The 142,196-nt window shown below is 43.6% G+C and overlaps 3 protein-coding genes and 1 long non-coding RNA gene across 12 annotated transcripts in view; 2 read left to right on the forward strand and 2 right to left on the reverse strand.

The window, feature by feature from the left end:
• Positions 1 to 27,522: 27,522 nt before the first annotated feature.
• Positions 27,523 to 69,544, reverse strand: LOC144291858 (uncharacterized). 2 transcript variants are annotated; one of them, XM_077861703.1, is made up of 7 exons: positions 69,107 to 69,544; positions 61,965 to 62,125; positions 58,531 to 58,664; positions 36,959 to 37,013; positions 33,719 to 33,813; positions 32,268 to 32,367; positions 27,523 to 28,389 (listed from the first exon to the last, which is right to left on the reverse strand). In XM_077861703.1, exons 3-6 carry the CDS (start codon positions 58,591 to 58,593, stop codon positions 32,335 to 32,337), a joined length of 246 nt encoding a protein of 81 aa, XP_077717829.1. In that variant the 5' UTR covers positions 58,594 to 58,664; positions 61,965 to 62,125; positions 69,107 to 69,544; the 3' UTR covers positions 27,523 to 28,389; positions 32,268 to 32,334. The 2 variants fall into 2 exon arrangements, with proteins under 2 accessions (XP_077717829.1, XP_077717828.1); XM_077861702.1 differs by lacking the exons at positions 27,523 to 28,389; positions 32,268 to 32,367 and having other exon boundaries at positions 33,421 to 33,813.
• TNFAIP6 (TNF alpha induced protein 6) lies at positions 63,108 to 79,485 on the forward strand. Its single transcript, XM_077861701.1, has 6 exons — positions 63,108 to 63,290; positions 67,311 to 67,448; positions 69,207 to 69,368; positions 73,109 to 73,337; positions 75,380 to 75,420; positions 78,825 to 79,485. Exons 1-6 carry the CDS (start codon positions 63,197 to 63,199, stop codon positions 78,992 to 78,994), a joined length of 834 nt encoding a protein of 277 aa, XP_077717827.1. The 5' UTR covers positions 63,108 to 63,196; the 3' UTR covers positions 78,995 to 79,485.
• Positions 79,486 to 106,042: 26,557 nt separating this feature from the next.
• On the reverse strand, positions 106,043 to 115,523 carry LOC144291859 (uncharacterized). 2 transcript variants are annotated; one of them, XR_013359428.1, is made up of 3 exons: positions 115,410 to 115,523; positions 114,765 to 114,905; positions 106,043 to 106,600 (listed from the first exon to the last, which is right to left on the reverse strand). It is a non-coding gene; the product is annotated as an uncharacterized LOC144291859 (long non-coding RNA). The 2 variants fall into 2 exon arrangements; XR_013359427.1 differs by lacking the exon at positions 106,043 to 106,600 and having other exon boundaries at positions 114,603 to 114,905.
• Positions 115,524 to 115,976: 453 nt separating this feature from the next.
• Positions 115,977 to 142,196, forward strand: part of RIF1 (replication timing regulatory factor 1) — a 49,234-nt gene continuing 23,014 nt past the window's right edge. For 2 of the 7 annotated variants that reach the window (XM_077861693.1, XM_077861696.1), the window contains exons 1-20: positions 115,977 to 116,118; positions 116,300 to 116,413; positions 116,850 to 116,928; positions 121,041 to 121,137; positions 122,121 to 122,263; positions 122,354 to 122,448; positions 123,380 to 123,569; positions 125,143 to 125,235; positions 128,127 to 128,265; positions 130,782 to 130,933; positions 132,258 to 132,375; positions 133,422 to 133,595; positions 133,829 to 133,939; positions 134,959 to 135,021; positions 135,445 to 135,545; positions 137,486 to 137,572; positions 138,266 to 138,339; positions 138,567 to 138,747; positions 140,088 to 140,195; positions 140,558 to 140,707. In XM_077861693.1, the coding sequence (XP_077717819.1) occupies positions 116,310 to 116,413; positions 116,850 to 116,928; positions 121,041 to 121,137; positions 122,121 to 122,263; positions 122,354 to 122,448; positions 123,380 to 123,569; positions 125,143 to 125,235; positions 128,127 to 128,265; positions 130,782 to 130,933; positions 132,258 to 132,375; positions 133,422 to 133,595; positions 133,829 to 133,939; positions 134,959 to 135,021; positions 135,445 to 135,545; positions 137,486 to 137,572; positions 138,266 to 138,339; positions 138,567 to 138,747; positions 140,088 to 140,195; positions 140,558 to 140,707 (2,259 nt within the window). In that variant the 5' untranslated portion in view covers positions 115,977 to 116,118; positions 116,300 to 116,309. Of the gene's footprint in view, positions 116,119 to 116,299; positions 116,414 to 116,849; positions 116,929 to 119,276; positions 119,429 to 121,040; positions 121,138 to 122,120; positions 122,264 to 122,353; positions 122,449 to 123,379; positions 123,570 to 125,142; positions 125,236 to 128,126; positions 128,266 to 130,781; positions 130,934 to 132,257; positions 132,376 to 133,421; positions 133,596 to 133,828; positions 133,940 to 134,958; positions 135,022 to 135,444; positions 135,546 to 137,485; positions 137,573 to 138,265; positions 138,340 to 138,566; positions 138,748 to 140,087; positions 140,196 to 140,557; positions 140,708 to 142,196 lie in introns of those variants that run through there. The other 5 variants (XM_077861694.1, XM_077861698.1, XM_077861695.1 and 2 more) reach the window with 4 other exon arrangements.

Consider the following 142,196-nt stretch of genomic DNA (forward strand, 5'->3'; position numbering starts at 1 on the left):
TGGTGCTGCTGGTGCTGGTGCTGGTGCTGCTGGGGCTGCTGGTGCTACTGGGGCTGGTGCTGGGCCTGCTGGTGTTGCTGGTACTGGAGGTGCTGCTGGTCCTGATGGTCTTTGTAGTGCTGGTGGTGGTGCTGCCTGTGATGCTGGTGCTGCTCGTGGTGCTGGTGGTGGTGCTGCCTGTGATGCTGGTGCTGCTCGTGGTGCTGGTGGTGGTGCTGGTCGGCTGGTGCTATGGGAGCAGCTTGGGCTGCTGGTGGTGTTCCTGGTGCTGCTGGTGCTGTTGCTGCTGCTGGTGCTGCTGGAGCTAGTGCTGAAGCTGCTAATGCAGTTGGTGGTGATGCTAGTGGTGCTGGTGCTGGTGCTGCTGGTGCTGTTGGTGGTGGTGGTGATGATACTTCTGCTGGAGCAACTGGTGCTGCTGCTTGTGGTGCTGCTGGCGGTGCAGTGGTGCTGCTGGTGGTGGTGGTGCTGCTGCTGGTGCTTTTAGTGGTAGGGGTGGTGCTGGTGCTGGTGCTGGTGCTGCTGGTGCTGGTGGTGTAGCTGGTGCTGGTGGTGTTGCTTGTGCTCATGCTTGTTCGGCTGATTCTGGGGCTGCAATGCTACTCCTGTTGCTGCTTGTGCTGCTGGTGCTGGTGGTGCTGGTGGTACTGGTACTGGTGCTGGAAGTACTGCTGGTCCTGATGGTCCTTGTAGTGCTGGTGCTGGTGCTGCCGGTGTTGCTGGTGCTGCTCGTGGTACTGGTGCTGGTGCTGGTCGTAGTTGTGCTATTGGAGCAGCTTGTGCTGTTGGTGGTTCTCTGGGTGCTGCTGGTGCTGTTGGTGTAGCTGGTTCTGTTGGTGCTGGTGCTGGTGCTGGTGCTGCTGCTGCTGCTGATGCTGGTGGTGATACTAGTGGTGCTGGGGATGGTGCTGCTGGTGCTGCTGGTGTTGGTGCTGGTGCTGCTGGTGCTGTGGTTGGTGGTGGTGGTGATACTTTGCTGAAGTTGCTGCAGCTGCTGCTTGTGGTGACGGTGCTGGTGCAGTGGTGCTGCTGGTGCTGATTGTGCTGCTGCTGGTGGTGGTGGTGTTAGTGCTGCTGCTGCTGCGGCTGCTGGTGCTGCTGCTGCTGGTGGTGCAGGTTGTGCTGGTGCTCGTGCTGCTGGTGCTTGGGCCTGCCGCTGCTGCTGCTACTGTTGGTGGTGCTGGTGCCGGTGCAGGAAGTGCTGCTGGTCCTTATGGTCCTTGTAGTGCTGGTTCTCTTGCTGCCGGTGATGCTGGTGTGGATTATGGTGCTTGTTCTGGTGCTGGTGCTGGTCCTACTGGTGCTATTGGTGGAGCTTGTGCTGCTGGTGCTGGTCCTAGTGCTGCTGGTGCTGTTGGTGTAGCTGGTACTGCTGGTGCTGGTGCTGCTGATGCAGCAGGTGGTGGTGCTGGTGGTGCTGGTGATGTGATGCTAGTGCTGCTGAGCTGGTGCTGGTGGTGCTAGAGCTGGTGGTGCTGCTGGTGATGCTGCTGCTGCCCCGGCTTCTGCTGCTGCTGCTGATGTTGCTGCTGGTGCTGGTGCTGCTGGTGCTGCTGGTGATAATGGGGCTGGTGGTGCTGGTGCTGGAGCCGCTGATGCTGTTGGTGCTAGTGGTGGTGGTGGGGCTGGTGCTGCTGATGCAGCTGGTGCTGGTGGTGTTGCGGCTGGTGCTGGAGCTTCTGGTGCTGCTGCTTGTGGTCTTGGTGCTGGTGCAGCGGTGCTGCTGGTGCTGGTGGTGCTGGTGGTGGTGGTGGTGGTGCTCTTGGTGCAGCTTGTGCTGCTGATGCTGGTGGTTATGGTGGTGTTGCTGGTGCTCGTGCTGGAGCTGCTGGTGCTGCTGTTGATGCTGGTGCTAGAGGTGCTGGTGATGTTTCTGGTGGTGCTGGAAGTGCTGTTGGTCCTGATGGTACTGGTGGTGATGGTACTGGTGCTGCTGGTGCTACGGTGCAGCTTGTGCTTCTTGTCCTGGTCCTGGTGTTGCTGGTGCTATTGGTACAGCTTGTGCTGCTGGTGCTGGTCCTGGTGCTGCTGGTGCTGTTGGTGTAACAGGTGCCACTTGTGATGGTGCTGGTGCTGGTGCTGCTGATGCAGCCGATGGTGGTGTTGGTGGTGGTGCCCGTGATTATGGTGGTGCTGATGGTGGCGATGCTGAATCTGCTGGTGCTGCTGGTTTTGTTGCTGCTATAGGTGCTGGTGATGATGGTGGTGGTGCTGGTGCTGCTGCTGCTGTTGGTGCAGCTGGTGCTTCTGGAGGTAATACTGGTGGTTCTGGTGGTGCTGCTGCTGCCGGTGGTGCTGGTGCTGCTCGTGGTGCTGGTGCTGGTGCTGGTCGTGCTGGTGCTATGGGAGCAGCTTGTGCTGTTGGTGGTGTTCCTGGTGCTGCTGGTGCTGTTGCTGCTGCTGGTGCTGCTGGAGCTGGTGCTGAAGCTGCTAATGCAGCTGGTGGTGATGCTAGTGGTGCTGGTGCTGGTGCTGCTGGTGCTGTTGGTGGTGGTGGTGATGATACTTCTGCTGGTGCAACTGGTGCTGCTGCTTGTGGTGCTGCTGGCGGTGCAGTGGTGCTGCTGGTGGTGGTGGTGCTGCTGCTGGTGCTTTTAGTGGTAGGGGTGAGGGTGGTGCAGGTGCTGGTGCTGCTGGTGCTGGTGGTGTAGCTGGTGCTAGTGGTGCTGGTGCTGGTGCTGGTGCTGCTGATGCAGCAGGTGGTGCTGCTGATGGTGCTGCTGCTGGTGCTGCTGGTGCTGCTGGTGCTGGTGGTGTTGCTTGTGCTCATGCTCGTTCAGCTGATGCTGGAGCTGCAGCTGCTACTGCTGTTGCTGCTTGTGCTGCTGGTGCTGCTGATGCTGGTGGTACTGGTACTGGTGCTGGAAGTACTGCCGGTCCTGATGGTCCTTGTAGTGCTGGTGCTGGTGCTGCCTGTGATGCTGGTGCTGCTTGTGGTGCAGGTGCTGGTTGGTGTGCTGGTGGTGCAGCTTGTGCTGCATGTGGTGATGGTTGTGCTGCTGGTGGTGGAGGTGGTCGTGCTGCTGCTGGTGATAGTGCTGCTGGCGATGGGGCTGGAGCTGCTGGTGCTGCTGGGGCTGGGGCGGGGGCTGCTGGTGCTGCAGGTGGTGGTGGTGCCTGTGCTGGAGGTCCTGATGGTCCTTGTAGTGCTAGTGCTGGTGCTGCCGGTGTTGCTGGTGCTGCTCGTGGTGCTGGTGCTGGTGCTGGTCGTAGTTGTGCTATTGGAGCAGCTTGTGCTGTTGGTGGTTCTCTGGGTGCTGCTGGAGCTATTGGTGTAGCTGGTGCTGCTGCTGCTCCTGCTGCTGCTGCTGCTGATGCAGCTGGTGGTGATACTAGTGGTGCTGGGGATGGTGCTGCTGGTGCTGCTGGTGTTGGTGCTGGTGCTGCTGGTGCTGTGGTTGGTGGTGGTGGTGATACTTTGCTGAAGTTGCTGCAGCTGCTGCTTGTGGTGACGGTGCTGGTGCAGTGGTGCTGCTGGTGCTGGTGCTGCTGCTGGTGGTGGTGGTGTTAGTGCTACTGCTGCTGCTGCTGCTGCTGCTGCTGGTGCTGCTGGTGGTGCAGGTTGTGCTGGTGCTCCTGCTGCTGGTGCTTGGGCCTGCCGCTGCTGCTGCTACTGTTGGTGGTGCTGGTGCCGGTGCAGGAAGTGCTGCTGGTCCTTATGGTCCTTGTAGTGCTGGTTCTCTTGCTGCCGGTGATGCTGGTGTGGATTATGGTGCTTGTTCTGGTGCTGGTGCTGGTCCTACTGGTGCTATTGGTGGAGCTTGTGCTGCTGGTGCTGGTCCTAGTGCTGCTGGTGCTGTTGGTGTAGCTGGTACTGCTGGTGCTGGTGCTGCTGATGCAGCAGGTGGTGGTGCTGGTGGTGCTGGTGATGTGATGCTAGTGCTGCTGAGCTGGTGCTGGTGGTGCTAGAGCTGGTGGTGCTGCTGGTGATGCTGCTGCTGCCCCGGCTTCTGCTGCTGCTGCTGATGTTGCTGCTGCTGCTAGTGCTGCTGGTGCTGCTGGTGGTACTGGTGGTGGTTTTGGTGCTGCTGGTGCTGATTGTGCTGGTGCTAGTGCCGGTGCTGGTCATGCTGGTGCTATTGGTGCTGCTGGTGCTGGTGTTGTTGGTGCTGGTGCTGGTGCTGCTAGTGCTGCTGGTGCTGATTGTGCTGGTGCTGGTGCAGGTGCTGATCGTGTTGCTCCTAGGGGTGCTGTTGGTGCTGAGGCTCGAGCTGCTGATGTTGCTCATGCTTGTGCTGGTGCTAAAAGGTCTGCTGGCCTTGGTGGTCCTGGTGGTGCTGTTACTGGTGCTGCTGGTGTTTCTGGTGCTGCTGGTGTGGTGGTGCTGGTGATGGTGTTGCTGCTACAGCTGGTGGTTGGCTGGTGCTGCTTCTGGTCCTGATGCTCCTTGTGGTGGTGCTGGTGCTGGTGCTGTTCGTGTTGGTGCTGGTGGTGCTGCTGGGGCTGGGGCTGGGGCTCATTGTATTGTTGGTACTGGACGTGCTGCTGGTCGTGATGGTCCTTGTCGTGCTGCTGCTGGTGCTGGTGCTGCTGTGTATGCTGGTGCTGCTCATGGTGCTGTTGCTGGTTCTTGTGCTGGTCGCACTTTTGCTATTGGTGCAGCTTGAGCTTCTTGCGCTGGTCCCGGTGCTGCTGGTGCTGTTAGTGTCTCTAGTGCTACTCGTGCTGGTGCTGGTGCTGCTGAGGCAGATGTTGGTGGTGCAGGTGATGCTGCTGCTGGTGCTGCTGGTGCTGCTTCTGGTGGTGCTGGTGCTGCTAGCGCTGGTGTGCCGGTGCTGGTGCAGGTCGTGCTGGTGCTTTTGGTGCTGCTGTTCCTTGTGCTGGTGCAGCTGGTGCTGGAGCTGCTGGTTCTGTTGCTGGTGCTGCTGATGCATCTGGTGGTGGTGCTGGTGGTGCTGTTTACGGTGCTCCTGGTGCTGCTGGTGCTGCTGCTTCTGGTAGTGTTACTGGTGCTGGTGATGGTGCTGTGGTGCTGCTGTTGCTGGTGTTGGTAGTGCTAGAGCTGGTGGTGCTGCTGGTGGTGCGGCTGCTGCCGCGGGTGTTGCTCCTGGTGGTGGTGCTGCTGGTGCTGCAGGTGCTGCTGGTGCTGGAAGTGCTGCTGGTCCTGATGCTCCTGGTGGTGGTGCTGCTGGTGCTGCAGGTGCTGCTGGTGCTGCAGGTGCTGCTGGTGCTGGAAGTGCTGCTGGTCCTGATGCTCCTGGTGGTGGGGGGGCTGGTGCTGGTGCTGGTGGTCTTCCTGATGGTGGTGGTGTTTGTGCTGCTGCTGCCAGTGCTGCTGGTGCTGCAATGCTGACGGTGGTGCTGGTGTTGGTGGTGGTTGTCGTGCTGCTGCTGCTGCTCCTGCTAGAGGTGATGGTGCTGCTGGTGCTGGGGCTGGGGCTTCTGGTGCTGCTGCTTTGCTGTTGGTGCTGGTGGTGCTGGTTGTGCTGGTGCCTGTGCTTTGGTGATGCTGGTGAGGTTCATGGTGCTGGTTCTGGTGCTGATGCTGGTCCTACTGGTGCTACTGGTGGAGCTTGCGCTGGTGGCGCTGGTCCTGGTGCTGCTGGTGCTTGGTGTAGCTGGTGCTGATGGTGCTGGTGCTGGTGCAGGTGCTGGTCGCGTGGCTCCTCGGGGTGCTGCTGGTGCTGAGGGTGGAGCTGCTGGTGTTGCTCACGATTGTGCTTTTGCTAAAAGGGCTGCTGGTCTGGTTGGTCCTGGTGGTGCGTTACTGGAGCTGCTGGTGCTTTGGCTACTGCCGGTGCTGGTGGTGCTGGTGATGGTGCTGCTGGTACTGCTGTTGGTGCCTCTGGTGGTGGTGCTGCTGCATTTGGTGCTGTTGGTGCTGCTCTGGTACTGGTGGGGCTGGTGGTGCTGGTGCTGGTGCTGCTGGTGCTGGTGCTGCTGGTGCTGTTGTTGTTGGTGATGCTTCTGCTGGAGATGCTGGTGCTGCTGCTGGTGGTGATTGTGCTGGTTCTGGTGCTGCTGCTGCTGCTGCTGCTGCTGCTGCTGCTGCTGCTGGAGATGGTATAGGTCGTGCTGCTGCTTTTCCTACTGCTGGTGCTGGTGCTGGTGCTTTTGCAGCTGGTGCTGGTGGTGCTGGTGCTGGTGCTGATTGTGCTGGTGCTGGTGCAGGTGCTGATCATGTTGCTCCTAGGGGTGCTGTTGGTGCTGAGGCTGGAGCTGCTGGTGCTGCTCATGCGTGTGCAGGTGCTAAAAAGGCTGCTGGTCTTGGTGGCCCTGGTGGTGCTGTTACTGGTGCTGCTGGTGGTTTGGGTGCTGCTGGCGCTGGTGGTGCTGGTGACGGTGCTGGTGCTCCTGGTGCTGGAGGTGCTGGTGCTGGTGCTCCTGGTGCTGCTGGTGCTGATTGTGCTGGTGCTGGTGCAGATGCTGGTCTTGTTGCTCCTGGGGTGTTGCTTGTGCTGAGGCTGGAGCTGCTGAAGCAGCTGGTGGTGCTGCTGATGGTGCTGGTGATGGTGCTGCTGGTGCTGCCGGTGCTGCTGCTTCTGGTACAGGTGCTGGTGCGGGTGCTGGTTTTGTGTGCCGGTGCTGCTGCTATGGCTGGATGTGCTGCTGGTGCCCGTTTTTATGGCGGTGCTGCTGGTGCGGGTGCTGGAGCTGCTGGTGCTGCTGTTGATGTTGGTGCTGGTGGTGCTGGTGGTGTTGGTTGTGCTGGCGATCGTGCTGCCAGTGGTGTTGGTGCTAGTCGTGCTGTTGCTGGTGCTGGTCGTGCTGCTCCTAGGGGTGCACTGGTGCTGTGGATGGAGCTGCTGTTACTGCTGGTGCTTTTGCTGGTGCTGGTGGTGCTGTTGATGTTGCTTCTGGTGCTGCTGGTGGTGCTTCTGGAGCTGTTCGTGCTGGTGGTACTAGTGGTGGTAGTGGTGCTGCAGGTGCTACTGCTGATGGTAGTGGTGCTGGAGGTGCTGCTGGGCTGGTTGTCCTGGTGGTGCTGTTGTGGTGCTGCCAGTGATGCTGCTGCTGCTCGTGCTTTTGGTGCTGGTGTTGCTGCTGGCCATACTGGTGCTATCGGTGCAGCGTGTGCTGCTGGCACTGGTCCTGGTGCTGCTGTTGCTCTTGGTGTAGCTGGTGCTGTGGGTGCTGGTGCTGGTGCTGCTGATGCAGCTGGTGCTGGTGGTGCTGGTGATGGGGCTGCTGGCACAGCTGGTGCTGCAGGCGCTGTTGGTGCGGCCGCTTCTGGTAGTGGTGCTGGTGCTGGTGGTGGAGGTGGTGGTCATGCTGCTGCCGCTGCTGCTGGATTTAGTGGTGGTCGTGCTGCTGGTGCTGCAGCTGGTGATATTGGTGCTGGTGGTGGTGGTGGTGGTCGTGCTGCTGCTGCTGGTGATGGTCCTGCTGGTGATGGGGATGGGGATGCTGGTGTTTCTGGCGCTGGAGGTGCTGCTGTTCTGATGATCCTCCTGGGGCTGGAGCTGCTGCTGGTGCTGTTGTTTCTGTTTTTGTGGTTGTGGTGATGCTGCTGTTCGTGCTGCTAGTGCTGATTCTGGTGGTGCTGGTGCTGGGGCTGGTGGTGCTGGTCTGCTGGTGCTGGTCTGGTGGAGGGCGTGCTGGTGCTTTTGGTGCTGCTGGTCCTGGTGCTGGTGCAGCTGGTGCTGGTGCTGCTGGTGCTGGGTCTGGTGCTGCTGGTGCTGTTGGTGGTAGTGGTGGTGGTGGTGGTGGTGCTGGTGCTGGTGCTGATGATGTAGTTGGTGCTGGTTCTGGTGGTGTTGGTGCTGGGGCTGCAGCTGCTGCTGCTGCTGCTGCTCGTGATGGTGCTGGAAGTGATGCTGGTCCTTTGCCCGTGGTGGTGGTGGTGCTGGTGCTGGTGCTGGTGGTGCTGCTGCTGGTGGTGCTGTTGGTGCTGGTGCTGCCTTGGGATTTTGCTGCAAGGCTGATGGTGGTGCTGGTGGTGGTGGTCCTAATGATCGTACTGCTCGTGCTGCTGGTGCTGCTGGTGTTTGTTCTGGTGGTACTGGTGCTGATGGTGCTGCTGGTGCTGGTCGTGCTCTTGCCATTGGTCCTGCTGGTGCTGGGGCAGGTGCAGGTGGTGCTGCAGGTGGTGCTGCAGGTGGTGGTGGTGGTGGTAGTGGTGGTGGTGGTGGTGGTGCTGTTGCTATTAGTGCGGCTGATGCTGGCGATGGTGCTGCTGATGCTGCCCCAGGAGCTGGTGCTGATGCTGCTGGTCCTGCTGGTGCTGCTGCTGCTGCTGCTGCTACTCGTGCTGGTGGTCCTGGTGTTGGTGCTGGTCGTGCTGGTGCTTAGGTGTTGCTGCTGCTGTTCCTGGGGGTGCTGCTGGATCTGGTGTTCCTGGTGGTGCTGGAACTGGTGCTGCGGTGTTGCTAGTGCTGAGGGTGCTGTTGATGGTGCTGCCGGTGCTGGTGCAGCTGATGCTGCTTGTGCTGGTGTTGCTGGTGCTGGTCCTGGTGTTGCTGGTGCTGCTGGTGCTGCTGCTTCTGGAACTGTTGGTGCTAGTTGTGCTGGTTGAGCTGGTGCTGGTGCTGCTGATGCAGCCATTGCTATTGCTGCTGGTGCTGGTGGTGCTGGAGCTGGTGGTGCTGCTGGTGGTGCTCGTGGTGCTGTAGGTGCAGCTGCTGGTGCTGTTGGTGCTGGTACTGGTGCTGGTGCTGCACCTGCTGGTGTTAGTGGTGCTGCTGATGGTGCTGTTTGTGCTGCTAGTGTTGCAGCTTCTGGTCGTGATGCTTGTGCTGGTGCTGCTGGTGGTGTGTTGGTGCTGCCGATGGTGCTGGGTGTGCTGCTGGTGCTGGTGTTTCTGATGGCGGAGGTGGTGGTCGTGCTGCTGCTGCTGCTGCTGCTGCTGCTGGAAGTGATGGTGCTGCTGGTGCTGGTGCTGGTGCTGCTGGTGCTGCTGGTGCTACTGGGGCTGGTGCTGGGCCTGCTGGTGTTGCAGGTACTGGAGGTGCTGCTGGTCCTGATGGTCTTGTAAGTGCTGGTGGTGGTGCTGCCTGTGATGCTGGTGCTGCTCGTGGTGCTGGTGCTGGTGCTGGTCGTGCTGGTGCTATGGGAGCAGCTTGGGCTGTTGGTGGTGTTCCTGGTGCTGCTGGTGCTGTTGCTGCTGCTGGTGCTGCTGGAGCTGGTGCTGAAGCTGCTAATGCAGCTGGTGGTGATGCTAGTGGTGCTGGTGCTGGTGCTGCTGGTGCTGTTGGTGGTGGTGGTGGTGATACTTCTGCTGGTGCAACTGGTGCTGCTGCTTGTGGTGCTGCTGGCGGTGCAGTGGTGCTGCTGGTGGTGGTGGTGCTGCTGCTGGTGCTTTTAGTGGTAGGGGTGAGGGTGGTGCAGGTGCTGGTGCTGCTGGTGCTGGTGGTGTAGCTGGTGCTAGTGGTGCTGGTGCTGGTGCTGGTGCTGCTGATGCAGCAGGTGGTGCTGCTGCTGGTGCTGCTGCTGGTGCTGCTGGTGCTGCTGGTGTTGCTTGTGCTCATGCTCGTTCAGCTGATGCTGGAGCTGCAGCTGCTACTGCTGTTGCTGCTTGTGCTGCTGGTGCTGCTGATGCTGGTGGTACTGGTACTGGTGCTGGAAGTACTGCCGGTCCTGATGGTCCTTGTAGTGCTGGTGCTGGTGCTGCCTGTGATGCTGGTGCTGCTTGTGGTGCAGGTGCTGGTTGGTGTGCTGGTGGTGCAGCTTGTGCTGCATGTGGTGATGGTTGTGCTGCTGGTGGTGGAGGTGGTCGTGCTGCTGCTGGTGATAGTGCTGCTGGCGATGGGGCTGGAGCTGCTGGTGCTGCTGGGGCTGGGGCGGGGGCTGCTGGTGCTGCAGGTGGTGGTGGTGCTTGTGCTGGAGGTCCTGATGGTCCTTGTAGTGCTAGTGCTGGTGCTGCCGGTGTTGCTGGTGCTGCTCGTGGTGCTGGTGCTGGTGCTGGTCGTAGTTGTGCTATTGGAGCAGCTTGTGCTGTTGGTGGTTCTCTGGGTGCTGCTGGAGCTATTGGTGTAGCTGGTGCTGCTGCTGCTCCTGCTGCTGCTGCTGCTGCTGCTGCAGCTGGTGGTGATACTAGTGGTGCTGGGGATGGTGCTGCTGGTGCTGCTGGTGTTGGTGCTGGTGCTGCTGGTGCTGTGGTTGGTGGTGGTGGTGATACTTTGCTGAAGTTGCTGCAGCTGCTGCTTGTGGTGACGGTGCTGGTGCAGTGGTGCTGCTGGTGCTGGTGCTGCTGGTGGTGGTGGTGGTGTTAGTGCTACTGCTGCTGCTGCTGCTGCTGCTGCTGGTGCTGCTGGTGGTGCAGGTTGTGCTGGTGCTCCTGCTGCTGGTGCTTGGGCCTGCCGCTGCTGCTGCTACTGTTGGTGGTGCTGGTGCCGGTGCAGGAAGTGCTGCTGGTCCTTATGGTCCTTGTAGTGCTGGTTCTCTTGCTGCCGGTGATGCTGGTGTGGATTATGGTGCTTGTTCTGGTGCTGGTGCTGGTCCTACTGGTGCTATTGGTGGAGCTTGTGAGGCTGGTGCTGGTCCTAGTGCTGCTGGTGCTGTTGGTGTAGCTGGTACTGCTGGTGCTGGTGCTGCTGATGCAGCAGGTGGTGGTGCTGGTGGTGCTGGTGATGTGATGTTAGTGCTGCTGAGCTGGTGCTGGTGGTGCTAGAGCTGGTGGTGCTGCTGGTGATGCTGCTGCTGCCCCAGCTTCTGCTGCTGCTGCTGATGTTGCTGCTGGTGCTGGTGCTGCTGGTGCTGCTGGTGATAATGGGGCTGGTGGCGCTGGTGCTGGAGCCGCTGATGCTGTTGGTGCTAGTGGTGGTGGTGGGGCTGGTGCTGCTGATACAGCTGGTGCTGGTGCTGGTGCTGGTGGTGTTGCGGCTGGTGCTGGAGCTTCTGGTGCTGCTGCTTGTGGTCTTGGTGCTGGTGCAGCGGTGCTGCTGGTGCTGGTGGTGCTGGTGGTGGTGGTGGTGGTGGTGCTCTTGGTGCAGCTTGTGCTGCTGATGCTGGTGGTTATGGTGGTGTTGCTGGTGCTGGTGCTGGAGCTGCTGGTGCTGCTGTTGATGCTGGTGCTAGAGGTGCTGGTGATGTTGCTGGTGGTGCTGGAAGTGCTGTTGGTCCTGATGGTCCTGGTGGTGATGGTACTGGTGCTGCTGGTGCTACGGTGCAGCTTGTGCTTCTTGTCCTGGTCCTGGTGTTGCTGGTGCTATTGGTACAGCTTGTGCTGCTGGTGCTGGTCCTGGTGCTGCTGGTGCTGTTGGTGTAACAGGTGCCACTTGTGATGGTGCTGGTGCTGGTGCTGCTGATGCAGCCGATGGTGGTGCTGGTGGTGGTGCCCGTGATTATGGTGGTGCTTATGGTGGCGATGCTGAATCTGCTGATGCTGCTGGTTTTGTTGCTGCTATAGGTGCTGGTGATGATGGTGGTGCTGGTGCTGCTGCTGCTGTTGGTGCAGCTGGTGCTTCTGGAGGTAATACTGGTGGTTCTGGTGGTGCTGCTGCTGCCGGTGGTGCTGGTGCTGCTCATGGTGCTGGTGCTGGTGCGGGTGATGGTCGTACTGGTGCTATTTGTGCAGCTTGTGCTGCCGCTGGTGGTGCTGGTGCTGCTGTTGCTCCTGGTGCTGGTGTTGCTGGTGCTGGTACTGGTCGTACTGGTGATATTGGTGCAGCTTGTGCTGCTGGTGCTTGTCCAGTGTGGCTGATGAAGCAAGTGGTGGTGCTGGTGGTACTGATAATGGTGCTGCTGGTGCTGCTGGTGCTGCTGGTGCTGCTGCTTCTGCAATTGGTGCTGGTGCTGGTGCTGGTGGTGTTGTGCCTGTACTGCTGCTCGGCTGGATGTGCTGCTCGTGCCCTTGGTTATGGTGGTGCTGAAGGTCCTGGTCTAGAGCTGCTGGTACAGCTGGTGCTGTTGGTGGTAAATGTGCTGGTGATGATGGTGGTGGTGCTGGTGCTGCTCTTGGTGCTGGTGCTGGTGCTGGTCGTACTGGTGCTATTGGTGCAGTTTGTGCTGCTCATGCTTCTGGTGCTGCTGGTGCTTGTGGTGCTGGTGGTGTTTGTGCTGGTACTGGTAGTACTTGTGCTATTGGTGATGGTGATTTTGTGCCGGTGCTACTGCTGTGGCTGAATGTGCCTCCGAAGCCCGTGGTAATGATGGTGCTGCTGGTGTTGAGGTTGGAGCTTCTGGTGCTGCAGGTAATGTTGGAGCTGGAGGTGCTGGTGCTGGTGCAGCTGGTGCTGTTGTTGAGGGGTTGGTGGTGATGCTTCTGATGGAGCTGCTGGTGCTGCTGCTGGTGGTGCTCAGGCTGCTGCTGCTAGTGCCTGTGCTGGTGGTGCTGGTACTGGTGGTGCTGGTGGTGGTGGTTGTGGTCATCCTGATGCCGGCGCTGCTGGTGATGCTGCTGCTGGTGCTGGTACTGCTGGTGATGGTGGTTTGCTGTTGGTGGTGCTGTTGGTCCTGATGGTCCTTGTGATCCTGGTTCTGCTCTGTCGGTGGTGTTGGTGCTGCTCGTGGTGCTGGTGATGGTGTGGTGATGGTCGTACTGTTGCTATTGGTGCAGGTTGTGCTGCTGCTGGTACTGCTGGTGCTGCTGTTGCTGCTGGTGCTGGTGTTGCTGATGCTGGTACTGGTCGTACTGGTCCTATTGGTGCAGCTTGTGCTGCTGGTGCTGGTCCTGTGCGGCTGATGAAGCAAGTGGTGTTGCTGGTGGTGCTGGAGATGGTGCTGCTGGTGCTGCTGGTGCTGCTGCTTCTGCAATTGGTGCTGGTGCTGGTGCTGGTGCTGGTGGTGTGTGCCGGTGCTGCTGCTGCGGCTGGATGTGGTGCTGGTGCCCTTGGTTATGGTGGTGCTGATGGTGCTGGTCTGGAGCTCTGGTACAGCTGGTGCTGTTGGTGGTAAATGTGCTGGTGATGATGGTGCTGGTGCTGGAGCTGCTCTTGGTGCTGGTGCTGGTGACGGTCGTACTGGTGATGCTTCTGATGGAGCTGCTGGTGCTGCTGCTGGTGGTGCTCATGCGTGTGCTGGTGCTAAAAGGGCTGCTGGTCTTGTTTGTCCTGGTGGTGTCGTTACTGGTGCTGCTGGTGGTTTGGGTGCTGCTGGCGCTGGTGGTGCTGGTGACGGTGCTGCTGCTGCTGCTGCTGCTGTTGGAGGTGCTGGTACTGGTGCTGCTCGTGTTGATGGTGCCGATTGTGCTGGTGCTGGCGCAGGTGATGGTCTTGTTGCTCCTAGGGGTGTTGCTAGTGCTGATGCTGAGGCTGCTGAAGGAGCTGGTGGTTGTGCTGGTGGTGCTGGTGATGGTGCTGCTGGTGCTGCCGGTGCTGCTGCTTCTGGTAGTGGTGCTGGTGCTGGTGATGGTAGTGTTGTGCCGGTGCTGCTCTGGCTGAATGTGCTGCTGGTGCCCGTTTTTATGGTGGTGCTGCTGGTGCGGGTGCTGGAGCTCCTGGTGCTGATGGTGATGTTGGTGCTGGTGGTACTGGTGTGGTTTGTGCTGGTGATCTTGTTGCTGGGTCTGTTGGTGCTAGTCGTGCTGGTGGTGCTGTTGTTGGTGCTGGTCATACTGTTGCTATTGGTGCAGCCGGTGCTGGTGCTGCTGATGCAGCCGGTGCTGGTCCTGTTGGTACTGGGGCCGGGGCTGCTGGTACTGCTGGTCCTGGGGCTGGGGCTGCTGTTTTTGCTGGTGCTGGAGGCGTTGGTGGTCCTGATGGTCTTTGTGGTGCTACTCCTGGTGCTACTGGTGCTGCTAGTGCTGGATGTCCTCCTGATGGTGCTGCTGGTGCTGCTGGTGCTGCTGCTGGTAGTGCTGCTGGTCATGCTGTTGCTGCAGGAAGTGATAGTTGTGCTGGTGGTGGTGGTGGTGGTCTTGCTGCTGCTGCTGCTCCTGCTGCTGCTGCTGCTGCTGCTGGTGATGGTGCTGCTGGTGATGGTGCTGCTGGTACTGGGCCTGTGGCTGCTGGTGCTGCTGGGGCTGGGGCTGGGGCTGATGGTGTTGCTGGTGCTGGAGGCGTTGGTGGTCCTGATGGTCCTTGTGGTGCTGGTGCTGGTGCTACTGGTGCTGCTAGAGCTGGTGGTCCTCCTGCTGGTGCTCCTGCTGCTGCTGGTGCTGCTGCTGGTGGTGCTGGAGCTGGAAGTGCTGCTGGTCCTGACGTACCGGGTGGTGCTGGTGCTGGTGCTGCTGCTGTCGGGTGTTGCTGGTGCTGGTGGTGCTGGTGATGGTGGTTCTCGTGCTGCTGGTCCTGGTGCTGGTGGTGATAGAGCTGGTGCTGCTGCTGCTGCTGCTGGTGATGCTGTTGGTGCTGGTGCTGCCAGTGCTGCTGGTGGTAGTCCTGCTGCTGCTGCTGGTGCTGCAGGTCCTGAAGGTGGCGCTGGTGCTGGTGCTGGGGCTGCTGGTGTTGCTGGTCGTGGAGGTGCTGCTAGTCCTGATGGTCCCTGTAATGCTGGTGCTGGTGCTGCCTGTGATGCTGGTGCTGCTCGTGGTGCTGGTGCTGGTACTGGTGCTGGTTTTACTTGTGTTATTGGAGCATCTTGTGCTGTTGGTGGTTTCCAGGTGCTGCCAGTGCTGTTGGTGCAGCTGGTGCTGCTGGTGCTGGGGCTGCTACTGCTGATGCAGCTGGTGGTGATACTAGTGATGGTGCTGCTGGTGCTGCTGGTGCTGTTGGTGTAGCTGGTGCTGGTGGTGATGGTGCTGGTGCTGCTGATGCAGCAGGTGGTGGTGCTGGTGGTGCTGGTGATGGTGATGCTAGTGCTGCTGTTCTGGTGCTGGTGGTGCTAGTGCTGGTGGTGCTGCTGGTGCTGGGCCTGGTGCTGCTGGTGCTGTTGGTGTAGCTTGTGCTGGTGGTGTTGGTGCTGGTGCTGCTGATGCAGCAGGTGGTGGTGCTGGGAGTGCTGGTGATGGTGATGCTAGTGCTGCTGAACTGGTGCTGGTGGTGCTAGAGCTGGTGGTGCTGTTGGTGCCAGTGCTGCTGGTGGTGCTGGTGCTGGTGCCGCTGATGCTGGTGGTGCTATTGGTGGTGGTGGTGGTGCTGCCGGTGCTGCTGATGCAGCTGGTGCTGGTGCTGGTGGTTTTTAGCTGGTGCTGATGCTGCTGGGGTTGCTGCTGTGGTGCTGGTGCTGGTGCAGTGGTGCTACTGGCGCTGGTGGTGCTGCTGCTGGTGCTTTTTGTGTTAGTGGTGCTGGTGGTTTTGTTGCTGGTATTGGTGGTGCTTCTGCTGGTGCTGCTGGTGCTAATTGTGCTGTTGCTGCTGCGGGTGTTGCTGCTGGTGCTCCTGATGCTCCTGATGCTCCTGATGCTGCTGGTGCTGCTGGTGCCGCTGGTGCTGGTGGTTTTGCTTGTGCTCATGCTCGTTCAGCTGATGCTGGGGCTGCAGCTGCTACTACTGTTGCCTCTTGTGCTGCTGGTGCTGGTGGTGCTGGTGGCACTAGTACTGGTGCTGGAAGTACTGCTGGTCCTGATGGTCCTTGTAGTGCTGGTGCTGGTGCTGCCTGTGATGCTGGTGCTGCTGGTGGTGCAGGTGCTGGTTGGTGTGCTGGTGGTGCAGCTTGTGCTGCATGTGGTGATGGTTGTGCTGCTGGTGGTGGAGGTGGTCGTGCTGCTGCTGGTGATAGTGCTGCTGGCGATGGGGCTGGAGCTGCTGGTGCTGCTGGGGCTGGGGCGGGGGCTGCTGGTGCTGCAGGTGGTGGTGGTGCTTGTGCTGGAGGTCCTGATGGTCCTTGTAGTGCTAGTGCTGGTGCTGCCGGTGTTGCTGGTGCTGCTCGTGGTGCTGGTGCTGGTGCTGGTCGTAGTTGTGCTATTGGAGCAGCTTGTGCTGTTGGTGGTTGTCCGGGTGCTACTGGTGCTGTTGGTGTAGCTGGTGCTGCTGGTGCTGGTCCTGCCGCTGAAGCTGCTACTGTTGGTGGTGCTGGTGCTGGTGCAGGACTGCTGGTCCTGTTGGTGTTAATGGGGGTGGTGGTGCTGGTGCTGGAGCCGCTGATGCTGCTGGTCCTTATGGTCCTTGTACTGCTGGTTCTCTTGCTGCCGGTGATGCTGGTGCAGATTATGGTGCTTGTTCTGGTGCTGGTGCTGGTCCTACTGGTGCTATTGGTGGAGCTTGTGAGGCTGGTGCTGGTCCTAGTGCTGCTGGTGCTGTTGGTGTAGCTGGTGCTGCTGGTGCTGGTGCTGCTGATGCAGCAGGTGGTGGTGCTGGTGGTGCTGGTGATGTGATGTTAGTGCTGCTGAGCTGGTGCTGGTGGTGCTAGAGCTGGTGGTGCTGCTGGTGATGCTGCTGCTGCCCCGGCTGCTGCTGCTGCTGATGTTGCTGCTTGTTCTGGTGCTGCTGGTGTTGTTGGTGATAATGGGGCTGGTGGTGCTGGTGCTGGAGCCGCTGATGCTGTTGGTGCTAGTGGTGGTGGTGGGGCTGGTGCTGCTGATGCAGCTGGTGCTGGTGCTGGTGCTAGTGGTGTTGCGGCTGGTGCTGGAGCTTCTGGTGCTGCTGCTTGTGGTGTTGGTGCTGGTGCAGTGGTGCTGCTGGTGCTGGTGCTGGTGGTGGTGGTGGTGGTGGTGGTGGTGCTCTTGGTGCAGCTTGTGCTGCTGATGCTGGTGGTTATGGTGGTGTTGCTGGTGCTGGTGCTGGAGCTTCTGGTGCTGCTGTTGATGCTGGTGCTAGAGGTGCTGGTGGTGCTGGAAGTGCTGTTGGTCCTGATGGTCCTGGTGCTGCTGGTGCTACGGTGCAGCTTGTGCTTCTTGTCCTGCTCCTGGTGTTGCTGGTGCTATTGGTACAGCTTGTGCTGCTGGTGCTGGTCCTGGTGCTGCTGGTGCTATTGGTGTAACAGGTGATGGTGCTGTTGTGATGGTGCTGGTGATGCAGCCGATGGTGGTGTTGGTGGTGGTGCCCGTGATTATGGTGGTGCTGATGGTGGCGATGCTGAATCTGCTGGTGCTGCTGGTTTTGTTGCTGCTATAGGTGCTGGTGATGATGGTGGTGGTGCTGGTGCTGCTGCTGCTGTTGGTGCAGCTGGTGCTTCTGGAGGTAATACTGGTGGTGCTGCTGGTGCTGCTCCTGGTCGTGCTGATTCTATTGGTGCTGCTGGTGCTGCTGGTGCTGCTGGTGCTGGTGCTGGAGCAGTGGTGCTGCTGTGCTGGTGTTGCTGCTGCTGGTGCTGTTTGTGCTAGTGGTGCTGGTGGTGCTGGTGCTGGTGCTGAAGGTGCTGGTGCTGCTGGTGCTGGTGTTGGTGGTGCTGGTGCTGCTCCTGGTCGTGCTGATTCTATTGGTGATGCTGGTGCTGCTGGTGCTGGTGCTGGTGCTGGAGCAGTGGTGCTGCTGTGCTGGTGTTGCTGCTGCTGGTGCTGTTTGTGCTAGTGGTGCTGGTGGTGCTGGTGCTGGTGCTGAAGCTGCTGGTGCTGCTGGTGCTGGTGTTGGTGGTGCTGGTGCTGCTGGTGCTGCTGGTGCTGGTGTTGGTGGTGCTGGTGCTGCTGGTGCTGCTCGTGCTGGTGCTGTTGCTAAAAGGGCTGCTTGTCTTGGTCCTGGTGGTGCATTACTGGTACTGCTGTTGCTTCGGGTGCTGCTGGTTCTGGTGGTGCTGGTGATAGTGCTGCTAGTGATGCTGGTGCTAGAGGTGCTGGTGATGATGGTTATGGTCTGTAGCTGCTGGTGCTGGTGCTGATGCGCTGGTGGTGTTGTTGCTGCTGGTGGTGTTGCTGCTGCTGCTGCTGCTGGTGCTGTTGGTCTTAAAGGTGCTGGTGATGATGGTGGTGGTGCTGGTGCTGCTGGTGTTGTTGGTGCACCTGGTGCTGCTGGTGCTAATGCTGGTGGGGCAGGTGGTGCTGGTTCTGGTGGTGTTGAGGCTGTCGGTGCTGTTGGTGCAGCTGGTTCTGCTGGGTCTAATGCTGGTCGTGGTGGTGGTGGTGGCCAGGGTGATGCTGGTGTTGCTGGTGGTGTTAGTTGTGCTGGTGCTCATACTGCTAGTGCTGGAGCTTCAGCTGCTGCTGCTGATGCTGTTGCTGGTGCTGCTGGTGGAGGTGGTCCTGATGGTCCTTGTGGTGCTAGTGCTGGTGCTGCTGGTATTGCTGGTGCTGCTCGTGGTGCTGGTGCTGGTGCTGGTGCTGGTCGCACTGGTGCTATTGTTGCAGCTTCTGCTGCTGATGCTGGTCCTGGTGCTCTTGGTGCTGTAGGTGTAGCTGGGGCTGCTGGTGCTGGTGCTGGTGCTGCTGATGCAGCAGGTGGTGGTGCTGGTGCTGGAACTGCTGGTCCTGTTGGTGTTAATGGGGGTGGTGGTGCTGGTGCTGGAGCCGCTGATGCTGTTGGTGCTAGTGGTGGTGGTGTTGCTGGTGCTGCTGATGCAGCTGGTGCTGATGCTGGTGGTGTTGGTGCTGGTGCTGGAGCTGCTGGTGCTGCTGCTTGTGGTGTTGGTGCTGGTCCAGTGGTGCTGCTGGTGCTGGTGGTGCTGGTGGTGCTTAGTGTGGTAGTGGTGGTGCTGGTTCTGGTGCTGGTGCTGGTGCTGCAGGTTCTGGGCCTCGAGCTGCTGGTGGTGCTGGTGCTGGTGCTGGTGCTGCCGCTGCTGCTGGTGGAGATGCTGCTAGTGCTGCTGGTGGTGCTGGTGCTGGTGGTGTTGCTTGACTCATGCTCGTGCAGCTGGTGCTGGGGGTGCAGCTGATAGTGATGTTGCTGCTTGTGCTGCTTGTGCTGTTGGTGCTGGTGTTGCTGGTACTTGTGCTGCTCATGCTGGGGCTGCAGCTACTGCTGCTGCTGCTGCTGCTGCTGCTGCTGCTGCTGGTATTGGTGCTGGTGCTGGAAGTGCTGCTGGTCCTGATGGTCGTTGTGGTGCTGGTGCTGTTGCTGTCGTGATGCTGGTGTTGATCTTGGTGCTGGTGTTGGTGCTGGTGCTGGTCGTGCTACTGCTAGTGGTGCAGCTGGTGTTCTTCCTGGTGCTGCTGAAGCTGCTGCTGCTGCGGGTGGTGCTGTTGGTGTTGGTGCTGCCAGTGCTGCTGGTGCTGCAATGCTGACGGTGGTGCTGGTGGTGGTGCTGGTGGACGTGCTGCTGTCGCTGCTGGTGGTGGTAGAGCTGGTGGTGCTGCTGGTACCACAGCTGGTGATGGTGGTGTTGGTGGTGCTTGTGGTCGTCGTGCTGCTCCTGATGCTGGAGGTGATAGTGCTGCTGGTGGTGGTGCTGGTGCTGCTGCTGCTGCTGCTGCTGCTGCTGCTGGGGCTGGGGCTGGTGGTGCTGGTGGTGCTGGTGTTGGTACTGGTCGTGATGCTGCTTTAGGTGCTGCTGCTGCTTTAGCTGGATGTGCTGCTGGAGCTGGTGGTCCTGGTGGTGCTGGTACTGGTGCTGCGGTGTTGTGAGTGCTGGGGGTGCTGTTAATGGTGCTGCTGGTGCTGCTGGTGCTGCTGGTGCTGGTGCAGCTGAAGCTGCTTGTGCTGGTGTTGGTGGTGCTGGTGCTGGTACTGCTGGTGCTGCTGGTGCTGACTGTGCTGGTGCTGGTGCCAGTGCTGGTCATGCTGGTGCTATTGGTGCTGCTGGTGCTGGTGCTGGTATTGCTGGTGCTGCTGGCGCTGCTGCTGCTGCTATTTTTGGTGCTAGTTGTGCTGGTGGAGCTGGAGCTGGTGCTGGAGGTCCTGATGATCCTTGCAGTGCTAGTGCTGGTGCTGCCGGTGTTTCTGGTGCTGCTCGTGGTGCTGGTGCTGGTGCTGGTGCTGCTGGTGCTGTTGGTGTAGCTGGTGCTGCTGGTGCTGGTGCTGGTGCTGCTGATACAGCAGGTGGTGGTGCTGGTGTTGCTGGTGCTGGTGCTGGTGGTGCTAGAGCTGGTGGTGCTCCTGGTGGCACTGCTTCTGCCATGGCTGCTGGTGCTGGTGCTGATGCTGATGGTGCTGCTAGTACTGGTCTTCCTGGTGCTGCTATGCTGGTGCTGATGCTGCTGGTGTTGGTGGTGCTGGTGCTGCTACTGCTGTTGATGCTGGTGCTGATTGTGCTGGTGCTGGTGCAGGAGCTGGTCGTGTTGGAGCTATGGGTACTGCTGGTGCTGGTGCTGGTGATCCTGGGGTTGCTGCTGCTGCTGGTGGTGCTAATGGTGCTGGTGGTGCTGGTGCTGCTCCTCTTGCTGCTGCTGCTGTTAGTGTTGCTGGTGTTGGTTCTGGTGGTGCTGGTGCCTCTGTGCTGATTGTGTTGTTCCGGAGGCAGGTGCCCGTCCTACTGATGCTATTGGTGCTGCTAGTGCTGCTGGTGCTGGTCGTGATGGTGCTATTGGTTCTGCTGGTGCTGGTGCTGGTGCTGGTGCTGGTGCAGCTGGCGCTGCTGGTACTGGTGCTGGTGCTTGTGCCGGTGGTGCTGGTGGTGCTGGTGCTGTTGCTCCTGGTGGTGGTGGTGGTCCTGTGCTCGTGCTGGTGCTGCTGCAGCTGCTGGTGCTGAGGCTGGTGGTGCTGGTGCTGCTGGTGTTGGTGCTGCGGTGTTGCTAGTTCTGGGGATGCTGTTAATGGTGCTGCTGGTGCTGCTGGTGCTGGTGCAGCTGATGCTGCTTGTGCTGGTGTTGGTGGTTGCGGTGCTGGTGGTGCTGGTGCTGCTGGTGCTGATTGTACTGGTGCTGGTGCCAGTGCTGGTCATGCCGGTGCTATTAGTGCTGCTGGTGCTGGTGCTGGTGCTGGTCATGCTGGTGCTGCTGCTGGTGCTGCTGCTGCTGCTGCTGCTGCTACTGTTGGTGCTAGTTGTGCTGGTGGTGCTGCTGCTGGTGGTAGTGCTGGTGGTGCTGCTGGTGCTGCAGGTGGTGTTAATGGTGCTGCTGGTGTTAGTGGTGGTCGTGCTGCTGCTGCTGCTGCTGCTGCTGCTGGTGATGGGGCTGCTGGTGCTGTTGGCACCAGTTGTGCTGGTGGTGTTGCTGCGGCTGGGAGTGCTGGTGGTGCTGGTGGTGCTGCAGGTGGTGTAATGGTCCTGCTGGTGTTGGTGGTGGTCGTGCTGCTGCTGCTGCTGGTGGTGGTGATGGTGCTGCTGGGGCTGGGGCTGGAGCTGCTGGTGCTGCTGGGGCTGGGGCTGGAGCTGCTGGTGCTGCTGGTGCTGTTGGTGCTAAAGGTGCTGGTGATGATGGTGGTGGTGCTGGTGCTGCTGGTGCTGTTGGTGCAGCTGGTGCTGCTGGGTCTAATGCTGGTGGTGTTGGTGGTGGTGGCCAGGGTGATGCTGGTGGTGCTGGTGGTGTTAGTTGTGCTGGTGCTCATCTTACTGCTGGGGCTGGGGCTGCAGCTGCTGCTGCTGCTGTTGCTGGTGCTGCTGGTGGTGGTCGTCCTGATGGTCCTTGTGGTGCTGGTGCTGGTGCTGCTGGTGTAGCTGGTGATGCTCCTGGTGCTGGTGCTGATGCTGGTGCTGGTCGTACTGGTGCTATTGGTGCAGCTTGTGCTGCTGATGCTGGTCCTGGTGCTCCTGGTGCTGTAGGTGTAGCTGGGGCTGCTGGTGCTGGTGCTGGTGCTGCTGATGCAGCAGGTGGTGGTGCTGGTGGTGCTGGTGAGGGTGATGCTAGTGCTGCTGAGCAGGTGCTGGTGGTGCTAGAGCTGGTGGTGCTGCTTGTGATGCTGCTGCTGCCGCGGCGGCTGCTGCTGCTGATGTTGCTGCTGGTGCTGGAGCTGCTGGTGCTGTTGGTGATAATGGGGCTGGTGGTGCTGGTGCTGGATCCATTGATGCAGCTGGTGCTGGTGCTGGTGGTGTTGGTGCTGGTGCTGGAGCTGCTGGTGCTGCTGCTTATGGTGTTGGTTCTGGTCCAGTGGTGCTGCTGGTGCTCGTTGTGCTGGTGGTGCTTTTTGTCGTAGTGGTGCTGGTGGTGCTGGTGCTGGTGCTGGTGGTGCTGCTGCTGGTGGTGCAGCTGGTGTTCTTCCTGGTGCTGCTGGTCCTGATGGTCGTTGTGGTGCTGGTGCTGTTGCTGTCGTGATGCTGGTATTGATCCTGGTGCTGGTGTTGGTGCTGGTGCTGGTCGTGCTACTGCTAGTGGTGCAGCTGGTGTTCTTCCTGGTGCTGTTGAAGCTGCTGCTGCTGCGGGTGGTGCTGTTGGTGTTGGAGCTGCCAGTGCTGCTGGTGCTGCCTGTGGTACTGGTGCTGGTGCTGGTGCTGGTGCTGGTCGTACTGGTGCTATTGGTGCAGCTTGTGCTGCTGCTTCTGGTCCTGGTGCTGCTGGTGCTGTTGGTGTAGCTGGTGCTGCTGGTGCTGGTGCTGGTGCTGCTGATGCAGCTGGTGGTGGTGCTGTTGGTGCTGTAGATGGTCCTGGTGGTGCTGGTGATGGTCCTGCTGGAGCTGCTGGTGGTGCTGCTGGTGGTGCTGCTGCTTCCTTGGCCGCTGCTGCCGGTGCTCCTGGTGCTGGTGGTGCTGTTGGTGCTGGTGCTGCCAGTGCTGCTGCTGATGGTGCTGCTGGTGCTGGGGCAGAGGCTGCTGGTGTTTTGGTTTTGGAAGTGCTGCTGTTCCTGATGGTTCTTGTAGTGCTGGTGCTGCTGCTGCTGGTCATGCTGTTGCTGTTCGTGGTGCCGGTGCTGGTGCTGGTGCTGGTCGTCCTGGTGCTATTGGAGCATCTTATGCTGCTGGTGCTGGTCCTGGTGCTGCTGGTGCTGTTGGTGTAACTGGTGCTGGTGGTTCTGGTGCTGGTGTTGCTGATGCAGCTGGTGGTTCTGGTGATGGGGCTGCTGATACCGCTGGTGCTGCTGGTGCTGTTGGTGCAGCTGCTCCTGGTAGTGGTGCTGGTGCTGGTGGTAGTTGTGTTGTGCCGGTTCTGCTGCTGGTGGTGGAGTGGGGGTCATGCTGCTACCGCTGCTCTTGGAGGTAGTGCTGGTGGTGCTGCTGGTGCTGCAGCTGGTGATATTGGTGCTGGTGGTCGTCGTGGTGGTCGTGCTGCTGCTGCTGATGATGGTCCTGCTGGTGCTGGGGCTGGGGATGCTGTTGTTTCTGGTGCTGTCGGTGCTCCTGGTCTGACAATCCTTCTGGTGATGGTGCTGGTGCTGCTGGTGCTGTTGTTTTTGATTTTGTGGTTGTGGTGATGCTGCTGCTGGTGCTGCTGGTGCTGCTTCTGGTGGTGCTGATGCTGGTGGTGCTGGTCTGCTTGTGCTGGTTCTGGTGCAGTTCGTGCTGGTGCTTTTGGTGATGCTGGTCCTGGTGCTGGTGCAGCTGGTGCTGGTGCTGTTGGTGCTAGTGGTGGTGGTGGTGCTGGTGCTGCTGATGCAGCTGATGCTGGTGCTGGTGGTGTTGGTGCTGTTGCAGCTGTTGCTTCTGGTGCTGCTCTGGTGCTGGTAGGGCTGGTGGCTCTGGTGCTGGTGATGATGGTTCTGCTGCTGGTGGTGCTGCTGCTCCTGATGGTCCTTGTATTGCTGGTGCTGGTGCTTCCGGTGATGCTGGTGCTGCTCGTGGTGCTGGTGCTGGTGTTGGTGATGGTCGTACTGGTGCTATTGGTGCAGGCTGTGCTGCTGCTGCTGCTGGTGGTGCTGCTGGTGCTGCTGGTGCTGCTGGTGCTGCTGGTGCTGGTCCTGGTACTGTTCGTACTGGTGCTATTGGTGCAGCTTGTGCTGCTGATGCTGGTCCTGGTGCGTCTTGCAGACGGTGTGGCTGGTGCTGCTGCTGCTGCTGGTGGTGGTGCTGCAGGTGCTGGTGGTACTGGTGGTGCTGCTGGTGCTGGTTTTGCTGGTGCTGCTGGGGCTGGGGCTGGGGCTGGTGCTGCTGGTGCTGCTGGTGCTGGTGCTGGTGCTGGTAGTACTGGTGGTGCTGCTGGTCCTCATGTTCCTGGTGGTGGTGGTGCTGGTGCTGGTGGTGCTTCTGTTGGTGCTGCAGATGGTGATGGTGGTGCTGCTGGTGGTGGTGGTGGTCGTGCTGCTGCTGCTGGAGGTGATGGTGCTGCTGGTACTGGGCCTGTGGCTGCTGGTGCTGCTGGGGCTGGGGCTGGGGCTGATGGTGTTGCTGGTGCTGGAGGCGTTGGTGGTCCTGATGGTCCTTGTGGTGCTGGTGTTGGTGCTACTGGTGCTGCTAGTGCTGGTGGTCCTCCTGATGGTGCTCCCGCTGCTGCTGGTGCTGCTGCTGGTCATCCTGGTGCTATTGGTACAGCTTGTGCTGCTGATGCTGGTCCTGGTGCTGCTGGTGCTGTTGGTGTAGCTGGTGCTGCTGCTGCTGCTGGTTCTTGGACTATCCTCAGAGCAGCAAGGCTGTAGACTAACCGGGTCACTAAAGGAGCAGAGCGTGCCCAGCAGCGGTCCTTCCGGGGAGGGGTACTAGGTGCCGTGTGCTCTCCGTGTCCTGGCTTGGTCAGTGGGCATAGGGCCGGCTCCTGCTTGCCAGCCTGGGAATTGGGTCCATAGGTGGGAGGCAAGGCATCTCCAGGTGTCCGTGGTGGGACGACGACAGCTGTCGCTGTGTCCCGGGCCATCTCCTCAGGGAACCCCAACTCTGTGTCTGCGGCCTGCTGCCATCACAGCCGCCCTATAGTGCAAAGAAAGGCGTCAGCTGCGAGGGTGAACGGGTCAAGCTGATGTGGGAGACGGAAAGAGGAAGGACGGAGAAGCCAGGGCAGCGGGGGAAGAACAAGGCCAGTGTATCTGGGAAATTTGGAAGAAAAGTCCGGGCACTGGGGGGCCCAGTCGGTTGAGCTCTGCCTCCGGCTCGGGCCAGGGTCCTCGGGGGGTGCAGAGATCGAGCCCCGGGTCGGCCCCCTGCTCAGTGGGGGCTGTTCCCCTCTCCCCCGCTCCCACTCCCCCCACCTCAAGGGAATAAATAAAATCTTAAAAAAGAGAAAGAAAAGACCATTCTTTCCCCTTCATTAATTATTCATTCCAAGTCCTTCTAGCCCCTTTGCCCTGGTGGGCAGCGGAACAGGATGCGCGCTCTCACGGCGCCGCCTGCACACCGTGGCACCTGCCGATGAGGCCGGAGGTACAGCCACGGCTAGTGCGTCCCCTCAGGGCACGGACGCTCCTGGCCAAGAGCAGATAGAAACAGGCTTCATCCCCAGTAAAAGTAAAAGTTGCTTTGGATATTGTTGCCTGGTTGGTCCTTTAATGCTTATGAGCTGGAGCGGAAACCTTATCGCCTTTTGGGAGGCTGACCTCAGCTGTTTCTCAGCCATTTGAAGAATAAGGCCCCTGGCTTTGGTGCCAATGGGCAAAGCAAAGTTTTCTCAGGTGGATGGACAGGCGGTCGCCTGCCCACCTCGGACCCACCGGGGAACCGGCGCGGTGTTTGCTCGGACCCTCACCGGCTCTGGGATCCCGGGCGCGTGTCGTGGGTCTGGCATCTAAGAGTTGCCCAGAAAATGTGAGTTCTGGCCATACTCCACTTTGACTTCCTGACTCAGTTTCTCCGTTTCTCAAAGGCAAAGTGAAATACTATTTACCTGACAATTATAGGGTGTTTTGTGAGGATCAAATGAACTAGCACATGTAAAGATGCTTTTTGAGCAATGAATGCTACGTAGAAGAAGATTATTAGGGTTGTCTTCTGGACTTAGGCTCCAATTACAAGAGCTGGTTTTCAGGGGTGATCGTGGGAGAGGAGAAAATAACTAGATAATTTAAATAGAGTCTAAGCTCTCCTGGAGTCACCGGGCAATTGCATAGGACCCCCGGGATGTGCAGGGTACAGCGCCCGCGGGGGGCCTGCGACGGTGCCACCGTCTGGCTCCAAACCCTGGGAGGGGTTCTGGCTCCAAGCCCTGCTTTGCTGATGGACTGGAGCGGAGAGAACAAGTAAGGACCAGCCAGTGAAGTAACGAGGCTGAGATGCACCCACATCTTGGCCTCAGCCATCGTGGTCATCACATCTTACGGCCCTTGTGGACAGGCCGTATCGGGATGCGGCCGCCTTCCTGCTGCGAGGCCACCGCAGGACGCGGCGCGGTCCTCCCTGTGCCTACCCGAGCTGCCCTCCACCGAGGGACAACGGGCCCAGAGGGCCCAGCGCTCTTCAGACTCCATTTCAAGTATTCTTTTTTTTTTTAAGATTCTATTTATTTATTCATAAGAGACACAGAGAGAGAGAGAGAGAGCGGCAGAGACCCAGGCAGAACGAGCAGCAGGTGGGGAGCCCGATGTAGGACTCGATCCCAGGGCCCCGGAGTCATGCCCTGAGCCAGAGGCAGACGCCCAACCACTGAGCCCCCCAGGAGCCCCCGATCTAAACATTTTAAAAAAGCGTCTTGGCACAGGACAAATAGCTTGGAGTACACCAAGGCCCCACAGCCTAGGACCGCAGACTCCACTTTGATGTCATCTCGCTATTCCAGTAGGGGGGCTTCAGGAGAGCTCATCCTTTCCCAACCCTTGCATCACGACATCAAAGCGTTTATTTCCTTGCCTCCACCGGGAGGCACAGGCTCGCCATTGTGGCCCGTCTCCTCCAGAAACCTTGTGCCACTGACTGAGGTTCCGGCTAACGTGCACCTATTACCAGTTATATTTGTGGATGTCAAGGGACAGGTGCCGTGACAATCTAAAGGGAGAGCATCTTGGACTCGCTGAACTCATCAGCAAGCACCACATGCCAAACACGAAGGGTGTGGCTCATGTCTAACTGGAGGGGTAAGGGGACCCACGAAAATGCAAGATCAACTTGGTCTTAGACAGGACTTTGCTCATCAGGGAAAGCGACCTCAGTACAGAAATTAAAGCGTAGACATGAGGCATAAAATCGTGAGATCATCGTCACTGAAACCCTGTGTGGAATTGACTCCCACTGAGTTACGCACCATGACTCAAAGAGATGGACTTCCATCAATTCCCCGAGGTAGTTAAGCGGCTGCCATGGAATAAATGTCTCTGGAAGGAAAAAGAGACCTTATTTATGAGGGAAACTCCCTGCTCTGGTAGAGACATGAAAGTCTAGAAAAATTACACTTTCTCATATTTCATACTGACTTGTTTCACTGCTTGGGAAAAAGTAGAAAATCTTTTTTTTTTAATTTTTATTTATTTGTTCATGAGAGACACAGAGAGGGAGAGAGGGAGAGACCCAGGCAGAGGGAGAAGCAGGCTCCCTGCAGGGAGCCCGACGTGGGACTCGATCCCGGGATCCCGGGACCCGGGGGTCACGCCCTGGGCCGCAGGCAGATGCTGCACCGCTGGGTCCCCGTGGATGTCCCGAAAATCCTATATTATACCATTGGTTTCTGTTATCTGAAACTTCTTGGAGTGCACTGCCACTACGGGGACATTAGGGATGGACAGCGAGGAGAACCCCAGAAGAAAATAATAAGGGAAAAATAGTTCTGTAAACGCTGATTAATATTAGAGCCAACCTACGCTTTTATGGAGACAAACCAAAGTAATATGACTGGGAAATACCAGAAAGTCACTGCTTTCCAAAAAATCTTTGGAGAAATTGCCTCAGTTCTCTGGCCCCGTGTTGGGGCGAGGGTGTGCAGCAGAGGAGTCTGTGACTCAGCAGCAGCCCTATTTTTCATCTGCTTTGACAACTGTGACAACATGTGAAAGTGTCTGAAAGGCGACTCTGTGTGGGGCAGCGCCTGCCAACCTGGGGGTAGGGCCCTACCAGGCCGAGCAGGAGATGCAGGAGATGCAGGAGGGCTCCCGGCCGGGACAGGGCCTGCGAAGAAGCCGCCCCGGCCCCCCCGAGCTACTTTATGACGTGCTCCCCAAGCCAAGCCAGGAGGCAGGACACGGTGGGGTGGGGTGGGGCAGCGAAGGGTGCCGGGCCATCTCCTGTGGTTTCTCGGTCTGTGGCAGTCGCCCCTGCGCGTCGTGAGATGCTCAGCTTCCCTCCGGCGTCACGTGGGCCCAAGCAGTCCAGGCTGCTGCTCGCACCTGCGTCCACTCAACACGCAGCAGGCACTGCCGTTGTGGGAAGAGTGACGAGGGGGCCTTCCACGAGGACTGACCTGAGAACCTCCCGGAGGAAGATCACCTGCTCCACTGACGGGCCTGACCTCATGCTCTCCCTGTTGGCACCACAGCTCTGGCCCTGAGAGGCCTTACTTCCCGGGAGAACAGCAGCGAGAGCGGACAATTATAAAACGCCCCAAGGAACTCTAGGCTGTCAAAATCTGGAAATGTTGGGAAACTTTCAAGTGGAACGGTGGTGACTTTTCCAAGCTCCAAAAGCAGGATGATATAATCCTATGCATTACAAAATTATCATCCAGGGACGCCCAGGGGGCTCAGAGGTTGAGCGCCTGCCTTCGGCCCAAGGCATGACCCCGGGGTCCCGGGATCCAGTCCCCATCGGGATCCCTGCGGGGAGCCCGCTTCTCCCTCTGTCTGTGTCTCTGCCTCTCTCTCTCTCTCTCATGAATAAGTAAATAAAATTTTAAAAAAGCTTATCATCCAAAAACTTTCAGTGAGATGAAAGAATTTTAAAAATTATATACACATATATATACACACACAACGTAATATTATTTAGCTCTAAAAAAGAAGCAAACACTGGCATAGGCTATGACACGGAAAAGCCTTGAGAACATCATGCCAAGTGAAATAAGCTGGTTAAGGGGCACCTGCCTGGCTCAGTCAGTAGAGCACGCAACTCTTGATCTCAGGGTTGTGAGTTCAAGCTCCACGTTGGGGGCAGAGATCACTGAAAAATAGTCTTTAGGAAAAAAAAGAAAAAAGCAGCTGGTTAGAAATGAACAAATCTTGTATGATTCCGCTATGTGAGGTACCTAGCGTTGTCAAATTCATAGAGTCAGAAAGCAAGTTGGCCAGGGGTGGGAGGTGGGGAGAATGGAGATTGTTTGATGGATACAGTTTCGGCCTCGGAGGATGACGTTGGTTCTCAGGGTGGATGGCGATGGCGATGATGCGCAACATGAGAATGTACTTAATACTACTAAATTGTAAAGTGGAAACTGCACACTTAAAAATGGTTGGTGGTGGGCGCCCGGGTGGCCCAGTTGGTTAAGCATCTGCCTTCGGCTCCGGCCATGATCTCAGGGTCCTGGGATCGCGTCCCACCTTGGGCTCCCTGCTCAGCGGGGAGTCTGCTTGTCCCTCTCCCTGTCCCGCTCCCCCTGCTTGTGCTCTCTCTCTCTCTGTCAAATAAGTCAATAAAATCTGCTTAAAAAATGGTTCATGGCAAAGTCTACTTATGTGTATCTTACGACAATCAAGAATAAAAATTTTAGTCCCATTCACATGTGAGCCTTTGTCTAGCGTGGTTGAAGGATGTAGGTAGGATCAGTCACTGTTTGCACAAAGCCTTACTGTTCTCAGATTGATGGGAAAAGAGAAGACAGGCTTCTGTATGTCACATGGAACTTCCCCTCATTATTTGGGAAATGAGTTCCAGTCATTTCATACGACAATTCAACAAAGAGGAGACTCAGGTCTTGAGAGAACTTGATCGCGTTGTGTAAAAGCAAAGAGAAGTTGGACAGAGAGAAGCAGAAGAAGGAGATTGAGATTCCTCCTGGCCTGGCACTCTTCTTTGAGGCAGGTCCATCCGTCCCATAAGTTTCTCCTGACGCACACGTACGCACCTAGCCTTGGATCCAAGATCCAAGTTCCGATGCGTCACATACACAAACAGAATGGAAGTGGAGATGAGTGATCAAATGTTACAAACTTTGCAACAGAACAAGAATCTCATGTGTTGATTTTGAAATATATTTCGAAGAACTGGGCTTAATCAAGCAAATGGAATGATGAGATGGATCATGGCCTCATGTTTCCAGGAAAGAGAGATTTATTAATAGGCTCAAAGCCAAAGCATAATACACGAATCTAATGTTGAAGATGCGAAGCACGATGGGCTGGGCACCGTCCACAACCGTTACTTTCCTCTCTGCTTGAGCTATCGATTCAAACATGTCGACCCTTAGGGCTCATTGTATGTCAGCGCTAACCCGTGAGTAGGACTTCAAAGATGACTACGACATGATCCTTGTCCTTAAGACACTCGCGCTTTCCCTAATTGGCTAGAAAAGTGCTCTGGTGGGCAACTCGGTGCTTCTCTCAGAAGACGTTTTCAAAAATCCTGTCATTAGCCATGTCCCATTGTCTCTCCTCACCTCAGGCACTGATGCAGAAAAAAAAATAAAGCCCAGAAGTTGGTTGTTTTTGTGTTAGTATCTTCAACTTCTTGTAGTGCTGGCACAGGTAGGCTATGCACCTTCTGCTGGTTTGTTATGTTAGCATCTGCCCCGGACGCATTAGTATCAATAGCAGGATAGTCCCTTCCTCAAGGGCCTACTCAATGTTTCCATGGGCAAGCTCCATCCAAGGACACACTCTTCCCACCTTCACATTCTACCCAATAACTCTAAACAAGACCTTTGAGTCTGCTTCTACACCCTGTTCTCAACTGACACTTAGCTCATAACGAAGGTGAATGAAGGACTTAGACTCATTCACTTGCCCTTGAAAGCTCAGATCTCTTCATTCTCTTCATGAAATTCAAGAGCAAACCTCCAAAATGCTCCCAAATCGGTACACTGCCTCTCCTTCTCCATTGCTACCACCGTGGCCCATGCCACCACCCCATCTCCTCTCCCTGGACAACTGTGGTAGCCTCCTTACATGACGCCCTGTTGCCCCTCTTAACCCAACAGAAGTTTTTAAAAACTTCTTTTAAAAACCTTCATTGAATCATGACATCTCCTGCTTAAAAACCAATAGCTGCCCACTGCACACAGACTCCTGAACGGCTTCCAGAACCACACAGTACCGGCTGTGGCCTGCTTCTCATTTTCATTAGCTCGGTCTTCGTGGTCTCCTTTCTGTTCCTGAAGAACAGACCAAGTTCATTCTTGCCCCATGACTTTTATTCCAGTCCTCTCATCTGTCCGGAACACTTGGCCACTGATGTTTACAAGGCTGGCTCCTTCACTTTAAGCTGGATCATTCAGATCTAAACTTAAATATCACCTCCTCGGGGACCACTGGGTGGCTCAGCGATTGAGCATCTGCCTTCAGCCCAGGGCGTGACCCTGGCGTCCCGGGATCCAGTCCCCCGTCGGGCTCCCTGCATGGAGCCTGCTTCTCCCTCTGCCTGGGTCTCTGCCTCTCTCTCTCTCTCTCTTTGTCTGTGTCTCTCATGAATAAATAAATAAAATCTTAAAAAAAAAATCACCTCCTCAGAGAGCCCTTTCCTTATCTGGTTTTCCAGTTGCTACCCAATCTTTCTCTATCATATCACTCCACGATGAGGCTCTGCAAAGCACTTATTATTGGATAATTTCCTTGTTCATTTATTTGTTGCTTTATTTATCTGTCACTGCCACTAGAGTAAGCCCCATGAAATTGGTGACTTTTTATGTCATTTATTGTTGTGCTGGGATTGATGCCCTGCATAAAGTAGGCATGAAATAAATAACTGATGAATAAATTTGCTATATACGCATAAAAGAGGATGGCTGTCACTCCAGAATTGGTGAGCTTAATCTTGTGTTCATGACACAGGCTCAGTCATACACTCACTTATTAAAAAATTTTTTATTGATTTTCTATTATATACCAGGTACTATTTTGGAAACAAACACTCATATAACTAAATCCTTATCCTCCAGATACTTAGGTCTCTTCTGCTCCAGAGTAGGGACTACAGCCAAGAAAAGATTTATAACATCATGTGCTGAGTGTTACATTAGAGATGTGCAGAAGAAGGTTGGGGACGGACTCACAGGGAAGATGATCTTGACGAATGAAATCACCAAATGTATTTTGGAGAGGAGAGACCAGAGACAAAGGGAGTTGAGAAAGAGGACCGAGAACATGGGCTCTGGGCTCCCAACAAATCAGGGCATTTAAACTTTTTCCTGGAGGATTTTAAGAAGGCAGGTGTCAATAGGAGATTTTTTTTTAAGATTTATTTATTTATTTATGATAGACAGAGAGAGAGAGAGAGAGAGACGCAGAGACACAGGAGGAGGGAGAGCAGGCTCCATGTACGGAGCCCAACGTGGGACTGGATCCCGGGACTCCAGGATCGCGCCCTGGGCCAAAGGCAGGCGTTAAACAGCTGAGCCACCCAGGGATCCCCGGGAGATTTTTTTAAAAAGGAAGAACGCTCTCGCTTACCTGTGAAAACCATTCTTACAGAAGAACACCAGATGAATAAAAGAGGGAAAATGAACGCAGAATACTGAATAGTCAGATGATGACGAGTGGACTAAGGTAAGGGCTGAGAGAATAGAGAAGAAAGGATAGATTCCAGGGGTATTTAGGAAGCAGAATTACTACAACTTGGTGAACAATTAGGGTTTGTCAAACTATATGTTTTGTTGGATATAAGATTGATATACGCAGTGGTGTCCCCTAGCACTAAGTATCTGAGTTCGTAATGAATGAATGAGTGAGTGAATGAGTGAGTAAATGAATACGTGAATAAATAAGGAAAAGTCTATAGATACTCCCAGTTTCTGATGTGGACGTCTGATGTTACGGGTACTGTTACCAATATATGGGCACAAGAAGAGAAGCAGGCTTGGAAAGAGGAAGATAATTTAGGAATTAGTGAACGTGTGGCACCTGCTAGCAAGTTTTGGGCTATCCAGGTCTCCTCTGCATTCTCCTTGCAAATACAATAGTTCTTGTTTCAGTTCATCTCCATTTTGCAATGTCTTTTCACCTGAAACGAAAAGAAGCCTTTTGGCACCCTCGGCGTTCTCAGTGGCCTGCTTCAATCTACTAGGTACATTCTCTACAAACTACAGGGGAGACTGTCGATACCTGGTCCACCACTATGTTAGCAGTTGCCTTTTTTGCAGCCTCACTAGCAATTAGCCTCGCTGGTCTTCCAGCCTCCAGTAGCCGTCTCCTTGCCCTCTTTCTAGGCCCTGCCTGCAGCTGGATCCTTAAACCAACGCTCGAGGGTTTGCTGCAGAGCACTCCCGTTCCTGTTTCAGTTACCTATAGTTGCACAGCAAAGCATCCTAACCTACCCTTCTATTGTTTACTGATGGTCATGATAACAATCTATTATTTCTTCTAACTCTGCTGTTCGGCATTCTGGTTGGTTCTGCTGCCTCACCTGGACTCTGGACTGCTGGTCATGTGATTCTGTGCAGGCAGAAGTCAAGATGGCCTGGAAAGTCCAACGTGCCCTCACTACATTTCTTTTCTTTTCTTTTTTTTTTTTTAATGCATCTTTCAATGCACTTAAATTCCAGGTAGTTAACATACGGCGTAATACTAGTTTCAGGTGTAGAATTTAGTGACTCCTCGCTTACATACAACACCAGCACTCATCACAAGTGCTCTCCTTAACATCCATCACCCATCTGGCCCATCCCCCACCTACCTCCCTCCACCAACCCTCAGTGTGTTCTCTCGTTAAGAGTCGCCCTCACTACATCGCTGAGCCTACAGCACTGACTTTGGCTAGAAAGCAATGTTTCTCCTCCGTGAAGGCCTACATTCTTGAATAGGTTAAATGAGGTGTCTTCACAGTATGATGGTCAAGGCCAACCCTGGTTCCAGAGGGTTAAACTCATTTCTTGATGAAGTGAGTGCAAGGTCACATTACATAGGGACAGAGGCACAGAGGCATGATTCATTGAAGGCCATTATTATAATGATTTCTTGCACCCCTTCAGCCCCATATCAAATAGGCCATTGCAACATCTGTTATGATTGAGAAGTTGGTCACAACAGCCCCAAAACCATACTGTTTTTGCTTAGCTTTGTGGCAATGAAATGGATGCTCTGTGTCCTGCCTCTTTTACCAAGTAGTTCATTTCTGTGCCAGTCTGTGTCAGAAGTATGTGAGGGGTTAGTGGTCAAGAATTTTCAAAGGAGCTTCCAATCTGGTGAGCAGGGAGAGTGCCTCACCTGGAGTGGACATGGAAGCTCCACACACCTTCCTACATATTTGCCCTCTGCGTCTCTTCCATCTGGCGATTCCGGAGTTGTATCCATTTATAATAAACCAGTAATCTAATTATATTGACAAGGATTGGCCGTGGAGACAAAACACTAACTTGGTTAGAATGATTGCTTTCTGCAGGCTTTGCACCTCCTTGGCATTTCCTTCTTTGTGCTTTCTGCCAGCTTTCTTGGCTCACCTCCATAAAACCTGGAAGAAGGAAGAAACCCAGCCGCTAGCCTTATTCCGAACTATGTCTTTCAACCTTTGAATGCAGAAGTTATCCCATGGATATGGCCATGTAGGCACCAAGTCCTGTCCATATGGAACCAATAATGTACCTTACACACATCTAGACTACTTGCTCTCAGGAGACTAGAGATACCGTTCTCATGAATAAAGCTCAAATTTATTTAAAACCTTTTTTTTAAAAGATTTTATTTATTTATTCATGAGAGACAGAGACAGAGACAGAGGGAGAAGCAGGCTCCACACAGGGAGCCTGACGCAGGACTTGATTCTAGAACTCCAGGATCACGCCCTGGACTGAAGGCAGGCGCCAAACCACTGAGCCACCCCAGGGATCCCTATTTAAAATCTTTTTAAACAGATTTTCTAAAATTAATTTTTTAAAAGTAGGCTCCATGCCCAGTGTAGAGCCTAACACAAGGCTTGAACTCACAACCCAGAGACCAAGACAGAGCTGAAATCAAGTGTCAGATGCTTATCTGACCGGGCCACCCAGTCTGTAAAATTAAATTTTTTTTAAAACCCCACAGATCCAAGAAGCTCAGTAAAATTTAACAGGATAAACAGAGATAAAACACACCTAAGAACATCATAGTCCATTGCTAAAAACCAAATATAAGAAAATCTTCAAAACAAACTGTAAAAAAAGACATATATACAAAGAAGCAAAAATATTAATTATGACTAATTTATTATCAAAAACAACAGAGGGTAGTGGCACCTGGGAGGCTCGGTTGATTCAGCTCTTGGTTTCAGCTCAGGCCACGATCTCAGGGACATGAGATGGAGCGCCATGTTGGGCTCCACACTCAGTGCAGAGTCTGTTTGAGATTCCCTCCCCCTCTGCCCTTTCCCCTGCTCTCCCCCCCCCCCCGTTTCTCTCAAATAAAATAAGTAAATAAAATCTTAAAAAACAAAAACAACAAAACAATAAAGGCCAGAAGACAGGGAATGACATCTTTAAAATACTAGAGAAGGAAGACTCTTAACCCAGAATTCAAAATATACAAAAAACAACCTTCAAAAATGAAATAAAAAGGAAGACATTTTTAGGCAGATCAAGACTAAGAGAATTTCTCTGCAAGAGATCTGCACTACAAGAAATACTAAGAGAAATTCTTTAAGCTAAAAGCTGAGGAAAATGTTATCAGACGAAATCCTGGGTCTCCAGGATAGAATATAGAACACCAAAACCAGTAAATATTTAGGTAAATATGAGATGATATATTGTTATTATGCTTGCTATATTATTATGCATGATACATTACTATCCTTTTTGCTTTCAGTATACTTTGTGTATTTAAATATATTTAAAACAAAAAAGTATAGCAGTAGATTGTAAAAGTAACATATGATCACAAGTGCCCAAGAGACAGGGGTAGTAAGTAGAAGTACACAGTTGCAGAGCCTTACATTACTTGTCAAATAGCATAATATTATTTGAAGTTAGGATGAATTAAAGATGGATATTATAATCTGTAGAGCAACCGCTAAAGAATGAAACTAAAGAGATACAGCTAAAAATGTTAATAGATGAAATAGAATGAAATATTAAATAGTGATTGATATTGCCCAAAAGAAGGCAAGAAAAAAGAAGCAAAAGAACAAGTAGGATAAATAAGAAGTAGATGATGAAACGGTAAATTTAAATCCAACCATATCAATAACTACATTAAGTTCAAATAGACTGAACACTTCAATTAAAATGTAAAGATTTTTTTTAAAAAGGTAAAGATTGTCAGACTGAGAGGAAGGAAGGATTCAACTACATGTTATTTTCAGGAAACACATCTTGAATAAAACAAGTTTTAAAAAAAAACTAAAAGAATGTTCATAGCAGTGTTATTTATAATAGCCAAAAAATTGGAAGAACTTCAAATGTCTATTGCACTAGTTACACATTGCTGCATTAAAACATTACCCTAGGGGGATCCCTGGGTGGCTCAGCAGTTTGGCATCTGCCTTTGGTCCAGGGCATGATCTTGGAGTCCCCGGATCGAGCCCCGCATCGGGCTCCCGGCAGGGAACCTGCTTCTCCCTCCTCCTGTGTCTCTGCCTCTCTCTCTCTCTCTCTCTCTCTCTCATAAATAAATAAATAAATAAATAAATAAATAAATATTTAAAATAAAAAAACAGTACCCCAAAACTTAATGGATTAAAGCAACATTATTTCCTAGTTTTTGTGGTCAAGAATCTCAGCAAAAAGAAGCACGCTCTTCTCTCATGAGGCTTCAATGAAGCTGCTGACTGTGGCTGTGGTCGTCCCAAGGCTCACCTTGGGGAAGGATCTATTTCTAAGCTTACTCCCATGGTGTGGACAAGATTCAGTTCCTCACAGGCTATGGGAATGATGGCCTGAGTCCCTCACTGGCTGTTGGCTGGAGGTGTCCCTCAGTCCCTTGCCATGTGGACATCTCCATAGGGCAGCTCACAACACGGAGGCTTGCTTCATTAGAGGAAACAAGAAGAACCAGAGAGAGAGAAAGAGAGAAGGAAGGAAGTCAAGTTTCCTACATCCAAATCTTGGAAGCAATATTCCATGATACTTGCTATATATTGTTCATTAAAAGAAAGTCAAGAGGTCCAACCCATGCTCAAAGGGAGGGACTCTCAAGGGTATGATTAGCAAGAGGTGAGGATCACTGGGAAGCACAACAGCAGCTGCCCACTGCATCTATCTGCAGGAAAATATATTTAAAGACTATAATATTTTCATACAATAGAATACTACTCAGTATTATTTTATTTTATTTATTTGTTTGAGAGAGAGAGACAGACACAGTGTGAGCAAGGGGAAGGTCAGAGGGGGAGGGAGAGGGACAAGCAGACTCCAGGCTAAACGCAGGGCCTGGTACGGGGCTCCATCTTAGGACCCAGAGATCATGACCTGAGTTGAAATCAGGACTTGGAGGCTTAATCGACTGAGCCATCCTGGTGCCCCTACTCAGTAATTTTTAAAAAAAGAATAAACCACTAATATACACAGAAACATAGATGAATCTCAGGAAGTCTTACTCAATAATGACGAGCAAAAAAAAAAGCAACTGCAAAGGAATACGGGTTACAGGATTCCATTTATATGGAGTCCAAAACAGGCAAAACTCACCTGTGATGACGGAAATCCGAACAATACTTAACTCTGGATGTTTGAAGGGTATTATCTGGAAAGAAGCAAGAGGAAAAGTTTTCAGTGCTGAAAGTGTTCTAGATCTTCTTTTACCAAATTTGTTGAATGAAACATGTAAGGTCCATGCATTTTATGCAAATGATACCTCCATAAAAAAATTATAAAAATTAATGCTTAAAAAGTAACCTAGGTTTATTTCTCAAAAGTAAAAATTATAAAAACCTTGTTTCAGCCAATGTTAAACAAAACATACTAGCCTAACATCATCTTCCAGCCCAAGAACCTAGAAAGATGTTGACTCACCAGAGAAGATATATTTTAAAATGCAATCAGGTCAAGTGCCCCCCTCAGTGCCCGTCACCCATTCACTTGACGGGATGAGCACTGGGTGTTATTCTGTATGTTGGTAAATTGAACACCAATAAAAAATAAATTTATTATTAAAAAATGCAATCAGTTTGCATGATATCATGTCTGACTAAAACGTAAAGATGTTAAGAAATCATTCCACTTTTCATAGTAATAAAAGATAAACCTACAATAGCCAAACTGTGGAAGGAGCCTCGGTGTCCATCGAAAGATGAGTGGATAAAGAAGATGTGGTCTATGTATACAATGGGATATTACTCAGCCATTAGAAACGACAAATACCCACCATTTGCTTCAACGTGGATGGAACTGGAGGGTATTATGCTCAGTGAAATAAGTCAATCAGAGAAGGACAAACATTGTATGTTCTCATTCATTTGGGGAATATAAATAATAGTGAAAGGGAATATAAGGGAAGGGAGAAGAAATGTGTGGGAAATATCAGAAAGGGAGACAGAACATAAAGACTCCTGACTCTGGGAAACGAACTAGGGGTGGTGGAAGGGGAGGAGGGCAGGGGGTGGGGGTGAATGGGTGACGGGCACTGAGGGGGGCACTTGACGGGATGAGCACTGGGTGTTATTCTGTATGTTGGCAAATTGAACACCAATAAAAAATAAATTTATTATAAAAAAAAGATAAACCTAAGATTAGTCAACTACCCAGTAGAACATAATGCCATTGCTCTTTTCTTAAAAATTTTCACACTTAAAAAAATCAAAGTTATCTGATACACAGAAGATCTTTTTTCGAAAGGGTTCCAAAAGCAGAATGAAAAATTTTCCACTCTCAACCTTAAAGGAATGATATTTTGTTTTAATGAAATATAAAATCACCCGAAGACAAGTTATTCTTCATGAGTTCTCTTTCTTTCTTTCCTTCTTTTTTACCCTTCCTCTTTATTTGCTGTTCTCATATCCTTAACTTATTCCATTGGCCAGAAATTAGTGGTGAACAATTAGCAGACAGCACCACAGTTGTCTTTGGACGTTCTAAGAATACAGGTGCTTGATCATCGGGAAGCCTGCACCATTTATATTTATATTAGAATACAAAATGTTTGCACTGTCATTCAAATATGAAAAAGTAAAACAAAAAAAAAAAAAGAAAGAAAAAGTAAAACACCTGTTTACTCTCCATTGCCATTACCCAAAACCTCACTGAAATGATGGTAAAAAAAAATTTCTTTTTAAAGAAAACCTAAAAAGTCCACACGTGAAGGTAGAAGAGATCATAGCAGGAGGATGTCAACCCAACAGACAGGACAACTGACTTCGCATAGTAGAGAAAGGCAGGATGAAGTATCTACAGCAGGGCGGGGGTGGAGGATGGCAAGAAGCAAGTTGACGAGGTTGCCAAACCCCGCAAAACCCAGAAATGAGAGCAATAAGCTATCTCTGAATACAGGGAGCGGGTGAGTCTGGAAAGAAAAGGTTCCAGATCTCCCTGCCCCTGCACAGCCAGGTGACGAACCCTCCCTCTTCCGCAGGGGGCTTGGGGAGGGACATGTCCAAGCACATTTGGATAGTTTAGTTAGTAGGTTTGCCTTCAGTGAAAGCAATTTTATAATTCTGTGAAAAGTTTAGAACCGAAATAGCTACATGGAGAGAAAACTAAGCCAATTTTTAAAAAGGCAATTATTATCTTCAGACAAAAACAAAGACTTCTACAGGAATGGATATTTAACCGTAGCATACTGCCTGGCTCAGCACAGGGGAGTATTTATGTAGTTATAACAAGGCAAGAACCTGGAGAATTTGTCCCTATTTCTGATGTAACTATATCGGGAAGATGGGGGGAGAGAAGTGTGAAGATGGTAGGAAGGAAATAAGACAGCTAAAGCCTTGCCTTTCCTGGTAGAAAGTCAACCCCTAATAATTAAAAGTGAACAAATTAAGAAATTACAGCATAGGGCTATTATGAGAGTAATACAGAGGTGGGGGCGCCTGGGTGGCTTAGTCAATGGAGCGCGAGAGACTTCTGATCTCAGGGTTGTAAGTTCGAGGCCCACGTTGGGTGAAGATATAACTTAAAAATAAAATCTTAAAAAAAGAAAAAAAGTTTTTTTAAAAAAGATACATGGTAGCCCGGGTGGCTCAGCGGTTTAGTGCTCCCTCAGCCCAGGGCCTGATCTGGAGACCTGGGATCAAATCCCACATCAGGCTCCCTGCATGGAGCTTGCTTCTCCCTCTGCTTCTCTCTCTATATATATATCTCTCATGAATAAAAAAATAAAATATTTTATAAATAAATAAATAAATAAAACCACTGAAAGACTCTAAAACCTTGACTCTGAGAGTAGGTATTGGAGAGGAGGACAAAATACAGTAAAGAGAGGTCAAGCAAGAAGCCGCTATATTTTAAGTCTCATACAACTGTCTGATTTCTTAACTCTGATAAAAATTTAAAACTAAATTTTTCAAAAAGTGTTGAAATGAATGCTTCCTTTCCAAGAAGAAACTTTTCTGAATATAAAGCTGACTTGAAGGTATCTACCATTATTTTAACTGATCTTTCTGTTAAATATTCAACAAAACTCCTGCTCTTACTGTGTTGGGGTTTTTTTCCTTTAATTAAACCTTTAATTTTGAGAAAATCATAGATTCCTATGCAAGTGGTAAGAAACAATACCTGAAGATTGGTTGTGTTCTACACCCAGTTTCCCTCAGTGGTAACATCTTGCAAAACTATCGCACAACATCACAACTGGGCTACTGACATTGGTATGGTCAAGGCACAGACCACTCCTTCACCAGAAAGTTTCCTAACGTTGCCTTATACGGCCTTCCCCACTTCCTTCTGCTTCCCCGTCCCCAACTCCGAACGCTGGCAACCACTAATTTTTTCTCCACTTCTCTAGTTTTTTGTTATATAATTCTTTATCAATGAAATAACATAGTATGTGAATCTGCGGGATTAGCTTTCTTTGCTCAGTGTGAGTGCCTGGAGATTCATCCAAGTTGTTGTGTGTATCAGTAATTCATTCATTTTTAGGGACGCCTGGGTGGCTCAGTCGGGTAAGCGTCTGCCTTTGGCTCAGGTCATGATCCCAGGGTCCTGGGATGGAGCCCTGTGTCGGGCTCCGCGCTCAGTGGGGAGCCTGCTTCTCCCTCTCCCTCTGCCCTCCCCCCAGTTCATGTGTGCTCTCTCTCTTGCTCTGCTCTCTCTCAAATAAATACATAAAATATTAAAAAATAATAATTAATAATAATTCATTCTTTTTTATTCCTGAGTAGTACTCTAAAGTATGGATGAATCATAGTTTGCTTAACCATTCATACTTTGAAGCCTGTGGGTTGTTGTTTTGTTATTGTTGTTGTTTGCTTGTTTGGCTGTTACAAATAGAGCTGTTATGAACATTTGTGTACAGATTTTTAAGAGACATACATTTTCTCTTTCTCTAAGATTAATGCCCAAGAGTACAATTTTTGAGTTGTACTGTAGCTGCATGTTTAGGTATTTTTTTTATGACAGCTTTATCAAAATGTAATTCATCCATTTAAGTGTATCATTCAGTAGTTTTTAGCATATTCACAGACTCATGTAACCATTACTATAATTAATTTTAAAACATTTTTTAGTGATTTTATTTATTTATTCATGAGAGACACAGAGAGAGGTAGAGACACAGGCTGAGGGAGAAGCAGGCTCCCTGTGGGGAACCCAAAGTGGGACTTGCCCAGGACCCCGGGGTCACGCCCTGAGCTGAAGGCAGATATTCAACCACTGAGTCAACCCGGGCATCCCTAAAACATTTTCATAGCCTCAAAAAGATAGCCCACAGCCTTGAGCTATCACTCCCCATCCCCCCAAATACTCCAATCCTAAACAAACAACCAAAAATGTAATTTCTCTCTTTACACATATGCCCATTCCAGACATTTCGTATAATCATATAATATGTGGTTTTGGTGACTGGCTTCTTTCACTAAGCATGATGCTTTCAAAGTTCATCATGGTCTAACATGTATCAGTACTTTGTTCCTTTTTATGGCTGAATAATGTTCCATTATATAGATACGTCACATTTTGTGATCCTTTCATCAGCTGATAGACATTTGAGCTATTTGCACCTTGTGCTATTATGAATAATGCTGCTACGAACATTCATGTACAAGTTTTGTATGGGCATCTTGGGAACAGGTGCTGAGACCAGAACTGCTGAGTCATATGGTAACTCCATGTTAAATTTGAGAAACTTAAAAAAGTAAAAAGTAAAAAAAATAAATAAAAAAATAAAAAAATTTTTGAGAAACTTCCAGACTGTTTCCCAAAGTGGCTGTACCACTTAACATTCACACTAGCATGTATGGAGGTTTCGATTTCTCTACATCCTTATCAATACTTGTTATTATCTGATTTTTTTTTATTCTAGCCATGCCGGTGGGTATAAAGCTGTATCTCATTGTGGTTTTGGTCTGCATTTCCCTATTGACTAATGATATTGAGCATCTTTTCCTGTGCTTATTGGCCACTTGGACATTTTCTCTGGAAAAATATCTATTTAGACCCTTTTCTCAATTTTTAAATTGGGTTGTCTTTTTATTGATGGGTTGTAGGAATATACTTTTTGGATATTAGACCCGTAACAAATACGATTTTCAACTATTTTCTCATATTCTGAGGATTGTCTTTTACATGTTTATTTTTATAGGAAACCGCCAATCCGTTTTTCAGAATGAGCTTACCGTTTTATATGCCTACCATTCCTGTGTAAGTGTTCCAGTTTATCTGCATTCTCATCAGCATCTGGGGTTGTAATTATTTTTAATTTTAGCCCTTCTGATAGTTGTAGAGTGAAATCCCATTGTATGGTTTTAATTCTGCATTCTCTAATGGCTAAGGATGTTAGCACATCTTTCACATGTGCTTATTTGCCAATTGTATACTTTCTTCAGTGAGTTACACATTCTGTTTATGAATTTTCCTCGTTTTCCTATGGGGTTATTTGGTTTTTTTACTGTTGAGTTTTGAGAGTTCCTTATATATTATAGATATTAGTCCTTTGTCAGATATATGGATTTTAAAGTTTTCTTCCAGGTTTTCATCCTGCAAACAGAATCTTTCACAGAGCAAAGGTTTTTTTTTTTTCATTTGGGTAATGTCTAATTTATGCATTTTTCCTTTTGTGAATATTGTTTTGGGTCCTGGTCTAAGAGCCAGTCTCTCATTCCTGAAGTCTTTGCCTAGTACTAGATTTTGAAGATTTTCTCTTTTACTTCTTTTTGAAAGTTTTGGTGTTACATTTTACCTTGAGTATATGACCCATTTTGACTTATTTTCTAATTAAATATGAGGCTTAAGTCTTGGTTCATTTTCTTGGCCTGTGGATGTCAAATTTCTCCAGCACCTTTTGTTGGAAATTTTTCCCATTTTTCCTCAATTGAATTACTGTTTAATGTTTGTCAAAAATCAGTTGGACCAAAAAAAGAAATCAGTTGGGCATAATTGTGTGGGTCTATTTCTGGCTTCTTTATCTGTCTGTCTAACAGGGCATGTTGTATTGATGAGGATAGTGCTGCAGCAGGCCTTCATATCAGGTATAGTGATTCCTCCTACTTGATTCGTCTTTTTTGAGATCATTTTAGCTACTCTAGGACTGTGCCTTTCCTATAAATTTTAGAATAAACTTGTCTAGGTCTACAAATACCTTCTTTTAAATTAATTCAACATGTATAATTTAAAAGAGCTATCTAGAGAATGTTAAATTAGTTCAGTAATTTGTCTTTTTAAATTATTTTGAGATATATAGAGCAAATTAGATTAATGCATATGGCCGGCATTGATTAGCTCCTTGGCATTGCAATTTTAAAAGCTGAGTAAGCCATTAGGCTTTTATATTGCTTCAATTAAAGAAAATGGGGGTAAGGAGGTGAAATTGCCATTTGTGTACAGACTTCTACCGCATAGCATGAAAGTGGTTTACTATGAATGTGCTATTCAAGCAAATCAATAAGAAAGAGATAAGCAACCCAACGGGAAAGTGGACAGATATTATAAGTAGGCAATTTCACAACAAAGACATGAGGAGAAGTGCTCAAATGCTCTAGCAAACACAGATAAACAAAGTGTGTGTTGAGATACGTGGAAACAAGTCACTGCTAGGCCTGGACGAGCACACACATACAGAGGTTAAGGGGAAGAAATGGAATTGGGCATAGGTTGGGGAGGGTAAGGTTTAGAGAAGCCTTTCAGATTTCACTTTATATTTCTGTATTGTTTGAAATTATTTTACAATGAGCATTTTCATTCATCTTCAGTAGTACTTAAGATATTTTAAGTTATGTTTTGTGTGTTCGTGTTAGGTTGCTGCCAAAATAATATAACTCCTACCAAAGGGAAATCAAACCTATAGATGTAACTGAGTATATAGGAATGACATAATATTAACAGCCCGAAATAATTTTAATTCCCCAACTTAATTTATCAGACTCTTTTAGATTTGTGCTGTTGTTTTCAGGGATTGCTCCCAAATATTACTAACCAATTCCCTTAGCATTTTAGACAAAGGCAAACCTGGTGCTCATTAGTGAGTCATTCTCTTTGGCTCTGATTAAACAAACACGGGATTTCGCAGGCACAGAAGCAAGCATTGCGCTACTCCTGACTGTAACCAGCAGAGATTGTAAAAAAAATCCACTATTGTTTTCATGAGCAGAGAATACTGGTAATCCATTCCTAATGGGGCAAACTTTTAAAGTTATTTTCTGAAGATTTGTTGAATTTGTGCCTATCCATTCTAGCTGCCCAGCCTCCTATGGCACTTGCAAGTTGCCTTCCTATAGTTGCTGTGTTTATCAGCCAAGGCTTTTGTTTTCAAGCAACTGAAACAACACTGGCTTTCTCAAGCGAAAGAGTAATTTATTAGAAGGTCATCAGGGCTGACCAAATTGATGGGAGTCCAGTTGGCCAGGCTTGAGGAATGGGAATAATCCCAAGGAGGACTGTATGACCAGGAAGAGCAACAGATACCCCAACAAAGGTCATCCAACAGGACATTAAGGCCTCTGCCTCTATGATAAATTGGGCCTACATCTGTTTCTACAACGTTGCATGACCAAGTACAGGACAGGGTGTCCAATAGGAGGGCCCAAGGTCGTATGTCCTCTGAATCTGACAAGGCCAAGGTGGCCACTATCCCCCTCTGGAGATACATGAAGTGGAAGATTACTTAAGTGGTAGATGAGAGTGCTAAAACAAAATGCCGGTTTGCTTGATGGCCAAGGCCAAAGGCAAAATTATCCAGCCCAATTATAGACTCATTTTTAACTGGCCGATATGGTGCTTTAACAGCGATATCAGAGCAGAGTTCTTGGGTCTCTCCTGTTCTTTCACAAGATTACTCATTTCCCTGTAAGAAAAATGTATCTTGGGACGTATGGGTGGCTCAATGGTTACGCATCTGTTCAGGATGTGATCCTGTAGTCCAGGGATTGAGTCCCGCATCGGGCTCCCTGCATGGAGCCTGCTTGTCCCTCTGCCTATAGAAATAAAATCTTTAGAAATAAATAAAAATTTATTGGGCCGAAGGCAGACACCCAACTCCTGAGCCCCCCAGGCGTCCCGATAAGCAGCTTTAAAGGTAAAGATGGTGGATTTAACAAGTGTTGTAATATTCTCTCCCTCCTGAGATTTCTCTAAAAGGACATTATATAGATGTATTTTGAAAGATCCTTATATCATATGAAGATTTTGGAAGCTAAGAAGCAGATATGAAAGTGGCAACCACCTTAGCAGGACAAGGGAGCTAAATCCTACCCTAGAAGTGAGGGAATCTGAGACATAATCACTACACTGTAGAGAAAAAGAAAAAAAGCTCAGGAATTGATAGTACCATATACTTGTAAATGTGGTAAAAACGTAAGGATTGGTTGAAAGTGTGTTGAGGAATCAACATAACTCCCAGATCCGGGCCCTAACCCTGATCAGCGTGGCCACTGCTCTTCCACTTCCCCTACGGAAGACTGGACCGTGTTTTGTTTGTTTTCTTTGAAGGGGGCAGAACAGAGGATCTCTGGACAGGATAAAATCATTTATAACAGAGAATGGAGGCGACGTACTAAAGACAGGAGCACTAAGTGGATATTTGCATGATGAAGGATGAGGCCCTGGCCTCCTTCCCCCAAACAGTTCCCAGATGCGGCAGCCAAGCAAATCACTGGAAGATTCTTATCTGGAAAACAGGACTGATCTAAGAGCTCAGACCTACAGACACGGACACTGACGGCTTTCCCAACACAGCCCAGCCAGGTCGGCCTAGAGTGAAGGTCATCACCTGCAAAACTCACACAGGCACTCAGGGCTTCCATTCATGTTTTTACTTCCAATTCTTAAATATGAGCAAACACTCAAGGGTTACCAGAAAGGGAGGAAATATTCGATGTGAAAAACAATGATGAAAACAAATGAACAGAAGGAACTTGGAAGAAACAAAGACTAAACAGGGAAAAGAAAACCTCAAAATCCAACATAACCAATATCCTCATACAGTTCAAAGGAGCTATTATTATATCCATGGAATAGAAACACCTACTTTTAACATGGTTTATTCCAGGAGAAGAAAAAAAAAAGGAAGTTTAAAAAAATGATAGAAATGAAAAACCGTAAGAGTTTTGTAAGATAAAGTGAGGTAGATCTCTCAGAAAGCAAACAAAAAAGACAAAGAAATGCAAAAGGTCAAGAAAACTGGAGGGTAAAATAAGAAGTTCTCCTTTTAGGAGAGTCCCTAAAAGGATGACTATCTCTGGGAATGGTTTCTTTCTCTTTATTTATCAAGCAGTCAGTGTGTGTGTGTGTGTGTGTGTGTGTGTGTGTGTGTGTGTGTATGAGAGAGACCACCAGGGAGAGACAGAGACAGGAGTTCCAACATCTAACCTACAGTAATATGAACGCTAGAGAGAGAGAACTTGGGAAACAGAGAGGAGAAAATCATCAGCAAAATAATCAAGAAAAATTCACAATACACAAGACTATATATACACTTCCAGGTTCTAAGAACCCACTGTCCAACACAGTGGTGGGAAAGTCTCTCATTAAATACGCAGGGGCCCTTGGCTGGGTCAGTCGGTAGAGCGTGAGCCTCGATTTCAGGGTCATCAGTTCATGCCCCACAGTGGGTATGGAACGTACTTAAAAAATAAGTTAGGGTTGAGCGTCAGCTTTCTGCTCAGGGTGTGACCCCAGGGTCCTGGGATCGAGTCCCGCGTCGGGCTCCCCGCAGGGAGCCTGTGTCTCTGCCTCCCTCTCCTTGTCTCTCATGAATAAATAAATATTTTAAAAATAAGTTAGATAAATAAAATAAAATAAGAAATCTTCAATAAAATTCCTTTACAAAAGAGAAAGATACAACTTTGTGCAGTTTCTGAACACTGGGGACAAAGAGAAGATTTAACAAGTATCTGGGAATGGGAAGATAGAAATTCGGGAATCAAAATATTGTCAGACTTCTCAACAGCAACACTGGAAGCTTGAAGCAAAGAAGAGGGATCCCTGGGTGCCGCAGTGGTTTGGCGCCTGCCTTTGGCCCAGGGCGCGATCCTGGAGACCCGGGATCGAATCCCACGTCGGGCTCCCGGTGCATGGAGCCTGCTTCTCCCTCTGCCTCTGTCTCTGCCTCCCTCCCTCTCTCTCTCTGTGTGACTATCATAAATAAATAAAAATTTAAAAAAAAACCACACACAAAGAAGAGATGCCATCAAAATTCCGAGGAGGATTATTTCTGAGAGTTTTATAAATTATCAATCAAGTATATCAATCAGGATCCTGGCAGGAAGGAGACGGTGAACCCCAGGAGGATAACGGTGGACGTTTAAAGAGGGGACTGGCTGTAGGTGGGGAGAACACCATCATCACGGGGCCAGAGAGGACGAGTTCCCAGCACCCGGAGAGTAGCTGCACGCAGAAGGCCAGGGGAAAGGGGAACCTTCTAGTAGAGGGTGCACACAAGGGCCTCAACCTGGCAGGAGAGAGGCCAAGAAACATCCTCCAGCCTCTCGTTTGCGGCCTCCCCGTCTCCTGCTCATGCTTCACCACCCAGACAGCTGAAGGCCAGATGGCCAGCCACTGCAAGCCTGCGTCTACAGACCTCAGCTTCCTAGGAAACCGAGCAGGGTGGGGAGGGTGGAGTGAGTAATAAAGACTAAATCGGTTAAAATGTGGAAAGCCTCCAGAGTAATGCCCATCACCTTTTAAACACTCAATGCGCCTTAGCTGTATTGTTGCTAGCCTCATCATCGTCGTTGTCATTAAGACGGAACTATTAAAATTCTCGTGAAATCCAACGTTGACAATCAGCTTAACCATTTTCTGGATCCCCTTCCTCCTTCCCTGATAAGACTCTTTGACACAAATATGCAAAGCGTATTGTAAAATTTTACTACCATAAAAAGTAATTTTCCACTGACTCCCAGGGACTTTTCAAGTTTTCTCCAGATTTATTAGTGACAAGTCATCTGGAATAAATTTGTATTGGACTTACTTGTAGCGATGTGTAATTCAGAAGTAGTGTGATTGGGTAGAAATAATTACAAAGTACCGATTCAGTGCTACGATCTTCCAGGAAAATAAATGTAGCACTGATAGTTTCTTCCCATGCGGTAATTTAATCAGATTACCGTTAGCTCAGTATTTTGCAAAGTAAGCACCATAATCCCAGGAAGTGCTGAATAGGATGGGGTAAGAGATTGGGGTGGGTGGGGCACACCATAATAAAATAAGAGAATTACATCGACCTTAAAATACAATTTAGGGGCACCTGGGTCGGTGGCTCAGCCGTTGAGCGTCTGCCTTCGGCTCAGGGCGTGACCCCCGGGTCCCGGGATGGAGTCCCACGTCGGGCTCCCCGCATGGAGCCTGCTTCTCCCTCGGCCAGTGTCTCTGCCTCTCTCTCTGTCTCTCTCATGAATGAATAAATAAAATCTTTTAAAAAAATCACTAAAATGTAATTTAGTTCACAATGCAAATAACCACTACTATACAAAATAGATTGTTCAATGTTTCATCTCAAAAGTAATCAATGTGATATGAATTTAAATAATAATGAGATGCCAATTTTGACCTACTCAATTAGCAAAGATCTTAAAAATCATGCTATCCAGGATTTGTTGGAATAGAGGAAAAATGGAACTCATACTGAGGATGGTGTGTGCATTAGCACAAACCTTTTCAAAGGACAAGCTGGCGGTATGCAGTAAAAGCGCTTAAAACATTCACACCTATCACAGTCTCCGTGGAAGACACAGATAAGGACGTCACACCGCGTATGGTAGAGACGCGCCCTTTGTGTGCAACACAAAGGTAGAAATGGTTCAAATGATTAATTGTTCACGGGAAGCAAATGTCACTTCACAAAAGAGATGGCACTTGGATAAGATTTTGAAGTGATCAAGCTTCACAGGGCACAGTCAACAGTTCCAGTAAGAGTCACACTTCTTCTGAATCACTACACAAAAACAGAGACATGTTAAGGCAAAGTATTTTCATTAATTGTGAAACTTCTGATGTAGCTGGAGGGGTGGAAAATAGTGCCTGGAAAACAAGGCCTCATCATTTGAGAACCAATGGACGACGAGAAGAGAAAATCATCTGCTTTTTGGTGAGGTCATGAATATGGCTTTTAAAACCATAGTGTAGAGAGAAGTTGAGCAATTGCCCACCCATAGCACTCCCACCCCACAGCCACCGAAAAACCCCAGTCTGGCAAAAAAAAAAAAAAAAAAAAAAAGGAAGAAGGAGGAGGAGGAGGAAAAGAAGAAAAAACAAGGCTGGCATAGAGAGTATTTAGGAAAATAAAGTGGAGTTCATTCCACGCATAAGGACAGCCAAGTTAGCAAAGAGTGGGCAAATGGGTACGAGGTGGTCAGCGGCAAGCAGCCTAGGATGTCATACCACCACTTGTAATAAGTATTGAAGAATGAAATAATTCTATTTCTCTTATACTTATATGGACTATTTTGAGAAAAATTCTATTCTAATAAAGGAGTAATGTATGTTTGCCACTTTTACAAATGAACTTATAGAACGAGTCATCCATAAGCACATCAGGAGAGTGACAGAAATGAGAATTGGGGGTTAAAAAACAAACAAACCCAAAACAGCAAGATGCGAATGCGGCCGGGAGCACTGGCAGCAGGTGGTGTTAACCAAGAAAGGGAAGAGCAGGTGTGTGCTGGCTCCCTGGACCTCCCCCCCCCACCCCCGGTCCTGTGACCCTCTCTCTGCCCCTTCCAAGGCCTCTTCCTCCGTCACCCATGTCCTCTCTCGCCTGGGGAAGCTCTGACAGAGAAGGGCACCAGCTGGCCAGCAGCGGGAGGCCCCTACAGACACGGCACCCCCCACCCTACCCCCCATCCACCCACTCCCCCCACCCCCACCCCCACCCCCATCTCGGCCGAGCTCAGAAGGGCGATAACGAGAGTCCACCTGCAGAGTCCCCGATGCACTACTAAGAAGGGGAATAGAAGGGAAGGGAGAAGAAATGTGTGGGAAATATCAGAAAGGGAGACAGAACATGAAGACTCCTAACTCTGGGAAACAAACTAGGGGTGGTGGAAGGGGAGGAGGGCGGGGGGTGGGGGTGCCTGGGTGACGGGCACTGGGGGGGACACTTGACGGGATGAGCACTGGGTGTTATTCTGTATGTTGGCAAATTGAACACCAATAAAAAATTAATTTATAAAAACAAAAGATTAATGTAAAAAGTAACTTACGTGAATTAACAGACAAAACAGAGTGAATAAAGTTTTATGGTTTTGAGAAAAGAACAATGAAAACCACTTCTTCAAATTCCTGAATATCAAAACATTGATTTGTATTTACCTTGAAAATATTTATAATTTATTCATCATCAAGAATGTAATAAGTATTCATTGTAGATGAACTCAAAACTACACAAGCATAAAAAGAAAAGAATAAAATATCCTAATTCTAGGGATCCCTGGGTGGCGCAGCGGTTTGGCGCCTGCCTTTGGCCCAGGGCGCGATCCTGGAGACCCGGGATCGAATCCCACATCGGGCTCCCGGTGCATGGAGCCTGCTTCTCCCTCTGCCTGTGTCTCTGCCTCTCTCTCTCTCTGTGACTATCATAAATAAATAAAAATTAAAAAAAAATCTTAATTCTAGTACCTGGAAAAAAAAAAAAAAGAAGGGGAGGCTGAGGAAGAAGAAGAGGAGGGAAGCGAGGGAGGGCACCGCAGAGAGAGGGAAGGAGAAAGAATTTGAAGTCATTCAGTTGCCAACTGGTTTGCAATCCTGCTGCCATCCCCACCTGCTCTCTGGGGGCGGGGGGGCGGGGGGACATGTAAGGATAACGACAACTTAAACAGAAGACCTTTTAAAATAAGGATTCAGGGGCACCTGGGTGACTCAGTCCGTGGGGCATCTGACTCTTGTTGAGAGCTGAGGTCATGGTCTCTGGGGCTGTAAGATCCAGGCCAGTGGTGCTCTTCCTCTCCCTAGGTCCACCCCCCTTGCTGGTGGGCTCGCGCTCTCTCTCTCAAATAAATACATAAAATCTTTTTTTTAAAGTAATAAAATAGGGATCCCTGGGTGGCGCAGCAGTTTGGCGCCTGCCTCTGGCCCAGGGCGCGATCCTGGAGACCCGGGATCGAATCCCACGTCGGGCTCCCGGTGCATGGAGCCTGCTTCTCCCTCCGCCTGTGACTCTGCCTCTCTCTCTCGATCTCTATGTGTGACTATCATGAATAAAAAAAAAAAAAAAAAAAACTTAAAAAAAAAAAAACTAAAAATTCAAAATAATTCATAAAAAAAAAAGTAATAAAATAAAATATGGATTCACACTTTATTCTGCTTTGTAAACAAAATATCCAGGGACTGGTTGTGGTGGACCGGAACTAATTTTCCAAATTAAGAATGCTACCTGGATCCTGATACGCCAGTGTGACCCCTGACGACAACCCCGCAGGAAGATGTGCCGTGAGCACCAAGGCAATGAGCACCGGGTATGGGTTGCGCGCCTGGTCCCGGAAGCCATCCCCGTACGTGCCACCAGAGTCCTGCACAGGGCATATCTACCCGCACTTTACGGACAAGGAAACTGAAGGTCAGTGAGATGAAGCAATGAGCTCAGTCACAGAGCTAACAGAACTGACTTCAGATTTATTTTCGTGCCACGCCATTCTATCTCCCTCTTGCAAATGATCGTTATTATGATGATTGGTAGATTGGTAAGCTTCCCAAGCCACGCCTATGAATTCAGTGGAATAACTGTTATGTTTGTGGTGGAGTGTTTCCAGAACAGGGTTGTTTCCAAAGAATATGTGGGTTCATTTACTCATCAAACATTAATGTGTCAATGACATGCCCCATAATTTATTTTTGATTCAGAAAATGTTGTTATTGTATGTTCTCATTCATTTGGGGAATATAAATAATAGTGAAAGGGAATAGAGGGGAAGGGAGAAGAAATGGGTAGGAAATATCAGAAAGGGAGACAGAACATGAAGACTCCTGACTCTGGGAAACGAACTAGGGGTGGTGGAAGGGGAGGAGGGCGGGGGGTGGGGGTGACTGGGTGACGGGCACTGAGGGGGGCACTTGACGGGATGAGCACTGGGTGTTATTCTGTATGTTGGCAAAATGAACACCAATAAAAAATAAATTTATTATAAAAAAAAATGTTGTTAACATAAGAAGGAACTCTTGTAAAGAAAGCCCGAGACGGGCACCTGGCTGGCTTGGTCGGAAGAGCATGCGACTCTTGGTCTCGGGGATGAGTTTGAGCCCCATGTCAGGTGTAAGGAGTACTTAAAAAATAAAAGAACTTAAGAAAAAAAAAAAAAAAAGCAAAGTCTGAGAATTAACTCACACAGGATAAAGGGAAGTTTCTTGATGAGAGAGGGAGCAAAATTTGAATAATAGGGTTTTTTTCTAGTGGGGGGAAGGGAGACATAGACAGGTGTGGCATGTTTACAAATGGCCAATATCAACACCGAACGAAAAACAGCAAAGGTCGTGTGACGAGCAATGGGCAGGTCTCCAGCACTGAAACTGAGTGGGCCCAGAGCATGGCAAGAATGAAACATGCATCGTTGTCCTACTTGAAATCCCTTTTATGATCGTAACGTGAATTCAGGAGTGCCGACATTTCTGATCCTTATTTCCTCCCCCACCAAAGCGAAAATGGGGATAAAAGGCAAAACTAGGATATCCTGATCTGAGGAATGCCACATCCTCACAGGTAGCCCCGATCAGTTAGCCCTGGGCCTGCTCCTGCAACTGTGAGGAGCCCTGGAGGACGCGTGCCTGTGCCTGCGAGTCGTGTCCTTGACCTTGTGCAAAGGCAACCTCAGCCAAGTCTCAGTCACGTTCTTATCAATCCAATCGTTAAAACTTGATTTAACGGCCCAGAGGTTTAGCGCCGCCGTCAGCCCGGGGTGTGATCCTGGAGACCCGGGATCGAGTCCCGCATCAGGCTCCCTGCGTGGGGCCTGCTTCTCCCTCTGCCTGTGTCTCTGCCTCTCTCTCTCTCTGTGTGTCTCTCATGAATAAATAAATAAAATCTTAAAAAAATAAAAAACTAGATCAGCCTTGGTGGTTCAGCCTAGCATAAACAAAGAAGCTCCAGAACTAGAAATACATGTGGATTAATAAACACACGAGAATATATTCAACCTCATTGTTTTGGGATCTACCTGAGGGAGTGTGAAAACTTTAGAGCTAAAGATCGTACCTCGACATTTCTCGCACTTTTCATATTTCTGTCCTTTTGCATTGGGCTCTGAGATAATTTCTCTTTTCAACCCTCCGGCCCTTTTTCAGTTTTCACTTGTGTCCATTTCCATTCTGCTATTCAGCTCACCTACTGAGTTTTTATTTTAATGATCACCTTTATCATTACCATCATCATCCACTGTTCTCTTGTCTAATATTCTGCTCTTGTTTGATGATTATAATCCACTCTTATCTCTATAAATTGGGTTTTCTCAGATGTTAGTTTTGTTAGTTGAGTTCAGTGCTTCTATTTTATGGTTGCGGTTTTTGCCTCTATGGTTGGTGATCGTTGGTTTTCGGCTCATTCTGTGTCTCCGAGATCCCGTGTTTGCCAGTCTGAGAACTCTGCTTCTGTTCAACAAGTCTGCACCAGTTATTGCTGGGAAGAGGTAAAATCTGATGCATATTGAAAAATGACAGTAGTTTATCTTCTGTAAGTACCGGTTCCCCTCCCTTCCTGGGGTAAAAAAATCACCCAGAGGACTGCCCTTCCTCTGGCCAAGTGTCCACCCTCACTGCTCCAGGTAGGTGGGAACAGTTCTGCTGTCTTCCTCTTGCCAGAATAGGGCTGACTTGGTTGGGAATTCTGGATGCTTCCCCAATCACACTAATGGTTGCTGCAGGGATCCTCTCTATTTGTTACAGCCATTGCTATGCATTCCGAGCAATACTGGAACTAATCCCACTTTTAATAGAAATACTTTCCTGCTAATGCATTTTTCTCTACTCAGCTAACCACATCTGTTTCTCTTTGGAGTTTTTCGAAATTTCTGATTAATGATGGCATTTTTTTCCTGGTTTTAGGCCATCTATAAATATATTTTTTCTGAATTTTTCCTTGTGTTGCAGCTGCAGAATTTCTAGAAAGAGGAAATGTAAGGGCTATAATCTGTTTCTACAGGGGAGACTTTTATTTCTTTTTAAAAATTTTTTTTAAAGAGAGAGAGACACAGAGAGAGAGAAAGAGGCAGAGACACAGGCAGAGGGAGAAGCAGGCTCCGTGTGGGGAGCCTGATGTGGGACTCGATCCCAGGACCCCGGGGTCACGCCCTGAGCCGAAGGCAGAGGCTCAACTGCTGAGCCACCCAGGCATCCCTATAGGGGAGACTTTTAAATCTAATGGTGTGCATTGGATTGAACAGTTGAAACATGGGTAAAAAATCATTTTAAAAATATGGGGGATCCCTGGGTGGCGCAGCGGTTTAGCGCCTGCCTTTGGCCCAGGGCACGATCCTGGAGACCCGGGACCGAATCCCACGTCGGGCTCCCTGCATGGAGCCTGCTTCTCCCTCTGCCTGTGTCTCTGCCTCTCTCTCTCTCTCTCTCTGTGTGACTATAATAAATAAATAAATAATTTAAAAAAGAAATATCAAAAAAAAATAAAAATATGTATATGTTTGAGTGCTTGTGTGTATTTTTTAAAAAGATTTTATTTATTTATTCATGAGAGACACAGAGAGAGAGGCAGAGACACAGGCAGAGGGAGAGGCAGGCTCCATGCAGGGAGCCTGATGCCGGACTTGATCCCAGGACCTCGGATCCTGCCCTGAGCCAAAGGCAGACGTTCAACCACCAGGCATCCCTTATGTGTATTTATTTTAAAATGTTTATTCTCCTAATAACACCTGATAGCAAGATATACCTTATATGGTAATACACACACACACATACACACTTTGCCATTGAATTAAAAAGTCTCTTCCTTTCAAACAGATTGTAGTTCTTAAATCACTCAGGTAAACGCACTTAATTGGTCTAAGGAGTCATAAAAGTCTACAAACAAGGGGACTCTCCGAGAGTCTTGGACTTTGAGGCAATTAAGAAACATTGTAGACAGTTTCTTGGCCCTTAAGAATTGTCCTCTAGCTTCCAGAATAACATTCAGAATCTCTTCTTGACCACTTCCCCATCCTATCATGCTCCCTTCCCCAACTATACTAAAGAACTTGCTGCTCTCCACAGGAGTCCGCGGTTTTAGTTTCTGAGCTTCCACATGTAGGCTTCTCTTTGCTTGGAACACGTTGGCCCTCGCAACATTCTCTCATCCAAATGCTGTTTAAAGTTAATTCTTTGTCTAAAGAATCGGACTGGTAGTGCATTTATTGTGATTAGCTACCATGTTTCATCCTATTCTAAGCAATACTATCATCCTTTCCAAGCATGATATATGTGCCAGCCTCCTCTTGGTCCTAGGCCATCAATATCTCGGAGTGTTGGCCGGGCAGTGACAGGGTATTAGATAGGTATAAAGGCTCCAGAAAAAAAGAAGGCCTTTCCCCTCGCCAGAAGATAGTACTATTGACTTTATTAATGATGTGTGAGCGAGAATCCACAGACTCAGATCTTAGTCCAAATTCCGATAAATAGAACAAGTCAAGACAGTTAAAGTCCCTGGGCCTATGTTTCTACATTGGGAATGTGTCCTCTACATAAAGGTGCTAGAAAGAGGCTCCCTAAGCTCTCTGCCAGGTTTCAAATTAGATAACAGAGCCAGTAAATTTGGCTTGTTAAAAAAATTCTAGGTTAATTTAATTACTCAATGACACTGTCACATAAATACTCAAAAAATTCTGATTTAAAACAATGTCCCTCATGAATCTTGGAATTATTCCTTCTCATCCTTTCCACTGTTTCCCAGTGTTCCATGATATGACTGAACCACTAGTTATTTAATCATTCCTGTGTCTATGGACATCATGTTTGCTTCTAATTTGTCTTCTTATACACAGTGCTAGAGTGAGCATCTTGGTTAGATGGTGTATATTTTTTAAGGTTATCTTTGCTTTGCTTACAGCAAAAAGTCTGTACTCTGTACCTTGTCCTCAACATAAATTGGCCAAAACAAAGGTCTCCTGTGTATGTAGATAAAGGTCCCCTTAGAAGTGACCTAGAGAATCGTGACAACGTGTTTTCATTTGAACATCATAAGAAACCTGACAACTGCAACCTAAAGCTAAATGGACATAATTACAGTAGTGGTCCCTCAGAGAAGGATGTCAGGACATGTAGGGGGCTGACCCTCTTGAGGTTTGGGCCAAGGCAAAGCACTGAATGGGGCTCAGAGAGGGGAGTGAATCCTTTTAAGAACCCCAGGACCTCATAGCAAGGGGGACCACTTGGTTTCTTGAGTCACTGGAGCCATAAAGACAGGAAATGAGAGACAATCCCTTATTTTCCTCTGTATATAGTATGGGTCTATGAAAGAAACACAAGTAATCACTGGCCAGAACAAAAGGAAACCTAGAAGCTTCTCTTTCCTGCTAGTACGGAAGCTGCTGAGGGAGATCATTGACCTGAATAGTCAACACTAGTGAGAGAGAAGCCTTGGACCAGTGGAAGATGGCACCACAGAAGAAAATAGCAAAAGGAAAAATGAAAAGACCAATCCTATTGAAAATGTCAAATAGGCCAAGAAAGACTGCCTTCAAATGCAACAGGAAATCTATGTAGTGATGCTAGAGGATTCTATAGTCCATACCTCCTGTGGTCCTCACAAGTACACTTAAGGGGGTGGTATTACCATATCTCATTGGACATATGAAAATACAATGACTCAAAGAGGTCTTTCCTTTCTTTTTTCCTTCCACAAATATTTGTTCACAGTATGACATACCAGGTATTATTCCTGGCACTGTGGATATCCCTGCTTTTGTGAGCCTATATTCTAGTAGAACATGACAAATAACAAAACAAATGAATGAAATTATAAATTAATACATAAATAAGAAGGAATATCGGATTGCAACAAATTTAATGAAGAGACTTAAAATAGGATAGTATGGAGGGAAATTTTTCAGGTGACCAAAATTCTCTATATCTTGATTGTGGTAGTTACAGAATTGCACGCATTTGTCAGAATTCATAGAATGGTATACCTTATAAAGGGTGACTGGCCATATGTAAATTATATCTCAATAAACTTGACCTTTAAAAAATAGGATCCTCCCCAAAAAGTGACAGGAGGCTACTTTAGATTGAGCAACAAAGGCCTCCCTAAGAGGGTAGTAATTAATATGAGATTTGAGCACAAGAGAGATGGAGAGGTCATTCCAGAGAAAGAAAACAGTAACTGCAAAATCCCTTTGGTGAGAATGAGCTTGGCACGTTCAAGTTACAGCTGGGTGGGGGAGGCTGCAGATGTGGATGAGAACCAGAGCAGGGTGGGGTTAGAAACCAACATCAGGAGACCGATGTTATTTTCAGTGCCACAGGAAATAGGTTTGTAAGCAGGGGAATTACAAGTCCTGATTTATGCTCTTAAAAGACCACTCAAGCTGCTATGCAGAGGATGACTTATAAGGGAACAAGAGTGGAAGAAGAGAAATAAGATTTTTTTTTTTATAACAGTCCACACAAGAGACTATGAGATCATGGACTAGGGTGGATACAGATAGAAGAAGGTCTAATACAATATGATGGTATTATATTGATTAAGATAACAAGTACATCCCAATCTCTATAGCTTGACACAGTAAACTTGTGCTTGATACTCCTGACTGGAGCACTTCTATCTGGTCACACAGAGCATTGGGCTCTTCTACCTTCCAACTATACTTTCAGGTAGGGCCATGGAAGTCCTCATTTAGTCATCAGATGCAAATGAGTGACTACTTGCTGGAAATTCCTACGGGTCTGGTCTGAAACTAGTATACATCAAATTAACCCACACTCTGTTAAGTAGAACTTAGCCATCTACTCCATGCACCTACCCGCTGAGGGGGGCAGAGAAATGTAGCCTATGACTGTGCCCAGATAGAAAGGGAACCTGGTGTGGTTATCATCTAACAATCTCTGCCACATGGAAGTGGAGCAGGAGAGGAATCAAGGAGGAAGAGAGGAATCAAGGAGGAAGTCTTGGACTTCTCTCACTAGTGATGCTTGGTAACTGTGGTGAAAGGACATCTGGGAGACATGCTGGATTCCTCTCCTTCCTTTAGCCCCACCTGTTGTACTAAAAGAAGGGATGATGAGTGGAAGGAGACACAAAGATCTTGCCCATAGCAACGGAACAGAACATAAAGGCGGAGGAGGAGGAAATGATTCCTCCTTCAAAAGTGAAGCTGTCCCTGATGATACAGATCCTTCTCTTTGAAGAAGGCTGCACTCACCTAAGTGCAGTGAATCTTTCACTTACCTGAAAGATTTCAGGTCAACACAAGGGGGACAGCATAGCAAGGATTCACAACACTGGTAAAATGCCAACCAGGTGGTCTCTGAGTTTCCAACAATGAGTTCTGTGGTCGTCTCACTGAGTCAGGGGAGACAACGGGATGGGGAGAAGGAGGTAGAGTTTCCAGGTCTTATCAGGTATAGGGAGCAGTTTGACTGGAATAAATGCATATAGGGGAACACCTGTAAATAACCTTGGAAGGCAGATCATAGGCAGATTTGGGGAACTGCGTTTTGTAAGGAGGTAGGATGAGGAGAAGGATGTTAAGTAAATAAAATTTTACCTCCACCTCCTTGTTCTTCTCTCCTCCTCTTCTTCTTTGCCCTTCTTGTCTTAATTTTTGCATCTGAACGTCCACAGACCCCCAGTCTTCCGAAATTATCCTTTGCTTTAGTACCCATATAAGCTCACTTCTTCCTATAAATCAGGAAAGATCAAGTCATGCTAACAGTAGGAACAACCCCCCCCCCAAAAAAAAAAACAATAAAGGTTCATATTTCATTCATGCTATATAACATAACATCAGGAGTTAATCAGGGATCCAAGTGATGGAATAGCCACCATCTCAAATGTTTTCTTCCACGTGGGCCAAGGGAAAGGGTTCTGGAGCATCGGCAATCAAGTGTTTGGCTCTGAGATAACATATATCATTTCTGATCATATTTTATTGGCCCAGGAACAATTGCATGATCCCACCAAACCCTGGAAAGCCATAGAGTACGTACGTGCCGCCAGAAGATGGAGAACCAGAAACACTCAGTGGGCATTACTACTGACTATCACACCTCTATGGGAAATCCAACGTCAGGTCTCTTTCAGTGTCATATTCACTTTCTAAAAGCTTTTTGATATAAAATAATTAAATCTTTCACTTTTCCATATATTTGCCATTGTTCAATGGAGGCCCTATCCTGCTCACTGGCCCTGTAAAAGTTGGCAGCCTTCCACTTGAAGATTCTTAAGTATTTATTGAATTAATGAGTGGAATGCCACATATATTATTTTATTTTATTTTTATTTATTTTTAAAGATTTATTTATTTATTCATGAGAGACGCAGACTGATAGAGAGAGGCAGAGAATAAGGCAGAGGGAGAAGCAGGCTCCTCGCAGGGACCCCGATGGGGGACTCGATCCTAGATCCCCGGGATCATGACCTGCACCAAAGGCAGGTCAACTGCTGAGCCACCCAGGCATCCCTATTTTTTTTTTAAGAGAAGAGAGAACACATATGCAAGCTGGGGGGAAAGAGGGGGCCACGGGAGAGGGAAAGAGAGACTCTTAAGCAGACTCCATCCTCAGCGCAGAGCCCCACACAGGGCTTGATCTGATAACCCTGAAATCATGACCTGAGCCAAAATCAAGAGTCAGAGGCTTAACCGACTGAGCCATCAGGAACCCCCATATTTTATTTATTTAACCTTGTTCTACGTCATGCATCAGAATTTCTCTCTCTCAAAAAAAAAAAAAAAATTCTCTCCAGTTGTTTTAAATTAGAATGATCTTAATTTCCATTATTGTCCTTATTCCCGCACTAGTCCATATGAAGATTTTAGGATGGGTGAGGCATTCCTGTAGCATAATTTCACAGCTTTACTGGAAATGTTCTTAAAGATGTCTTTCGCTAACATATTTTGTAATTCACTGAGCTCCACCCTTTCCTTTTCCTCTTGTTTTTCCTTTTTCTTTCCAAGATTACAAAATATAATCAATAAATTATATAATTTGTGTTTTAGCTTTCATACTATGGCCAAAGAATTGCATTTTCCTACAACATTTTGCTATTCAAATCCAGTCTTTTTAAAAGTATATCATCAGATATGTATGAGATCTCTTGGAATTTGTTTCTCTTCCCTCTTTTCCTTGTCTTCCTCCATCCACATCCACCTGACATTTCTTCCTATCTTTTCCTACCAGCTGAGACTGAGCTTATAAAAATAAAATCTTAATATGCCTCCTCTTATCTTCTGACAGATATCTAAAATTCTATTTTAGAGTCTTTTTTTTTTAAGTTTGTGTAACAGTGACATCACTAAACCACTGTGCTGGCTTAGGAGATCTCAAGCTTGTTCAGTGCAGGCTTAGACCAAATCAGATGTGGAGGTCTCTCCATCCTGTTTTTAGGTATCTGGTAGCTGCTTTGATATATGGGTATTGGAACATTGTGGAAAAGCTACCAAAAGGGGAGCTGCCTCTGCAAAAAAAAAAAAAAAAAAGAAAAGAAAAAAAAGAAAAAAGAAAGAAAGAAGAAGGAAAGAAGAGGAAAAAGAAAAAAGAAAAAGTGTTGCTGTGCTCTCAACCAGTAACTGACAGGAGCAAGAGGAGACACTGCACACCTTGGGACGGGCCAATCAAGAGATTGGGGCAGGCAGGTGTGGCACAGCATTGGTCTAAAAAGGTAGAGCATTTGACTGGTAATCTGTTGAGCCCCTGAAAGGAACTTTTTTAAGAGAAAAGTGTGTCTTCTCTCCGCTCCCCATACACGTCCTGGGTAGTGCTAAGAGTTGGGCAGGATACCTACTTATCTTAGGCAACTTCCAAGGGAAGTTCATAAGCCACACTCCCTTTGCTACTCTTCTTCCCCCACTTGTCCTCCCCTTAGTTCCCACTCATACCCACTGCATCTTTTCTTTTCTTTTCTTTTTTTTAAAGATTTTATTTATTTATTCATGAGAGACACAGAGAGAGAGGCAAAGACACAGGCAGAGGGAGAAGCAGGCTCCATGCAGGGAGCCCGATGTGGGACTCGATCCGGGATCTCCAGGATCACACCCCAGGCTCAAAGGCAGATGCTCAACCGCTGAGCCACCCAGGCGATCCCCCACTGCATCTTTTCCATAGAAAATCCTCATCCGAGCACTGGGTGTTATTCTGTATGTTGGCAAATTGAACACCAATAAAAAATAAATTTATTATTAAAAAAAAAAGAAAGAAAATCCTCATCCACTTCTTTTCTTCCACAATAGAAATAGAACAAAAGAACAGTCTGACAATAGAAATGAACACTCTCTCAAAACCAGAGACCACATCTATTAGGCACGGTTTTCAATTTGCTTGATGAAAGGGAGGGTAGGGTTTCCAAACATTGTATGGAGGTAAGGGGAAATATTTGTATTTTGGGGAGTTGGGGGAGAGGAAATGAAGTCCTCTACCTGGATTGGGTTAATCCATCAAAGCAATCATTAAATTTTCATGTTAAAACACCGCTCATACCTTCCTATACTTGGGGCTTCATTAAAATGCAAATAAACAAAGATGTTGTTGTTAATTATTTGACCTAAGTAAAGATTAATTTCCAACCCCTTCCTGAGAGTGACTTTTGATAAATGAGAGCCAGGGGAAATTGGGTATTTCAAAGAAATGTGGAAAGGGCACAGCCGGAAATATGTGACCAGGCAAAGAAGAGGAAGCTGTGATGGTTGTGCTGCAGCCTTCCTTATGTTATATTTACTTCCTAAACCACAAACTTAAAATACTCATATAATTCTACTTTCCAGAAAAATGTCATGGTTTGTTCCTTCCAACTATCCATTCATCCTGTTCTCTCTGACCACGGCTGTGTTCCTCACAGTCACACCCACGTGGTCTAGACTATATCCTTTTTTGTACCAAACTCAAACTCTCTAACCCTCTCAGTGAGCTGGGATACAATTCCCTCATTTCTCATTTGTTGTGGGGCCAAAATAGAGATTTTGAACCCTAATAATTTTATGCATACCTTAGCGAGCATCCAGTGAATTTTGCGTCCTCACAACTGCTCTTTCCAGGAGAGATGAGAGCAAGCCTTCAATGTTCAGTGCAAAGACACCTAGGGGATTCCAGGCTAACTTCAGACCAGGCAAGTCCAGAAAGTTGGCATTTTCAAAGGATTCCAAGTCACTGGAGGGACGAAGAAAGCACGAGAGAAATGAATATGAAAACAAATGGAAAGCAATTTGGCAGCAAGAGTAGAAAAACTAAAACGTTGCCCCCAGATGGCTGTCAGTCAACGGGAAATGGCACTAGCATCAGAGCAATGGGCCTATCGCTAGATCCACGGACCCTCCACAAAAGGAGTGGAAAGCTTGAGCTATTTTAAGGTATGCTGACTTTACTACTATTAATTACCACCTTTTATTTTGATCACCTTCAAAGTTAGAGTGGGGGGAAGCTAGGGTCATGTCTTTATTAACTCTATCTACCCCCCTCAATCCCTTTCCCCCGATCTTCAAGAAATTTGTGTTATATAATAAGGTACCCCAGAGCTGCTGGGATGTGTCCTCAAGCTCTGAGATGGAGCTACTTTTCTGGAAGTTGATGTGTTGACCTGCTGACCACAATAAACCAAGGTCTGCAAGAGATCCACGCCAGGACACACACAGACAGAGGGTAAAGACATCACTGGAGACAGCTTAGGATTTACCAAACTATGTACACCTTTGTTTTAAATTTCCTCTACAAGCTTGGCAATATTTAATGAAAATTACAGTAACATTACCAGTGTCAAGTTCAAGATGAGTGCTTGACCCTAAACCCCACGCTCTATAATGGACTTACTGCAAATAAGACATTCAGGGTTTTCTCTTAAAATTCCTACCGAAGTTTTCTGTTTTTGTTTTAATCACTGCTGAATCTACAGCGAGTTACACAAACTTCCTAATTGAAAAATGTGTGTACAGACAGACTGAACGAACCACTTTCCAAGTACATGAATTTTAAAGTGTAGATGATCATGCTATATCCTTAATTTTGGTTGCCAATGCAAATGAGTCAGAGGATTTGCTTCAGACACTGAGTTAATTGTGTAACGCTACAGTGAAAAACCCCATTGGAGAGTACTTGCTGACCTCACAGTTGAAAAAACCATTTAAAAGATGTGGAAACCAGATGTTTCAGTCACATTTCAGCCTCTGCTTGGAGAGCTTATCCTGAGCAGCCTCTAACAGGCTATTGCTTCTCTACAACTAAGATATGATCATCTTTATTTCCTTATTTGTCTTGCTGTGGGAAGAGGCGCACGGATGGGGATTCAACAATGGGATTTTTCATAACTCTATATGGCTTGGTAAGAAACTTCACTCATGAGCTTTCTTATTGGGGGCGTTACTTCTTTGAATTAGTGGAGAAGTGAGTCGAAGGAGAAAAGTAAAGTTTTCTGTTCTGTTCAAGGCTGCTGTTTTAAAACAAAATGCTGAGGAAAAACAGCTATTGGAATGCACGTGCCTTAAAAAAAATGACTGTTCTTGCTTTCTAAAGTTAAAAAATAGTTTTTTATAAAGTGAACTATTCAGTAGAAGTTAATATTTATATTCCATATGAAAAAAATAGTTTTCAAAGCAGATGTGATGGTATAGAGTATGGGAAGTTGAGCAAAATAATAACACCGTATTTTGTATTTACTTCAATGCATTTGCATTCAGCTTTCATAGCAGGTAACCACAACAGAAACATCACAGGTAAATTGGGATATACAATGATTTTATAATCATGTGCCTGTGTTCTCTGACCTGTAATGGATATCTTGCTTTTTCCAAACATCTTTGGACTAGTTTGATGCAAAGCCACCTTGTAATGCAGAACAAATGAAGAAAAGCTTGTATTTCTGAATGGAGTCTCACCACTTTGATTCCTCTTGCTTGAGCTATCCATATAAATACTTTTCTACCCCTTTTGTTAGACAAGGAAAGTTTCTTGTGTTGTTTTGTTTTGTTAAATGTAAGGAATGACAAGCGCCTGTGAATATAAACAATAGACCATAAAAGGCTAAATAGGGAAAACTCAAAATACCCTGTATGGCACTCTAAACTATGCTTTCTCAGGCCACAAATTAACATTGCTTTATGTTCATCACTGTGTGCGATTGTGAAAAAAATTTTAATCGCTCAAGGAGAAAATCGACAAATTCTTGTATAAAGTAAAGAAATACAGAGAAACCAAAATTAACCTAGATCTTGGTTTTATGCTTGCCAGGAGGCACATGGCTGTGGAATATTTTCCCTTTCAGCATGTGTCTCTCTGGAAATAACTGCAGCCATGCGGATTTCATTAAAAAGCTCGATTTGCAATGCACAGCCTTGCCCCCTTCAGCTTGAGCCTGTGAACTAGTTTCATGCTGAACAGTGCGATCCGTTTGGCCAAGATGGGGTCTGGGACTTTCTCGAGGAGTGAACAAGTCTCTTTGTTTATTTCCTTGCACATCCCCAAACCTAAGAAATATACACATTTGTTACAAGTGGAAAAAACTGCCGTAAAGCTGGTAAGATGTAAATCCACATGCACAAACCTTGAAACGCTGTCAAAATCTCTAATGATCAAGCAATTTGGAGCTGTTGTATTTTTTTAAGTGATGCTGTATATTACAAAAATGTGAACATGGACAATAGAAGTTCTGTCCTAGAGGTAGAGGGGAGCGCACCCAAATGTTAATAGTGTATGCTGCAAATCTGAGGCTCAGGGTAATTGCAAATTGCTTCAATCTGGGACAAATTATTGACCAGTCAGGCTAACACAAATTGTTTACAGTTGGTTAGGTCAATATGGTATTAAGAACTATTTAGAGAAGGAAGAGAGTTGGGTAGGAAGGTAGGAATCTGCTAGTAACTATCACAAAACAAAGCACTTTAAGCTTTTGGCCTCAGTTCTATACTAGTAAAATGAGAAAGTCAAAGCAGGGGACCGCTAAGGTTCATTTTTAACTGTGGCATCTTCCAGTTCCTTAAATGGCAATTATGATTCCTTAAATAGTAAATGTTTTAATGATAAGGACAAGACACTTCAACTAATTTACATAGATTATGAAAATAAAAATTGCCCAGGTAAGCACTTCTTTTCAGCCATTGTACTGAATCTTAAAAAAGAAGAACAAGTAACATTATCTTGAGCTCCTACTAGGATCCAGAAGTCATGCTCGTAGGTTTTAATGATTTACATATTCCAAAGCTATCATTATTCCCATTTGATAGATGAGGACACCGAGGTGTAGGCAGTCGTTTGTACAAGGTCACAGAACCAGGAGGAGAAACTAGAGCCAACGTGCCCCTGTCGTCCCATGCTAACAGGAGAACAAGGGTTGGTTAAAGACTCAGTTTGAATGAATGACTGTGGGCTATAAAAATGAATAAATTATTCCTTCTGAAAGGTAAAACTTTTAAAATTATGACTCATTGGACAAAGGACCAGCTTAGTAGTTTAAAATTCTGAATTGAGGAATACTTTCAAATAAATGTGTACTTAAAATTGTCAAACACATACGAGATTTCAACTGTTCAAAGGCAAAATAATAGGAAGTTTGTTGCTCTTTCAGGAAAAATATAGAATACGATTTAATGAATTTAAAACGCTATCATAAAATGCTAAAATGAATGAATAAATAAATAAATAACATGCTAAAAGGCTACATTTCCACCATTTAAATTACTATCTTACTACTAGATGAGTTCTAGGACTCGAAATTTAAGAAAAATCACCTGGACGAAAGCTTAAAATTGTTTTTCAAAAACCTCTCTGTTAATTAATTTCTCCCCATGAACGTCACATTTTGATTAGGGAGTAAAACACAAGGAAATCTTAGTTTGAGAAACATGTGTAGACGTTAAATTAATTCCTACTGGTAAAGACCGGATAGCCTATATTCTCAGGGAACATACACAATTTTAACATTTTTGATCATCTCTGATATGATACAGGAGAAAGCTCAACACATCCCCTTTTTCTACCAAAACTCTTGGTACTCTTACTTCAAAATAAAGGCGCTTCCATGGCCTGCCCACTCGTGTCCGGGTCGCCTGAGACCAGGACTCGATCCTCAGCACTTGGCAAACCACATGGCATATTTTCAAAATAACCAGATTGGAAACCAGCCACAGTTCGGTGAAGGAGGCTTCACCACACGAGGGGCTCTAGGGCAGGAGGCGACCTTCGGAGGATGGGGGGAGCTTTGATGTTCCTCGCGTCCCCTGGCCTTGAGCTTCCGATTGACCGTGGTCTTCGGTGCATAAGTGTCGGGACTTTACTGTGAAATGTGGGGACACCTTGCAGGCCGCAGGGGCAGGACAAGGGGGCAGCAGCACCTCCGTGAACGGCCGGGTGTCGGCCTCGGCCTGGGGGCCCGTGTCTTGCTGCGGGCCCAGGGACCTGTGTCTTCCTCAGGAGTGACCTTATGGGTGGTGGGCTGTCCGGGTCACAGCACCAAGATTTCATCACAATCTGGTCATCTACACGGAACCACGGGTCACAGCACCAAGATTTCATCACAATCTGGTCGTCTACACGGAACCATTAGAGCTGGTGTTATGATTATTGTCCTGGAAAACGTCTCACGTTGTTTCTATGGCAAAGTGCACTCCAAACTCAAAACAATTTAAACAGTGATGTCCTGGAAGACAATCCATTCTGACTTACACCCTAAAATATGTTGGGAACAGCACGTAAACTAAAAAAAAGACAAACCAGATAAAGAATTTGGCAACTGGTAGTTCGCCGTGCCCAACTTTTTCTTTGCTGTGTTTGAATCTATATTTTTTTTCCTTAACGCTGTCCTTATTTGCTTGGGATTCCTTTACACCTTCCCGTAGTTTTTGATTTGTTTACTAAATTCTCAGTTATGTCGCATTAGTCACTTCCCTCAAACGGATATTTTGGGTTATTTTCTTCCACCTTTGTGAGCCTACAGAGCGGATCAATTTCCATTGGTTTCTCTTGCCCTCCCCCCCCCCCCCCCACTGTTTACCCTTCCAAGTTCTCAACTGACCAAAAAGAAAGCCAAAAAAGTCAAAACTTTGTCACCTTTCAATAGTGCAGAAACCCAGTGTTGGTTTGCAGCTTTCTTTCAGGGCATCAGTTCAGAAACATAAGTTAGCCTCCAGTTTCCTCCATGTCCTCAAATTTCTCTAAAATTCCCCTCATTCATATTTTCCCCGAAAAAGCTTTCTAACCATGAAACGTACCCACCCGAGGCCACTGGCCCAGGAAACTCCTTGGCAGGAAGCAGGGCTGCGCAGGCCCCTGGGGAGGCCACCAGGATGGATGGATGCTCTGCCAGGATGGATCCTACCTAGTGTGTTCACGGCCTTTTGTGAATTCGCAGAACAGGCAGCTGGCGTGTACCACCGGGAAGCTCGCTCGGGCCGCTACAGGCTCACGTACGCCGAGGCCAAGGCCGTGTGCGAGTTCGAGGGCGGCCGGCTCGCCACCTACAAGCAGCTGGAGGCGGCCCGCAAAATCGGTAACGCGTGTGACCTACGGATTTTCTCCTTTTTCACCCCCGGGGAGGGTGGGATCCCACCTTCCTGTGGCCCCTTCACAGGGTCTCTCTCCCGGGCTTCCAGAAGTTCTCGAAGCCCCGTGACCTCTCTGCTCTCTGGCTCGGCCCACCTGCTCTGCCCAGAACCAGGGGGAGTTCTTAGTGCTCACCACTTATCCAGGGTCACAAAACATTGTGACCTAATAGAATTAGAAGTCAGAGGAGAACAAAGGCTCATTATCCCAACATCACTCCAATTCCTTCCTGATTTAATACTTCTACTCATTTGTACCACTGCTCTATCTTAACACCCGCCTGGGTTTCCTTCGATGTGAAATGTTATACCGTGATGAGTTTTTCAAAGAAATTTCTACCGATGCTTGGTAGAAGAAATACTGAATTTGGTGACTTTTTTTTTTTCAAAAAAAATTTTTTTTAAGATTTATGTATTTTGAAAGAGAGAGAGAGAGAGAGGAGAGAGAGAGAGCGCGCGCCCATGTTGGGTGGGGGGTACAGGGAGTTGGAGGGGCAGTGGGAGAGGGAGAGTCGCAAGCAGACTGCACTGAGCGAGGAGCCCCAGGCCGGCCTCCATCTCCCAACGCTGAAATCACTGCTCTGAGATCACGACCCCAGCTGACACCAAAAGTCAGATGCTTAACCGACTGTGCCCCCCGGGCACCCCTTTTCCCCCGATTTCTGTAGGGTAAGTGGGAGAATGCAGTTGTACTTGAGGATCAAAAGAAAGATAAGCAGGTTGTAAGACGGCAGGAAAAAGAAACTGAGACGATGATGACCAGAGACCTGGTGCAAAGGCAGTGATTAACTAGTGCTAGTTCCTTCTTTTTAGGGAAAAAAAAAATGCACCATGATCATCTCTCCTGGTGGTTTTACGTGGATTTACAAGAGAATCCAAAAGGCCACCCCCATTCGGAACTCTCTTCTCCACTGAAGAAACCCCTTTGCTGATAAAAAACAAAAACAAAAAAACACCTGGCAAAGCTTATGCTGCTATTATACGTATTTCTCAGGACAAAAATAAAACTGTTCTCTAAAAATCTGCAAAGTCCGGCCAGCACCTTGCTCAGTCTAGACCCACAGAGCGGTCGGGGTGCGGTACCTGGCACAACAGACACAAAGGCCGAGCCATTGCTGGCTTCCCGGACCTGTAGTAGAACCGCTCCTGGGTGGCAGCGGCCAACATTGAAACAGCCTCTGAAGCTGGGCAGGGAAAACAGGGCTGACGCTTTGTTCAGAATTAATGAGCACGTTTATCCCTATTCAAATTTTTAGACATATTAGCAAATCTTAATTGGTCCTGGAATAGAAATTAATTAAATTATCATTTGAAAAAAAATTATTTTCCAGGACTGATGGTAATTTCAAAAATTATTTCATGGCACTAGATAGGTCATTTAGGAAACGGAGCCAGCTCTGAACTTGGATTGTTTTCACATCCATGGGATTATGATTTCCAGTCCATCTGCCTCTTTTTTTTTTTTTTCAAGTAAGACATCATTTTCTAGTAAAAGTCAGATGTTATATTTTATATGTATTCAAATTTTATTTTATTTTTTTTTAAGAACCGTTTTTCAAAATAATAAAAATTAAAGAAAGAAAACCATTTTTCTCCTTTTACCTACCTGGCTTTGGGCAGTTGAGAAGGGGCCACTTTTGTTAAGATGACCTTCACTCACCCGAGGGGTTAACTGGTTAGTCCATAATCCTTTCCTTCTCTTGCAGGATTTCACGTCTGCGCTGCTGGGTGGATGGCCAAGGGCAGAGTTGGATACCCCATTGTGAAACCGGGGCCCAACTGTGGATTTGGAAAAACTGGTATTATTGATTATGGAGTCCGTCTTAATAGGAGTGAAAGATGGGATGCCTATTGCTACAACCCACATGGTTTGTTAAAAATTATAATTTTATACTTTGCTAAAACCGTTACATGTTACTAAGAGGTTATTAAAACAAATGGCTCCTTCTCCCAGAGATAAATCAACTTGGTGATGATGACTATTAATAACAACAACCATTTACAGAGTGATTATGCTGGGCCAGACACTGCCTCATGCTCCTCATCTACACCGTCAGCGTTCGTGATGACTCTGCAAGGAGCTATCGTTCTACCAATTTTATTTTATTTTTTAAAGATTTTATTTATTTATTCATGAGAGACACAGAGAGAGAGGCAGAGACACAGGCAGGGGGAGAAGCAGGCTCCCTTCTCCCAAGACACAGGACTCGATGTGGGACTGGAGCCAGGACTCCAGGATCACATCCTGGGCAGAAGGTAGATGCTTAGCTGATGAGCCACCCAGGTGTCCCTGTTATACCCATTTTAGAAGTCAGGAAATTGGATAATTAAATAACTTACCCCAAATCAGATATCCAATAATTAGCAGGCAGGGCAGGATCCCAGATTCAGGTCTTTTTTCTATTCCTAACCACAAAGGAAAAAAAAAAAGCAGCTTATAAACTTGTCATGGTTAATTAGCCCAAACAACAAAGTGATACTACCAAATGTTAACTGTTCAAAATTACCCCTTTGATAGAATGGAGGAAAAAAAGAGACCAAGTAAAATTTTCCCCTAATTTCTTTTTGTGTATAAATTCTTTAACTTCCAAACTAAGCAACCCTCACTCTGTGGTTTGTTTTCACAATGATATACTGGATATACTAGTTTTATTATATAGTATATTTTTATTTATATTTTCCCATGGTTGATTGTAGCTAGGAAAATTTTTAAAAGAAAATTAGGGACGCCTGGGTGGCTCAAGGGTTGAGTGTCTGCCCAGCCCAAGGCGTGACCCCGGGATCTGGGATTGAGTCCCACATCGGGCTCCCTGCAGGGAGCCTGCTTTTCCCTCTGCCTGTATCTCTCATGAATAAATAAATAAATAAATAAAATCTTTAAAAAAAAAAAAAAGAAAATTGATTCAACATAATTACCATAAAGAGCTATTCTTTGTTCATGTTCTTGGAGAAAAAATAGATTGTTCTTTTTTGGTACATTTCCCCCAGGAGGATACTACAAAGAATTACAATATGTTACCAAGTCTTCCTCACATTTATGATCCCAAGCATCCTCAGGTGTTGTCCTGTGTCAATCTACCTTATAAGAAAGTCGCTATAGTGAAGTTACAGCGAGTTATAGTGAAGGTCTAGCATATTACTATAGAATTTATTATTTAATGATATTAACCATTGGAGAGCCATTTCTCATGCTTGTAACTAATCTTTATCTCAAATTAATCTGTATTCTAAGTAGAAAAGAATTTAACCTAGAGGCATCATCTATGCCCACTTAAGACAAAATATGAATAAATATGTATAGTGCATTTATGCAGGACTATAATTTTCAAATCACCTTGACATACGTTAAACCTGTTATATTTAGTTCTCTATTTATTGTTAATAGTTCCCATATCTTCTCGTCCTCCCTCTTCCTTTTTCTTCAGTATATTTATACAAGCAGGCTTCTTTTTACTCTCAAGAGTCACTTTTATTTCCAAGTATATTCTCTGATTCTTCCTTTGCTTGATAGACTTTAGGATCCCTGAGCATCTATTCAGTCATTTCCACAGGTCAAGATCTAGGGGAGATGAAGAAGTGCTAGTGGAAAGTTCCTTACAGTATTTCCTTGCCCTTTTATAAGAGCGCCACCTTAACTGACACATTTTTATAAATTGCTTTTGCTTCTCAGACAAGCTGAATCCTTTTTTACTCTGGGAATATTTGTACCGAATCCTGGGAGACTTGTTCTTACTCAATTCTCAGCTTACTTTTGGATTCAGTGACATGCTGATTTTTTAGGATGTGGTGAGCCTGAGCTAGCCCTGGGAGAGAAACAGTTCAATGAAAAATAATTGGAATGAAAAAATCATAATGATATCATAAAAAGAAACCAATGATTATAATTAACCAATAAAACACAGCTGGATAGCTAAATAGACAACCAAATAGCTCAATATTTGAATTGTTTCCTTATCTTATGGGATAGACAGCGGAGATAGGATGGTATGGGACAGAGCAAATCACTGCAAAAGCTGGCACTGTACATGCTTATGTACACATATAATCTAAGTATTATATAATATTCAAGAATACAATAAGAACAGCTTACGTTTTACCTAACACCCTTAAGTTATCTTTGATGTTGCTATCCTTTAATAGCCCTGTGAGGTAGGTTATAGGAGAGGCATGATCATATTTACTTTACCAATGAAAAACTTGAAGTATAGAATAGTCACAGAGCTCAGACTAGATCCCTGACCTTCCTTAGTCAGTCCTCTATCTTTCTAAGATCCTGTTCGGCCCTTGGGGAGATAAGCTTCCTTAACTTCTATGGCATTAAGAATTCTAACACAGGGATCCCTGGGTGGCGCAGCGGTTTGGCGCCTGCCTTTGGCCCAGGGCGCGATCCTGGGGACTCGGGATCGAATCCCACATCGGGCTCCCTGCATGGAGCCCGCTTCTCCCTCTGCCTGTGTCTCTGCCTCTCTCTCTCTCTCTCTGTGACTATCATGAATAAATAAATAAAATCTTTAAAAAAAAAAAAAAAAGAATTCTAACACAATTTTTTTAATAGCTATTTGAAAGGATAAGACTCTTGGAAAAAGCCTCTGATATAATGAAAAATGTCTTCAAATGCTACCACAGTCCCCATCACCACCAACATTCACATTATTTTTGAGTTTCCAGATTGATCTTTTTTTCAAGACATTAGACACTTACTTGATCTGAAATTGAAATTAACCAGGGCTTCTCCATACATTTCCCACCAGGTCACACTATATAATCACAGGTTCTGGCAGAGGTTGATTGTTTGTTCTCATACCAAGTTAGAAGGCAGGACAGAAATCTATAAAATGATAAATGACTTTAAAAAACCAAACATGAAAAAGAAAAAAAGAAAAAATAAAAAACCAAAGATGAATATCTCCATCAAATCCTCAAATATTAGGATTAAGGCGATAATTTAAAACCAGTGAAAGGCATATAGAATGGTCATAAATTATTCCTTTTAACTGGATTAGAATGACCTTCAAGGTCCCTTGTGATCCTGAAATTCTATCATGATTTTCCAAACAGAATTTTTCTGACTCATTATCCTACGTGCCCAAGTCTCTGAAGATACAGTGTTGACAAAACAACACAAAGGACAAAATCCCAGCCGTCTTGATTGGGCTGTTGGTAACGTGGGTATACACAGTCATCAAAATACATGAGCATGTACACATGAGACACGCATTCTTTTAAAAAGTTTTTTATTTTTAAGTAATCTCTACACCCAGTGTGGGGCTTGACCCCACAACCCTGAGATCACTGAGCCCTGAGATTTGTGCATTCTAAGCTAAGAAGATAAAAAGCAAAAAAAGTAAATAGGAGCCCAATTAGTTAAATTGCTATTTTTTCTTGCTATTTTATCTTTTAATTCAGTCTATATTCATTTGAAAGAATTTAGTGATGAATAATGAAAACATTCATTCTTTAGCTGTAAGAATACATATTTAATATATCATTAAAAGTAATAAATAGGAGCTAAGAAGTGCATATCAGCTTAAAACAGAGGTTATATTTCTTCTAATGCTTTCTTTCTTTTCTTTTCTTTTTTTTTTTTTTTTCATTGTATCCATTTCAGCAAAGGAGTGTGGTGGAGTCTTTACAGATCCAAAGCGAATTTTTAAATCTCCAGGCTTCCCAAATGAGTATGATGATAACCAGATCTGCTACTGGCACATTAGAGTCAAGTATGGTCAGCGTGTTCACCTGAGCTTTCTGGACTTTGACCTTGAGGATGACCCAGCCTGCTTGGCTGACTATGTTGAAATATATGACAGTTACGATGACGTCCATGGTTTTGTGGGAAGGTATGTGTTTCCCATATTAAGGAGTTAAAAATACCTCCAACGTTTTGTTTGATATTTAATTTTCTTTAAGGTCCCCACAGTTATTGATTATCTAGTATTTCTACTTCCCTGCAACACCATATCTCTTTTAGCAAAGATTTTTCTTCATAGGTGATGCCAGTCAGCTGCTGCATGTTCTTATAACTAAAACAGTGACAGCTGACTTTTGATTACTGTTAAGTTGTAAGAATCAAATAGTCTATTTAGAAGGACCTCAGGGCGTCTCAGTCAGAAAAGCGTGCAACTCTTCATCTCAGGGTCTTGAGTTCAAGCCCCATGTGGGGTCTAGAGATTACTTAAACAAAACTTTCAAAAAAAAAATTAAAAAATTAAAAGACCTCAGAATTCAACTAACAAAAGGAGGACGAAGACATGTGAATTGAGAAGTTTGTTGGGGTTTTTAAGTATTGTAATTACTATCAACCTCCTAAAATTAATTATAAATTCAGTAACGATTGCCTTTCTTCTGTGTACAAAGCATTGTGTTAAAGCATTATAAATGTAAGAATTAAGCAAAGTATAGCCCCTTCTCACAAAATTTACCTAAACCTGTACAATGGACATTGTCTTTAAAATACTTTCTTTTTTTTTTTTAAGATTTTGTTTATTTGTTTGAAAGGGAGAGAGCGAGCAAGAGATGGTGAGGGAGAGCAGGAGGGAGAGGCAGGCTCCCCACTGAGCAGCAAGCCCAATGTGGGGCTCCATCCCAGGACCTGAGATCATGACCTGAGCCCAAGGCAGATGCTTAACTGACTGAGCCACCCAGACACCCCTAAAATAGCTTTCTTTGCCACAAAAACAAGTGCTCCTTTCCTCAATATTTCTACCTTGGTTTTTCAACACGCTGGGATACAGTTCTGTGTTGCCATCCCAGATCTTCAGTGTAGTTTAAACTTTATCTCACAAAATATTACAAATCAGAGCATATAATTATGTATTTTATTTATTTAGCCCCCTACCAAATAACGCATATCTGAGACTATCCATTATTAATAGACTATCAGTTATCAATTTTCTATTATCCATAACAATAATTAAATGAAAGAAAATAGTAGTGAGGACACTTAAAAATGATACACTCAGTAGTTTGCTGTGACTTTGAAACGTGTAACTTAAAAAAAAAAAGAAATGTGTAACTTAACTACAAAGAGAAACAAAGGCACTTCTTGCATAAATAGACAATGATCTTTGGAGGGAAATTCTTTGTTTTGTTTTATCTTGCTGCTATGGGAAAAAGTGCAAATAGTTTTAAAACATAGTTTGAAGAAGAGATGAAACAGGGTTGGAGAAATTAAGAGCAAAGTATTTATTGAAAGAATGGACATCCTACCTTGAGAATCAAGGTGACATTTTCATTCTAAACCTAGTTTCAGAAATCAGTTATAGCCCTAGATAAAATCATATACTGTTTTTTTAAAGGTTTTCAATAGACTGATTTGTTATTTATTGGATTTATATTATGTGATAAATTCGTCCCTTTTATGTAATGTACAAGGGAGTTCCTTTCAAGTCATGATTCAGATAAAAATCAATCCCTCTTGTGAAGTCCAATAAAATTTTCCACATTTAGATCAGTCTACTCTAGAATTCAGATTATTAATACCATCAGCCATCCACCTAGTCCTCTTTAACCATGAAGAAAACTTATGGGATTAATCAGAATCAAATTTAAAATTTTTCCAAACAGATTAAAATTGTCTACTACACAAATAGTTTTGCAAGTACACAAGGTAGAAATGCCACATATTCTTTTTTAAGAATCTCATTTATAAAAAAAAAAAAAAAGAATCTCATTTATACTGAGGTCATTTCAAACAACCAACTTTGTTTTAATCCCTCTTTTCCCCTTACAAATTCAAGTTTAAAAAAAAAAAAACCCAAACAATAGAAAAAGGAGCCATTGCTTAGGAAAATAAAGCACTTTAAATACAGGTCAGAGCCATGTCCAGTAGCTGTGTAATATTCTTTTGTGTGACTTCTCTTTTTAAAAAATTTCCTTTCAGGTACTGTGGAGATGAGCTTCCAGAAGACATCATTAGTACAGGTAATGGCTCTAAATTGAGGTGTAGGACTGGGATTTGTTTTCCCAGTGTCACTGAAAGTGAAGAACCCAGTAGTTATTACTATTTCCTTTATTAAAGTTGAGAGAACCATTGGGACAGAGGTAGCTCACCAGCTTGTAAAATGCAGTGTTTCCACTTAAAGACTAATGTCAACTCCTTACACTAAAAATGTGTAAACTCATCAGGTGCAGGAACACAGTCTGAGATGGTCTGGAATCTGCAAACCTCCGAACACTGCTGTCGGTTATGACGTCCGTAACACGTGGTTATAAAAGACCAAATGTTTCATCAGTAAAGGCTTGAAAAGTATTTTCAAAAGTATCAAAAGTTTAAAAAATACCTTCTGTCACTGAAAAAATTTTATATCACACTTAGTGCATTTGTATCTTAGTACAGCACTCCCCAGAGGCTGTGAAGAACACAGCTGCAGGACACATTTTGAATAGGTGTTGCATGAGAAAAGAACTCTAAGGTCAAGCGAATTTGGGAAACCTGAGTTTGAACAATGATAAACTGGTCTCTTTATTGGAAGATGTCAGGGAGCTTTTAATATGCTAATTATGCATAGTAAACCTCAAAAGGCCAGTTATGGTTGGCAATGAGCTCCAGAACTTTTTAACTCCTGTGAATTTTGTGATTTGGTTCTTTTTTTTTTTTTAAAGATATTATTTATTTATTCATGAGAGACACGGAGAGAGGCAGAGACCCAGGCTGAGGGAGAAGCAGGCTCCCTGCAGGGAGCCCGATGTGGGACTCGATCCAGGGACCCCGGGGTCACGCCCTGAGCCAAAGGCAGAGGCCCACCCACTGAGCTCCCCAGGGGACCCATTGTGACTTGGTTCTATACAATGTGCCTGGAGCAATGAGCTGGTAGTCAAATATATTTACTTCAATAAGCAATACTACTGCCATTGGCCTATACGGATATTTTCTAGCTAAGAATCTTCACTTTCTTGGGTGTTCTTGTTTTTTTTTTTTTCTTTTTATTTCCACCCCCAGCACTAGTAGTTGGCATTCTTACTTGCTCTTTTTCCTCCAAGTCAAAAAAAAATGATCATAATGTTTTTGCAACTAAAAACAACAAAATACACTGCATTGCAATTTCTAAGTAGTCCTTAAGCTCAAATACCACTAGCTGAATTACTCCCACACCCTAGCCCTGAGGTGCACGGAGTTCTCATGAAATTCTCATTTATGCGTCATTATTACAAGAGATGGAACTTCTTATTCAGTCCTTGAATGATTAATGCTAAAAAAGCTATTCATTCTGTGTTAGCATCTTCCTAGTGAGGACAGCCTATTAAATTGTTTATCTCATTCTTTTCTTGAGAGCATATTTTACGTTAACAGAAAGTTACAGGAAGATAGGAGCTGTAGGAGGTAGTTCAGGGGGTGAGAATTCTATTTAAAAAAAAAGAAAGAAACAGGGAGAATCAAAGCCTGAAACTTGACATTTTTCTTGTTTTGTCTAAAATAGAAAAAACTTACTGCAAGCGTAATCAAATCAGTGTTTTTCTAACACAACTGCAAGGAATTGAAAAAAAAAAAAACCCACACAATTTATTATTCAGAGAGATAAACCAACACACAGAACAGGACACAGTTAAAATAGCCAAAGATTCAGCAAAACAGCAAGAGGAGGGAATTGATACCAAGTAATAGAAAAAGTTTTAAAATATATTTGAAGCATAATCCAGTCAAGGATATACTGTTAACATTTTGATCTAGTTTTCTTTTTAAATATGTGCTTATTCACGCGAGGAGATTTATATTAAAAAACAAAATCAGAAAATGAATGAACTAAAAACTACCCATAAACTACACCACTTTAATAAAAGGTATATAAAATAAGAATATGCCCACTCTCATCTCTCTGCACCCAAGAAAGGCAGTGAGTGACTGCAGAGTGGCCATTGCCAGGTGTTTTCCTATATAAACAGTATTTACACAGATATCATGGACATATTTCCAAGTCAGCATACAGGATGTAGATCACCAAATTCATTTTAATGATTGCCTACAGGTTGCCGTACGGATGTACCAATATTTAAAGTCCTAAAGATGGTTTTTCTGATTTCCCTTTTTTGGGCCATTTCACCAGATATTTTTAAACCTCGACTTTGCAGTGCTCCTTTTTTTTTTTTTTTTTTTTTTTTTTTTAAGAGTAGATTCCTAGAAGTGAAATTCTGAAAGCACAAGTGATTTCATTTTAAGTGTCAGTAGATGCTGCCAAATTGGCACTGGCCCTACAGTGCCACTTTGTATATATTGAGTAACCTATGAAATGTTATTTTTTGTTTGTTTTTAATTTAGGCAACTCTTCCAAGTCTGAGGAAAGTGTAGTGGATAAGAGCAAGTAGTGGACTGCACCAGGCTCAAATCTGGTTCCACCATGTTAGCTTTGCACCCTTGGGCTAGCTACTCAAACCGGGCTCTCTATGCCTCAATTTCACCTATAAAATAAATATTTTAATAATATCCACCTCATAGTGTTGTGGGGAATAAATGACTTAATAGATGAAAGGCACTTAAAGCTGTGCTTGGCAAAAATGAGCATTCAATGTAGGTGGGGTTTTTTGGGTTATTTGGGGGTTTTTTGTAATGAATTCTGGATCTGTGATGTGGATTAAGAAGACCTTTCCCTGGTGAAAAACAAAAAATATTCTCATATTTTATTTTATATAATAACATTTTCCTTTTTATTTTTAAGCACAGCTTGGTCTTTAACACAGGTTAAATGCATTTAAGCACTCTGTGTAAAGTAGGGATTTAGGGTTGTGGCTTTGTTTCTTGCAACATAAAGCTTGTTGCCCTAACATCATTTATAAATAATCCACCCATATCTCATTGGCTTAAACTGCCTGACATTCTCCTGTAGTTCAGTGGCCATTCCTTCTATAAGGGAATAGCTTTTTTTTTTTTTTTAAGATTTTATTTATTTATTCATGAGAGACCCAGAGAGAGAGGCAGAGACACAGGCAGAGGGAGAAGCAGGCTCCATGCAGGGAGCCCTACACGGGACTCGATCCCAGGACCCCGGGGTCATGCCCTGAGCTGAAGGCAGATGCTCACCTGCTGAGCCACCCAGGTGTCCCTAAAGAATACCTTTTTTTTTTTTCATTTTTTAAAAGAATATCTTTTAAAACAGAATAGACAAAATTTCCTGAAGGACAGATTGAAGGGCCAGGGGAGAGAATAGGACAGTCTCTCCCCCTGCTACACGCGGCAGAGGAAGCACGGACTCTACAGCTTGAGAATCCAGCTCTCAATTCCGGGAGTCTGGTTCACGAATTTTTATATTCTCCTGTAAGAATGAGGAGTCTTTGAACTGCCAGCTAAATCAAAGCAGAGTAACATCTTTGTTTTTTTGCATTCTCCTCCCCAGGAAATGTCATGACCTTGAAGTTTCTAAGTGACGCTTCAGTGACAGCAGGAGGTTTCCAAATCAAGTACATTGCAGTGGATCCTCTATCCAAATCCAGTCAAGGAAAAAACACAAGCACTACTTCTACTGGAAATAAGAACTTTTTAGCTGGAAGATTTAGCCATTTATAAAACAAAAAAGGACACTCAGTGTTTATGTTTGCATCTTTTGGAAGCCCTTTGATCTCACTTTTATATTATTATTAATAACATTTATTTATTATTTTTCTAAATGTGAAAGGCAATATCTGATACTTTGGGGGAAATTGGAAAATACAGAAAGCTTTAAATGAGAAAACAAAATCTCTCATAATCCTACTGCATAAAAATAACAAGCATTAACATTTATATATCTGTTTCTTTTAGTTATTTTTTAATTTGTGGTATATGTATCTATACGTATTTGTATTTGAAATTTGGGGATCCTGGTCCATGAACAGTTTAATATCTTAGTATTTTTAACCTTGAACTTTATGGTTTGAGGATTTTCCCATATCATTGAGTATTCTGCAAAACAGTTTGAACAGCTGTAAAATATTCCATGGTATGATTGCTCCATACTTTATTGTAGGAATTTTATGTTGCTTTCATAAATATTGCTGCAATAAATATCCTTGAACATATGTATTTGTACAGCTCTCTAATTATTTGGGATAGGGTCCTTGAAGTAGAATTATTGGCTTAGATATTAGTTAAAATAGAATTTTCTTAGGGTCTCTGGCTGGCTCAATCAGTAGAGCATGCAATTTTTGATCTTAGAGTCATGAGTTTGAGCCCCACATTGAGGGGTGGAGTTTACTTTTAAAAAGTAATAAATGTACAGCTTTAAAAAAAAAATACAATTTCCTTTTTTTACGGGCAAAAGTGACTTATCATTATGGTTTGAATTTACAGTGAGATTGATGGTTGGTTTATTTATTTTTATTTCTTTTGTGAATTATTTTTTCATGTCTTTCACCTTTTTACTTATACAATCTTTTATTAATTTAAAAGAAATCAGTATATATCAGATATATAATTTCATGTCTGTCATATATGTTGCAATTTCATTTTATGTGAAGTTTGATTCTTACAATTTTTATTAAAGGTTAATTTTATTTACTGTCACACTTACTGATCTTGCTGGGGTCTCTTGTCTTTTTGTTTAGAGTGAATATTCTCATTACGGGTTGATATAGTCATTCATTAATATTTTATTCTTGTTGTTTTACGGCTTTGCTTTCATAGAAGTTAAAAGTCATAATTGTTACCCTTTATATGAGGGGGTAATGGTTACTATCCAATTAAATTCAACAAAAATGTATGTGCCTGGCACTGTTCTGGACACTTAGGAAACACTCAAGAACCAAGTGAACAAAAATCCCCAGGCTTGGGGAGCTTATATTCTGGTGGGAGGAGAGAGACAATAATCAAACATGATAAATTAGTAAACTACATATTAGAAATAGGTTAGAGGGAGTTCCTAACTAAATTACTAATGGAATGAGTATAGATTAAAAAAAAAAAAAAAAAAGGCTGAGAACTGTGGAAGAGCAAGATCGGCAGAGAAGACTTAGCAGGAGTCAAGGATGAATTAGAAGGAGTATCCGAGTATCCTCTGGGGTTCTAGACACTTAGTGGAAAACATATCAAGGAGGAGCATCTGACTGTGTTGAATGCTGCCAGTAGATCTACCAAGATGAGCGCTAAGCATAACCATGGGGTTTATCAACATGAAGATTGTTCGTGACCTTGAGGAACAGTCTTGGGGGTGGAGGCAAAGGCCCCCCGGAGTGTCCTATAGAGTGAAGTAGAGGAGACCACTGGAGACCCTAAGTCTGGCTATCATGGAAATGCAGCTGTCAGGAAAACTGGGTTGAAAGAAGGCTCTCTTGATGGGAATGAACGTAGGAGAGATGGAGAAAGGAGAGATGCTGGGGCCATTTTTCTGAGTCTGGGCAGTAGTTAGGGTCCTGGCAGGAAGCAAATGACACACTCAAAAGAGGGAAACTGAAGAGATTATCATAGAGGTGAGGACTGACTTATAGAGGCTCTCAAAGGATGGTAGGTAAATCACTAGATGCTCACCACAGAGGGAGAACTCCCTGGAGGAGAAAAATCAGGGGCAGTTATGTATGAAGCCAGAGAGCCAGCTTCCTTGAGAGGAAAGAGGTGCGCAACCAAAGCTGAATCCCAATTTCTCCCTCCTCCCATACTTTGATGTCCTGCTGGTGCTTTACTGTCCAAACTCAAGCAGAAATCAGGATACAAGGAAACCTGGTCGGTGCTGTCCACAGAGATCTGCTCCAGGTCCAAATCAGGAAGTCAGAGCATAGATCTGGAGGCCTGAAAGAGGACATCTGTCCTCATGGGTGAGAGGAGCCTAGTTCTAGTGCACAAATGGAGGGACTGGCTTTAGATAACAGCAAGGACAGTCCCTCTATGGTCTCTCTTTTATGCCATGAATCCTTTAACAGTTGAAACCTATTCACACTTATCAGTGTTATGTTTTTATTTATTTTTAAATTAAATTAAATTAAATTATTTTTATTTTACATGTGGTCCACTCCCAACATGAGGCTTGAACACACAACCCTGAGATCAAGATTTGCATACTCTACAAAATAAGCCAGACAGGCATCCCCCTCATTGTTATGTTTTCAAATGCATAAAATACATAGGAGCATAAAGAAAACCAATTATTTTGGAACACAGTTATGAAATCATTTTAAAAATCAAATCTGTGATACTTTAGTGCATGTGTTTCTATACTAATGCCATAAATAATATCTAGTAGTACACTTAATAACTACCATAATTTTAAAGTAGCGATATGTTTGTGTTATAATATTCTGATGTAGATGCAAAAACTGTTTCATGGCATAAAATCCTTAAGATGTTTACTCATGATAAAAGCACAGGTGTTGCTACTGTGGTTTACTAACTACACCCATTAAAGAAAATGACTCGATTCAACAGTTATTAGAAATAAAGATGCATTTCCACATGCAAGATCACGATGGCATTAAGTTCAAGTTCCATTAGGAGGAAGTAGGATGTGAGGACAGAAGCTGACCTGTATAGAGATATGTGGGAATGTGCAGGGCTTTCTTCTGCTTGTTTTGCATTTTGCAGTAAAGAAAGAGTCAAGTCATACACCAAGAACGAGGATGGAGAAATAAATGTATGAGGTCTGAGAAGACAGGAGAAGGCATGCCAGGGCCCTTAGGAAAGTGGGAAGGAGAATGGACCAGGGAAATCACATGTGAATACCAGATAGAATCAAGAGCCCACGTCAAGTTTGTGGCATGGATTTGAATAGGACACCGGTCAGCAAGGCTGTTTTCCTTCAGTCATGTTCAGCTACACAAAGACAACGACAGACTAGGGGAGAGCTGGAGTCATCAGGGTTGGGTTTTCACCGAGTGAGTGGGACAAGAGATGGGCAAGGGAGTAGGGGATGTGCCTAAAGGAGGGACAGTGATGATAACCCATGGAATTTAGTTTAATAAGGAGGGAAGAGAGGACTTTGAGAAAACGAGAGACAGTGAAGGAGTGGTAGGCTCAGAGGTTGCAGAGTCACAGGATGAGAGGGGATGCAGCAGAGAGACAGGAGGTAGTGGTCAGAGAATGGGATTTTAAATATAAGCTTTTGTTGTAGGCAGAGTAGTGCTCCCTTCCCAAGATGCTATATCCTAATCTCCAGAACCAATGAATATGTCACCTTAGGTGGCAAAAAGGATTTTGCCCTTAGGATTAAATTAATGGCCTTAAAGTGGGGGATTATCCCAGATTATCCAGGTTGGCCAATGTAATCACAAGAACTCTTAAAAGTGGATGAGGGAGGCATGAGAAAAGGAGAATCAGAGAAAGAGATGTCGCAAAAGAAGTAGGGTCAGAGAGATGCAATGTCGCTGGCTTTAAAGATGGAAGAAAGGAGCCGTGAGCCAAGGAGTGTGAGTGGATTCTAGAAGCTGGAAAAGCCAAGTAAAGAGATTCTTCCCTAGAACTTCCAGAATGAATGCATTCCTGCTGACACCTTGATTTTGGCCCAAAAAGACCCATGTTGGACTTCTGAACTACAAAGTCATAATATAGTAACTTGTGTTGTTTTGAGCCACGAAGGGTGTTATACTTTTTTTATGGCTGTGTTTGAAAGCTAATATACCTCTTAATCAGTTTCATGCAAGCTTATACTTTGAGAGATTAAAGTATAATTCGAAGTGACAAAGCATAAACAAGAAGCAGTAAGTAGAAGACAACCATTTTTCTAGAAAAATTAACTTAGTTGAATACTATTTAATAGATTTTTTTTTAATTTTTTTTTTAAATTTATTTATGATAGTCACAGAGAGAGAGGAGAGAGAGAGAGAGAGGCAGAGACACAGGCAGAGGGAAAAGCAGGCTCCATGCAGGGAGCCCGATGTGGGATTCGATCCCGGGTCTCCAGGATCAGGCCCTGGGCCAAAGGCAGGCGCCAAACCGCTGCGCCACCCAGGGATCCCGATTTTTTTTTTTATTTTTATTTATTTATGATAGCCATACAGAGAGAGAGAGAGAGAGAGGCAGAGACATAGGCAGAGGGAGAAGCAGGCTCCATGCACCGGGAGCCCGATGTGGGATTCCATCCCGGGTCTCCAGGATTGCGCCCTGGGCCAAAGGCAGGCGCTAAACCGCTGCGCCACCCAGGGATCCCTGAATACTATTTAAGGCTAGCATAACACTTATGCTTATGTTTTCCTACCTATACCTAATACCTTTTTACTTCCTTGCTCGTGAAATCAATCTTTCTTTCTTTCTTTCTTTCTTTCTTTCTTTCTTTCTTTCTTCTTTTTTTCTTTCCTTTTTTTCTTTTCTTTTATTTTCTTTTCTTTTCCTTTCTTTTCTTATCTTTTGTTTTCTTTTCTTTTCTTTCTTTTTCTCTCTTTTCCTCACTTCCATAGGCTTTATTGGTCTTTTTTCAGAATCCCCATTTTTTTCTGTTTGTTTGTTTGTTTCCTTTGGAAGTCTCAATGAATGAATTTAAATAGGAAATTGAAGACTAGGGACACCTGGGTGGCTCAGCATTTGAGCGTCTGCCTTTGGCCCAGGGTATGACCCCGGGGTCCTGGGATCGAGTCCCACATCAGGTTCCCTCCATGGAGCCTGCTTCTCTCCTTCTGCCTGTCTCTGTGTTACTCATGAATAAATAAATAAAATCTTTTTTTTTAAAGGAAATTGAAGACGGTGAGTAAATTTGAAAAGCATGTGTATTCCAGCATATAAGGTATTATTATTGATGATGATGATGATTAACATGAATTCTCTTAAGATTTTCCTGAAAATAATACTCAGATGTGTGAAATATTTAGAACAATATTAAATGCCATCTATTACTACTGACCTAGATTGTTCTGTTCTGTACCTCAATAATATAGTGAAAGGAGGATACACAGGGTCAGAGAGAGGTTATAATGACTTCTGGAATTTTGGCTGAATCATTTATAAATCTTCCTACCGAGGCTTAAGATACATTATGGTTATATTCTGAGATCTACAAAAATAATTGGACAGGAAGAGTTATACTATGTATAGATGATTTTTCTTGAGTAAATCGCTAAGTGATTTTGTAAAAAAAAATTTCTAAACTTAATTTTCTCAAGTTAGCATCCTTTTGCATGTCTAAATTAGTATTCTTTATGTTTTAGTAATTCTACTTTATTTGAGGGGGGAAGGAGCAAGATGGCAAAGGGTAGTTGACCTTGTCTCATCTGGTCCCTTGAATTTAGCTAGATAACTGGCAAATCATTCTGAATACCCATGAATTCAACCTGAAATGTAAGAAAAGAATTGCTAGAACTCTACACATAGAAAAGTGACCACTTTCTGCAAGGTAATAGATGCAGAGAAGTGAATCCAAAATGGGAGGCTGGTATAGCCCCAGGCACAAAATCAGAACACCTGGAAATCTGCTCCAGGAGTGACATCCCTGCCTGAAATGTGCGCAGGTGGTGAATGGGAGCAGAATCCTAGTTGGGACAGTGTGGTCTCAGGATCCTTGGAGGCAGGAGAATTCCCAAGCCCTGGAGAGGAGAAACTGGTTATGGTCAGCAAGCTCAGGACGGGGGCTCTCAGCTCAGTTCCCCATAACTGAGAGCCACAGCCTGATTGGGTGACGCTCTCAGGGAAGAGAGCCTGCAAAGGACAGTAACGGGATGACCCTCAGCCTTCCCCCAGCAGGATCGGTGTGACACCCTGACACACACAGGTGAAGACTGCTTATCCCTGAGGGTTTACAGAAGAGAGTGGACAGTGATCTTTTGTTTTGGGGGCTGGAGATTCGGGCCCAGCCATTTTCATTTTGACCCCCTAAGGAGGTGCAGAAAGCCTTCAGAGAACAAAACATACACAGAGCAACCAGAAAGAGCTGACACTGAGCCCAGTCCCCTGGCAAGGGGCGGTGCCACTCTGCCCTGGCAAACACCTGAGCATCAGTGCAGCAGGCTCCTCCCCCAGAAGGTCAGCTGGGAGGACAGGGGGACAGCAAGTTTATACACCTCACAGGACTGCAAAACTCCAATGCTAGGGGAAAATAGTACATGAGTTTTTTTCATGTGATTCATTTACCTTTCAGTTTAAAATTTTCCATTTCTTTTTTTCCCTTTTCAACTAGTTTATTGATGTATCAACTCTTGATTTAAGATTTCTTTTAACTTCCATTTTTTTGCATTTATATTTTATAGATATATTCTTCATTTTTGGCTTCTTCTCACTCTATTCAATTTCATTTTTGTATATATATAAATTTTGTTTTCTTTACAATTTTGGGATTTAGTGTCTTTTAACACACAGACCAAAATACACTCAGGACCAAGTGGGTCACCCTGCTTTGTCCACCCTGTGAGATTATGTTCTCTCCCTCTCCTCTTCCTTTCCTTATTTTTTTTTCCTTTTCTTTTCTGGTTTCTGACCTCTTCAGATTTGGCTAGTGTGCATTTCACTTGGGTCATGTTTGATATTTTTGATAGTACTCTCTTGTTCATCCATTCTTCTCTAGGCAAAAGACTGCAAAGAGGAATTCACAACAAAAGAAACTACCAGAGGTGATACTCTTTGCTACAGATCTAATTGATATGGATATAAGTAAAATGTTGGAGATGGAATTCAGGATAACAATTAAAAGTTATTAGCTGGGCTTGAAAAAAGCATAAGACACTGGAGAATCTCTTAGTGCTAAAATGAGATCTAATCAGGCTGAAATAAAAAGTGCTCTGAGATGGAGTCTGAATTGGATGCTCTAATAGCTAGGATAAATGAGGCAGAAGAGAGGTAAGTGACATAGAAGACAAGTTGATGGAAAGGACAGAAGCCGAGGAAGAGAAAAATGATTGATGGACCAGGAGGGGAGGCTTCAAAAAATTAGTGATGCCATAAAATGAAACAAAGTCAGAATTATTGAAGTGCCCAAGGGAGAAGAAAGAGAGGATCAGGAGGTATATTTGAGAAAATAATAGCTGAGAACTTCTCTAACCTGGGGAAGGAAACAGGCATTCACATCCAAGAGGTACAGAAGACTCCTCCCAAAATCAGTTAAAATGAATCAACACCATGACATACAATAGTGAAGCTTGCAAATTTCAGAGATAAAAAGAAAATCCTGAAAGCAACTTGAGACAGGAGGTTCCCAACTTACAAGGGTAGGAACATTAGACTGGCACCAGAGACCTAGCAGGCCAGAAAGGGCTGGCATGATGTATTCAGGGTACTAAATGAGAAAAACATGCAGCCAAGAATGCTTTATCCAGCAAGGCTGTCATTTAGAACAGAAGGAGAGATAAAGAGCTTCCAGGACAGACGGAAACTGAGCCAAGCCAGCTTTGCAGGAACTATTAAGAGGAAATCCTGTAAAAGAAGAGAGAGCCAAAGAGTAACATAAGCCAGAAAGAAACAGACACAATCTACAGAAACAGGGACTTTACAGGTAATAAAATGGCACTAAATTCATGTATTTCAGTAGTCACTCTGAATGTAAATGGGCTAAATGCTACAATCAAAAGACATAGGGTATCAGATTGTATAAAAAAGTAAGACCTATCTATATGCTGTATGCAAGAAACTCATTTTAGACCTACAGACACTTCCAGGCGGAAAGTAAGGGGGTTGAGAACCATTAATCACGCTAATGGACATTAAAAGAAAGCTGAGGTAGCAATCCTCATATCAGACAAATTAGAATTTAAACCAAAGGCTACAGTAGGAGATGAAGAGGGACACCATATCATACTTAAAGGGTCTAGCCAACAAGAAGATCTAACAGTCATAAGTATTTATGCTCTAAACTTGGGAGCAGCCAATTATATCAACCAATTAATAACCAAATTAAGGAAACACATTGAAAATAATACGATAATAGTAGGACACTTCAAAACCCCACTCACGGCAATGGACAGATCATCTAAGCAGAAGATCAATTAGGAAACAAGGGCTTAGAAGGACATACTGGACTAGATGAGCTTCACAGATATGTACAGAGCATTACATCCTAAACAACAGAATACACATTCCTAAGTGCACACGGAATAGATCACATGCTGGGTCACAAATCAGGTCTCAGCTGATATCAAAAGATTAGGATTATTCTCTGCATATTTTCAGACCACAGTGCTTTGAAACTTGAACTCAATCACAAGAGGAAATTTGGAAAGAATTAAAACACATGGAGGTCCTACTAAAGAATGAATTGGTCAACCAGGAAATTTAAGAAGTCTTTAAAAAAATAGAGGGGAAACTACAGAAAATGAAAACATAACTGTTCAAAAGCTTTGGGATGCAGCAAAGGCAGCCCTAAGATGGAAGTATATTTCAATACAAGCCTCTCTCAAAAAATTAGAAAAATCTCAAATACACAAGCTAACCTTATACCTAAAGGAACTGGAGATAGAACAGCAAATAAAGCCTAACCAAGAAGGAGAAGAGAAATAATAAAGATTAGAGCAGAACTCAATGAAATGGAAACTAGAACAGTAGAATAGATCAATGACACTAGAAGCTGGCTCTTTGAAAGAATTAATAAGATGGGTAAACCCCTAGCCAGAGTTATTAAAAAGAAAAGAGGAAGGACCCAAATTAACAAAAGTATGAATGAAAGAGGGATCCCTGGGTGGCGCAGCGGTTTGGCGCCTGCCTTTGGCCCAGGGCGCGATCCTGGAGACCCAGGATCGAATCCCACGTCGGGCTCCCGGTGCATGGAGCCTGCTTCTCCCTCTGCCTGTGTCTCTGCCTCTCTCTCTCTCTTTCTCTCTCTGTGACTATCATAAATAAATAAAAAATTTTTAAAAAGTATGAATGAAAGAAGAGAGATCACAACTAACACCAAGGAAATTAAATTTTGAGAACATATTATGAGCAACTATATGCCAACAAATTAGGCAATGTGGAAGAAATAGATCCAATCCTCGAAATTTACAAACTACCAAAACTGAAACAAGAAGAAAGAGGAAACCTGAACAGACCCAAAACCAGCAAGGAAATTGAAGCAGTCATCAAAAACCTCCAGAAAAACAGGAGTCCAGGGCCAGATGGCTTCCCAGGGGAATAGTCATTCTTCTGAATGTTTCAAAACATAGAAATGAAAGGAAAACTTCCAAATCCATTCTATGAGGCCAGCATTACCTTGATCCCAAAAGCAGATGAAGATCTCATCAAAAAGAATTACAGATCAATATCCCTGATGAACATGGATGCCAAAATTCTCACCAAGATACCAGGCAATAGGATCCAACAGTACATTAAAAGGATTATTTTTTAAAAAAAGGATTATTCACTACAACCAAGTGGGATTTATTCCTGGGCTGCAAGGAATAAACATTCCTGAATTCAACATTCACAAATCAATCAGCGTGATACATCACATTAATAAAAGCTAAGAATCATATGACCCTCTCATTTGATGCATTTGACAAAATACAACATCCTTTCTTGATTAAAATTCTCCACAGCATAGGGATAGAGAGAACATAACTTAATATCATAAAAGTCATCTACGAAAAGCCCATAATGAATATCATTCTCAGTGGGGGAAAAACTGAGAGATGTTCCCCTGAGGTCAGGAACATGACAGGGATGCCCACTCTTACCGCTGTTGTTCAACATAGTACTAGAGGTCCTAGGCTCAGACAACAAAAGAAATAAAAGCATTCTAATTGGCAAAGAAGAAGACTCTCACTCTTTGCAGAAAACATGATACTTTATGTGGAGAACTCAAAAGACTCCGCCCCAAAACTGCTGGAACTCAGACAGCAATTCAGCAACAAAATTAATGCACAGAGGGATGTCTGGGTGGCTCAGCGGTTGAGCGTCTGCCTTTCGCTCAGGGCCTGATCCTGGAGTCCTGGGATCGAGTCCCGCATCGGGCTTCTTGCATGGAGCCTGCTTCTTCTCCCTCTGCCTGTGTCTCTGCCTCTGTCTGTGTGTCTCTCATAAATAAATAAAGTCTTTAAAAAATGCACAGAAATCAGTTGCATTTCTTTTTTTCTTTTTTTAAGATTTTATTTATTTATTCATGAGAGACACAGAGAGCGAGAAAGGCAGAGACACAGGCAGAGGGAGAAGCAGGCTCCATGCAGGGAGCCCGACATGGGACTCAATCCCGGGTCTCCAGGATCATGCCCTGGGCCTAAGGCGGTGCTAAACCACTGAGCCACCCAGGCTGCCCATCAATTGCATTTCTATACACTAACAATGAGACTGAAGAAAGAGAAATTAAGGAATTGATTCCATTTACAATTGCATCAAAAACTATAAGATACCTAGGACTACACCGAACTAAAGTAGTAGAGGATCTATATTCTAATAACTATAGAACAGTTATGAAAGAAATTGAGGAAGGCACAAAGAAATGGAAAACCATTCCATGCTCATGCATTAGAAGAATAATTATTGGGATGCCTGGGTGGCTCACTGGTTGAGCGTCTGCCTTTGGCTGGGGGCATGATCCCCAGATCCTGGATCGAGTCCCACATCAGGCTCCTTGCATGGAGCCTGCTTCTCCCTCTGCCTGTGTGTCTGCCTCTCTTTTTCTCTGTTTGGCTCATGAATGAATAAATAAAATCTTAAAAAACAAAAAAAGAAAGAAAGAAAGAAAGAAAGAAAGAGAGAAAAGAAAACCAAAGCTGGTGGCATCACAAAGCCAAACTTCAAGCTCTATTACAAAACTATAATCATCAAGACAGTATGGTACTGGCACAAATAAAGGCTCATAGATCAATGGAACAGAATAGAGATCCCAGAAATGGACCCTCAACTCTATAGTCAACTAATCTTTGGCAAAACACAAATGAATATCCATGGAAAAAGGACAGTTTCTTCAATAAATAGTGTTAGGAAAATTATACAGCTATCTGTAGAAAAATGAAAGTGGACCATTTGCTTGCACCATTCACAATACACTTAAAATCGATGAAAGATCTAAGTATGAGAAAGGAATCCATCAAAATCCTAGATGAGAACATAGGCAGCAACCTCTTAGACCTCAGCGGCAGGAACTTCTTGATAGACACGTCTCCAAAGGCAATGGAAACAAAAGCATAAATGAACTACTGGGACTTCATCAAGATAAAAAGCTTCTGCACACCAAAGGAAAGAGTGAACCAAACTAAAAGACAACCTACAGAATGAGAGATGTTTGAAAATGACACATCAGATAAAGGACTAGTGTCCAAGATCTATAAAGAACTTAGCAAATCCAAAACCCAAAAAACAATCCAGTCAAGAAATGGGCAGAAGATGTGAACAGACATTTCTCCAAAGAAGACCTACACGTGGCCAACAAGCACATGAGAAAATGCTCCGCATCACTTGCCATCAGGAAACACAAATCAAAACCACAGTGAGATCCCACCTCACACCAGTGAGAAGGGTGATAATTAACAAGACAGGAAACAACAAATGTTGGAGAGGATGTGGAGAAAAGGGACCCTTCGTACACTGTTTCTGGGAATGCAGGCTGGTATAGCCACTTTGGAAAATGGTATGCAGTTTCCTCAAGAAGTCAAAAATAGAGCTACCCTACAACCCAGGAATTGCACTACCAGGTATTTACCTCAAAGATACAAAAATAGTGATCCAAAAGGGCACCTGCACCCCAATGTTCATAGCAGCAATGTCTACAGTAGCCAAACTGTGAAAAGAGCTGAGATGTTCATCAACAGATGAACAAAGAAGATATATATATATATTAATGATTAGAAAGGATAATTACCACTTACATCGATGTGGATGGAACTGGAGGGCTTTATGCTGAATGAAATAAGCCAATTGGAGAAAGACACTTACCATATGATTTCAATCATATGTGGAATATAAGAAACAGCACAGAGGATCCTATAGTAAGGGAGGAAAAACTAAATGGGAAGTCATCAGAAAGGGAGAAAAACCATGAGAGATTCTTAACTATAGGAAACAAAATGAGAGGTGCTGGAGGGGAGGTAGGTGGGAGATGGGGTACCTGGGTGATGAGCATTAAGGGGCATGTGATGTGATGAGAACCGGGTGTTATATGCAACTGATGAATTATTGGACACTACATCAGAAACTTGAGTATGTACTATAGGTTGGCTAATTGAATTTAAATTAAAAAAAAGACAAAATTCTACTTTATTTGAATGTTTTCCATTTAATACATGCTCAATATAATTATTAATATTAAAAAATTAATATTTCTGTCTTTTTCTTTGTGATGTTTATGTCTAGATTTGAGAGGTTCCTTTTTTAAGTAATGCTTACTCTCAATTTAATGTGATCTTTATATTAATGTCATTCTCTGAGAATAAAACAAATATACTGATATTCATATATGTATGTATTCAGTATTTTATTTAATATGATATTCAAATTCATATTTTTGGAAAGATAATTTTTTGACAAGGAATTTTTTTGGGAGTATACTTTACAACTAGTCTTCCTCAAAAAATTTTTCCTAGGCTCTTAGTATGCAGGCAAGTTGTCTTCACATTTTATGTTGCTTTCAAAATTTCTAAAACATACATTCAGAGATATTTAATTTCCTTCTGATCAAATGTCCAACAAAGAAAACCCCCAGAAGACATCACATACCACAAAGCCTAAATTGTATAAAAGTAAACTCCCTGGCTCTTGGGCCACCACTGGAAGAATCACATTCTTAATAGTATTTATAAAATACAAAAAAAAAAAAAGGTTTTGAGCATTTATTTGACTGCCAAACAATTGTAAATAGGACTATTACTGCCTAAGGCTCAGTAACCTCACAGTGATTCTCAAGATGCCAAGGAATCTTACACAGTATTAGATTTCATTGAATCGAGATGTTCATTTAAATTAAAATTACATGTAAAACATAGTATAAAAGTACTTTTCACATTGTTTTCTGAAATTCTATCCCTGTTGCTGCAAATGGGGTATCACTTACAAAACAATCTTACAGCGTTCTTTTTGTTTTTCTATTATAAAATACCAAATATTTTTGTAATCAATATTTTGTAAGCAGAAACAAGAACTCTTACAATAACATTATATTGTTGATAATGTTGGTAGCCTCCTGTCTCAGAAGAAAAGCTCAAGTCAATCGTCCCATCGTCATCTGGCCCTCTTTTGCAACTTCTGTCAGCTCATCTCCTATTTCTTCCCTTACTCCGTCCAACACCATTATCTGTGCCCCAGCCACGCTGGTGTCCTTATTATACCTTGACATATTAGCGTACTAATGTGGGCCTTTATCCATGCTGTTCCCTCTACCTCGAGTATTCTTTCCCACTCAATCATGCCTGCAAATCTTCATTCAAAAGTCACAATTTCAGTAAAGTCTTCCTGGGCCTTTCATTTCAGCTAACTCGTCCCTAAAATTTCATATCCCTTTCTTACTTTATTTTTATTCTTAGAACTTATCACTATTTAGCACACTACATATTTTAATTGCTTACCTGGATTTGGTACCCCAGTAGAATGTGAGCTCTATGAGAATAGTGATTTTTGCTGGATTTTTTTCTCCTATTGTATCTATAGGCCCTTTCAATGCAGACTGACACATAGAAGATCCCTAATTAAATGAAGGAATGAACTACTATTCACCTTTTATTTAGAATGAAATATATGAAATATAATTAGCTAAAAAATAATAAAATCAAGCGGAGAATTTTAAGATGGTGGCTATCATATATATTCTTACTATATGTCAAGAGTTAAGTGATAGAGAATGTATGTTTTATATTTGTATCAGTTAGGGCCCAATCAGGAGACAGAAACTATAAAGAAATTTCAATGAGATACCTGTAATATAAAAAATTATTAACTACTACAGGGGACTGCAGCAACAGGGATTGGGTAGTGGAAAGTAAATATACAAGAAGATAGAAGCAGATGAATGGAGCTACCACAATCCCTATGGCTGACACAGAGAACCTGAGGAAGAGTCGCCCCCCCCTCCCCACCCCAGATAACCAGACCTTGCTGGAGAGAATGACTCCAATGGTCCCTGACTGTAAAATAAGTCACTCTGGTACAGAGCTGGTGGAACTTTCTAGAAAGCATCCTGCCCAGGAAGCCTGTTCATAAAGATGTGTCTCAAGGAAGACCTCCCACTGTAAAATCATCTGAGGTGGTTGCCAGGAAAAGCTGGTGCTGACTTAGTGGCACTGTAGAAACCGGATGCTAAAAAAGCCTTGCACAATGCAGGAACTTGCTGAATAAGCTCACTGCAACCAGACGGAAGCTCCTTCCTCTCCTATCTTCAGTGCCCTCTACTGACACAGCTTAACAATCTGCAACTCTGCATAAGGGATACATTTTATTTTATTTTTATTTTTATTTTTTTAATAATAAATTTATTTTTTAAATTTATTTTTTATTGGTGTTCAATTTGCCAACATACAGAATAACACCCAGTGCTCATCCCAAGTGCCCCCCTCAGTGCCTGTCACCCATTCACCCCCACCCCCTGCCCTCCTCCCCTTCCACCACCCCTAGTTCGTTTCCCAGAGTTAGGAGTCTTCATGTTCTGTCTCCCTTTCTGATATTTCCTACCCATTTCTTCTCCCTTCCCTTCTATTCCCTTTCACTATTATTTATATTCCCCAAATGAATGAGAACATGTAATGTTTGTCCTTCTCCTACTGACTTACTTCACTCAGCATAATACCCTCCAGTTCCATCCATGTTGAAGCAAATGGTGGGTATTTGTCATTTCTAATGACTGAGTAATATTCCATTGTACACATAGACCACAGCTTCTTTATCCATTCATCTTTCGATGGACACCGAGGCTCCTTCCACAGTTTGGCTATTGTGGACGTTGCTGCTAGAAACATCGGGGCAATTTACACGTTTAATGCAATCCTTATCAAAATACCATGGACTTTCTTCAGAGAGTTAGAACAAATTATTTTAAGATTTGTGTGGAATCAGAAAAGACCCCGAATAGCCAGGGGAATTTTAAAAAAGAAAACCATAGCTGGGGGCATCACAATGCCAGATTTCAGGTTGTACTACAAAGCTGTGGTCATCAAGACAGTGTGGTACTGGCACAAAAACAGACACATAGATCAATGGAACAGAATAGAGAACCCAGGAGTGGACCCTGAACTTTATGGTCAACTAATATTCGATAAAGGAGGAAAGACTATCCACTGGAAGAAAGACAGTCTCTTCAATAAATGGTGCTGGGAAAATTGGACATCCACATGCAGAAGAATGAAACTAGACCACTCTCTTACACCAGACACAAAGAGAAACTCAAAATGGATGAAAGATCTAAATGTGAGACAAGATTCCATCAAAATCCTAGAGAAGAACACAGGCAACACCCTTTTTGAACTCGGCCACAGTAACTTCTTGCAAGATACATCCACGAAGGCAAAAGAAACAAAAGCAAAAATGAACTATTGGGACTTCATCAAGATAAGAAGCTTTTGCACAGCAAAGGATACAGTCAACAAAACTAAAAGACAACCTGCAGAATGGGAGAAGATATTTGCAAAAGACGTATCAGATAAAGGGCTAGTTTCCAAGATCTATAAGGGATACATTTTAAAGGGCTCATCTCAATTTTCAGACACAATAAAGGCAGCATTTGGAGCTGAGAAGCAATAAACTGAACACTGGCACATTTTCTATCTTCAAGTGTTACCATGAAGACTTCCTAGGAAGATGGCAGAGTAGAGGACCCTAAGTTCACCTCATTCCTTTGATAGAACTAGATAACACATCAGTGTAAATAACCCAGGAAATAGCCCAAAGACTAGTAGAATACACTCTCCACATCTAAATGTAGAGAAGCCACATCAAAAAAGGTGGCAAGGGGAGAGATTGGAGGGTGGGAGCTACATGAATCTGTAGGACTGTCTGTGCAAGAAAGGGAGCCATGGGCACAGAGAGGGAGGGAAACAGACTCTTAACACCAGGAAGCCCACATGGGGAACATGAATCTCCATAGCATTTGGATTTGAAAGTCAGAAGGGCTGAATTTCAGCCCTGCAATCAGCAGGGCTTAAAACCTGGAACTTGGAAAATCACTGGGGTCATGGGAGAGCCAGGAGGGAGAGAGGAAGCTGAGTCCTTGCCCTTAAGGAGAGAACACAATGAAGAGCCTGCAGAGGGATAGCAGAGAAGTAGCACTTTGAAAACCTTTAGGGTTATGTAGGAAGGAGATGTATTTTCTAATCTCAGAACCTGTGCTGGATGGGAAGGGATTATTGGGAGACTTCTCTAGAGATAAAAGAGCTGGGATTTACCTCCCTTGTCTCCTTCATTCCCCCATAAACACATGGGCACCTGCAGGAACTATCCTGGCACCAACACTCCTACCTAACTTGCTAACAGTAAGCCCCACTCTCCATGTTCTCCTATGGTGGTAACACTGCACACCCCATGCTCATGTTCACCTGCAGTTCAGTGCTACCACATCTCTGGAAAATGCCTTGTGTGACTCAAATTAAGCCCAAGACAGCCCCAGACTAACCCACTAATACAGGGACCAAACTCTGCCCACAACAGGGAAAGAGAGACACTGCAGATGACTAGACCCAATTACATTAGCAGGGCCCACACAATACACATAGGAGACACCCCTGGAGCCTTCAGGGAAGAGGGGACACTGCATTGCAGGGCACCATAGGACTTCTTCATAGGTCCAGTATTTTCAAGAGCAGAAGTTGTAGCTGACTTTCCTAACACAAAGAAACAGACATAGAAAGTTAGACAAAATGAGGTGACAGAAGAATATGTCTTAAATGAAAGAACAGAAAAACCACAGCAAGAGAGGTAAATGACATAGAGATAAATAATATGCCTGATAGAAAATTTAAAGTAATGGTCATAAAGATACTCGCTGGACTTGAGAAAAGACTGGAGGATCACAGTGAGACCCTGAACAAATAGATAGAAAACATAAACCAATCAGAGATGAAGAATTCAATAAGTGAAATAAAAAATATACTAGAGTGAATAAATAATAGATTAGATGAAGCAGAGAAACAGATCAGTTTTACTCTGGAGGACAGAGTAACAGAAAGCACTCAAGCTGAAAAGAAGAGAAAACCAATAAAAATAAATGAAAATAGACTAAGGAAACTCAGTGACCATCAAGCATAATAACATTCACATTATAGGGATCCCATTAGGGGAAAAGAGAGAAGAGGGTACAGAAAATGTATTTGAAGAATTAATAGCTGAAAACTTCCCAAATTTGGGGGGGTGGGAGGAATGAAGTCCAGATACAGAAGGCATAAAGATCCCCCAACAAAATCCACCTAAGGAGGTCCACAACAAGACACACAGTAGTAATTAAAATGGCAAAAAGTCGGAATAGAGGATATTAACAGCAGCAAAAGAAAACAGTTACATAGGAGAGAAAGTGCATAAGGCTACCAACTGATTTTTCAGCAGAAAATTTGCAGGCCAGAAGTGAGTGGCAGTACACATTCCAAGTTCTGGAAGAAAAACATCTGCAGCCAAGAATACTCTATCCAGCAAGGCTACCATTCAGGACAGAAGGAGAGATAAAGAATTCCCCAGATAAATAAAAGTTAAAGGAATTCATCACCAATAAACCAGTCCTACAAGAAATGTTAATGGGGACTCTCAGTGCAAAGGAAAGACCAAAAGTAGGAGTGAGAAAAGTGGGAAGCACGAAAACAGTTCAATTAAAGAGATCTATAAAAATGAATTAAAGGATTCACAAAAGGATGTAAAGTATGACACCGTATACCTAAAATGTGGCAAGGAGAGGAGTAAAAAGATGGTTGGGCTAGAGCAACCATCACCTTAATGTAGATTAAGTTGCTATCTGCTATATGCATAAGATGGCATACATAAACCTAATGGCAACCAAACACTAAAAACCAGTAAAAGATACACAAAAATGTAAAGAGAAAGGAATCCAAGTATATGACTGAAGAAAGCCAGAAAACTATGAGAAAGCAAGAGAAGAAAAAAATCAGAGAACTACAAAAACAACCACAAAACAAATAACAAAATGATATACGTACATACCTATCAATAAATACTTTGAACATTAAATGGACTAAAAGCTCCAATGAAAAGACACAGGGTGACAGAACAGATTTAAAAAGCAAGACCCCAAAAAAAAAAAAAAAAAAAAAAAAAAAAAAAAAAAAAAAAGCAAGATCCATCTGTGTGCTGACTACAAGAGACTCATTTCGGACCTGAAGACAAATGTAGATTAAAAGTGAAAGGCTGGAATACCATTTATCATGTGAATGGCAGTGAAAACAATGCTGGGGTAGCAATATTTATGTTATGCAAAGTAGACTTTAAAACAAAGACTGTAGGGGCACCTGGTGGTTCAGTCGGTTAAGCATCTGACCCTTGATTTCACCTCAGGTCATGATCTCAGATCCTGGGATCAAGCCCCGCATCAGACTCCTTGCTCAGTGGAATGTCTACTTCAGGATTCTCTCTTTCCTTCTCCTTCTGCCTTCCGCCCCTCACCCCACAATGCTTGCTCTCTCTTTCTTCAAATAAATAAATAAATCTTGGGGAAAAAAAATCCTTAACAAATTAGGTTTAGAGGAAACATATCTCAACATAATACAGACCATATCTAAAAAACTCATAGTGTACATCATACTCATTGGGGAAAAACTGAGAACTTTTCCTTCAATTTCAGGAATATGACAAGGATGTCCATTCTCATCACTTTTACTCAACATAGTATTGGAAGTCTGAGCCACAGCAATCAGAAGAAAAAGAACTAAAAGGCATCTAAATTGATAAGGAAGTAGTAAAACTTTCACTATTTGCTAATAACATACTACCTATTAAAAACCCTGAAGACTCCGCCAAAAAACTACTAGAATTGATAAATAAATTCAGTAAGGTCGCAGGATACAAAATCAATATTAGGAAATCCACTGTAGGGCACCTGGGTGGCTCAGTCAGTTAAGCATTTGCCCTCAGCTCAGGTCATGATCCCAGAGTCCTGGGATTGAGTCCCACATCTGGTTCCCTGCCTCACAGGCAGTTTGCTTCTCCCTCTGTCCCTCCTCCATCCATGTGCTTGCTTGCTCTCTGTCTCTCAAATAAATAAATAAAATCTTAAAAAAAAGAAATCTGTCACATTTCCATACACTAATAATGGAGTAGTAGAAAGCTAAATTAAGGAAACAATCCATGTACAATTGCACCAAAAGTAATGAAATGCCTAGGAATAAATTTCCCCAAGGAGGTCAAAGATCTGTACTCTAAAAACTGTAAAATATTGTTGAAAGAAATTGAAGATGATACAAACAAGTGGAAAGATATTCCATGCACATGGATTGGAAGAACAAATACCGTTAAAATGTCCATATGACCTAAAGCAATCTACACATTTCATCCAATGCTTATCAAAATACCAATTATTTAGGAACAAATAATCCTAAAATTTGTATGGAATCACAAAAAAACCCTGAATAGCCAAATCTTGAAAAAGAAGAAGAAAAACTGGTGGTATCACAAATTCCAGATTTTAAGACTACAAAGCTGTAGTAATCAAATGGTATGGTACCAGAACAAAAACAGACATATAAAATCAACAGAACAGAATAGAGAGCCCAGAAATAAACCCATCATTATATGGTCAATTGATCTTCAACAAAGGAGGAAAGAATATGCAATAGGGAAAAGCTGGTGTCTTCAACAAATGGTGTTGGGAAAACTGAACAGCTACTTGCAGAGGCATGAAACTGTGCCACTTTCTTTTTTGTTGTTGTTTATTTTTTGTTTGTTTACTGTGCCACTTTCTTACACCATATCAAATATATATTCAAAAGGGATTAAGGACCCAAATGTGAGACCTGAAACCATAAACATCCTAGAAGACAGCACGGGCAGTAATTTCTCTGACATTGGCAATAGCAACATTCTTCTAGATATGTCTCCTGAGGTAAGGAAAACAAAATCAAAATAAATGACCAAGACTACATCAAAATAAGAAGCTTCTGCACAGCAAAGGAACAATCAACAAAACTAAGAGACAACCTACTGAATGGGAGAAGATACTTGCAAGTGACATATCTGATAAAGGGTCAGTATACAAAATATATAAAGAGCTTTTATTTTTATTTTTTTTAAAGATTCTATTTATTTATTCATGAGAGACACAGAGAGACAGAGAGAGGCAGAGACACAGGCAGAGGGAGAAACAGGCTCCATGCAGAGAGCCCGACATGGGACTCGATCCCGGGTCTCCAGGATCAGGCCCTGGGTCAAAGGCAGTCACTCAACCGCTGAGCCACCCGGGCTGCCCATAAAGAGCTTTTAAACTCAACACCAAAAAAAAAGAATCTAATTTAAAAATTGGCAGAAGACATGAGCATTCTCCAAAGAAGACATACAGATGGCCAACAGACACATGAATTTATGCTCTACATCACTAGTCATAAGGGAAATGCAAATCAATAGCACAATGAGAGATCGCCTCACGTTTGTCAGAATGGCTGAAGTCAAAAACATGAGAAACAAGTCTTGGCAACGATGTAGAGAAAAAGGAACCCACGTGTACTGTTGGTAGGAACGTGCACTCATGCAGCCACTGTGGAAAAGAGTGTGAAGATTCCTCAAAAAATTAAAAATAGAATTCCCATATGATCCAATAATTCCACTACTGGGTATTTACCCAAAGAATACAAAAACACTAATTCAAAAAGATATTTGCACCCCTATGTTTACTGCAGCATTATTTATAGTAATCAAGCTATGGAAGCAGCCCAAGTGCCCATCCATAGATGAATGGATAAAGAAGAAGTGGTATATATCCATATCAATATCTTTATCAATATCTATATCATAGATGTACATGAATATTACTCAGCAGCTATAAAAAAGAATGAAATCTTGCCATCTGCGACAACATGGATGTAGAGTGTAATGCTTAGTGACGTCAGTCAGAGAAAGACAAATACCATATGATTTCACTCATATGTGAAATTTAAGAAACAAAACAAACAAAGCAAAAAAAAAAAATAGAGAAACAAAACAGACTCTGAACCATAGAGAACAAACTAACGGTTATGGGGGTGGGGCAGGGATGGGTGAACTAGAAGAAGAGGATTAAGAGTACACTTATCACAATGAACACTGAGTAAGGTGTAGAATTATTGAACCACTACACTGTACACCTGTAACTGATATAACACTCTATGTTAACCACACTGGAATAAAAATTCTTAAAAAGTTGTCATAATATCAGACGTATAGGGGCAGCCCAGGTGGCTCAGCGGGTTACCCCACCTTCAGCCCAGGGCCTGATCCTGGAGACCCGGGATCGAGTCCCACGTCGGGCTCCCTGCAAGGAGCCTGCTTCTCCCTCTGCCTGTGTCTCTGCCTCTCCCTTTCTCCCTCTCTGTGTCTCTCATGAATAAATAAATAAAATCTTTAAAAAATATATCAGACCTATAAATTAAATCATTGGTTGCCAGAGGGAAGGGGGGTGGGGAAATAGGCAAAATGCATGAAGGGGAGTGGGAAACACAGCCTTGCAGTTATGGGATGAATCAGTAAGGGGGATAAAAGATACAGCATGAGCAACAGGGTAGTGGTGTTATAGTAGAGTCAGATGGTGACAGATGGTAGCTACACGTGTAGTGAGCATAGAGTAACGTGTGGTCTTGTGGAATCACTATGCTGTACACCCGAAACTAATGCAATATTGGGTATCAACTATATTTCAATAAAAATAAATTCTTAAAAGTACAAAAGAAAATGAAAGCCATCCTTTCTCCACTGAATTGCATCTTTTTGGAGGTTCAGGTGAGCATAGGAGGTCATCTCACGTGGAGGTGTCTTTATGGAGGGTCAGTGGGCCATGCGTGTGTGGGTCTCTTTCAGGACTGTGATTTTGCACCTTTGATCTACAGCTCTATCTTTCACCCATAACACGTTCTCTTGATTACAGTAGCTTCATAGTAAGTTTTTATTTTTATTTCTTTCTCTTTAAAGATTTTATTTATTTATTCACGAGAGACACATAGAGAAGCAGAGACATAGGCAGAGGGAGAAGCAGGTTCCATGCAGGAAGCCCGACGTGGGACTCGATCCCAGGACCTTGGGGGGGTCACGCTCTGAACCAAAGGCAGACACTCAACCACTGAGTCACCCAGGTGCCCCATTTTTTTAAAGATTTATTTCAAAGAGGGTGCGTGATTGGAGGAGGGGCAAAGGGAGAGGAGAGGCAGACTCCTCACTGATTTCAGAGCCCAACATGGGCTCACTCTTCCTACTCAGAGATCATCATCTCAGCCGAAACCAAGAGTCTGTTGCTCAACTGACTAAGCCACCCAGGTGCCCCTTTTCATACTTTTAATATAATTCTCAACCTCCTTCTTAAATCACTTTTTCCATGTTTCCATGGCAATGGAAGAAGGGGAAGAGGACCATGTCCACGATGAAAAAGCCAGCAGAATCCATCCCTAAAACTCGGAGGAGATGCAGTGAAAACCCAGCAGGGAGGAAGCCTTAACTGACAGACCACCACTGGATTCCTAGGGAGCCAACTTGGTCTGAGGGTGAAGTAGGTATCCCAAAATCAAGACTGCAGTTGGGAGTGCACGGACACTGGATTGGTTTCTTATTCTTCAGTTTGGGGAAAAATCTCTCATTTTAAAAAAGTGGTAAGTTTGTTGTTAAAAACAACAAAAAAGCAAACAACAACAAGTTGTGTTCTGATCATGGAAATTTTCTTGGATTATACATGTATGGGACTCTCCTTCACAGGGTAAGGTTATGGAGTTGCTACAGCAGTATTTGGTTATATAAGGAGAAAATAATGATAATTCATAATTACTTAATAAGTAAAAAATATTGAGTGGAGTCTGCTAGTCACAGTGATTTATCATGTGTAGCAACATAGACTTGACAGCTAGTATGAGATCTGAGGCTATTTTGACTTATGTGTTGATGCCTGTAATTGCTCTTGAGGCAAGGAAGTTTATTTTTCTTTTTTCCCCCCCACCCATCCACCCTCTATTTTGCTGCTTCTTTAAGGGATAGGCTTGATAGGCAATGTTTTTTTAATGAGTTAAAATCTCTAGAGCATGGCCTAACATGTTCATGTTTGTACAAAAATAAAGATTTAAGTAATTAAGGGGGAAAAAATCAAACTGTAAGCTTATGGGCTCTGCTCCAAGTTAAAATTTCCGGTCTGTGGGGTCTTGTCTTTCATCCCTAGGAATTCTGGAACCGAAACTATTTGGGGAGGGTAGTTGCCCAAATCATATATAGTATATGAGTTCTCACATCAAGGTGCACTATAATCTAAAAAAAAACAAAAAACAAAAAAAAAACAAGGTGCACTATAATCTGACCAGGTATAAGAGCTGCAGTATATTCTTCTCTAAAACTAGATCTCACTTACTACATTTGTAGGATCAGAGACCCCCAAGACCACCCCCAGGTGATAGTGATTCACTAGGAAGGCTCACAGGACTCAGCATACAGCAGTCCTCATAGCTAAAGAGTGTAGATAATACCGAGCAAAATCAATGAGGGGAAAAAGCACTTGAACACAGTCTGGGAGAAACTAGGCAGGCTTCCAGGGGTCCTCGCCCAGGGAAGTCACACAGGACGTGCTTAATTCTCCTAGCAACGAGTTGTGGCAACGTGTATGCAATGGTGCCAAACCTGGAAACTCATCAAAGATTCAGTGCTGGGGGCTCCTCGGGTGGCTCAGCAGTTTAGTGCCTTCCGCCCAGGGCGTGATCCTGGGGTCCCCGGATCAAGTCCCGAGGCCCACGTCGGGCTCCCGGCATGGAGCCTGCTTCTCCCTCTGCCTGTGTCGTCTCTGCCTCTCTCTCTCTCTATGTATCTCTCATGAATAAATAAATAAAATCTTAAAAAAAAAAAAAAAAAAGATTCAGTGCCTGGGCTTCCAGTAGGAGCTAATTGTGTAGGTAGCCCCTGCCTGGCACGTACCCAAATTCCAGGCTCTCAAAAGGAAAAGCAAGTATTTAGCAAAAAACATATCGTTTGTACAAAAAGTTCAGTGAGTCATTCTCATCATTTGATGTTGGAACCCTCCTGAAACCTAAGTTCCCAGATGCCAGCCAAGAGCCGACCTCGAAAATGGGCCTTTTCAAGGATAGCACTCTGTTTCCGCTATTTTGACTGTTTTTTGCACAATACTATATCACAGAGAGTAAGAATATTTCTCGTCTTTTATTTTTTAAGAACTATTTATTTATTTGAGAGAGAGAAAGAGAGGGAGTGCGGGGGTGGGGAGGGGCAGAGGGAGAAGGAAAGGAAAAGAGAGAGAATCCCGAGCAGGCTCCCCGAAGTGGGGCTCAATCTCATAACCCTGAGATCATGATCTGGGCCAAAACCAAGACTTGGATGCTTAACCAACTGCACCACGGGGGTGCCGCAAGAATATTTTTCTGACAATCCTCTCAAAATATCAATTATAGCCAAGACATTGAATTGTTAAAGGTTTTGACTTGCAAAACCTTTCTTTTGGTTCTATTAAACCAAAGAAAATGGAGTTTATTTTTCTTTGAGCCTTTCAGAATTTACTCTATATACTCAAATTTATCTTGTTCATTTTTTTTTTCTAAAACAGTTCTGATTCCCTCATTTTTACATTAATAAAAAACTTCTTTTCTCATAAAAAGTCAATTTGTCTTTTTTCTTCCTTTTAGACAACTTAAAATTTTTGCTCTGTGATAGAGGTGAAGCTAATGTTAGATAGACTGATACACAGGAATTTTGTTCCTCTAGGGAATTAGAACAAGGACTGGGATTATTAGGTGCCCTCTTCTACCTTGGAGCTGCATCACTGGGTAGATTTATGGATGGATAGTTGCCGTGTGGTACACAGTTTGTTTAACGGCCCTTCTGCTCACTATATTTATAAATATCCTTATCTACAGGCTCCCATATCTTAGAGAAGAGACATTTTGGGTTATTTCACCAAGAGAGCCACAAGATGTATTGGTTTCTAGCTTGTTATTTTTAAAGCTATCTGGAAATGTTGAGCAACATATTAGATATCCTCTAAATTGGCAATCTCACATTTTTAATTAATTTTTTAATTAAATTGCCTAATTTAGGTGTGAACCATTTATAAAAACAGAAGGCAAGGCTCCTTTCACTTCAGGTACTCTATCTAATCAAGAGGACCGTTTGAAAGTTTCCTAAAGTCTGTCTTGTATTTTTACTTATGTTACAGTTTTGAATCTTTGTCTATAGTCTACCCTTAAAAGAAAGGCTTTTAGGGGATCCCTGGGTGGCTCAGTGGTTTGGCGCCTGCCTTTGGCCCAGGGCGCAATCCTGGAGGACGGGGATTGAGTCCCGCATCGGGCTCCCGGCATGGAGCCTGCTTCTCCCTCCTCCTGTGTCTCTGCCTCTCTCTTTCTCTCTCTCTCTCTATGTCTATCATAAATAAATAAATAAATGTTTAAAAAAAAAAGGCTTTTATAATTGCTTTATGTAGTATATTTTTTCCCTTGTATTTAGAAGTTTTTCACCGCTATATTTTTAAAATCTCTTCTTTCGTGTCTTGCTGATTTCAAACATTTTTCCCTTTAAATTAGTTGGGATGGATCTACAGTCCAGAATAAAAAAGTTCTTTAGAGTGTCGGATTCTGTAGTAAAATTTGTGCCGTTCTGAAGATTAGGAGGTTCTTTAATTATAGCCCTTAACTTTACTCTAGACAAGGATTTTTTTTTGTTTTGTTTTTTTGAAGATTTTATTTATTTGCTCATGAGAGACGAGAGAGAGAGAGAGAGAGAGAGAGAGAGAGAGAGAGAGAGGCAGAGGCAGAGGGAGAAGCAGGCTCCCCGCAAGGAGCCCGATATGGGACTTGATCCCAGGACCCTGGGATCATGCCCTGAGCCAAAGGCAGATACTCAACCACTGAGCCACCCAGGCTAGACCAGGATTTTAATTTAACTCTGAATGTGCATGAATTTGTAAATGGATAACAAAATGTGGTATATCCATTCAAATGGGATATTTAGCATTAAAAAGGATGATACAACATGGATAAACCTAGAAAACAAAATACTAAGTGCAAGAAGCTGGTCACAGGAGGTCACATATTATGTGATTCTATATAAAATGTCCAGGCAAATCTATAGAGACAGAAAGTAGATTAATGGTTGTGTGGGGATGGGGTTGCTGGTTTTAGGTGGGAAAGGAGGTGATAGTTAGAAAGCACAAAGATTTTTTTTTTTAAAGATTTTATCTATTCATTTCAGAAAGACAGAATGAGTGGAGGAGAGGGGCATAGGGAGAGGGCAGGGAACCCAATGTGGGGCTCAATCCCAGGACCCTGGGACTATAACCTGAGCTGAAGACAGATGCCCAACTGATTGAGACATTCGGGCGCCCCAAGATTTTTTTTTTGAGGTGATAAAAATGTTCTAAACTGGATTTCAATGACGGCTGTACAACTCCTGTGAATATATCAAAAGTCCCTCAACCGTACACTTTAAAAGGGTAAATTGTACAGAATGGGAATTATCTCAATAAAACAGGAAAAAAGAGAAGAATAAAAGGTATGTCATCTACCTCACATAAGAGAATAATATAAAGTGTTGCTCAAATTCATTATCAGGAAAATGCAGCTCAAGACCACGGTGAGATACTTTTTTACACAGTGTGACTGGTACAAATTAAAACTATCAAGTATCAGAAAAAAATGTGGATCAATGAGATTTTTTTTTTAAAGATTTTATTTATTTATTCATGAGAGAGAGAGAGAGAGAGAGAGGCAGAGACACAGGCAGAGGGAGAAGCAGGCCCCATGCAGGGAGCCCGACGTGGGACTCGATCCCGGGGCTCCAGGATCATGCTCTGAGCTGAAGGCTGCACTAAACCGCTGAGCCACCCGGGCTGCCCAATGAGATCTTTTATAAAATTGCTTGTGCGATTATAAATTGGGAACACCACTTTAGAAAATAATTTGTCATAGCCTTATAAAATTGAATGTTCTCATATCCTATGACCCAGAAATTCAACTGCTAAGTATATACCAATAGAAAGACCTTTCTGATGCTGACAGGGGTATTAAACAAATGTGATATTTGGTAACATATAATCAAATTGTCAACATTTGGAAGATCCATAAAACTCAATGACTTAATATTTTTCAAATGGCCAGTGCATACGAATACAAAATCATGCATGAGCAAAAGACTGAATCAAAATGAAAGATGGGGCACCTGGCTGGATTGGTCAGTTAGTTGTGTCTGCCTTCTGCTCAGGTCATGGTGCCAGGGGCCTGGGGTTGAGCTCCATGTCTGGTTCTCTCTCTGTCAAGTAAAGAAGTAAAATCTTAAAAAAACAAAACAAAACAAAACAAAACAAAACAAAACAAAAAAACAAACAACAACAACAACAACAACAACAAAACATCCCCAAAACCAAAGCATGCAGCAGGAGAATAAGCAGGTTGATGGCAAACATTTTCAAATGGTAGAATTTGAAAGCAAAAGGTCTAATAACCTCATTACACACTTTGGTGTAATTACCAAGTGGTGTTATTCTAAACCCAAAGGTCTGATTACTTAGAACAAAAACCTAAGCCTCATGATCTTATGTAAAGACCTACTTGGTTACAAATACACTAACAAAAATTCAGTGAAAAAAGAGATCAAATGGTTATTGAAACTGATTCATTTAGCAGCTGACCTTGACTGACAAAGCTTGGACACAAGGGGCCCAGTCAAGCACAACTGTTGGCCCAAAAATTACCTGGAATTCTGCCAACAAAGAATTTTCAAAATGACCTGGGGGGAACTTCAAGAATTACAAGATAATGAAACTACCACTCAATTTTTATTTTTTTTTTAAGATTTTATTTATTCATTCATGAGAGACACCGAGAGAGAGACGCAGAGGCACAGGCAGAGGGAGAAGCAGGCTCCATGCAGGGAGTCCGACGTGGGAACTCGATCCCGGGTCCCCAGGATCACACCCTGGGCCGAAGGCAGATGCTCAACCACTGAGCCACCCAGCCGTCCCTACCACTCAATTTTTAAAATAAAAAGATGAATACTGGTCAGGCAAAATTGAGCAAAGCAAACTGCTGGGTCTCTGGGGAACGTGGAGGCCAAGGTGGGCGGGCTGCAGAGGCACGTGCAGCTTGGCACTATCCCTAGCAGCTCGGTTACTCCGTGGCCGTGTGGATTGCTGGGTGCTCTGCGGCTTCTTTTTGGGAGTGAGTTCAGCAGCCCGGCTCCACCGACTTTCCGAAGCGATGATGACTGCTTGGCTTGCGGAAGCCCGTTCACCGAGATGATTTGTGTTTATCCACTGGATGTGTTTAAAACTCGTTCTGCTCCTATGGCTACAGAACTATCAATCTTTTCCTAAACTTGTTGGAATTTCTTATTCTGATTTTCTTACATAACCGTAGCATAATTGTCAAGTATAGAAAATTTACAATCTTTCTTCAAATTTCACTACCCTTTCGAAGCAAAATGTATGGTTTCCACAATGCATTGGTCCAGGATTACATATCGCATTTTATTATTATTATTTTTTTAATGTATTTGAGACAGAGAAAGTGTGTGAGTAGGGGGAAGGGCAGAGGGAGAGAATCCTCGAGCTGACTCCAGGCTCGGCACAGCCCCGCGGGGGCTCAGTCCCAGACCCCAGGTCATCACCTGAGCAGAAATCGGGAGCCGCTGCTTAACTAACACCCCTGGGGATTGCACTGCGATGGTCATGTTTCTTGAATCCTCTTAATTCTGAAACAGTCCCTCCGCTTTCCTTTGTTTCTCCTGACACTGTCATTTGAAGAGCACAGGGTAGTTTCTTGTTTGGCTTTTGCTTTTTTGTTTTGTTTTGTTTTTAAAGAATATCCCTCATTATGGTTTTTCTGATTCTTCCCTCGTGGATAGATTCAGGTTATAGATTTTTGGCAGGCGCAATACTGTGTCAGTTGGCACCGGTTTCGATGCTTTTCCTGGGTGTCTCTGCTGTAAAGTTACCATTTGTCTCTTCTTACTTGGTAGGTATCTTTTTGTAAAAATTTTGTTTGTTCATTGGGAGAGAGACCGCAGGTGTGAGGCGGGGAGAGGGGGGGACGGAGGGTGAGGAGAGAGAAAATCCCAAGCAAGCTCCAGGCTCAGCTCATCCTAAGGCAGAGCCCATGAGATCAGGACCTGAGCCGAAACCAAGGGCGGGATGCTTACCTGACTCGGCCACCCAGGCGCCCCTCGTTGGTGACTATCTTAGATATTTCAAGACTCTGTTCGCCCTCAGATTTTTGCTCGGTGGTTTTAGAACCTACTGATGATTATTGCCTGAATCATTTATCACTACCGCGGTTGCAAAATGGTGATTTCCTAACTCTTGTCATTCCCTCCCTTACCTTTATTTACTTATATTTTTAGCATCATTAAGGGCTCATGGATTCTTTTCTTATTTGATGGTTTATGATCCATTGTTCCAGATTCAGCCAAGAGAACCCCTTCAAGCTGTCTCCTGAGTCCTTTTAACATGTTCCCATATTTTTTAAAGCATTTGTTTCTTTTTTTAAGAGTTGGTCTATTTATTTGAGAGAAGGAGAGAGTGAGTGCGCAAGAGGAGAGAGGAGGGGTAGAGGGAGAAGCAAACTCCCCACTGAGCAAGGAGCTCCATGGGGGACTCAATCCCAAGACCCTGGGATCATGACCTGAGCCCAAGGCAAACGCTTAACCAACTGAGCCACTCAGGTGCCCCTAAGCAGTTTGTTTACTTTCTGACACCAAAAAATGTTGCAGGCTTTTATATTTTTTTCAGCCTCAGCTCTAGAATGTGTTATTCCTTTAACATTGGTTCTTTTCAATGGAACTTTTTTCCTATTAAACATACTTTGGATATCACTATATATTAATTAGTACATAGAGAGCTGCATAGTATTTTACAGTCTGGATGTACCATAATCTATTTACCATGTCCTCTTTGGTTGTTTTTAATTTTTTTTCTTTCTTTCTTTCTTTTTTTACAAACAACTCTGCAACTGACAAAAGTCTTCATACTTCATTTTGCACATGAATGAGTACATTTGTAGGATAATCATCTACAAGTAGAATTTCAACATCAAAAACTTAGGGATTTTGAAATTTTGAAAAATATTGCACATTGTCCTTCGTAGAGATCGTACCAATTTGTATTTCTACAAGTATCATATGAGAGCAGACAACCAAGTTTACAAATTTATTTCAAAATTCTGTTTTATCCATACTATACTTGGGGGCTTAAAAATTTTCAGTTATGTTAATAGGATAGTCTAAGAAAAATTAACTTAACTCAGTGATCAAGAAAAATAGATTTAATCCTGCCTTGAATACCCTTTGTGATGAATTCAAATTACATTAAATTTCTAAATTTGTGATTATGTTCTTTCTCTAGAAAGGCCTGAAGCATGACAGTGAGTCACTTTCCCTTTTGGTTCCTCAAGGCTTGTGTCAGTATCAATTATTTTTGTAGTTTTTGAGCTCATAAAAGACTTTTGTGTCCTCTCCACGAATGTTTTGAGATATAGGCAAAGGGTTTCTGCTGTACATTAAGTTGGTTCTTTTAAAAATAGTTTTATTTTTCCAATTACAAATAAAATTAATAGTTAAGAGCTCTCCCATAAGAGTTAAAGAACATTTATAACTTGTACACAGTAGGAATCTCAATTTTGTGTTAAAAAGAATCATTTAGTGTGCATATTAAAATGCAGATTATGGAGGGTGCCTGGTTGGCTCAGTAAGTTCCTGGCTGGCTTCCGCCCACATCCAGTGTGGGTGGGGCTCCCTAATCAGCAGGAAGTTTGCTTCTCCCTCTGCCCCTCCCCCCTGCTCACGTTTGCTTGCACTCATGCTCTCTCTCTCTCTCTCTCTCTCTAATAAATAAAATCTTTTAAAAAAATAAAATGCAGATTACAGGGCTGTCTTGGAACTCCTGGTTCAGTAGGCCTGCCAGGTCTGGACCAGATACTTGCTTTATAAGGAAGTTCCCCTGTGATTCTGATGCAATGATTCTGGAATCACACTTTAAGATATAGAACAATAAATTATTGTTGATGGCTGTAGTCTCATATTTTAATGTGGACTAGAAAACCAATTTAAATGAAAATAGGGCTTGGGTTTTTTTGGAGGGAAGCATTTGTGGTTTTATAAATGTTGGCTTACTTGAACCTGAGAAACCAGTCTCTCTGGCTAACATCTTCTGAATATTTATAACATGTCACTGTTTAAGCAATTTCTGCGTATGAACTTACACATACTTCAGACACCTACGACGTAAAGGTAATTACTCTCGTTTTACAGATAAAGAAATTGAGGCACAAGAGAGTAACTTGCCAAAGTCATACAGCTAAGAAGGATTCAAACCGTATCAGTAGGACTCCAGGTTTAGCCCTTACATTCAGTTTGTCGCCTCTCTTCATTTCAACTCAAAAGGGCTAAATTTTCCCATCTAAAAAAGAGTTGCTTTGTTCATAAATAATAGGAACTCTTTGTCCAGCCCAGTGGAAAGATGAAAACGAAGCACCTCTTGTTATTACAATTTGATGACATTGTGGAGTATGTAAGGGTAGCTAGTCAGAGTGTGTTATTAGCTGTGTATACTCACTGTATATAAACTAATGTTAAGATAAAATAATCTTTATAAAGCTTTTTTTTACATATTACTTGTTGAAAAATCAGCAACACAGAATTAAAAAGCACCCCCCCCATCCTCAAAGTGGATCTTTATTTTATTTTTTTTAAGATTTTATTTATTTATTCATGACAGACACACAGAGAGGGAGAGAGAGAGGCAGAGACGCAGGCAGAGGGAGAAGCAGGCTCCATGCAGGGAGCCCGACGTGGGACTTGATCCCGGGTCTCCAGGTTCTGGTCCTGGGCTGAAGGCGGCGCTAAACCACTGAGCCACCTGGGCTGCCCTGGATCTTTGTTTAAATAAATCCAGTAAAATAGTTACCATGTTGGGTAATGTTGCAGATGTCTCTGAGAACCCTTATTCTCCACAACTTTTAAATGATGAAAATTTAATTAATACATTTCAGCAAAAATTTATAAACTTTTCAATTAATATACTTTACTTACATAATCCTATAATAAGCACTTATTAAATACCATGTGCTAGGATTTGTGCTAGACAATGGGCAATAATAGTTACTGTTTACTGAACTTTGATGTTGGTGTTTTTCTGTTTGTTAAAAAAGATGTATTTATTTATTTAAGAGAGAGAGAGAGAGAGAGAGAGAGAGAGAGAATGCACAAGCCTGAATGCACAAGCCTGAAGGGAGAAGGAGAGCGAATCCCAAGTGGACTCCATGCTCAGCTAGGAGACTGATGCCGGGCTCTATTCAGGGTTCTTGATCTCACGACCCTGAGATCAAGACCTGAGCGGAAACCAAGAGTTGGATGCTTGGATGCTTAACCAACTGAGCCACCCAGGTGCCCCTCTTTCCATTTATTTGCTGAAGACATGGTGAAGTTAAGTATTTTACTTGAAGATCTTAAGTCACACAGTGGCAGAGCCACTATTTGAATCCTCATCTATTTGGTTCCAAAGCTGGGCTATTACATTAACTCCAGTAATTTGGATCACAGATAAGATACTTTACTAAAGGAATAACTACAGGAGTCCTGTAAACAGTGAGCTTCCGTAGGACTCTTTATACTGAATTCTTCTAAACCATGTTCAAGAATACATCTATTATGAAACCATACCACCACGGTGCTTTATGCAGGGTAGAGCTCGTTAAATGCTGATGAATGAATGTCACTTAAATAAGTTAGTTTTGGAGTTCTGTATGAAAACATTAAAGTTCTCTATTTAACTCTTTTAGCTTATTTGTAAATCCAGGAAGAGTACTTCACTGTTTTAGAACCACTGTGAGGAGTAAATGAGATAATGTACACACAACATCTAGCACTCAATGAAAAGCAGTTAAAAAAGCAATTTTATAATCTTGAAATGATTATGTTCAGGCCACAGATTGGGATCCCAGGTAGATATTAGGTGGACAGGTCTAACACCTATTAGATAGAAAATATCATTAGGACTACTGGGGGCAAGTAGGAGAAAGTTGTCATTGAGAGACCTAAGATTATAGGCTTGATATTTGCTGAGTAATGTGGTGGTTAGAGACAGAAATGTGCAAGTTAGAAGTGACACTGGATTGAAGGTGCAAGGCTTTTTATGACGTTCTGAGGAGAAAAAGAGATTTACGGTTTGAAGAGGCAGAGAGACAGGAATTGTATATTGGTTGGATAATTAGATGAAAGGACAGATGAATTAATACATAAAAAATTTAATTAAAAATGTAATTATATGGTACGCTTGGGGGCTCAGGGGTTGAGCGTCTGCCTTCAGCCCAGGGCATGACCCCACATCGGGCTCCCTGCATGTAGCCTGCTTCTCCCTCTGCCTGTGTTTCTGCCTCTCCCTCTGTGTATCTCATGAATAAATAAAATCTTTTTAAAAATGTAATTATGAAAAATAACAACAACAAAATGTACTTAATGAATGCCTGGTACTATGAATTTATTGCCTAGTAAGAGAAGATCTATGGTAGTAGTTCCAGAATTTCTACAAAAGAGAAACTTAAGGGGATGCCTGGGGAAGGGGGGTGCTCAGGGGTGGGGCGTCTGCTTTTAGTTCAGGGTGTGACCCCGGGGTCCTGGGATGGAATCCCACGGGCTCCCTGCAGGGAGCCTGCTTCTCCCTCTGTCTGCGTCTCTGCCTCTCTCTGTGTGTCTCTTGTGAATAAATAAAATCCTTTTTTTTAAAAGAAAAGGGATAACAATCTCTTTGGAAGGGTGTGGAGAGAAGGGTCTGGGTGGGGAAGAGGATTTGTCTAGACTCTGTGTAATCTCTTAGCACCTTAGATGAGAAAATACCAAAAAAGATTGGGGGCACTGATTGATATCAGGCTACAACTAATTCTCCTCAGACCAACCCTGCACTTGGCCGCTCAGACATACAGAACTGAACAATGATAGGACGTCGGGCTGACTCAGTCTGTGGAGTGTGCAACTCTTGATCTCGGGGTTGTTGAGTTTGAGGTATACGTTTGGTGTAGAGATTACGTTTTTTTTTTTTGAGTGCAGAGATTACTTAAAATCTTTAAAAAAAATAAGTAAATAACAATAAATTACTGAGATATTTAACAGGTTTCCAAAAAAAAAAAAAAAAGAACTATGTCAGCATGAAGGCAGAAGCATTTAATTTCCTTGGGGAGGGGCACTTGGGTGGCTGGTTGAGCGCCTCCCTTCGGGCTGGGGCGTGACCCCGGGGTCCTGATATGAAGTCCCAGGTGGGGCTCCCTACAGGGAGCCTGCTTCTCCCTCAGCCTGGATCTCTGCCTCTCTGTCTCTCATGAATATATAAATAAATATTTTAAAAAATTAAATAATTTTCCCTGGGGAAAATTTTCCCTGGGAATAAACGGGAAGGACTTAATAAAAAGGCGTGGTTTTAATCTACTCTGATTTATCACACTTGAAAAAGGGAGTTAATGTTCTATACACAAGGAACACCACAGATCTTCAACGACAGAAGAGTTAGAGATCGTGGTAGACTGTTCAAAACTTGGGTGAGGTGGGGATAAGGGTGGAGATGAAACGTTGGCAGTGGCCCAATCATCACAGGCCTACGTGTTACATCAAAAGTTTTGAAATTTATTCTATGATTGATGGGAAGGATTTCAGTCTCAGTAGTGACAATAATACTATGAAACATTTTAGGAAGATCACAGGACTATGCATTCGAAAGAGGTACAAGCAACATGACCACCCCAACCTCTTCTTTGTAAATGGGATATAAATAGGGAAAAAAATGAATAAAACAAAGTCCCTATACTCAAGGAATTTCCATTCTCACGGATAGAGACACAATAAAATCTAGGTATATAATGCAGTATCAGTGATAGTGTTGGAAGAATAAAGCACAGGAAGGCACAGAAGGACTGGGCGGAGGTACTGTCTTAAGGCAAGCTCAGTGTTTTCAGTAATCTCATAGCCACCATAAAAATATCATGTGTTTTTTTTTTAATATTATGGTTTTAAGATCCTCTCTTACTTTCAGTAACAGGTCTACAACCTACAACAGGTCTACTTTACTGAAATCTTATGTTGCCAACTTGTCCATATTTCATTTATTGTGTAATAACTTCTTTACCTTAAGTATCTTGTCTTGCCAAACCCCACAAAATGAGCCCTTTCCCCTCTGAAGCTTATAGAACTCATTATCAGGCTGTGCTGAAAATTTTCTGTATGATTACTTCTACAGTGTCTCTACATTTTACCCAGACTTACAACTCTTCACTGTTTTTTAAGTCTTTAATTTCCATAGCTTGGCTCACAAAATCGGTGTGTCTCCTTCCCTCTCTTCCTCCATTTTTTTTTCTTAAGAAACATGTTCTGTATTGAGCGTTTAGTTTGGCAGACACCTGGCTAGAGGCGGAGAAGGGCAAAATGCAGCACCCACCTCTGCAGCTGAGAGTTGTAGAGTCTGTAAGTGGAGGCTGGAGAGGTGGGGGATCTGAAACCTGTGAGGCCAATGTGGAAGAACCGCTTGCTGCTGAGTCTAAGATGCCACGGGTGTTACGCTATATGTTGGCAAATTGGACTGCAATAAAAATAAAACAAAATAAAAATAAATAAAAATAATAGTGGCATCAGAAAGAAAAAAAGAAAAAAGTAAAGCAAACAACAACAACAAAAAATAAGATGCCCAGTGTGAGGTTGGTCTGATCCTGCGTGATGTGGGCAGGTCTGAGGCCTAGGAAAAGGGAGGGTGATACTTTAATAGTCAAGAGTATACACAGTCCTTTCTCCGCGCCTGAAGTCCCCGCCAAGTCCCACCCTTCAACACCTGGGGCCTACATTAAAGAATGCAGATCTTTGGGAGCTACCTACTGAATCCTCGGAATCACAAGGTCTAAGGGTGGGGCCCAGAAATCTGGCAGTTTAACCACAAATATCCCCAGGCCATTGTTATGAACACTTAAAATGTGAAAACCAAAGGCTTCTTAAAAAAAAAAAAATTTTTTTTTTTTTTAATTTAAATTCAATTAACACCCAGGGCTCCTTTCCTACCTGTTCTCACTTCACTTTCACCTGCCGTGGTTACCTAGACCATCCCTATTTTCCGGAGTTGGAAACGGAGGCCTAGAAAGGTTGGTCATGGGGCATCTGGGCAGCTCAGCGGTGGGTCCCGCAGGGGGCTCCCTGCATAAATAAAACCATAAAAAAAAAAAAAAAAAAAAGTAAGGTTGGCTAATTTGCTGAAGTCACACAGAGCCAGGGTTGGAATCCACAGCAATCTAAATGCAACTCTAGTCTTTTTTTTAAAAGATTTTATTTATGCATTGAAGAGACACAGAGTTGGGGGGCGGAGACCCAGGCCTGGGGAGCAGCAGGCGCCCTGCGGGGGGCCCGCTGGGGACAGGATCGGGGACCCGGGGTCACGCCCCTGCAGCCACCTCCTCCCGCCAAGTGACGTGGAGGAAAGGACACGCCCCCGCCCGAGCGCCGAGGCCCCGCCCGCGCAGGCGCAGGCGCAGGCGCAGGCGCAGTCCGCAGCCAGAGCCCGCCCCCGGGAGGGGCCCCGCGATGGGCGGGGCCATCGATGACGTCGGCGCGCCGCCGCCCTGTTGGACTCGCTCGGGGCTCCGCGGCCAGGCCTGCCCGACTCCCGCGCGCCCGCGGGCCCGCCCCCGCCGCCATCTTGGTCCCGCCGGGAGCGGGCCGCACGCGAGAGTAAACAGGCCGCGCCGGGGAGTCGCGTTCGGCGGGGTCGGGCGCCGCGGGAGGACACGGCCCTGCTGTGCGTGCGTGGGGTAAGCGCCGGGCCCGCGGGCGGACCTCGGCCCGCCGCCCCGCCCCCCCCCGTGGGGAGCTGCCCGGGAGAGCGGCGGCGGGGCGGCCCGGGCGGGGGCGCGGGGGGCGGTTAGCGGCCCGGACGCGGGGGCGGGAGGCCGGGCGGTCAAGGGGTCGCGTCCTCTTCCGGTCCGTGCGCAGGGCGGCCGACATGACGGCCCCGGCCGGGAGCCCCCTGGCGCCGCTGCTGGAGACGCTCGACGACGCGTCCGCCGCGCCCGGAGAGCAGGCCGACGCTTACCTGGCCCTGAGCAGGTGAGGCTGCGGGGGGCGGGGGTCCCCCGCGGGGGGGGGGGCGGGGAGCCCGCACGTGGGCCCCGCCGCCCGAGCCGAGCCGCGCCGCGGAAGTTGGCTGGAAGTTCGGTGTCCGGCGGGCGCGGCGGCGGGCGGCTCTGGGCCCCGACGACCCCGGCCTCCGCGCCCTGCAGGTGCCGACGCCCGCCGGGGTAACAACTGTTGGAAAACCACGGCCGCTCACTGTAGCGTGTGGCGTCGCGTGGCCCCCTCCGCCCCCCGCCCCCCGCCCCGTGCGTGCGGAAGCCCCCTCGGCGGCCGTTCCTGCGCGTTCGTGTCACGCGCGGTGCCCCGTGGCGCTGCCCCCGGGGGGGTGGTCCTTAGGCCTGGGTGCGGGGCGCCCCGCCGTGCCCTCCGCGCGCCATGTGGGTGAGCTTGTGTCCTCTCTGATTTTAAGTCGAATGACTGGAGAAGATGGGAAAGAAGTCGTTACGGAAATCGAGAAAAGGCTTCCCCAGCTCCTCAGAGTTTTGAAAGTATGTATCCGTTTACTGAATAGTTTTTTTTTTTTTGGTCTATATGTGTGTGGTGGAAAGTTCTAAGCTGACTCCAAAAAAAAAAAAAAAGTCTTGGTATAAGAGTGCGATTCCTACAGGGCCGTTTGTGGATTTATTAGGCGCCAAGTACTTCCTTTTTTTTTTTTTTTTTTTTTAAAGATTTATTTATGACAGGGGTGGGGGCAGAGACCCAGGCAGAGGGAGAAGCAGGCTCCATGCACCGGGAGCCTGCTGTGGGACTCGATCCCGGGACTCCAGGATCGCGCCCTGGGCCAAAGGCAGGCGCCAAACCGCTGAGCCACCCAGGGATTTCCGCCCCCCTCCTTTTTTTTTTTTAAGATTTTATTTATTCATAAGAAAGAGAGAGAGGCAGAGGGAGAAGCAGGATCCATGCAGGGAGCACGATGTGGGACTCGATCCTGGGACTTCAGGATCACGCCCTGGGCTGAAGGCAGACGCTCAACCGCTGAGCCACTCGGGCTGCCCCCGCCGATTACTTTCTTAATCACCTTGCGTGTTTTTTTTCTCTTCCTTAACCCTCCATCTCCCTCCCTGTAAGGGTTCTCTTGAACCCCCACTGCGTAGAACAAATTGGTTTAATCTGCCCTATGTTGCCCAAGGCCACTTGAATACAAAAATCTATGCTTTTGTTTTATTGATTTTATTTTTATTTATTTACTTACTTTAAAAAATGTTATTTATTTATTTATGAGAGAGAGAGAGGCAGAGACACAGGCAGAGGGAAAAGCAGGCTCCAAACAGGGAGCCGGAGGCGGGACTCGATCCCGGGACCGCGGGGTCACGCCCTGGGCGGAAGGTGGCGCTAAACCACTGAGCCACCTGGGCTTCAGGCTTCCCGCTTTTCTTTTTTTTTTCTTTTTTAAAGATTTTCTTTTTAAGTAATCTCTAAATCTAATGTGGGGCTCCAAATCCACCTTGAGATCAAGAGACCTACGCTCCTGCCCACTGAGCAAGCCAGGCTCCTCCAAATTTTAAAAGCAGTTATCGGATTATTTCATGTTTGTTTTTTTGTAGGAATGTACTTCTGATAAGTAAATGATTCTTTAATTTTGTCTGATCAATTTTGTGGTGACTTTTTTTTTTTTTTTAATCTTCACTCACCATCAGTTTTTGCTACTCTTGTCCGGTTAAAAAACCGTTATTATGGTTATCTTGCTTGTTTGCAGGGAGGTGTTGTAGTTTAGCATCAGACTGAGGACATCTGATCCTCAAGTACACAGTGGCTTTGGGACGGTCCTTAACACTTCTAAATTCCTTCTCTGTGTCCATTTATCGATATATCTATATTTTATTTAGTCATGAGATACACAGCGAGAGAAAGAGAGAGAGGCAGAGACACAATGTAGGGAGCCTGACTGGGACTCATTCCCAGGTTGCCAGGATCATGCCCTGGGCCAAAGGCAGACGCTCACCCGCTGAGCCCCCGCCCCCCCATCCCTAAATTCATTCCTTCTTTTTAGAATGAAGATGAATTATATCTCCACAGAGTTCTTATTTCTATGACTTTCTTGCTTTTAAACAGAAGTGTCTGTCATGATATCTAATGTACATTTTAGCACGATTTCCAGCTAAATGTTAGGCATTTAAGGTACTGCCTGCCCAGAAGTATTCCTGTTAGTTAGCAGTGCTTTTTGTTTGTGTAAAGCAAGAACTTTTTTGTGTAGTGTTTTGGGACTTATTAATAATATTATTACACAGTGTTAATTGTAATATCCCATTTTTCTTCGTTATCATATTCGGCATTCCAGTTGTTTATTGGATGTGATGAAAGCATGCATTTTCATAAATTTGGTATTTGAGAAAGTGCAGGATCAGGAACTCTATTGCTTGCACTGTTAATTAATAGAGTTTGTAACTTAAATGTCTGATGAATAATTATTTGGAAGCCTGTGGGTGGTTAGATAGGAAAGTCAACAGAAACTTGACAATCAACAAGAGCTTTCTAGGTGAGTTATTAAGTACTGCAAAGATAATTGAATTCCTTTAGAACAAAAGCCAGGTTAGGTGAACTGTAGCATGTTTCTGTATTGTTTAGAATTCTTTTAGTGTTGAGTCTAGGAACCCACAACATTTTTTTTAAGCTTTATTTATTATTAGAGAGAGGGAGAGGGGCAGAGGAAAAGAATATAAAGCAGACTCTGCTGACCCAGACAGAGCCCGACATGGGGCTCCGTCTCGTGACCCTGAGATCATGACCTGGGCCAAAATCCAGAGTTGGGTGCTTAACCAACCAAATCACCCAGGTGCTCTGGAACCCATGACTTTTTTTTTTTTTTTTTTTTAAGATTTATTTGAGAGAGAGTGCACCTAAGAGCTTGGGGGAGGGAAAGAGGGAACTGGGACTCAATCCCAGGACCCTGAGATCATGACCCGAGCTGAAAGCAAGAGTCGGTCACTTAAAGGACTGAACCACCTAGGCACCCCACCCACGACAATCTTGAAGGCAACACAGTTAAAGGTATATATATTTAAAAGTTGATCACAGCTGCTTACTTTCCAAGAGCTAACAGTAGTAGCCCTCAGTCTAAGATGTTTAATACTGTCTTTCTGTGGTTGTCTGAATTGTTTTATTTATTTTTTGTGAATAAGCAATAGAGTTTTATTTTTATTTTTTTAATAGAGATCTTTTTTTAAGATTTTATTTATTCATGAGAGAGAGAGAGAGAGGCAGAGACGCAGAGGGAGAAGCAGGCTCCATGCAGGGAGCCCGACGTGGGACTCAATCCTGGGTCTCCAGGATCGCGATCTGGACTGAAGGCAGCGCTAAACCGCTAAGCCACTGGGGCTGCCCGCCATAGAGTTTTATTAAGTGAGGTTACAGAAAAAGTTCTTAGGGAAGTAGGAGGAGTCCCAACAAGGTTTCCCTGGACTGGTTGTTTTACTTATTTATTTTTTTTAAGGACTTATTCATGAGGCACACGGGAGGGGGGTGGGGGGGAACGGGGAGAGGCAGAGACACAGGTAGAGGGAGAAGCAGGCTCCATGCAGGGAGCCTGACTTGGGATCCCGGGTCTCCAGGATCAGGCCCTGGGCTAAAGGTGCTAAACTGCTGAGCCACCCAGGCTGCCCCTAGGACTGGTTGTTTTAATGTCCTATGCTCCAGTGCTTGTTTTTTTGAATTGTTTCATTTAATTATAAAAAGAGTACCTCAGGGAAGTGTCTATATACTTATTTTTCCTGCTCGAGAGCAGCAAATAGCTGAGTATTCCTTGGATATCTGGTTCAGGGGGATCCCTGGGTGGCTCAGCGGTTTCGCGGCTGCCTTTGGCCCAGGGCACGATCCTGGGGTCCCGGGATCAAGTCCCGCGTTGGGCTCCTGGCATGGAGCCTGCTTCTCCCTCTCCCTCTGCCTGTGTCTCTGCCTCTCTCTTTCTCTCTCTCTCTATCATAAATAAAAAATCTTAAAAAAAAAAAAAAAAGATACCTGGTTCAGAGCAGTGAGGGGATTTAAAGAGAACTCAATTTGGAATAGGAAATGGAATAGGAAATAGGAAATGGTACCAAGAAAAAGTTACAAAGAAATGTAGGGTTAGGGAATATAACAATACCTTTGACAGGTTTGGGATTTTATGGATTTCGTTCAGATCCATTTGATCATTCAGATTTTCCAGTCTACAAAATAGGGATTTCTTTTAAAACATTGAGATAATGTTTAAAGCTCCTATCATTTTAGATCTTCCGTAAACGTTACATTCCAACACGCTCTGTCTTAGAAGTGTCACTCTACTCTAGAGCTAGGATGCTAGATTGTGTTTTTGAGTGTCTTGCTTACCTTTTGTGGAGGTGTCTTTAGCATTTTCCGTTTGTTGGCTCTTTTATTGCTTTCAGCTGTGTGGAGCTGTTTTGTTTTGTTTTTGTTTTTTTTTTAAGAGAAACATTCTTTTTTTAGTGTGATCCCTTTCTAGTGCTCTTCCTTTCTTTGCCAAGTTGTATAGATGGCCTCCTGATTTTATTCCTCAAACATTTGTTGGTTGATTGGATTAAAACAATTTTATTTTCTGGGCGACTTTTGTTCCCTGAGAATATATTTACAACCATAATTGCTTATAATGTACCTTTTGTTTTTGTAGATTCACATTTCCAGTCAAAATTCAGACCTCAGTAGTGCTGCTCTACAGGCTTTGGGGTTTTGTTTATATAATCCCAAAATTACTGTGGGATTATCAGGTAAATTTATTATGGCATAATATTTTTAGAGTTTATGTTTTAGCACTTGGTTGAGAAATGTCTGACACTGACACAAAAAATATTTTTAGAGTTTATAAATTTAGTTTGATAAAGTTAAAAATACTGTTACTTTTGTATTACTTTTGTAAATTGTAGTTTAGGATTTGCTTTTGAGAAAGAAATAATCTTTGGGTTATCGTTTTTTAAAAGCTCGTTTTTTCTAGACATAGCTTTAACTTGATAAACATAACGCTTGCTCTAAAGAGAATATAAACCTATTTTGAAATGATCGTAACAAAAAATGAACCTTCTCCTTTAAGAAGTATATCTGCTTAGGAAGTTAACGACAGTTAGATGGTTATTGTATAGAGCAAGCATATGCACTAATGAATGTGTTGGAATTAAAAAGTTCTTTTACATAGTAGTATTAGGATAATTTGGAACCCAAAGTAGCTAAGTTTTCAAGTGACCTTAATTATTCCTTTGTAGTTTGCCATTTTAATGGGAACCTTAGGAAGTGACCTCTAGAAAGGGGGAAATCCAAGATAGGGAATAGGAAATGCCAGAAAGTTACTACCATCTTTTTCTGTGATGGTAAAGTTTATGCCCTTTTTTATATGTACACATGTTCCCAGTCTAAAATAGAAGTCCATTTTAGAGCAAAGGTGGAGGATTTATAGCATCTTTGTCTTAAATGTTTAAATAAAACAATAAATGATAATTGTTATATATATGGTATCAACATATAATGATACCAGTGAAATATTCTCAGTTGCACAAAATTGAGTATGTTGCTTATTTTCTCTGAGTATCCCTTCCCATCTGTCCTAAGTTTTGTGTTATGGGATGAAGTTTGATATTAGCATTGGTTCGCTGATCCATCTCTCTGGATATGCATTTAATTTTTTCACAGTGAAGAGTATGATGTTTTTCCGTGTCTGTAGTTGAGATTTTAAAACATGCAAACTTTCACATAATTAAAGCTGCTCGTTTTTCAGAGACAGATATTCAAGAACTGCTTTTAAAATTGAATGATAGTGTTAAGAGCCCAGACAAAAATGTACGTACTAGGGCACTTTGGGTGATATCCAAGCAGACGTTTCCTGCTGAAGTCATTGGCAAAGTAGTGAGTATGGTTTTTGTATGTTTTTTCAACACATACCACTTTAAAAATTCAGGCTTATTTGATTTGTATTTCTTTGGTTCTGTTTTTTAGGTATCCACTATAATTGATTCTTTAGAAATAGTATTTAATAGAGGAGAGATGCATTCTGCTGTTGTTGATTATGAAGCGTTAAATGTCATCATAAGGTATGAATTTGCTGTTTTGGAAGAATAGTTTCAGTAAATTTAGAATTTACTACATGAAATGGACTTTGGGGACTTGAATATGAATTAGACATGAAAAGAACAAAATGTCTTCTAAAAGTCTCAAGGAATAAAGGTAACAGGAAAAAGTAGTAGATGTGTTTATATTACTAGGTTTCTTGTTTTTATTTTTACTGAGTCTTACAAATGAAGTCTTGGTTGGGATGCCTGACTGTTTCATTTGGTAGAACATGATACTCTTGATCTCGGGGTATTGAGTCCAATCCCCATGTTGTAGAGCATACATAAAAATAAAGTCTTGATTATATTGCTGCTGCTAACATGATTCTGATTTTTTGAATTATTTCCATTAAAACTTGGAAGAGTTTAAAAAATAATAATAGGCTCCCAAATAGGCCATAGGGAGTATAAGAAGGCATTAACAGCCATTAGCAGATGGGAAAACAGCAAAATCCTCTACCTTCTTCCGATACATCCCTTCTCTTTAAAGGATATGCTGACAGCATACAAACTTTGTTGATGTGCTTTATCTTACCTTGTTTTTCATTCTTTCAAAGTTTTCCGTAATTGAGCTATTTGCTTAACCTAATTTGTGTTCTGATGTCTTGCATGATAACATGTCACAATTCTCTGGCTGTCCTCAAAGAATGTTGAGTTTACTTTATAAAAAAACTAATATTTTAAATATTAATCTGAAGAAAAGGTGGTGTGTCTTTTTATTTTAAAAAATTCATAAAAAATAATACAGAAATCTATAAATTAGTAAGTAAGATTATATTTGTGTATATGCATATATGTATACTAAAACAAATGGACACTACTAGGTATATTTCTATGTGCTGCTTATTTTCCTAGTAGTTTGGACATAAAAGGTGAGGTCAAGCCAATTTATTTATTGATTTCTCTATTACAGACTAATTGAACAAGCCCCAGTTCAAATGGGAGAAGAGTCCATTAGGTGGGCAAAACTGGTGATACCTTTAGTGGTTCATTCAGCCCAAAAGGTGCATTTGCGGGGAGCAACTGCTCTAGAGATGGGAATGCCATTGTTGCTTCAGAAACAACAAGAAATAGCATCTATCACAGAGCAGCTTATGACTACTGTAAGTATTTTGTATAAGGATTTTTTGAGTACTGCATTGTAAGTTTCTGGCCCAAACTTAGGGCTCATAGTGGTATAATTGCATTATGATCTGGGAAGTTCCACTTTTAATAAAACATAAGTAATTGTTTATGTTAGTATAGGTACACTACTCCCAGTTTAAGGAGTCTATTTGGTATTTGTAAGATCCAGGCATTTTATTTCATCCCCAGTGAATAGTGATTGAAAGAGATTGCATTTCTGGAAAAGGGAGAACGTTAACTGATTTCAGTGCTATTTGGGTTGCTTTAACGTAATCCAATAGGTATAAATTTAAAGCACCTACGTGCCTGTAATGTGTACAGCTTCCTAAAGTTATTACTTGCCCCAGGTTTTAGGCTATTCTACCATTGTTCTCGTAACAAATATTTATTAGCACTTATATGCTGGCCTTTGTTTTAGACACTGAATATAGCAGTGAACAGAAGAAACTTTTGGCACTTACTGTCTAGTGGGAGAGGCAATAAAGAATATATGGTATAATCCGCGAAGAACGTAATGGAGAACTGTAGAGACTAGATGGAGAGTGCCATTGGAGAGGAAGTGTTTTGGACAGAGGGAGGAAAAGAATAGGTATTTAAACAGTGATTTGAAAGTGTATAAAAATTAGGTACTTGGATGATAGGGAATGTAAGGTCATTCCAGGCAGGAGGAACTGTGTGAGAGCAAAAGGCCCTGCTCTGATGGTTTTGTGTTGGTGTTCAGTGAACCCTGGGCAAGGGGGCCAGTATGATAGAGTGAATGAGGATTGGAGGATAGGACATGACGTCAGAGAAACAGGGCCAAATCACATAGGGCCTTGGGCAGTATTGTGAGACATTTGTTTTTCACTCTGGCTTCTGTTGAAAACCATTTTTGAAGATTTTGAGTCTAGGATTGTTATATGTGCTGACTTGGACTTTAAAGGGATCACTGTGCCAGTGTTGAAAATAGACTCTACGGGAATTGAGTAGAAGGGAAACTAGTTCAGAGGTAACCTTCAGTAATCCAGGTGTAGTGAGGGAGCTTTCCATATTTGAAAGCCTGGGGTTTTGTTTATTTTTTAAAATTTAGGAGGCCTCATGGTAATGTTTAGAGCCTAATAAAGTAGCTCCAGGGTCTTTGCAATTTTTTTTTTATTTTGCTAAGTTTATTAATTTTCTAAGCGTATATAGAATTTTTTTTATAAATTTCAACGAAAATGTTCTCAGCTGTTATCCATGAAGTTATTAATATATTTTAAAGAGTAAAGAGTTAAAACAGTATCATTTGAACTCTAAAGATACACATGCTGAAGTTTTCAGGGAAAAGGGTATTGGTAGAAAACGATTAAGCTGAATTGATGAATGAAATAATGGCCAGATTTGTGATAAGCATAGTAAGATGGTAATGCTATTTATATTTGGACATACACTGTAAAGCTTTTAGCTTTACTATGTATATGAAAGTTTTTCTAATAAAACATTGGGAAAAGTTAATTCAGCTGAGACAGTTTGAACCGCATGTTGTGTATTCTCAAGAGTGTTTTTGGTAAATATTTTTGCTTTTGTTTGCAGAAACTACTTTCAGAACTCCATAAGCTATTTATGAGTAAGAATGAAACTTACGTGTTAAAATTGTGGCCTTTGTTTGTTAAACTTCTTGGGAAGGTAAGTCTACAGTTTATACCTGTGAGACCCTTTCATTTCTTATTCATGAATACCATATAGGAAGATGTAGCTACTCACCGAAGTTTGTTTGCAAACCCACAATAAGTACTTCTGCTTTTTCAGTCAGTTGTAAACCTATAGAGTAGCATAAATTTGAGTCCCACCAGCATGCAGGTTCCTAGCAGAGGTAGAGCAAGGTTATACTCTGCCTTTTTATTTGAACTCTCAATGTTTTTTTTTTTCTTTTTTTTTTTTTTTTTTTTATAATTTTTATTTATTTATGATGGTCACACAGAGAGAGGAGAGAGGCTGAGACACAGGCAGAGAGAGAAGCAGGCTCCATGCACCGGGAGCCCGACGTGGGATTCGATCCTGGGTCTCCAGGATCGTGCCCTGGGCCAAAGGCAGGCACCAAACCGCTGTGCCACCCAGGGATCCCTTTTTTTTTTTTTTTTTTAACGTATGTCCTTTTTGGGGAGCCTGGGTGGCTCTGTTTAAGCGTCTGCCTTCTCCGCTCTTGATCCCAGGGTGTATGGTCCTGGGATCCATCCTCGCATAGGGCCCTCTGTTCAGTGGAGAGCCTGCTTCTCCCTCTGCCCTTCCCTCTGCTTGTGAGTGCTCTCTCAAAATCTTAAAAAAACAAAAAAACAAAAAAAACCCCACATGTCCTTTTCATAATCTTAGTGACACATTTTCCACATTTTGTGGTTTACCTTGGTGAATTTAGTTTTAAATGGCCCCCAAGCTTAGTGCCAAAGTGTTGTCCATGGTTCCTAAGCACAGGAAGACTGTGATGTGCCCTGGGAGAGATTACACATATTATGTACACACTCTTCAGGCGTGAGGTACAGTGTTACTGGCTAAGAGTTCAGTGTTAGTGAATCAACAATACATATGGTATCTTTAAACAGAAATAAATAGGAAACAAGGTTAAGGTCATTTGGTTGACAGAAAAGTTCTCATAGGAACCTAACCTGCATCTTCCCTAGGAGCAGTGGCTCAGTACTTGTTCTGTGGTGGGCTTCACAGAACTTAACATTGATGGTTAGTGAGGATCAACTATATGTTTTGCCTTTAAGCCAGGTTGTTTGTTTGTTTCTTTTGAGGGGAAGGGATTTTTTTTTTTTTTTTTATTGTAGCGAATAAACATTTATCATACCATCGTACGTATACAGTTGAGTGCATTGAACACATACACAAGTTGTGTAAACATCACTATCTATACCCAGAACATTTTCTTTTTTTAAAGATTTTTTATTTATGTATTTATTCATGAGAGACCCAGAGAAAGAGGCAGAGACACAGGCAGAGGGAGAAGCAAGCTCCAGGCAGGGAGCCCGACATGGGACTTGATCCCAGGACTTCAGGATCACGCCCTGGGCTGAAGGCAGGTGCTCAACCACTGAGCCACCCAAGCGTCCCCCAGAACGTTTTCATCATCTCCCAACTTTATACATGTTAAACGATGACTCCTTCTACTGCCCTACCACCAACATCTGGTCGCTGCTGTTCTATTTGCTGTCTCTATATGTAATTTTTTCAAGTTCTATTCATGTAGTAGCAGGCATTTAATAAATTTCATTCTTAGGGCTGAATAATATTTTACTCTATAACATTTTTATTTAGATTACATTTTATTTACATTTTATTATAATTTGTTGGCAGACACTTGGCTTGTTTTTACATTTTGGCTACTGTGAATAATGCTGCCATAAACATTGATGTACAAATATATGTTGGATTCTCTGCTTTTCATTCTTTTGGATATATGTGTAAGAGTGGAATTGCTGGGTCATATAGTAGTACTGTGCTTAACTTTTTGAGACCCGGGGTCCCTTATGCCATTTCCATATGTTTTAATTTTATTTCACTTTTGAAGTAAATTTGGAAGGCAAGTGTAAGTTCTTTTAAATTTATTCTTTCAAAATTGATTTGGCTGTTTGGGGCTCTTGGCAATTCCATAAGGAATTTGAAGATGAGCTTTTTTGTGAAAAAGGCTGCTGGACTTGTAATAGAGATTTTGTTGAATCTGTAGATTGCTCTGTATAACACTAACATTTTAATGGTATTAAAACTTTGTACTTTAATGTGGAATGGCTTTCCATTTATTTAGGTCTATTTAAATGTTTTCTAGCTATATTTTGTAGCTTGTAGCGTAGAAGTCTTTTCTTTGGTTTGATTTATTCCTGAGTATTTAATTCTTTTCAGTGCTATTGTAAATGGAATTCCTTACCTAATTACCTTTTCAGATTGTTGCTGTTGTGTAGAACCACAGCTAGTTTTTGTGTCTTGATCTTGTATACTCTGTAACTGCTGAATTTATTTTACTAGCTTTAGTAGCTTTTTTATGAATTCTTTGATTTTCTTAGCAAGTTACTTTCTGTTTGTTTATGTGCTATTCAGTTTATATGTGATTTATAGCTACAATTGCTGTTTCATTTTTTTAATGTATGTGTTTCTTTGTGATGCGTTGTTTACTTGTCATTTGTCCTTTTTTCCTTTAACTTTTTCCTGTTTATTTCAGTGTATTTGGAAAAGCTATTTTTATTAGTTTCAAGGTTCAACATTTCTTATTTTATCTTAAATTTTAAATACTCTGATTTTTTTTTTCCCCCCCAAAGGGACACCATTTTTTTGATACTATGTTGGTAAGATTTGGGATTTCTCTTACCTTCCTAATTTTCTCTAATGTTTATCCGTTATCTAATTGATGGAGGATTAGATTCTGTGATCTTGAGTTTTGAATGTGCATATATAGGATTCAGGACATTTTAAACGTTAAAATTTTAAGATTTTACATAGCTAATAATGACTTAGATAAATGAATAATAATAATATCTACATATTGTTTTAGGTAGATAAATAACTTTGTAATGATTTTTCATTTTTAGACCTTGCATCGAAGTGGGAGTTTCATTAATTCTCTGTTACAGCTGGAAGAACTAGGATTTCGTAGTGGGGCACCCATGATTAAAAAAATAGCTTTTATTGCTTGGAAGAGTCTAATAGATAATTTTGCTTTGAATCCAGGTAAGTAATATTTTAAAATTGACTTTTTTTTTTTTTTAAATGAATTTTACTCAAGTGAGATGAACAAGGCCTTTTTGATTTCTTTTTTTTTTTTTTTTTCCTTTTCGATTTCTTGGAGTCTATATTGAAACTTAACCTTTTGAAAATTTTTTTTTTTTTTTTAAGAAAATAAGCTTGTAGCTAAATAGAATTTAAAAGCTTAGGCATTATTGAAAAATCACAGATACAAAATTTGTTTTAAGCTATTTCAAAAACTGAACAAAGTGACAGATAGCATTTGTGACTTTCTTAGTATGTTCCAACACTTAGTTGAGCACTTCAGGTACCTCTAATTTGATCATACTTAGTATCTCCAGTCTATTATGATGATCACTCTTTTAGAGAGAGTAAATAGTTTATCAAAGGTCACATAAGCCAATAGATGATAGGAAACCATTTTGATTGCTGTGAAACATGATCAATAAACTTTTTTCTTTCAGTACCTTTCAAACGTGCCTAATGGTGGGTTATTAATATATACAAGTGATTCCTTTTGGTTTACCTTAGCTCCTATTGTCTAGTGGAGGTGTTTGATACACAGTTGACCTTTGAGCAGTGGGAAGGTTGGGGATACCAACATCCCACTGCGTGTAACTTTTCACTTTCCCTCAAATTTAACTGCAAATAGCCTGCTGTTGACTATAGAAGCCTTACCAATAACATAAATAGTCCATTAACCCGTATCTTGTCTGCTATGTGTATTACATGCTCTAATCTTTACAATAAAGTAAGCTAGAGCAAAGAAATGACAAGAAAATCATAAGAGAAAATACATTTGTAGTACTGTACTGTAAAAAGAAAAAAAAGTCTGTGTATAAGTGGACCCATGCAATTCAAACCCTTGTTCAGAGGTCACCTATATATATGAGAATGAGTATATAGCCCAAGAATAGGTCAGTAGGAGTACCTACTTAATCAGGTAGTTAATCTTTTTTTTTTTATTTTTTTTTTAAATTTTTTTTTTTTAATTTTTATTTATTTATGATAGAGAGAGAGAGGCAGAGACACAGGCAGAGGGAGAAGCAGGCTCCATGCACTGGGAGCCCGATGTGGGATTCGATCCCGGGTCTCCAGGATCGCGCCCTGGGCCAAAGGCAGGCGCCAAACAGCTGCGCCACCCAGGGATCCCTAGGTAGTTAATCTTAAATATAATCAATATTGTATGTTTATAGATCAGCTAAATGATACTGGTTTCATCGTATATTTTTCTCTGCCAAAGACCATTAATAATCCTTTCTCTTCCTCGTTTTGTTGTTTTCTGTAAGGTGATTATTTTTGTTAACTGTAATTTTATTAAAAATATTGGTAAAAGTATGTTGCCAGGCAGAAATTTTAATTGCAAATGTTACCTTTTTGTTCTTTATGAACTGGTAATGTAAGTTACTGTTCTAGGCTAATCTGTTGCAATTATGTATGGTTGAGTGTTAAAGCATAAAATAGACATAAGAAGACTTAAGATAAATAAAACGTTAATTCATTTGAAATAAGTCCAGAGCTCGAGTCCATCCCTAGTATTACGGATCCAGGAAATCTTAGGGAATCAGATGCCCGTCTTTTCTGTTCGGTCATCTTCAGTCTACTTGGTTGTAGATTATGGGAAGGGGAGAAGGCAAAAGAGCAAAAATTAACTTCTCAGCTGAGCCATGTATCTCTGGAGCCTTCTAGAGATTCCATATACAGTTGCTCTTAAATCTCATTGGGTAGAATGGCTGAATGGGAGACTAGATAAAGAAATAAAAAATTGGGTGTTCTGATTGAATCAGGTCTTGTATCTAAAAATGAATGGCGATTGGCAATTTCTGCTATAGGGATATTATTGTGGAGCTCCTCTCATAAGTAGAATACAAGTTAAGGATTTGAGAATTTGTTCCCATAGTGATTTGACCTTATTTTCTTTATAGAAATATTAATTGTGAAAGTCAAATGGTCAAATAGCTGTCAGAAACATGAATGCCATCCCATCAGATATGTGGCTTGACACGTTTCAAGATCCTATTTAAGTCCTTTTGATAAGTTACTTGAGCACAGAAGTCTTGTCTTATGTACCCGAGTTGTTGAACTCACATGGGACATTGGGCTGGACAGTTGTTGTGGAGGACTGCCCTGTGTGTTCAAGGTCCATCTAGCAGGATCCTTGGATGTGTAACCTAGTAGACCAGCAGCATCTTCCGTTCTCCTGCCTTCCGGGTCTAACAACCAGAGATACTGTAGACGTTGCCAAATGTCCCTTGGTAGGAAAATCGTCCTTGGCACACACAATATCTAATACACATTACTTTTTTTTTTCTTTTCCTCTCATTTCTTTGGCCTAATTGTATGTAGTCTAGTTGCAGTAGACTCTGTCCAAGTGAAATTTTGAGGTCTAACAAGCTGGTGATAAAATTTTTTAATTCATTCTCTTGCAATGATAAAGGAGACTTGTTCCTGAAATTTAGTCTTTAGCTCTCACATGTTTTAACCCATGTGCTTATTTTAAGAAATACTATGCAGTGCAAAAAGACTCAAGTTGTTAATGCAGCCTTTGAGTTCCATCCATGTGAGAACAGAAACTCTAGCACTAACAAAACTAGAAGTCTGGTGGTATCTACTGATGAGACTTGGACCTCATCTTCCTGCCAATTTTGAACAGGTAATAAAAGTGTTGACTAAAATGTGTGGTGTGTCTTAATGCATTCTTAAATTCTTAACAATCTAATCTTTCAGTGTTAAGTTTGCTGTATTAGCAGACCACACTATATATATAACAGATCATTTTTTCCTAACACAGAACTTGGGTTTAGTTTCCTCAGAAAATACTCTGCAGTTGTGTGAAATGGAGCCTCTAAAGCTTTCTCAACCAACAATCACTCAAATATCTATTCTTATTCTAAAGCCATTTTGAGAATTTTTTAAAAGAAATTTCAAAGGGTTTAGAATGTAATTGAGAATAAAATCAGTATTACTGAAATAGGAATCAAGTTCTACACTGGGTTGATAAGTTGGATATCTTTTGTATCTCCTATTTCTAGGCCACCTAATAGTAACAAATCATTTGATCCCAGCATAGCTTTTTAGTATTATAAATGATTTTACACATTTTTTTTAGGTTTTGATATCCTTGCTGGCATTTAGATATAAGACTTATTAATCTTAAGTATACTGTCCTCGTTTTGCAGTTAGTCCCATCCTTGGTTTCTGTGTTTTTGTATAATAAGTAAAAAAAGATGGCTCTGATAACTTCTTTTATCTTCTTCATTTCTTTATTGTTTATCTGGGATTTTGAAGTGTATCTTACTTTTTAAATCTGTAGTACTTCTGGTCTATACGTAATTGCATGGTAGTGAATATGTTATTGGAAATTGGGTTTATAATAAAATTATGTTTTTTGGCAAATTTTTAGACTTGTAATCATTACATTTAGTGTGTTAAGGCTTTTCAGCTTGACAGCATGAATTAATTGGAATTGGACACTAATGATAATATGTAATGGGAACATAATTATTCCAAGTTCTACCATTATGAAGTCCTAAGTAGCCTAATCTTACCCAGTTGTCCCACACATTCATCGGTATAATTTATGCATTGGCTAGATTTGATTGGTACTGGAATGATTAGAAACAAGTTTGAAGTTGTCTCAGTTCAAATTTTTTTATGGTGCATTTTTTAAAAGTTTAAAATGAGTGTACCGATAGCATTAAAACTCAGGCATTATTTAGGTGTCTGATCTCCCATCTGGAATTTAGAGCTGAAATTTATAGATAGTACCCATTTATTGGGCAAATAAAGTTGTAATAAAAATTTTTACTTTTTCAATTTTAGTTTTTAGCCAGTGCATCCAAACAGCTAGGACTCAGCATATCAAAAGAATTCAGATTACTTCTTAAATTTAACTGTAATCATGCAAGACTTTAAAAATATATGGCAATTAGGTAGTTTAGAGATAGTTTCCCTTTTTTTGCTTTTAACCCCAATAGGTGTGCGTGCCTCTGATTCAAAGTACAATAAGCATCGATTCTAATGCTTCAGCTCAAGGCAGTTCGTCTCGTGTAGCTGCTTCTCCAGGTTTAAGTCCTATGACTCCTATACACAAAGGTAAGAGGTAGACATAGTTGGGGTTTTTTCTTTTCTTTTTTTTCTTAAGATTTTATTTATTCATGAGAGACACAAAGAGGGAAAGACAAAGGGAGAAGCAGCCTTCTGTGGGGAGCCTGATATGGGACTTGATCCCAGGACCCCGGAATCACCCCCTGAGCCGAAGGCAGACGCTCAACTACTGAGCCATCCAGGTGCCCCTCTTTTTTATTTTCAAAAAGGACTTGAATGAAGCCTTTACTCAGTTATTCACATAAAATGAAGGACTTTATAATTTTGACTCCTAATCACAAAGTTTGTTCTGTACTAATTATTTTCTTACGTGTTGCTGTTGTAATTGCATTGTTGTAATTGGGAAAAGATCAACGTTTTTCCACTATACATGGGAGATGTGTATTACAGTGACTCTTGTATTTGTTTCAGAACCAGAATCTTACAGCTTATATTAAAAACAGATTTTAACAGATGTTTAAAAAAAAAAAATTGGCCTAGGGGTTGCCTGGATGGCCCAGTTGATTAAGTGTTGACTCTTGATTTCTGCTCTGGTCATGTTCTCAGGATCATGCGATTTAGCCCCAAGTTGGGCTCCACACAATGTCTGCTTGAGATTCTCTCCCTGTACCCCGCCCCCAACAAACAAATTAAAAAAAAAAAACCTTTTTTTTTAAAGTGGCTTAGTGTGTGTGCGTGTATATACATATATATATGTATATCATGTTCTTCATTGAAAGAATATGATTTGCTATTTATGTTAGCTCTTCTAGTCAGATTTTTATATTTAAGTGGCAGGAATGCCTCCATAATTTTCAAAGTATAGATTAATGCTTCATAATTGTATGCATTTAAATGATGTATAACACTAATCTTGTTCTTCACCTAGTAAGATAATTAGGAACTCTGTTGTGGGCTTTAAGCAAAAATTCAACTTTCATTTGAGAGAACCTTTTTATTTATAAAGATACGTTTCATTGAAATGAAGTCAACAATATATTCATTTGGGTAGGTAATTTAAGCAACTATAACTTTTTTTTTTTTTTTTTTTTAAGGTGCTTCCCCATTTGGAACTACTGTAACTCCCCGGATGAATTTAAGTTCAAATTTAGGTGGAATGGCCACAATCCCCTCTATTCAACTTTTGGGACTTGAAATGCTGCTTCATTTTTTGTTGGGTCCAGAAGTCTTGAGTTTTGCTAAGCAAAACAAACTCGTACTGAGTTTAGGTATTTATGTATGTATGTATGTATTTTTTTAAAACCGTTCAGAGCATGGTTCTTTAAGGCGGGAAGATGTTTATTTTCCCCAAAGCCAAAATATTCTGTAATCATGTATGAAATAAGTCTAAATCTTTTTAATAGAAAACACATGTCAGACCACCTAAAATTTTATATTACGATGTTTATTTCATAAAACTTTGGTTTGGCATAATTGTTTTTTTCTCTTTTTTATATTTTAGAGCCGCTTGAACATCCGTTAATCAGCAGCTCTTCTTTTTTTTCCAAACATGCAAATACACTTATCACTGCTGTTCATGATAGCTTTGTTGCGGTTGGAAAAGATGCTTCTGGTAAATATTTAAGAGAAGATTTTTTTATTTGTTTAATCCTGTGTTTACAAAGAAAGTAAAATAACAAATATTTATATAGTGCCATATTTTGGCCAAATTGCGCTCCAAGAACTTTACATATAAATCCTCACAGTAACCTTCTCTTTTAGTCCAATTCTCAGCTGAGGAAATTGTGTTATGTAGAGGAGTAAATAACGTCACGTGGTAAGTGGTGGAGCTGTGATTCAGACTTGGGCTCTATGGCCCCAGTATCTACACTTAAACTCCTCCTGTGTGTGATAGTCTATCAGATTTTCTTTTAAGATTTTATTTATTTATCATGAGAGAGATAGAGAGGCAGAGGGAGAAGCAGGCTTCCTGCAGGGAGCCCTACATGGGACTCGATCCTGGGTCTCCAGGACCACGCCCTGGGCTGAAGGCGGTGCTAAACCGCTGAGCCACCCGGGCTGCCCCAGAGGTTTTTTTTTTTTTTTTTTTTTTAAGATTTATTTTATTCATGAGAGAGACAGAGACATAGGCATAGAGAGAAGCAGGCTCCATGCAGGGAGCCGGGTATGGGACTCGATCCCGAGATCAGGCTCTAAGCCAAAGGCAGACACTTGACTGCTGAGCCACCTGGGCGTCCTGATGGTCTATCAGATATTAAGATGAAATTTCAAAAGTGAAATAGTTAGCTATTTAACTGGCTGGGAGATTTCTTTCTAGGATGTTTCAGGTGTTCTTTTGAAATTTCGATTTTTTTTTCCTTGTCTCAGAAGCAAAAGGTGTTCAGTAAAGAAAATGCAGATAATAGAAAAAAAGAGAAAATAATCACTGTTAATTAAGTTACATGACCCAGTATTGATGAGTTTGCAGAAATAATTCTTTGTTGTGATAGTGTTTCATAAACTGATTATAAGGTTGAATATTATAAGAAGTATATTCTAAGTATTGCTCAACTTATTTATTTGGTGTAAGGATAAAAAGGTGAGCTTTTATAGTCCTATCTACTGTATTCTAAAGTTTGTTTTGTTTGGCAGATGTAGTTGTCAATGCTATTTGGAAGGAGCTGATAAGCTTGATGAAGTCAGTTATTGAATCAGGTAACTACTATAACTGATCAAATGATTTTTATAGCACTAAATTTTTGTTTGGCTTTTGTAAATACTATTTTTTAGAGTGTATTTTTGAAGTGTATAGGTTCTAGACTTTCATCTTATTTTAAAGAATTATTTATTCATGAGAGAAGGGAGGGAGACAGGAAGGAGGATCCCTATGGGATCAGGGAGCCTGATGTGAGACTTACTTCCAGGACCGTGGGATTATGACTGGAGCTGAAGGCAGGTGGTTAACCGATTGAGCCACCCATGTGCCCCGGACTTTACTTTTAAATAAAGCTGTTTGATATATTTTTTAAAAATCAATGTTTCATAGCTAAGCATATGTTATTCCCAAAAATACTATATTTTTTCCCATAAAAATACTTGCATATTTAGAACTACATTCTTCCTTTTGCTTTTTGATAGGTAACAAAAAAGAGAGACCAGGTTCTGAAGTTTTGACCCTCTTATTAAAATCTTTAGAAAGCATAGTGAAGTCAGAAGTATTTCCTGTATCAAAAACACTGGTAAGTATAATTATGTGCTAGAACTCAAAAGTCATACTCTGAAATAGAATTTTTTATTGAAGATACTTACATAGACCAGGTTTTTTTTTTCCTTAAGATTAAAAATTTTTTTAGAGAAATCTTTGCATACAAGTGAGAGAAATAAGAGAGGGGGAGGAGTGGGAAAGAATCTCCAGCAGACTGCACTGAGTGTGAATCCCCAGGAAGGTCTTGAGCTTATGACCTGAGTTGATACCAAGAGTTGGATCCTTAACCATTTGAGCCACCCAGGTGTCTCCTGACCGAGTTTTAAAAAGACATTTTATATCAATATTTATCAGTAATTTAGCCCTGTAATAAATGTTATTCTATTGACTCCAGTCATTGGAAACCTCAATAAAGTAAATGAGTATACTGGTGATACAAAAATCTTCCAGTGTCATAAGAATGAGCCATACATAGGAAACGGGGTAAAGGACATGAAACTTGAACTGAGGAAACTCAGGTGAACACTAATTTTATAAGATTGCTGAGCTCCACTAATTGTTACTTTGTACTTTTAAGAAAATACCTGGTAATCTTGGGGAACTTAGGCAATTTAAGTTACCTCTGTTTAACTGAGGTAATGTCTTTGACGTTAAACACCATTTTTATCCTATATAGTAGAGAAGGAAAAAACAAACTGGGTGTACTTTTTATAATAGTATCCCAAGATACCCGCAGATGGAGTAAAGTGTACCCTACTTAAATTCCTTCTGGGTCTTCCAGAAGGTAGTAGATCATAGTGGTTAACAGCACGGGCTCTGGAGCAGTGTAGGTTGACTCTCCCTGCCCATTTATTAGCTGAGTAATCTTGCTCAGTTTTTCTACTCTTCCCTTTTGTGAAGGAAATACAGTAATAGCTTTATAAGTAATGTATGCAGAACATGATGGGTCAGGAACAAAATAAATGAGTCTACAAATGCTGTTTAGTATTATGATCATTAGTGTCTGATTCAAGTGAGAGAGTCAAACAAAGCACATTTTAACTAACACAACCCTTTATGTGAAGTCATTATGTCACTTGTTATGTAGTTCAGATTAATAGCAGTATAATAATAATTATGAGTGGCAGTTTGATAGGCCCTGTCATATTTGAGAGATGTGTCTTCAGACCCAGCTTCCAGTTAATAGTCTTGAAATACTTGCTTCTGGCACTAGTGGATACATAATTCATTACAGAAGATCTTTTTTTGTGGCATTAAAAAAAGGCCTCAAGGGCTATTAATAGAAAAATGTTTTGATGAATAAACTATGCACATTCATGTAGCAGTTAAGAATGCCTATATGTATATATATATATATTTTTTTTTTTTTTAAGATTTTATTTATTCACGAGAGACAGAAAGAGAGAGGCAGAGGGGGAAGCAGGTTCCATGCAGGAGCCTGATATGGGACTCGATCCTGGGAGTCCAGGACCACACCCTGGGCAGAGGGCAGACGTTTAACCGCTGAGCCACCCAGGCGTCCCAAGAATGCCTATGTATATATATTGATGTGAAAATTCTAACAGATAAAGGTTTATTGCAGAGCATCTCACAGTATGTTATTAATGGTATAAAAGAATATATATGAGATAGTCTGGGAAGTTTGGTTTCACTGTGTATTTAAATATATGGAAATTTAGAAAGTCTAGAAAAATAAACTTCACAAACTCATAGTATTGATATTTTCCCTGGAGATAAAGGAGGACTTTGTCATTTTATTTTTTGTTTCTATATTTGAACTTTTAAAACTAATGTAAATACATACATTAATATATAAACATTGTATTCGAACTTCTTGCACTGAGAATCTGTTATATTAATGAACATTACTTAACAGTAAACTATTAAATGAAAAATATAGTTAACAGTACTGGATTTTTACTAAGCGAAATATTTATGTGGCTAATTTGCAACACAACTTTTTATCTCTCTTAGGTCCTCATGGAAATTACAATTAAAGGACTGCCCCAGAAAGTATTAGGTTCACCAGCATATCAGGTTTCTAATATGGATATTCTTAATGCAAGTATCTTAAGTGCAGTGATGCAATTAAATTAGCCAAAAGATTAAATTCCATGATAGTTTTTTTTCCTTAAAATTGTAAAACTTAGATTAAAAGTTTGAGAGAATTTGGTTTGGGTTTGCTGATTATGTTAGAGGAAAAACTGATAAAGTAATAGATTAATGTAAAAAATTAAATATGGCACTATTAATGGAACTATTTTCTGATTTACACAAAAAGTCATAGAAATAAAGTTTTTATTTGCTTATACATAGTAATTAGTGGTTGCTATTTTAAAATTTGGAAGCATAATAATAGTGGCTTTAATTATGGTGAAATAAACTTAATATCTATAGGATGTTAGGTATTTATTGGTACAACAAGTTTTAACTTCATGTTCTTTTTATATCTGGAATATACCATTCCTCCATTTTTCATGTAGATGTAATAGCTGTTAATAAAAAGCTTTTCTTTTTTTTTTTTTTTTTTTTAATAAAAAGCTTTTCATCATTAATATACAGCTATCAATATAATGATTTTTGTTTGCAGTTTAGAAATATTTTTGCTACTGTTGTATCCTATCCTAAGTAATATTAAAAGTTAAGTTTCTTTAGCTTAAAATTAAAATTAGCTTTACATAATTGTAGAAAACAAGTGTAACAAGGTTATACTTATAACAAGAAGATTGACTGTAATCTCCCATCTTTCTTCAGGGAACTCCTGCTTTGTTCTTAATTCGGTTAATTTTCAACAATAATCTGCTGGAATATGGTGTAGAAGATGAGAGGTAATTGAAACTAGTCTTTTTATTTATCTTGGAAAGGTCGTTATTTGATGAATGAGATTCTTTTTTGAGTTTATATGCTATATCATCTTTTTAAATTAAATCAAAGTGAGGCTTGGAATTTATCATTTCTTGTTTCGTTGTCAGTTGTTTTTAGGATTTTGTAGTAGCGTAACATATATTCTGGCAAAAAGCACTAGTTAATGCATGGCTCGAAATTTTTTCTTCAGGTTTTTTCTCAATCTGGAAACACTTGTAGTCTGTGTCCTTTCTGGTCCAACTTCACCATTAGCTTTCAGTGACTCTGTTTTGAATGTTATTAACCAAAACGCAAAGCTGTTGGAAAACAAGGAGCATCTCTGGAGAATGTGGAGTATTATAGTTACTCCATTAATCGAATTGATTAATCAGGTATGTCGTAAGTGCTGCATGTTTCCGTTAAAGCTTAAGAAATATTTTCCTTTTTTTCTTGTTGGAACAGCACATGGAGCAATAAATAGAAGTTTGAATTTGAATAGAAAAAATGTGAAGTATTTTTTTCTGTGGGATTCCTATTCTTTATATTAGTTGACTTCTTTTCGTTGCATTTCTGCCTTACTTGAGAAAATATAACTTAATGGGAACACATGAGCTCCCTTTTCTCCAGTAGTGATTATAAAGCCAGAACTCAGATATGTTGTTACATTTAACTTCTCATATTTGTATTTTGAGTTCTTTTCAGTATTTTACTATGAGGAATAATAATGGTCATCTTGACTAGATTGTATATTCTTAAGATTTCCATGGGCAAGTCAGTTGGTGAATACCTCAAAGCCATATGGTAGTCCCTAAACTGTAATCTGTTGAGTTGACTAATCCTTGCGTATAAATATTTAATAAACTGACATTTTTTGGCAGCGTGTGGAGCTCACCTTTTTTGTCAGAATTAATGAATGGTTCATCAGCTGCTTTATCAGTCTTTAAATGGAAGTATTTTCTGGGAAATACTTCACTGTAATTCTCAAATGAAACGAATACTCCAGAGTTTATTAATGATAGTGTAGTCAGTTATTTTCACTACTAAGTTCAGTTACATCATTTAGACATTCTTCTGAAAGAAAAAAGTTTACAATCCTACTTTCCTACTGTTTGAAGGATAGCAGAGGTTTATAAGTCCTTGCTTGAATCCTAACTTCTGTGTATAGTAAAGGATTTTGGAGTTCCCTCTAGGAGTCTTTTTTAGGACTTAAACACCATGCATTGTTTCTCAGGGTTGCTATAACAGGTTATCACAAGCTGGAGGCTTAAAACAACAAGGATTTATTTTCTTGTATCTTTGGAACCCAGAAATCTAAAATCTGTGTATTGGCAGGCCTGGTTTCTTGTGGACCTTGAAGCAAGAATTCTTGCTTACCTTCCTTTTGTTCTGGCAATTCTTGATTGTTCCTAGGATTATAGACACAGTCTCCCTCCATCTTCCATGGTATTCTTACCTCTATTTTGTCTATCCAAATTCCATTTTTCTTACAAGAACACCAATTATTGGATTAGGGCCCATCCTAATCCAGGATGCCTTTATTTTAACCTGATTACGTCTGCAAAGTCCCTGTTTCCAAATAAGGTCATATTCACAATTATAGGAGTTAAGAATTTACCACCTCTTGAACATCTCTGTACTGGGGGACATATTCTATCTCACTATAAATAATAAATACTACATAGGATTAGAATTAGATGGTAATTTGTCTAACTTCATTTTCTTCTTGTTTCAGACCAATGAAGTGAATCAAGGTGATGCCTTAGAACATAATTTTAGTGCCATATATGGTGCATTGACATTACCAATACACCATATTTTTTCAGTACAGAAATTTCCAGTGGTAAGGCAATAGCAAATTTTTTACCTAAGGAATTTACTTTTTTTTTTTAGAAAATGCTCTTTCACCCTTTATAATGAATTCCTACAGTAATTTTTCCTGCAATGAGAGTTCCTTTGACTTAATCAGTTTAGGGTAAAGAAAAATTTTGAAGGAAGAGAGAAATTCCTCTTGACCTTTGATAATTGCTGGTATTGTGGCATTATTACAGTTCAAATAGAATTCTGTGGGGGAGGTAAATTTACTATATGCTAGTCTCTTCTGTGACACCTTAAATGTTCCAGTGGTTTTTTAGTATACATTCTGTTAGGTGTTTGATATGTAGATATACAGTTTTAAATTTTCTTTTATATTGTTACTTTTAGGCCACCATGAAGACCTTACTTAAAACTTGGTCAGAATTATATAGAGCATTTGCCCGCTGTGCTGCTTTGGTGGCAACTGCAGAAGAGAATTTGTGTTGTGAGGAACTTTGTTCCAAGATGATGTCCAGTTTAGAAGATTCAGGCTTTTCAGTGAGTTTATCCCAGTACTGACCTTGGTTATTTTTAAAGAATACTTTTCAAATAAACTGAGATGTCTGTGAACTGTCATTTACAATGCTTTTAGTTTATAAGTGACTAATCTAAAGCAAGTGTGACAAAACAGTTTGGTGTCTTTGGTCTACATGACTGAGGTCCATGTTTCAGGACCCTTAACAGTGGTGGTACATTTTTACTACTATGTTGCATACCTTCAGTGCCTATGCTATTCTAGATTAACAATATGAGGATCTTGGGCAACCCGGGTGGCTCAGCGGTTTAGCACTGCCTTCAGCCCAGGGCCTGGTCCTGGAGACCTGGGATCGAGTCCCACGTCAGGCTCCCTGCATGGAGCCTACTTCTCCCTCTGCCTGTGTCTCTGCCTTTCTCTCTGTCTCTCTCTGTCTCTCATGAATAAATAAATAAAATCTTAAAAACAAACAATATGAGGATCTTATCCTAGAGCCAACTTTCTCATAGCTGCCTCTTAGATCTTTTTTTTTTTTTTTTAAGATTTATTTATTTATTCATGATAGACACAGAGAGAGAGAGAGAGAGAGAGAGAGCGAGCAAGGCAGAGACACAGGCAGAGGGAGAAGCAGGCTCCATACCGGGAGCCTGAAGCGGGACTCGATCCTGGGTCTCCAGGATCGCGCCCTGGGCCAAAGGCAGGCGTCAAATCACTGAGCCACCCAGGGATCCCCTACCTCTTAGATCTTTAAAGGCAATCCTTTGGAAGTTTGTAGACTTAAAAAAAAGTAGGTCCATGTATTTAACCTGGGGGTTGGGGGGCGAAATTGCCCCTGCCAGCTCTTTTTCTCTTGGATAAGTCTCCTAAAGATCACGGCCCCTCCAGCACTTGTTTGGAGATTCGTTCTAAATATCTTTCCCTTGTACTCGAGGCATTTCTCAAACTGCTGTATCTGTGCTAGATCTCAGTGATGTTGTTTGTTATGCTGTCCCTTTAAGTGTGGGGACTCAGTTTCTGCTGGCAGTCCCAGCCCAGCCAGCTGATTTTTTTAAAGTTCTAGGTGTTGAGCCCCACTGATTTTAAGAACTCTCAAAATAAGGGACCCCCTGGGTGGCTCAGTGGTGGAGCGGCTGCATTCGGCTCAGGCTGTGATCTCAGGGTCCTGGGATTGAGTCCCACATCGGGCTCCCTGCACGGAGCCTGCTTCTCCCTCTGCCTGTGTCTCTGCCTCTCTCTCTGTGTCTCTCATGAATAAATAAAATCTTAAAAAGAAAACAAAAATCTCTCAAAATAAGCCCTTCAGATTTTCAAAGCCGAATGTTAGGGTGATTTATCTTTGTGGTGCCTGGGCTGGGGTCTGCTCCGCTTCCTTCCCTGTGTCTGCAATGGCCTCCCTACTGGGGATGTTGGGTGAGTCCGGTTGGTTCCCACCTGCATCTCTACCCTTCCTACTTTGTCCATGTGGCCTCTTCTCTACCTTGAGCCACAAGAAAGTATGTTCTGCCGGTTTCT

The sequence above is a fragment of the Canis aureus genome, chromosome 20 (genome assembly GCF_053574225.1).
Source record: "Canis aureus isolate CA01 chromosome 20, VMU_Caureus_v.1.0, whole genome shotgun sequence".
Lineage (NCBI taxonomy): Eukaryota > Metazoa > Chordata > Mammalia > Carnivora > Canidae > Canis > Canis aureus.

Excerpts from the sequence above, each read along its gene's own strand:
- TNFAIP6 (XM_077861701.1), top strand. The coding sequence starts at position 63,197 with ATGATCATCTTTATTTCCTTATTTGTCTTGCTGTGGGAAGAGGCGCAC. Across the intron at positions 67,449-69,206 it reads GGAGGCGGCCCGCAAAATCG|GATTTCACGTCTGCGCTGCT; the intron begins GTAACGCGTGTG and ends CTTCTCTTGCAG. Across the intron at positions 73,338-75,379 it reads GTCCATGGTTTTGTGGGAAG|GTACTGTGGAGATGAGCTTC; the intron begins GTATGTGTTTCC and ends ATTTCCTTTCAG.
- LOC144291858 (XM_077861702.1), bottom strand. The coding sequence starts at position 58,593 with ATGCAAAAATTAAGACAAGAAGGGCAAAGAAGAAGAGGAGGAGAGAAG. Across the intron at positions 37,014-58,530 it reads AGAAGAACAAGGAGGTGGAG|ATAATACCCTTCAAACATCC; the intron begins GTAAAATTTTAT and ends GCTTCTTTCCAG. Across the intron at positions 33,814-36,958 it reads TCGGATTTCCGTCATCACAG|GTTTTATGGAGGTGAGCCAA; the intron begins GTGAGTTTTGCC and ends TCCTTCTTCCAG.